The 104,886-nt window shown below is 42.6% G+C and overlaps 1 protein-coding gene and 2 non-coding genes across 5 annotated transcripts; 2 read left to right on the top strand and 1 right to left on the bottom strand.

The window, feature by feature from the left end:
* Positions 1 to 32,661: 32,661 nt before the first annotated feature.
* SNX10 (sorting nexin 10) lies at positions 32,662 to 88,611 on the bottom strand. Of its 3 annotated transcripts, none has more exons than XM_090287797.1 (7): positions 88,351 to 88,611; positions 58,620 to 58,666; positions 44,828 to 44,914; positions 41,065 to 41,165; positions 40,579 to 40,677; positions 33,333 to 33,545; positions 32,662 to 32,877 (listed from the first exon to the last, which is right to left on the bottom strand). In XM_090287797.1, the coding sequence occupies exons 2-7, from the start codon at positions 58,641 to 58,643 to the stop codon at positions 32,796 to 32,798; spliced, it is 606 nt and encodes a 201-aa protein (XP_090143923.1). In that variant the 5' UTR covers positions 58,644 to 58,666; positions 88,351 to 88,611; the 3' UTR covers positions 32,662 to 32,795. The 3 variants fall into 3 exon arrangements, with proteins under 3 accessions (XP_090143923.1, XP_090143924.1, XP_090143925.1); XM_090287798.1 differs by lacking the exon at positions 88,351 to 88,611 and adding an exon at positions 73,422 to 73,520; XM_090287799.1 differs by lacking the exons at positions 41,065 to 41,165; positions 58,620 to 58,666; positions 88,351 to 88,611 and having other exon boundaries at positions 44,828 to 44,908.
* LOC150001305 (U6 spliceosomal RNA) lies at positions 61,345 to 61,451 on the top strand. Its single transcript, XR_016513251.1, has one exon. It is a non-coding gene; the product is annotated as a U6 spliceosomal RNA (small nuclear RNA).
* A 5,966-nt stretch (positions 88,612 to 94,577) lies between the features above and the next one.
* Positions 94,578 to 94,741, top strand: LOC150001306 (U1 spliceosomal RNA). The gene has a single exon (XR_016513198.1). It is a non-coding gene; the product is annotated as a U1 spliceosomal RNA (small nuclear RNA).
* The last annotated feature ends 10,145 nt before the right edge of the window (positions 94,742 to 104,886 follow it).

A 104,886-nucleotide genomic window follows, 5' to 3' on the forward strand; every position in this document is an offset into this window, starting at 1 on the left:
ATTTGCCTCCCTCCACCCAGCAGCCCCCACTCCCTCGGGCAATTCCTGCACCACTGTTCCTGTCCATGGGTCAGGAGTATAAGTTCTTGGCTACTCCATTTCCCATACTGTGCTTTACATCCCCATGGCTATTCTGCAGCTACCTATTTGTACTTCTTAACACCCTCACCTCTTTAATCATTCCTCCATACCCTCCCCCCTATGGCAACCATCAAAACACTCTCCATATCCATGATTCTGCGTCTGTTCTTGTTTGCTTAGTTTCTTTTTTAGATTCCATTGTTAACAGATATGTATTTTTTTGTTCATAGTTTTATTGCTCATAGTTTTGATCTTCTTCTTTTTCTTAACTAAGCCCCTTTAATGTTTCATATAATAATGGTTTGGTGATGGACTTCCAGCAAAGGTAGTTGTAGGCAGACACACTGCGTCTCCCTCCACAACTAAGAAGAAATACAACTACCTCAAAACTAGAGACAACCAGAAGTTCCAGAAAATCAAGCTGTATGGAAGTCCAACAAACAAAGATATAAAGAAGAAATACTCATCCAGACAGGTAGGAGGGGCGGAGCCGGAGCGGAGAGGACATGGTGTGGTGGTGGCGGCAGCAGTGGCGGTGGCAGGCTGGCAAAAAGCACAGTTACACGTTTTAAAAAGTCAGGAGGGACGCCTGGGGAGCGTTCCCAGCTCCTCACCAGACCGAGCAGCTCACGGTCCCAGCACCGGGGAAAATCAAGCCTCATTGCTTCTGACTGTGCAGACCAGTGGGGGTTGGGGCGGAGGCAGAAACTGCGGGTCTCTCAGTAGAGTTCACTTCTTTAAAGGGCCCCCACCATCCTAGGACATCCACAGATCCACCCACTCTGGGAACGAGGGCCAGGGCAACAGCTAGATAGGTGCCAGTCCCACATGGAAGTGGGAGAAGTGCCTGGAAAAGGTGCAAGTGCTGGGCAAGCGGCACTGTTCCCTCTCGGACCCCTCCCCGACATACAGCGCCACAACGTGGTGAAACAGGTCACCCTGTACTGATGGATCCCTAAGGCTCCGCCCCTTACAACGTAACAGGAGCGACAGCTCTACCTAAGACACAGAAGCAAACAAACACAGGAGCCTGTCAAGATGAGAAGACAGAGAAGTATGGCCCAAAAGAGGGAACGAATCAAGGTTCCAGTGGGAGAACTAAACGGTGAGGAGATAGCCAACCTAACAGACACAGAATTCAAAACACTGTGATAAAGATGCTCACAGGCTTGACAAATGGCAAATGCATAAGAGAAAAGGTGAAGGCTATGCTAAGTGAAATGAAGGAAAATCCACACAAAACCAATGGTGAAGGGAAGAAAACCAGGGTTCAAATCAATTATTTGGAACATAAGGAAGAAAAAAAATCAGTCAACCAGTACAGAATGAGGAAACAAGAATTGAAAAAAATGAGGAGAAGCTTGGGAACCTCTGGGACAACTTTAAATGTGCCAACATACAAATCATTGGAGTGCCAGAAGTAGAAGAGGAAGAGCAAGGAATTGAAAACTTATGTGAAAAAATAATGGAGGAAAACTTCCCAAACTTTGCAAAGGAAATAGACATACAAGTCCAGGAAGCATGGAGAGTCCCAGGTGAGCTGGACCCAGAGGGGACCACACCAAGACACATCATGATTAAAATGCCAAAGGTGAAAGATAAAGAGAGAATCCTAAAAGCAGCAAGAGAGAAACGAAGAGTTGCCTACAAAGGAGTACCTATAAGACTATCAGCTGATTTCTCAAAAGACATTTTACAGGCAAGAAGGAGCTGGCAAGAAGTATTCAAGGTGATGAAAACCAAGGACTTACAACCACAATTATGCTATCCAGCAAAGCTATCATTTAGAATGGAAGGGCAGATGAAGTGCTTCCCAGACAAGGTAAAGCTAAAGCTAAATTTCCTCCACCAAATTAAGGAAGTTTTCTTATATTGTTTTTTCAAATAGATTTCTAATTTCTTGCTCTTTCTCTTTTCCTTCTGGAATGCCTATGATGTGACTATTGGACTCTTGAAGTTTTCCCAGAGACTGCTTATGCTATCCTCTTTTTTTACATTTTTTTTTCTCTTTGTTGTTCTGATTGGTTGTTTTTTGCTTCCTTAAGTTCCATATCATTGATTTGATTCTTGGCTATATCCATTCTACTGTTGTTTCTTTGTAAATTGTTCTTTATTTTAATTAGTGTATCCTTCATTTCTGATTGGGTCTTTTTTATGTTGTTGAGGTCCTCATCCTGGTAACCAGTGTTTTGAACTCTGCATCTGTTAGATTGCTTATCTCCATTTCATATAGCTCTTTTTCTGGAGTTTTGATGTCTTCTTTCATTTGGGCCATGTTTCTTTGTTTCCTTGTTTTGGCAGCCTCCCTGTATTTGTTTCTATGTATTAGGTAGAGCTGCTTTGACTCTGTGTCTTGGTAGCATGGCTTAATGTAGTAGGTGTTTTGTCGAGGCCAGTGGCACAGCCTCCCCTATCACCCTAGCTGGGTATTCAAGGTGCATCCTTCTTGTGGGATGAGTACATTCTCCTCTTGTAGTTGAGCCTTGGCTGCTATTGGCAGATCAATGGGAGGGATTTACCCAGGCCAGTCAGCTGCAAGGATTGGCTGTGACCACTTACCATTAACCTCCATCCTCCGTGGCAGATCAGGTATACAGGGGCAGAGTGGTGGTGCTCTGACATGGTCTGTAGCTGTCCACTGGGTGCACTGGCCTTGGGGTTTCCCAGGTGGTGCAGGCCAAGGTCAGTCCCCACCTGTGTTTTACCCAGCCACCCTGCCTGAGCTATAAAGCAATCTGAGATGGCTGCTACTTGTGCTAAGCTTGGAGATTCCCAGGTGAAGCCTAGCTGTGAATCTAGGCTGGCTGCTTCTAGTGCCAGGCCTGGGGTCCACTGAGGCCAGCTGTTGCTTGTCTGATAGGATTTAGGAAGATGTGAAGCATGATCCAAGACCAGCCACTGATATGGAAAAGCAGCTTGGGTGGGTCCATAAGTTGGGTGAGGCTGAGTCTCTGGGGACCTCCAAGGCAGGCCAAACAGAGTTAACCAGGTTGATGCAGTCTCAGATATGGCACCAGCTTGCTGGCTCTATTGGAGGGATAATGGACTCTGCTCGCCTTGATGCCAGAAACTTCAGTTTCTCCCAGTATACCACGGGTGCCTTTCAAGCTGCTACTCCAGTGCTAGAGCTCGAAGGGAGTGAGTCTGAGTAGGTGAGTCCATGTGTGGGTTCTTTAAGATGAATTGCTTGGCATTTTAGCAGTTTCTTCCACCGATTCAATCCTCTCTGGTTTTTGCAGCCAGAAGTTGTGGGGACTTATCTTCCTGACACTGGAACCCTGGGCTGGGGGACTATTGTGGGGCTGGGACTCCTCGGTCCCAAGATATCCCTCCCAAATTTTTATCCACCATTATGTGGGCAAGGGACCACAGTCCATTCCACGTCTGCACCCTTCCTACCAGTCTAGATGGATGTGGTCTCTTTAATTCCATAGTGGTCAGACTTTCATTCAACTCAATTTCTGATGGTTCTGGGTAATGGTTGTTTTATATTTTAGATATAATTTTGATGTGGTTGTGCAAAGAGGTAAGCCATGTCTGCCTACACTGCCATCTTCTTATGTGCATTTTCAAACTGATTTATAGCTCTCTGTCGCTCCCACCGGGAGCTGCTAGGAACAAGGATTAAATGTCAGCCATCTTGAATCTCCAGCTTCAAGAACAGCCAGGTATATGGTGGATAATAAATGGACAAATTTTAAAAAGGAAAGAAAGCATTAAGCCAGGCTCTGTTCCATAATTATGGGGAACTCACAATGAGGAAAAGAGAAAGCTTTTGCTCTCAAGGAGCTTATAATCCAGTGAAGTCCCTTCTAATTTCCCAACAAATATTTGTTGCATGATGAGTTAACGTGGTCTAATCCCAGTTCTCCCATATTGATAGGCTATTACCAAAATGTAAATGGTCTCTGTGTGTCCTGTGGAGCAATCATTTCTTACTGTGACTAACAAAACTTCCTACTTTGTAGTCTGACTTCCGCACTTCACTGCATTTATCACAGTCCCCCAGTGCTTTCACCATAAAGCTGAGCAGAGAACCTGGAGGGGAAATTCACTCACCTACATTGCAAGTGTTCTCCATGCTAGCATGCTGTGCTGGCCTGGAGTGGGAAAGTAATGTACTATTAGTCGTAGTGTAAGTAGCACAATCATTCTAGTTATCAGTTTGGCAATATGTATCACCTCTTTAAATGTGCAACCCTTTGTCCCAGCATTTCCACTGCTAAAAATGTATCCTGTAAACATATGGGCGCAAATCTGCAAATTTACATGGATATTCATTGCAGTGATAGTTGAAATGGCATAAATTTCAAAATTATGACATCTATAACTTGGAATTCCATGCAATCATTAGAAAAGATTCAATAAATCTAAATGTTCTGAAAAGGAAAGATGTTGATGTATTATTAACTCAAAATCCAAAGCTTGAAGATTATGATTGGTATTAACCCATTTATGTGAACAGAAAAGAGATATATATATTAGTATACATATAAAAGACCCTGGCTGGTTTGGCTCAGTGGATTGAGCGTCGGCCTGCGAGCTAAGTGTCGCTGGTTCGATCTTCCAGTCAGGGCACATCAGAGAAGGAAAACTCTGACTCCAAAAAACCTCCGCTGCCTTGCGGCATACCTCTTCAGGGGAAAGGCTAAGGGAGTAAACCCCGACAGAAAATCCGGAGCCGGAGTCCCTAAGGCGGTTTGACGTTGTAGTCAACACCGGCAACTCCTGCGGCGCACCTGAAGCCAAGCTGTATTGACTCCATCTTTCCCTTGGATCCTTCAGCTGCGAAGAGAGGGGGCGTCTGCTGCATGGGCAACAGCAGACCCTCCATATCACCCTGCCCAGGCTCTGTAGCTTCAGCTTCACTGGAGAGGACACTCCAGCGTCATCGCAAGATGTCGATTCAACACGGGAGGAGACAGATACCGTGTCACTCCTGAGTCGGACTGCACAACCATTCTCGGCGGTGCAGATATACTCTTAAGAAGCTACACCATCGTCTCTCGAGACGGACGGCTGCCGACGACAACATATAAAAATTACTGGAAGAATATATTTTAAAATATTAACAGAGATTATAACAGTGGATGGCACAGCATGGTACTGGCATAAAAACAGACATATACAGTAGATCAATGGAACAAAAGAGGGAGCTCAGAAATAAACCCACACCTTTAGAGTCATTTAATATTTGACAGAGGAAGCACATACAATGGGTTAAAGATAGTTTATTCAATAAATGGCATTGGGAAAATTGGACAGATATGTGCAGGAAAATAAAACTAGGCCACCTTCTTAAACCACATGCAAGAATAAATTCAAAATGGATCAAAGACTTAAATATTAGACCTGAAACCATAACAATCCAAAAGAAAACATAGGCAGCAAAATCTCAGACATTGCTCATACCAATATTTTATCAGATATATCTCCCCAGGCAAGGGAAACAAAAGAAAAAATAAATAAATGGGGCTATATCTAACTAAAAAGTTTTTGCACAGCAAAGGAAATCATCAACAAAATAAAAAGACAACCCACAGAATGGGAGAACACATTCACCAATACATCTGATAAGGAGTTAATATCCAAAATTTATAAAGAACTTACAAAAATCAACATCAAAAAAACCATACAACCCAATCAAGAAATGGGCAAAAGACCTGAAAAGACACTTCAAACAGGACATACAGATGACCAATAGACATGAAAACATGCTCAAAGTCACTAATCATCAGGGAAATGCAAATTAAAACCACAATGAGACACCACCTCACACCAGTCAGAATGGCCATCATCAATAAATCAACAAACAACAAGTGCTGGCAAGGATGTGGAGAAAAGGGAACCCTTTTGCACTGTTGGTGGGGATGCAGACTGGGGCAGCCACTGTGGAAAACAGTATGGAGAGACCTCAAAAAATTAAAAATGAATCTGCCTTTTGACTCAACAATCCCACTTCTGGGAATATATCCAAAAAAACACAAAACACTAATTCAAAAGAACATAAGCACCCCTTTGTTCATTGCAGCCCAAGATATGGAAGCAGCCCAAGTATCCATCAGTAGGTGAGTGGGTAAAACAACTATGGGACATTTACACAATGGAGTACTACTCAGCCATAAAAAAGAAGACCATTTTACTCTTTGCAACAGTATGAATGGACCTGGAGAACATTACACTAAGTGAAATAAGCCAGTCGGGGAAAGACATACCATAGGATTTCACTCAAATGTGGAATCTAATGAACAAACTGAACTAACAAGGACAATGGGGACAGACTCGCAGATGGAGAGCAGGATGACAGCTAGTGGGGTGGGAGGAGATTAGGGGATGGAAGGATTGAGCAAAAAGGAAAAAGGACTCATGGACGTGGGCAACAGTGTGGTGACTGCTAGGGGGAGGGGGATTAAGGGGTCTAAATGGTAATGGAAAATATACAATAAAGGTTAAATTTTAAAAAGCGGTGGTTGGCACAGAAGAAAAGAAGGGATGGGAAATTTTTATTTTTGATTTCATACACTTCTGCAGTGTTTGAATTATTTTACCATTCAACATAATACTTTTATGATTTCTAACCATGTCTCCCATCTTACCACCTTCTCATTGTTTCTACTTTAGTTTAGTCAACTAGATTTTCTCAGGATTGAGATTATTTATTCCATATTAACTCTCTCTCAAACTTATTCTGTCCAACCCAACTTTTTACTTTAAATATAACCTTCCCAAGGTCTTTAACTTATTATTTACCCATGAAACTATCAGTACCTGGACACCTCCCCCCCAATCCAGGTATTGAATTTCAAAAAGCACATTTGAAAAAAAAAATTTTTTAAGCTAACTCCATTGCATCAGTTAAAACATCAACAAACATTAGCAATACCACATTGTCATGATGCAGGAGGTCAAAGACCCATGCACTCTGCACCAGGAGTCACAATGGGACTTAACTGGGGCAGTTCTGGTTCAGCCATTAAGATCATGAGCACTCCAATCTCAATGAAAGTGCGTAAGACACCGCCATTATCCCCGGATCATTGCTACGATAGACCCAAACAGCTCCAGTCTATCGTGTCAATGTGTATTTAGGGAGTCCTTAATGCACGGATCATTGGCGAGCTTCCCCATAAAAGCCCTGCAGGAGCGGTGGCCGTGCGTGGAGTCAATGCACACCCGGGGACTCCCCCGTGCCTGGGTCATTTGCAGCGCATCCTGCCGATGCACACTCCGGGAGCCCTTACTCCGCAGCCTGCGTGTGCTAAGGAACAATGTACACCCAAAATACTTATGAGGAAGTTGTTACAGTGCATACACAGTAGTCACTCTTCTAAATGGCGTGTCAGCAAGTGTAGTGTGCGACAAATAACTCCTGAAAGGCACAAAGCGCCCCTAAAGGCCCAACTTCATGCATGGACGGTTGGTCCCTGGAATTGTGGCGCTACTGTGGTGGGAATGTGGGCCCTTCGTCGCAGTGAACAAAAAGAAAGGAATAGCCAGTTTGTGCAATCTACACCGCTTCTGCTCAGTGTTGTCAAGGTTTTCAATATAATCCCAATTACTGCCTAATTATTTTCTGGGGCATTTGATGCTTAATATCCAAGAACCTTCCCTCTCTCCCTACTCTGTTCCAAAGCACCTGCAGAGGAAGGCAAGAGGGTTAGACCAACACAGTCCAATAGAAATAGAAGGTGAGTCACATATGTCATTTAGAATCTCTTTGTAGCCACATTTTTTAAATGTAAAAAGAATCATCCCTGGCTGGTGTGGCTCAGATGGTTGAGCAACCACCTGCAAACCTAAAGGTCACCAGTTTGATTCCCAATCAGAGCGCATGACTGGGTTGTGGGCCACGTCCCCAGCTGGGGGCATGTGAGAGAGGCAGCCCAGATTGATGTGTCTCACATGTTGATGTTTCTCTCCCTCTCTTTCTCCCTCCCTTTTCCTCTCTCTAGACACGAATAAATAAAATCTTTTTTTAAAAAAAGGTAAAAAGAATCAGATTTAATAGATTTTAATAGTATACTTTATTTCCCCAATACATCCAAAATAGCATCACTTCAAAAGCCAATGAGGACCCCTGGCTGCTGTGGCTCAGCGGATTGAGCGTCGGGCTGCGAGCCAAGTGTCGCTGGTTCGATTCCCAGTTAGGGCCCATGACTAGGTTGCACGTCAAGTCGCCAGTGGGGGGCGCGAGTGAGAGGCAACGACACAGTGATGTTCCTCTCCCTCTCTTTCTCCTTTCTCCTCTCTCTAAATATAAACAAATAAATATTTTTTTAAAAGGCCAATCAGTACTTTAAAATAACTAATGAGCTTACGCCCCCTCTTTCATAGAGTCTTCACAATCCAGTCTGTACTTCACACTTTCAGTATATCTCAGTAAGGATTTTAGCCATATTTCAGGTGCTCAGGAGCCACGTGGCCAGCGGCTGCCCCAGTGACCGGCAAAGCCACGGCGTCCTGGGAAAATGAGTCCCAGTAGCTGCAAGACTGGCTGTCTTCCGTCACCTACCCATCTCAAAGCAGGCGTGTCTCTGGCTTTCCACCTCATTTCCTTACCAGTGCTGAACCTTCCCAGTGGCATTTTCTTAGCCCCTGTGCTGGCAGCTGTGTTTTGGGTTTTGTTATCGTAAAAATGACTACAAATAGGCATTCAGAAAGGGGAGAGAACCACTTAAGGCCAAAGTGGTAACTCAGCCTTCGGTCCTATCTCTTGGAGATGGACGTGAAGAAGAGAGCCAAGGGCTGCCGGGGGAAGTGAAGAAAGCTGAATGGGAAGTGCAAAGGTGGTGGCCTCGCTGCCACTAACTCTCTTCCCCAAATGTGCTGCCAGCAGGACAGCGGGCTGGCGTCTGGGGTGTGTGGGATCGCGGGTAATCAGTCCCGGTAGGGTCGCTGGTGTCTGGGGCTGGGTCTGTCCCAGCGACAAAGCGTGAGTGCCAGGAGAGGGAAATGGACAAAGACGCGGGGGAAGAAAGGGAAGAGAGCAACCGCGAGGAGCCGAGAGCGCAGCAGAATGCGGGGTGCGGGGCGGGGCATCCAGGCAGTCAACGCGCCTTTGGCCGCCAAGAGGAAAGCGGGCGCCGGGAGCTTTTCCGGGGACTCGTGGACACGCGGGGGGGGGGGGGGGGGGAGCAGGGCGGACCCGGCAGCTCTATTGGAATAGCAGGCTCTGCCACACTCGGGGCGCCGCTGACAACTTCATTACCTCCGCTTATAAAAATGACTGCCCGCGAATGCAAATGGCTTGCCGGTCTCAGCCGCCTGCCTCCGCTCTGCTGCCGGCTGCGGGCGGAGGCCCCGGGAGCCGCCGCTGCCGACACAATGAACGGCCCCGCGGGCGGCGGCTTCCCCTCCGCACCCCTGCGCCACCAGGACGCGGCCTGACCCGCGCTGGCTCTGAGGGCCCGAGTGGACCCCGGATTGGAAAAAGAAATGCGGGTGCGGTGGCTGAGAACTGCGGGTCCGCTAAGATTTGCTTATGAATATTAAGTAAATGCCTGGCCTCTTAATCCATCTAATTAATTTGTGGAAATGCCAGGAAAATAAACTACACCGTGGATAGAGCCCTGATGGGAGATGTTGGACCCCAGGGTTCCCCGAACACCCGTCCATGATGGTGCATTTGGGTGAGAGCAGCCCCGGCGCCCCGTTTGCGCTTATTGAGCAGGAGTAAGAGGGTGCGCTGCTCCCTGCTACCCAAGCCTTTGGGTCAGCTGCCGCCATAAGGATGCTGCTGCAGAACCGCCTTCCCAAAACCCCGCCCTAGCTGAGCGATCCATGTGGGAACAGAGGCTAGCCGTGTGCAAAAGGAAACGCAGCCCCTGCAGAGACTCTGCTTCCTTTGGCATGAAGCCGGGGAAGACGCGCTCCCTGGCAAGAAGTCACCTCCCGCCTTGTGACAGCTCCGGTTATTACATGTGGACTCCTTGTGAGCTCCTCGAGGACAGGAGCTAGGTTACTTTTATTAATAACAACAGTAGCAGCAACAACGAGAACATTAAACATCTACTGGGGGCCTATTATGCACAAAGCATTATGCTAACTGCTTTACCTGGAGTGTTTTTCCCACAGCAACCCTGCTGCGCTCCTGGAAACCAAGGCGGAGGGAAGCCAGCTAGCAAGGGTTGGAGCTCGGCTGAGAAAGCAGGCCTGCCTCCCTCCAGAGCCTCAGCTCTCAACCACTCTGCAATATTTCTTTTCTGGGCCTTTCTTGCAGCTAACACTGCTGCCCCACACCCCCTTCCTTCACCCTCCCACCCCACCTCCCAGCCATTCCTTCCTCTCCCCTGTGGCCCACGGGTAAATCCTAAATGGCCTAAATCTGTTGGATCAACCCCTTCTTTTGTCCAGGGCTTGCTTCAGTAAGAGCATGTGACCAACACTAGGCAAGGGGACATCTGCTGGGGGGTTCTGGGAAGTGCTTCCTTGCTCTAAAGCAGACACGAAATAATGCCCATTTCTTCAGCTGGATAATATCTTGGCGCTGTGTGTGATTTGACTGTGATCGCTGCCCGGTCACCTTGGAGGAGTCAGCCAGCAGAGAGCTACTCTTTAAGTAGCTAGATCTGCAGGATTTAGTACTCTTAATGAGAGGGCAAGTCTCCTTCCAGCCCATCTCTACCATCAGGGAAGTTGTGATGCCTCGTGTTTATTCGGGGTTATATTTAAGGTAAATTCCTGTCGGATACAAGAGAACACATAAAGTGGTAAGCAATTGAAAAACTCTGGAAATTTGGTCACGTCTCTTCCCTGCTGTTTCCCTTTCTTCGTCAGGAAGACCATTGAAGAGGGTCGCCTCCCAGGCCTTTAACACAGAACCTCACACTTCCAGCTTCTCCTTCTGGACACTCATCTCCAACCTCATTCCATCTCAAGGCTCTAAGCAGCTTTTCCCCAACCCCCATTCCCATCGAGGCATCTCTTTGTGGACCCAGGCAAGGCACCTCTTCCCTCACCGAGTATCAGACCCTCCACCTAACTGCGGTGTCCGCCACCCCCCCAGGTTGTTTTCTGGCCTCCAAGTAGTCTCTCTAGAGAACCTGCATCTGCATTTTGAACGTTTTGGAAAACAATGGTCACTTAACCAGTCACTTAAAACATAGAATCCAAATTAGAATGGAAAATTGATTTTTTATTGTCTTTAAAATCATGTACATTTTTTCATTAAACTATGCAAAGATATAGATAAAATGCATACTAAGCGCTTTCACGAGACATCCAGAAATAACAAGCGGTGACCTGCTGAAACCTCTCTAATGTTTCTCACCGCTGAGGAAAGGGAGCCCAAACTTCTCAGCAGGACATTCAGGGCACCCCACAATCTGCACCTAACCAGCTCCAGCCTTCTCTGTCTACCATTTTATACCCCCAAACACACTATTGCTCTTCACACTCGCTAGAATGCCCCATCTCAAATATCACCGATCCTTCCAGGTTGAGAGTAAATACCATTTCTTCCGAGAAGCCATTTAGTGACACAAAATGTTGAGTTACCTAGTCTTTGTTCTCAGTAATATTACACTCAGTATTCTTAAAACAATACACATGTCCAAATAGCAAAGGACTTAAATACTGTTGTGCAAATAAGGAAAATGAGTGATAAATGTTATCAGCAGAATATATACACCTCACTCCCAATTTAAGATGAGCTATTCTCTTACATGTGATAAAAATAAACTTCTTACACCTCATGTTTTTATTAAGGTAACTTTTATGTAAATAATAGAAAACTCATCTCTACTTACTTATACAACAAGGAAAATGTAGTATTTTATGACAAAGTCTCAAGGTAGCAGGTGCTGAGATTGATTAATTCAATGGCTCAGTAACGTTTAATGTTATCAAGGACCCAGTTCTTCTCATCTTTCTACTCTGCTATCCTCTGCTTGCTGACCTTGTCCTTAGTTCATTCTCCTCAAGGTCTTAAAATGGCTGTCATTGTTCCTGGCATTACTTAAAGACATGGAAAGTCAAGCCAAAAAAGTAGAACTGTTCTTATCTTCAATTCCTTCCTAAGAGTAGGGAAATTATACCAGGAGACCCCACCAAAGATCTTCTCTCATTGCATTGGCCAGAACTTGGTCACATGCCTATCTCTGAATTTTCGCTGGCAAGGGAGATGAGCTGATGACATCATCAAGTCAGGACACTTACCCTTGAGTTATATAAGAGGGTGGGAGGGGAGGCAGGGGGTAGCACAGGAAATATCAAAACAAAATCTGAATGTTAACCAGTCTCCCAGTCATCTGTTTCTGCATACAAATCATCCCTATACTAAAAGGCTTAAAAAATAATTAATTTTTCTCAAGAATATGGACTTAAAGAGAAAGGGAGTGATTCCCAGGAAAGAAGGGAACTAAAAGCATCTCTGCAAACTATGGTGGCTTATCGTTTGGAAGTCAAAAATAGTCACATTTAGATTATTCTTGTATTGATTCTTTCCACAAAATAATGTTCAAAAAATGGTATATATTTTAGTCAATAGCAAACTGATTGGCTGACTTCAACTGGTAATTTCTTACTGGTGGTAAAATCATGTTTGCTTTTTTTTCCTGAATAACTAGCCATGGTGTGGATTCCACCTAGTGGTTTCTTTAACAGTATTAATGTTTGGCTGAATTAAGCTATTTTTGTCCTAAATTATGTAGGTCGGGAGGATAGCAAGTAATTCCTTTGATTTAGCAAATAATATGATGACTGAATTATTCACCACCACACTAACCCTTTTGAAAACCTGTAAATCACAGAAGCTTTTGAAAGTAAAATTATTAAATAACCATTCCCCGCTTTTAATCAAGGCAGGTAGGAAAATTACAACGTGCACTCTATGTTTTGTAATGTCACTTCCTTATCCTAAATAAGACTTCTGGTTCTCTTTTAACTTTTATATATGTGCGGCAGAAAGTTCTTAAGTGGTGCCTATAGTTAGATTCATGTCATTTACTAACATAATACAGGGACTTCCTTTTGTGATTATACCTCCTGTCTTCTAATAAATGTGTAACTGCCCCTATAACACCACCAGTCAGATGATTAATGTTCATATAAAAATACTACCTCTCTCCTCCCTTTTTTTCAAGAAGTTCATGGGATTGCTTGCACAATACCATCTCTGTGAATCATAGACCATTAAAGCCAGAATTACAGCCCTCTACTTTGATAAGTGAAGAAAGTGAGGCCTTAGAATTTAGAGAACTCTCTGGAACTTTCCAGGCTAGTTAGGGGTAGTGTGGAATCTCATTATCTTATTTTCTGGTTGATTGGCCTTTATGCCCAACATGCTATTAATGATTAACATTAAGGATAGATTTAAATCTAACCAGGTTACCAAATTCCTTAATATGGAGCTGGTGACACCCTCTCGGTCATGTCCCTGCAGGGCCAGGTTTCAAACTATACACCCTCAGGGGCAGAGAGCATGTCCTCTAACCTCCCGTCCATCATATCCAGAGATCCCACCCAATACCACGTAGCATCAAGCTCCACTCACAGGTGTGTTCTCCTCAAATCCAGTTCATTACATTTCCCAGTAACCCAGGCAAAGCCAAGGTACAAGGAATATGCTTGACAAGTAGCTTCTCTCCTCCCTTCCCATTCAGCTCATGAAGAAAGGGAAACACAGGAAGAGTTCAGTGGATAATGTATTACTTGCCATCTTTTCACCATTGGTCAATTTCAAGCCAAATTTTAAGATTAGAAGCACACAGCTCAATCATAAAAGTAGGTTTTTCCTTCCCAAACATTAGTTGAATTTTCCCCAGTAATTGTTTAGGTGTAGAAATACTGAGACCTGTATTTTTTTCAATCTGGAATTATTCCATTAGCAGCATTCACTCCAACCCACAGCTCATTGTTCAAATCATACCTTTCTAAACAAGAGAAAGGAAAATGCGCCCCCATTCACTAATATTTTTAAACAATTAAAGCACAACTAAGAAAATGAAACCTGATGTCACCTCTTCATCCCCCTTCTTCCTCCTCCTCTTCGTCTCCTCTGACCAACAATTGCTACAATCCACGCTAATGAGGTGGACTGTGTTAAGAATTTTTTTCACTTACCATTTCTCATTATTAATAAATTTTACACTGACAACTATAAAGTGAACATTTTGGATTTATGCACCTAACCTAATTACATATGCTGCATGTACGCATTTCATTATTTACTTGACAGATTCATTCCTTGATATCATAAATAATTAAACAAGAATCAAATATTAACAATCAGATACATGTTAATTCTCCTCAAATCTGTAGAAACAAACTATATTTTTATCTTCAGTTCAACAAGCACTGATGAAAATGTCTTCATTAGGCAAATTTCTTAAGCAAAGTTCTTGATCTACTTTTCCTACTTTCACTGAAAATTAAAACCTGGAACAAATTATTCCAGGATTACTTCATGGGAAAAAAAATGAACATAACAGTATTTCTAACAAGCCATTGGCTTCATAATCTTTCTCAAGCACTGCTGTATCTCTTAAATGAAGCATTAATCTGTGTGTTTGTTAGGAATTTTTTAATATGTTTTTTAGAATAAGCTAAGGCCCAGCACCATATTGGTGGCCAGTAGTATATAACCAGAGCTTCTTCTTTAATGGGTTGATGGTTTCAACCAATCATTTTATAACTCACTTAAAGAATAATTTCCAGGCATCATGGATCATGCTAGAATTAAATTTACTGGGGCTGAAAATGTATCCTGAGGTCAAAGTACAGCTGTTCTTTTTTCTGCTTTAATGAGCGAGGTTTAAATTTTTTTATTCATGTATATCAACATCTTCATTGATCAAACTATTCTCACATTTTATCAAATTTGCTTTGGTAGAGCATACCATAAAATTTCACCATTTAAAAAAATATTAAAGATTCATAGATAGCCACATTATTCATAATACAAGATTAATGCCAGACTGACAGGTTTTGTAAAGATCTGGCTCTTTTTTTCCTAAGTGCATATACCATATCTATGTGAAATGTACCTCTGATGTTGCATATTGATTACTCCCTTCTCTTCTTTGCTAATGCTAAAGAGAGAATATTATGGAATGATTGTCAGGGTTAGTGTGTCTCTGACCTACACATGTACTATTAATAATTTATGAGCTGACTTGAAATACAGCACCAAGAAGCCAACTGAGGACCGCTGCCTGGAATGACATGTATGCAGGGTTGACAGCATGTGCACCCAGATTTCGAGGTTCTTTTGTTAAAATACGTAAAGAGACATACACGGTCTAAGTGCCAGAGCTACCTGAATGGAAGGAAGCCAGGCTTCTTTGTTAGCAATTTCAAGGAGCTACATTTACCTCTCTTTATCTTCACCTTCCCATGACAGGAGATTTTCTTTTTAAATCATTTAATCATATTGTCAGGGGAACTCATATTGTCTATAAACATCAGCGAATCTAAATTCAAATGGCATGGAGGAATATGAAGCAAATGATCAGGTCTTCCTTATTTCCCCCATTCCTTCGCACCCAGAGTTTGTCTGGTGTGTATCCTTCCAGACTGTTCTATGCTTATACAAAGATAGAGGAAGTGGGGAGAGTTCCCCCTAACCTCAAAAACGATATTGCACTCTATACACTGTGCTGTCATTTGCTGTCTTCACTGAACAATATATCAAAGACATGCCCCATATCAGCACATACATTTTTTTTTTGTAGCTCATTTTTAAAACAACAATATAGTCTTCCATTTTATAGAGAGGTGGCATGGCTCACTTACCCATTTTTTTTATTAATAGATTGTTAAACTGTCCCAGATTTTTCCAATTAAAAAACAATGCCACACACACCAAATGTATATGCTGTGCACCTGCTCAACTATTTCACTAAGATAGATTTCACTAAGATGGCTCTAGGGGTAGGAATGCTAAGTCAGTAAATGATTTTTGAAAACTTCTTAATCTATTAATTAGGTAAGAATCAATAAATATCCTATTAAGGATTTAAGCAGTATACTAGTTCATTAATAGATTTGCTTATAACATTTAAGTGTATTTTTAAAGTATATTTTTAAAGTGTTAATACTAAGCAGTAATCTAGGAAAAGACTAAGTTTTAGTTACCTTAATTTCATGTGTGGGTAGCTTAATGCAAAAGTCAAGTCAAGTCTAAGTTGCTTCTAATGGTTTAGCAATACATCATCAAGCCACACATCTGAACATATTATTTTTAGCATCAATGTCCAAAGCAGCCAGTCTTCGTTCTAGCAACACTACAAATAACTACCCTTTAGAGACATGATTATAGAGACTGATAACTGTGAAGCCACTGAATGCTTTTTCAAAACATATTCCAAAAATTTCATGTTTGAAAACATTTCATCCAGGCAATCTAATTAAAAGGAGTGTATGTTTATCTGTAACCATTGCATATAAGTAAATTTTTGAAATGCTCTGCTTTTTGCCCAAATTATTTGAAGCTTTGATGCCTAATGGTTACCCACCCAGTGTGTCTGTCACACTCTATTATATGAATTGGAATATGCTTTCAGAAAAGATGTCTTGCATCCAATGACAGGCACTTCCTAGCTGCTAGAATTCATAAAAATAGGAAGATTGATCATTTCATGTAGAGATTTTCTTCAGCAAGAAGATAAAGGGAAACCTTGTTATGCCAAATGACTTACTAGTCAAAAGTAGCCCGGACATTGAAAAACTGGAAACTAGTTAATGGTTTGTAACAAGTCAGAAATAAAGACATTCGACCAAGAAAATGACATTAAGCAGCAGTGGCTACAAGAGGAAAGAGCAGCCTGTCAGAATCAGGCGAGGGCTGCAGTGACAGGTAGACAATAAAATGAGATGACACCGGTTCCCCTCACTGGGGTGCTTTCAACAGCTTTCTCTTGGGAGTTGCCATGCGCTTCCTTTCTAGGAAACCTTCCCTCTAAAGATGGCAGCAGGCCCTTTGGAGGTCTTATTAAAATTCTCCTTCTGTGTCCTAAAATGTATTATAGAAGGCAGACGATAGAACCAGGACAGTGAATTCTTTGTTGTATAAAGGAAAGGGGGCAACAGCCAGGCCAGTAAGGGAATATTGTGCAGGAGGCATCATGAACTGGAAGGAAGTCGGGGTGGTGGGGTGGATCAGTGCGTAGTCCCACCTCGAATAGCTGACAGCGTGAGTCCAAACAGAAGCACCGTGGCACATAATGAATATTTCATATTCAGATTGGTACCCACTCTATCTGCAAATGAATTTCACACATGAGCTTAAACATCCACAGTATACAGTCCAACCACACCATTAGGATGATGCTGTTTTCATTTTTAAGAGAAATGTTCTTTCACTCACTCTCCGCCACAGAACTGCAACAATAAGTGTACCTCTACCTCCGTCATCATGGGCCCCAAAGGCTATGCCATGAAAGGACTGGAAAAAAGCAAAGAACCCAGCTATTGCCCAATGAGTTCTTTAATACCACTAGTTTCAAAAAATGAATCTACTTTATCCAAAATAATGCTATCACTGTTTTTTACTTGACACTGTTCTAATGTAAAGTTATATCATTTCATATATGTTTATTCACAGTGTTAGAATACCACTAAACTAATTTCCATTAGAGTAATAGCTGTTAGGACAGTCTTCTAAACTATTTCTCTCTTTTTTATTCTATTCCCCATGTATTTTAGGCCATATGACAAAATAAACATTTCATAACCTTTTTCAGCTAATTTTTTTCTACTAATGCCATTGAAACCAGTGGGAGGTCTCTATTTTCCACACTGCAGTTCCACATCTCAAATTATTTCTGATATAGATAAGCTGTCCCTTAGTGAGCTATGAAAGACAAAATCTTAACCTCTTTAAGTCCATTTCATTTGACAGCATGCACATATTTACATGAAATAAAAAGCAAATATTTGTTCTTTTCATACAAGCTGTCAACACGAACTTGGGCTGTTTAGAAACCTGTTCAGACAAACAGAATTGGCATTGGCTTCGTGACATGAGACAAAAGATCAACGACAGGTGAAAATCAGGGATTATTTAAGAGGAAATACAGAGTAGACATGCATTTTTGGAACCCACGGTGTCATGTGATTCCATAACTTACATAGTACATTCACAATTAAAACTTTATTGTTTATTCATTGATTATTTCTTTAAGAAACCATGGGCTTCATCTTAGTTCCTTGCTTACCGGAGTACTGACTTTCAGTCCATGGCAAGGATAGGTATAAAAAATGTTTGTTACCAGTTAAAGTTGATTTTCACCTCTTTTCCCCAGGGAACTTTCTAATAGCTGATAAGGACATATTTTGGAATCAGGCAAACTGAGCAAACTGATGTCACCATCACCTGATCAGCGCCACTGTGCCTCCACCTCCAGTTGCCCAACAAACTCACGCTTCCGCTTTAAGAAGCTGGTGGTTCCCGGGAGCGCAGAAGCAGTGATGTCTGCAGGGTCAAACTTACTTTCCTCCTGCCTCTAGGACTGGCACTGTCACGGCTCCCCTGGGGAACACCTCACTCCTGGGGGCAAATTTCACAGGCCGGGACCCACTGTGTTCTGAAGCACAAGGACTTAACTTGTTCGGCCTCCTGTGGACAGCGCCCCATCTGCTGAACACACATTTTAATAAGTAAACTCAATTTCCAGGCAAATACCTATTGGCATTAACGAGAAAATAGCATCTCTACAAGATTCTCTGAAAAGAAATCCTGTCGGTGCCACTCATTCCACCTTCAAAGACAAGTCCCTGTAATTACTTTCTCCTCTTCATTTCCTTGTCTGGATGAAGCAACGAGATCAAGAGAACCTATCCATTTTCCCCAGATACCTTCCAAAATGTGCGCCGGCTTTTCGGGCTGGGATCAGAAATTTCATTATCTGTATTTGTATTAGTAATTCACTGCACAAAGAGGACAGGGAGCAGAGGAGGAGAGCAAGCTTGGAAGCAAACATCAGACAGACAATTGTATATATGCAAATGCTTGCAAATTTCTGCCAGCATCTCGCTATCTATAACCGAGCAACACGGAAGCCTATTCATCCCTTGGCTTCTTTGCTGCCAAAGATGGTTGTGGTTTTGAAGGAAAATATTCAGAAAGTGTTGAACTTTCAGCTACCGAGACTAAATCGAATTCAAAGCCTACTACATAAAAGACGATGCATAAATATAATCAGTGACTTTTCTAGAATGACATGAGATATGCAACCTCCTGGCTGCAGAAGGTGAAGAAGATGCCTTGGGAGGGGGCAGGGAAAGAGATGGGTACAAGCAGCTCTCCACCCCAGTTGTCAGAGGATTGAAATGAGGCCTCTTGGCTTTGGGGCATTCGTTCTGTGTGGAGGGGGTTGGGGGGATGGGGGGGGAGTATCTACATAAATAACTGGGCAGGAAGGGGCATGGAAACCGGAAACAGACATGAGAAAGAAAATACCCCAAATTCAAATTCACAAATACAAAGTGCTCGCTTTCAAGTGCATATACATAGAGTTTGAAAATAGCAAGCAGCAAGAATCATTGTGTATTTTGTTTTGTCTTGAAATCAATATTTCCCAAGTAATAATGCTTAGGGAAATTTTCATGACACTCTTTATTTGTGTATATTTACTCTCTATAGCTATTCTACTCCCTGAAAATCAGTACTTACGGTAATAATTCACCCATATATACACCTTCTCATGCAGTAATTCAGTTTCTCCTAAAAAATATGCTTTGATGTAGAGTCAGTATTATATCCATTTTACAGGTAAAGAAACCAAGGCTCAGATGTTCAGAGTTACCCATATTTACATCATAATAACTAGTGGGACTGAAATTTCAACTCTCGTAATCGACTGATTCCCAGGCGCTGCTACATCATGCTGCTGAACGACAGTACCAAAGAGAACTCACTCCACGGGCAACGGTCTTGACCATTTTTGACCTCCCATCAGCATTTGACGTGGCTCACTGCTGCCTTCTTGAAGCCCTCGGCTTTTTTTATCCTTGGAGATTGCTCTTCATTGATTTGCCTTCTGCTTCTTAAACATCCTCAGTTTCCTTCAGGACCTCCTCTTCTCTGGTCTTCTGTCCAGCCCACTCTGTCATTTATCATTGCCATCAGTGAGCCACCTCAGCCACTTCTAGTCCTTCATTTATTCATTCAACAAATATCGCTTGAGCACCTTCTATGTACCAGCCAGTGCCCAGGTACACTGTATCCCACATGAAGAATAACGATCATGGGGGTGCAAAAAGACAGGTGAAAACATATAGGTAAATAAAATAAAACAAATATAGATGGTGCCCTAGCTGGTGTGGCTCAGTGGATTGAGCCCCAACATGTGAAACAAAAGTTTGCTGGTTCAATTCCCAGTCAGGGCACATGCCTGGGTTGCGGGCGAGGTCCCCAATTAGGGGTGAGAGGCAAGCGATCAGTGTATATCTCGCACGTTGCTGTTTCTCTCTTTCTCTTTCTCTCTCTTGAAAAGTAAATAGAAAAAAATTTTTTTTAACTTTGAAAAAATATATAGATGGTAAGTGCTATAGAGACTATAAGGCAGGGGTAGGGAGGGAGGGGGTAAGGGAGTTGAGAAGATACTACAATTTTGAATCCAGAAAAGCCTCACTGATATGACATTTGTGCAAAGATGTCTGTTGTCAATTTACCTCTCAGAGGATTTCCAAGTTTGTATCTTTGGCTTTTCTCCAGGTTCCAACTCCCCACATTGACAGCTCTAAGCATGTCACTTCTTCCTGCATCCACACCACAAAGTTGTCATTGCCACATGAACTCATGTCCCCCTCCACTTCCTCCTGCGCCTCCCCATGGGCTCTCTGCTCCGGTTAATGCATTGCCTCCCTTTCCGTCACAAATGTGCACACTGTCAGTGAACATATAAGGAGCACCTTCTAACCAAATGCGCTGTTCTAGGAGTTAAGAAAATACAGTAGTCTTAAGAGCCATTTTCTCCTCCAAAGCTGTGTCTAGGGAAATTATTAAGGATTTAGAAACAGACCTGTGTTCCATTCGAACTCTTCCACTAACTAGCAATGGGCTCATCTTTACAACGGGGGATAATGTTACCTGTCTCATATTAATGTTATAGGGATTAGCCCTGGCTGGTGTGGCTCAGTGAATTGAGTGCCGGCCTGCAACCAAAAGGTTGCTGGTTCAATTCGCATCAGGGCACATGCCCCGGTTGCAGGCCAGGTCCCCCATTGGGGGCAACTGAGAGGCAACCAATGTATCTCTTACACATTGATGTTTCTCGCCCTTTCTCCCACTCTCCCCTTCTCTCTAAAAATAAATATACAAAATCTTTTAAATTTTTTAATTAAAAAAAATTTTTAATGCTGTAAGGATTAAATACAACTGCCAGTAAAGTGAGCCAGTGAGTGAATAAATTGATAAATAAGTAAATGATGTGTTTCCTGCAATGCTTGGCATGGGACATTCTAGCAGATTAAAGGATGTCAGAGAGGCCCACTCTCCTATCTCTCATTCTCAGGCAGGTACTCTCCTGCCTTGATTTCTAACCCAGTCACCCCAGCGATAAAAAGTTTCCTTTCTCAACAGCTGCACAGAAGTCATTGGTTCGGATAAAGTCATGCACCCACTCCTGAACCAATCACGTGGGCCAGGAAAATACCATTGGTCTCATGGGCTAGGTTTGGGTTCTAGCCCCCTCTGGGCATGAAGATTGAATCGGCTCCACTGAGGACTGAGAGTGAAGAGGGCTGGCGCCTGAGGAAGATCAAGAGATTTGCAAGAAGAGAATGGACAGCGGGCAGGAAAAGCCATGAATGTCTCCTGCCGTCAACTAGGGCACCTAATTCATTCTGTCTTGTATTCTGGTTAGCTGTTTTCATGTGTTTCCGCCCTTGGTGTGAGAACCCCAGAGGAAAAGGACTGTATATTTGTTATCACTGTATCCCCTAGAGAATCCAGGACAACCCTCTGAAGACAGTGCACACTCAATAAATGTTTCTGGACAAAAATTAATTCTTCAATGAACTAGTTTAAACTAGTACTTCTTCCACCCATTTTAACTTCTGTGGTGTCTTGTTCTCTTTTTGTTACATGAAAATACGCAAACTCTCAAACACACACCTTTTAACACCTTATAAGACAGGATTCCAAAACAAAAGCAGATCAACTATCTTCGTAATTTACACATATATTAACTCTCCTCTAAAACCATTCTCTCAGCTAATTTTACACAATTCAGTGTTGGCCTTCTGAGCACTTCATTCCGCTGTTTTGTTTCTGTTCAGCAAACGTTGCATTTGCTGAAAATGCAAGTGCACAGGGCTCACCGTCGCCTGTCACAAGGCATCTCTACGCAGCTGTTGTCACTGGATTTTACCGCAGCATAGAAACATCTCCAGTCTTCCCCTGAGTGATTTAAGTTCTATCTCTATGGCCTTTCTCAAGGACGACCCCCAAATTCTATCATCTCAAATGCGGACTCTCTCCTCCCTTCTGAACACACAGCCGTTCAGCTGGAGATGTTGCTCGGCCTTGCTTGTAGCTAGATGGCCATGGGACTTAAGTTCCTACCAAGTGATGTGGCCATGTGTACAACTTCCAGATCATGTTCCTAAAGAGGTCTGAAATTGGGCTTAAAATAAGGAGGGCCTTAATAGGGGATCTAAATGATACATTTTTGACCAGATGAAGATAACTTTAAGCTGAGTGACGGGCACGAGGGTATGTATTATAATAGTACATTATCTCTACATTTGCGTGTGTGAGAGATTTTCTGTTGAAAAATAAATTAAATGGCGCTCACTCAAGGTGGGTTCCCGCCTTTCTTCTTCCTGGCTGGAAATACAAATGCCTGGAGCAATCTGAGGAGCACATGTTGAGGACGGCAGAGACACTCCACCAGCCTGGGTCCCTGAGTGACATCCTGGAGCAGGGCTTGTCCACCTGCCTTTGAGAGGTCCCATTGCATTTTGGGGTCTCTTTGGCATAGTTAGTGTTCTTCATGTAACCCCAGCTTATTTACTTACGAACTGTCTCCTTTGCTCTAATAGACAGTATCATCTCATTTGCCTCCATCAGTCCTTTATTTTTTTCTGTGCTGGTGTTAAAACTCAATAAACGTTTATTATGGTTACATTTTGTGTTCCTATAGAGGTCAAGCTGAACCACAGGCTACACAAATACCTATACTGCACTAAGACAACCTTAAATTAAATTGCTCAAATCACAGCTCACTGTCAAAATCCTTACAAAAACGTAACTTTTGAGTTTGGAGGATTACTATTTAATACAGTGATGGACAAACTTGATGCAGAAAAAAACCATAAGAATGTTTGAGGGGGTTAAAATTAGACTCTTCTAGTGTTTTTTAGGAGATTTTAGTAAAGCTTTAAATTACTCTTTAAATAGTTTCTTAAAGTCAGACTGGGCTTCACCTTGACCATAGTAGCATACATTTGAAGAGATCACTAATCTGTCTGCATAATCAAATACTTCAACTTAATCGTCCTCTGCTATGTTACACACTGTACTAGGCACAGTGTCTTATCAGAAACAATTTGACCAAAAGAAGTATTGCATCAAAATATTTCATGGGCCCTGGCTGGTGTGGCTCAGTGGATTGAGTGCCAGCCTGTGAACCAAAGGGTCACCGGTTCAATTCCCAGTCAGGGCACATGCCTGGGTTGCAGGCCAGGTCCCCAGTTGGGGGTGCGCGAGAGGTAACCACACATTTATGTTTCTCTCCCTCTCTTTCTCCCTCCTTTCCCCTCTCTCTAAATAAATAAATTAATTAATTAATTAAAAAAATTCATTGGATGGCCTCTTCAATCAATGAAAAGCATACTCTCCAGCCAAGATTTCTGACTGCTGTGCAGACCTCATGAATGGACCATTACATTACCATTTCAAGGTCTACTGCCAAAAGACATGGGAGATGAGGCACTGAAACAGAGCACTCTTGTTCACCCTCAGGACAACAGAAGTTTCCAAGTTCAAGGAGACATACATCCCTGAACTACCTACAACCATTCTCTAAGCTCTTCTGCTACTTGTGCCAGCTGCACCACAAGGTAGGAACTTCGAGAAGAGTCTGCAGGCCTTTGGTCTCCCTTATGATGGTAATTCATCATGGACTCTAGAATGTGCTCTGCACGCAACTGTGGGCTGGAGCGGGGAGGTGGGGGTCAGAGATGAAACGCAGTCCTCACCCTCCAGGGGCTACTGCCTGAAGAGAGGGACCGACGGGTGACCCATCATGCAGGGGAATGAGTGCTGCCAGAAGGCATGTGGGGACACAGGTGGGTCCTGCTACAGAAACATTGAAAGGGCACCTGACTTGTGGTGGGTGTGGTCAGTGGCATCAGCTCAGAGGAGACCCTTCATCATCCTGAATAGCTAATTGGAATCAGTCAAACAAGAAGGCATTGCAATGGGAAAGGAAAAGCCGCATCCATGCAGAGGGAGCATGCAGTGATTTCCTTATCACCTCACACCTGCCCTCAAGGGGTCAGTGAAGAAACAAACTCCAAAAGCCAGAGTGGCACAGTCCAGGCCACGCACCTTGTAAGCAATGAAACAGGGTTAAACTTGGGGCCTTACTTCCCGCCTCTTTACAGAACCTGGTCCCTGGAGGAAAATCCTTCTCTCTTAGTGAGATCCACACTTTGCTTGAACCCTGGCCTCGAGAATACCTAAGGTGAATGAATGCAAATGTCCCTTAATCATTCTGGGGAGGAACACAAAGTGTTATAGATTCAAAAGATCATAGTATTTTAGATTCTCTTCTTCGAATCAGTTTAAGAAAACTGCATACACTACCACCACCACCCCCCCACACACACACTTAAGGACTCAGTCTATATTAACATATAAAAGGCACTGAGAAGTCCTGCAGAAAATTGATGTTAAACTTCATTTAACCCAACGTATCTGAAATGTTATTGACCATGGTAGCCTCTGATCTCCACCCCCCTTTTTTTTAGAAACACTTATTAACACCTCCAAAAACATTCTATATTCAAGCTTCTTACTATATTGATGAGGAAACTGTAGTCCAGAGAGGGTGGGCGCCACCTTTGGGTTTGTATTAGCCACAGAGCCAGAACCAATGCACTAGACTTCCTTCCAGTCAACACTGTCTCCAGGAAATACCACTTCAATATGTCCATTCTATAACTCTGATATGTAAACAGAACACACAGCACATGACTTAATAACCTTGTAATTGACAACTTAGAAATTACCCTTTTAAAAAATACAAAGGAATCCCTAGGTGAGAGTTGAGATCGTGTATACGAATTTGAAGTGTGTTTATATACACTATTAATCACCCATGTCGTGGTTTATACTAGTTATCCAAGTCTTGCTAATATCAATTGTTTATCTTCACAGCCTTCCCACTAAAATAATAATACCAATAACAACTACTGGCCCTCTTTTTACTCTTGATGTGAAGGATAACATTAATATAGCGATGCAATTTCTAGTGTTTATCTTCATGCATTTATTTAAATGGAACCAAAGCTGAAGAAATCACTTGTTAACCAGATAATCACAAAACAAATCTCTATACCAATGCCTTCATTGCTAGATCAAATCCCATTATTGCTAAAAAATAAAAATAAAACTTCTTTGGTTCGAATCAAGACAACACAAAAAGAGGGATGGGTGGAAATTTCCAATCCTTTCCCATCCTGGAGAATTGGAAATCTTTTTTGTTCTTGCTAAGATTTCTATTGTAACAATATTTGTTATGTTAAAATGTAACTCATGCTTGATTAAAAATGTTTTAAGGTGATGTACAAAGTAAAAAAACATATTTCAAAAGTGGTCCGTCCCCAACTTTGAAGAGTACTTATGAGAAACAACATATTAGGAAAGGTCAGTTGGGCTTTCTGTCTGAAAAGTTAAATGTTCAGTGCCTGTATTCTGCATTTGTTACCAAAGCCTTCTTTATCAGCAGGAGAAGGCAAATGATACCCTTCGAGTGTTTTAAACATGCAACTTCGCTTATCTGCCTGTGTTAATGATCCTTATGGCAGTTGTTATATTAACTTTATCACATGGCTCAGTAATAGGAAGAACCTATTGCGAAAGGAAGAAAAAAAGCATTTAGTTTCATCTTGGGACCTTTTTTCAACATAGCAATTTTCTGATTGTTAAGTGGCGGTCAGGATGGGGGTAAATAAAAGTTAGATTTTGACTAGGTTTTCTTAAAATCTCAAGGATGAAACTAGACATTTCCCAGTGGATGATTCATTAAACATCAGATACTGCAAAGAGGATACAGATTAGATTATTGATGAAATGCTCATTATGTGAGTTCTAGAATTCGTGGGGTCCACAGAGGAGCTGTGATCAGGAGACAGTAAGTGGCTCCTGAGAAAGCCAGTCCACCTTCAAGACCCTGAATTGCTCATTTGTGGCTCTGACATACAAGAAATGGCATTTGCCCCTCATAAGAGTTCTATTTCCTTCTTCATACAGTCTCTGTGTTCACACAGAGGAAATTCAAAGGCTCTGTCTTTTAATCCCTTTTAACTTTGACAACAATACCAAACCTGACTCTGAGACCCTTACCTTCTCATTCTCTCAAAGTGTTTGAGAAACCACCTAACTTTATGACTGAAATTAATACTTTCATGCAACTGCAAACGCTTGAGCTCGATACACATACTAGCAGAGTGAGCACAAGCCCCTTCTGCTCCTTCGGCCAGGTAAGATGCTTTTTCCTTTTTTTTTTTTTTTTTTCTTTTTCTTTTCTTTTTTTCATGATGCCTTTAATGCAGAGCAGGGCTACTGATTACAAAGAGGCAGTTTGACTCCAGCAATAGGTCTTCTTCACTAATCCTCACTGTCATGGAAATTCCAGCCGCTACAAGAATAAGAGGCTCAATCCATATTTGCCAGCTCTAATATGAAATCTGTCAGAGCCCAAATTAATGAGTTCCAAATTCCTTACATCACGATAACAGGTTAAGACTGGTCAATTAATTACATAAATCCTTCCCGATTCATTGTGCGTTTGCAGCCCAGATTGTGTCTTACATTACTCCGTGACACAAGGCCTTTTGGCTCCTGTTGTTCCGCCGAAAGGCCCCATTTAAGTGGAGGCTGCCTGCCACGGCAAAATGTTAAATGTCACACGTTAAATTTGCACTTTTCCGTAATTGCTTTTGTTAAAAAAAAAAAAATTAAATTAAAGCACAGGGCTCCCAGTACACCACTATGCAAAGGGCTGAAATTGTACTGAATGGATCCCGGCGCAGGCAAGGCCCTGCCTTTTACCTCTAAGAGTTCACACAGACCCCTCTGTACCTGGTGCCCAGGAAGCAGCAGAACCCAGAACGTGTGTGCTTGTGAAAATAAACCGAGTTTCCCTTTAGCAGCAAAAATATTCAGAAGATTCTTTTCTTTACAAAAGGATTAAAGTGGGATCTATTTTACATCGCCTGCTTCCCTTTTGTTTACCAGTATAAGTATTAGATATTTAAGACATTGTTGCTCTAATCACATTTTCAGGAATATACATTGTTCAAATGTATGTGTGTTATACCTGCACAGGCCTTCCAAAAGGATGCTGCTAACGGTTTTGCTATTTGAATGTATTAAGTGGTACATACCTACCCAGGAAGACTTGAGGATTAAGAGCTCAAAGGACTTCAATAATCACCCAGGACAAACCTTTTCCTTTCTGAAACATCACAATGCGCCTGGAATCACAGCTAGTGAGAATTACTGTGACCTAGAACTACAGACTCCCCATTCCTAGAGCAATCTCTCCTCACCCCAGTACATCTCCTGTAGAGTGGCCTTTTTATGTGCTTGGGTGCTCTGTATGGAATGGAACCAGTTCCGCTGTGTTTCCTTCGTCATCTCATCGCAGGCTGGGGCTTCTGCGAATACACGAGCCAGCAGATGATGCTCCAAAGCACAGACTGAAATCTCTGTATGGCGTAGGTCCTTCGCTCTTGGGAGCCTACCCCACCACACCACGCAGACGCTAGCCAGACCCCAGGCGGCCCGTTCTCTGCAGAGCTAGCCAGGCAGCGCCCTCCTCTGTCCTCCGGCAGCCTTGCACCCTCTGTCTCCGACCGCGCGCTCGCGATCACGCACGCGCGCTCCTGCTATCCAGGGCACAGAAAGCTCGTCTCCGGGCCCCCAGCCTAATGGGGTGGAGGACTTGTCTCTCCCTGCACGCCCCCACCACACGCACGCCCACGCACACGCACACACATTAAACCCTGACCCAGGGCTGTTTCTAGACCGGGAGGCACGAAGTTCTTCCTAGCGAGGCAGCCCTGCCACCAGACGCGACAACGCCCGCCCTTTCCAGACGGGAGGGAGCAGGTTAAAGCGATGGCAGGTCCGCCCTGCAGGTTTTAGGGTCCTGGGGAGACTATAGAGGACAGAGGTTAACTAATGTGTGCACTGCGTGCGCTTATCAAACATTTGGGATGCGTGGGATTCGCCCAGCCCCGCCGCCACTCCAGGGCACTCGCGAGGACCCTCCAGGCCTGTTACACCCAGGCCCAGGCAGCGGGCCGGTTGAAGCGCTGTGCAGGCCTCTGCAGAACAAAGACTCGTGCCCGGCCCTGTGTTGGGAAAAGCCGCCGCCACCTCCCTGCGGCTCCCGCTCGGCAGACCCTGACCACGCTGTCCTGGAAACCCACCAGGGCGGCGGGGTCCGCCTCCAGGAGCGCTCACAAACCCAGCCAGGGCCCTGGAAACGATGAGCCGGCAGCCCGGAGGGTCATCGGTATTCCACGCTCCCTCCCACACCAAACCCACCAGCCCCTGGTCCCTCTATATTATTTTTTATGATTTTCAAGCAGCCAGAGTTGTCATCTTAATGCTGGAAAGGGGATCTCGCGGGCCCACGTTTGAAGCAGGTGGGGCCGGGGAGAGGGCGCTGCAGGCTGTGCAGTAAATCGCTGCCTTTTTGCGGTTGTTGTTCCCACTCACCACCCGCGGCCCCCCTCCACCCGGGTTTTTTCCTTTCTTTCTTTCTTGCTGCAGCGCAGTTGCTATGGGTTACCAGGGCGGTTGCCATGGGTTACCGGACCGAGGCCGACTGGCTTGCTACCTGCCACCCAGTCGCCGCGGCGCTGCGGTCTGCAGAGCGGCCAGGGCGGGAGGAGGCAGGAGCGCGCGTGTGCGGAACGAGGCGCGGGGAGTGTGCGCGAGCGGCGGAGGCGCCGCAGCCAACAGGCGGCCGAGCGGGCAGCCGCAGGAGTTGCCACCGCCAGTGGGGTGGGGGGCAAAGCTATAAGAAGGCCTAGAGGTAAGAAACTAGCAAAAACACAACCTCAAGTTATGCCCGTGCTGTGCCTCTAGCAGCAAAGACAAGCGGTGTGGGGTTTTGGATGAATCTACACTTCTCGTCGGGGGAGAAAGGGTATTTTCCTCTTTAGCATAAGTGATTTGCATAGTGTCTTTAGACCAGAGTTTAAATTCAGCAGAAAATTGTAGCTTTTTTTCCCCTCTTTTCCTCTCTATATTTTGAAAAGAAGTCTTCGGGATTTTAGAGAAAAAGAGAAGAGTCATTACCAGAGTTTTTACAGCTAAAATAAATTAGTGTCCAATGCACTGTTCATAACAATGATCTAGAAAAGTTTCCAGCAAGAGTGAAGAGCAATTGTGTCTGACTTAAACAGACAATGGTGTCTCGTTTGGGAGATGCATAAGGCAAAGAATAGAGCCAAAATCCTTTGTAAATATTTCCATTTTTAAAGAATTGTTGATTATTTACATCCTTCTAAAATTTTTGGACTCCACTCTATTAAAATGCGTTAATTTATTATGACCTTTATTAGCAAAGAAAATTGGGTCTATGCTTTGAATGTCAAATTGCAATAACTACTTTCAGACAGCATTTTGTCTCTGAAAATGTGTTTATATATAATAAAGTAACAAAAGGTCTGTATCCCAAACAAAAGCAGAAAACTGTATTGAAATTGTTTCTTCCATTGAAAAGATTCTGCATTGTATTCATAGGATACCACCTTAGTGATTTAAATGTTGAGAGGAAAATGATTTAGAAACAGAATTAGCTTTTGTTTTGTTATTTTTGTCTTAGAATATTAGAGGCCTTTTGTGAAAGGGGATGCTCCTTTACAGCTGAAATACAGAAAACCTTATTTGTACCACAGTAGCTCAATAATGATGAATCTTTAAGGCAATGAAATACATATATATATATATTGAGTTCATAACAACATTCCATTTAGTGTTGGATATAATGGTAATTGTGGCTTGGCTAAATGAATTTGTTTAAATCCATAATGGCCATAAAAGAGGTTTTAAGGTTTTTGCATATTATTTGTTTGTATTTAATTATTCAAGAAAACATGAACTGGGTTTGAAAAGCTCCTGCATGATATTTAATATCTTTAGGGTCATAACTGCTTAAAGGTAAACATTTCTGTTTTTCCTTAGTAATTTTTAAAACTTGAAATTTCAACTAAAATTTAAATCACTTTCTTCCAAGTGAGACTTTAAAAAGAAGCCCTACGTAACAGGTTGTTGACTTTCATTGTTGACACCTTTGGGTTATATATAAAACCATTTCTCAAACAAAACACATAAACCTGCTTTATAGGTGAATAGTTTACACCTTCAGAATTTTTAGCCAGGGAAATACAGCTTTGATACACATAAATCATAAAACACCCAGGATTAGACTTCTTTAAATTTAAGTTACGTTAAAAATAGTTTTAAATAAATATCTATTCTATTTAGTTTAGTTACTTAAGTAATTATTTTCTCTTCCTAAAGAAAGCTTTATAAAAATACACCAAAGAAAAATAAGAGACCTGGACAAAGCCAGAAAGCCATTGGGGGCTGAAGTTGATCTAAATATCTCAGCTGCTGGATATCAATTTTAATAGTGCTTAGATATCAAAACAACCAAACCAAGGCTCGAAGCCTCAAATGTGTACAACCAGAGTTAACGTTATCCAGCTTCTTCATTAAAAATTACCGATCATTCAAAAACCCGCCAAATTTAGGTCTAAGTCAGGAGAAATACAGTATTATAGAAAATAAGTTATCCAACAAACTAAAGTTGATTTTTTTTTCATGTTTAATGTGAAAATGGTGAACTCATGAGGTTTATATACCACAGTATTAGGCATTACTTAATTTCCATTTTGATGGCTGTTACATCATCTAAAAATAATATGACAATTGATGGCATATATTACATGCTTCTCAAAACTTGCTGACAAACAAATAACATGAATTCAAATACATATCGCTGAAGAGCTGGGAATCACTCATAAATGACGGGATAGTAAACTTTACATGTTGACAAGATAAAAAGAAATTGCTAAACCTCTTTTTTTCTAAATTAAAATGAGTCTTAGATGATAAAGTAACAAGATCTAATACATTAAATCATAATATTTACAAAACTTCAGTAATGTTTTAGACCAGACAAAAAAACAAAAAGGAGAAATTATGGAAATCATTCTTATTCTAATTTAATTTTTTTTCTATTTCTTCTTAGTTACAAGAATTTCAAAGACCTTTTAATGATACAATAACTTTTAAACTAGTTTAAAGTGAGGTAAGGTAACATTTAATTATAGCAACAAGTTATCCCAGTTATGTAAAAATATCTTCCTGTTAGTTTCAGAGATATTTTGCATGGTTCATCAGGGAAGAAGCTTGGATAATTATGTCAAGAAAATGCCGCCTCATCTGAAATTTGAAGTTCAGTGTAGTTTAAGTCATTTTCTCTTTGGGCCACAAAAATAAATTTTTTTAATTAAATTATACTGATCTCTGGCAGATACCTATAAAGAAAGGGCTTTTAAAAAATGAATAATTAACTTTGAAATTAAGAAGTTGATCTCCTTTTCTAAATTATAGTAATACTTATTGGTAAAATTAAATTTATTAATTTGTATAAGATCCTACTTCTAACTTAATGATAAGTAACCACCTCTGACAAAGTTATCTAGTGATAAGAAAGTGCACATTTAGTCAGAAAATAAATCATTAACCTGTAATTCTAATTACACAGTGATAATGAAAACAAATTATTTGTTTCCAGAAACCATGTGTTAAAGCTGATTTTGTACAATGAAACTGTATTTCTGAATCTGTACACTGAAAATATAAGCAAAATTACTAGCACTATTTCTGTTTTGTCTAAGATGTAAACATTATTTTAACATGTTTTTATTCATAAGATACCGTTCCCATCTAAGTGTGAAATAGAATACTGGAAAGGTTAAATGCTCTTAAAATACTTCAGTCAAACTCCCAAAAGCGAAGTGTTTTCCCAGTGCAGCGAGGTACCCACAAAAGATCGGCCACATGTCTGACGGAGGCAGCTGACCCAGGCTGTGAGTCTTCCTGGTGTGTGTCCAGTAACACTGCCCCATGGATACAAGAAGGAATCCTCTACCTGGATTGTAAATGTTAGCTATTCCCCTATCTTTTCAAATTCAACAAAACCAACGAGGTTTTTGTTTGTTTGTTTGTTTGTTTGTTTGAACACATAAATCCTTTCATTTGAGGGCAGGACCTTGTTTTACCAATAATGGTTGCCTACAAAAGAGTGTTGCAATCACAGGCTTTTAGCTTTTTCCAGAAGCTTAGCCAAAATAAGACAACATAAAAACAGCACTAATAACCCAACGTCTTGAGGAATTTAAATACCTTATATCATGACAGTGAGCTTTAGGTAAGAATATATCATCAGCAAGCTTTCTTCTCTATGACTGGACATAATTTGCTGTTCCTAAGGTGGGCACATTAGAATTCTTTCTCAGGATTCCTGCGGAGCTGTGCTCATTTTACACCCACGTGAACCGCTGTCATCGCTACTGTGCCCAAACCCGGAGGACGAACTGGAAAAGAAGAGAGGGGGAAAATAATAAAAAGAGGAAATTGGTTTTCACAACACACTCAAAGCCTGAGTAACAGAGGAGAACTTTAATTATCTCCAGTCACAAAGAGAGACAGGAAATTTGGACTTTTAATTAGCCATTTGGAGTGCAGTTGGATATTTTTTTAGCTAGATAATTTAAACGCGAATAATTCAAGTCTGACTAAATGAAAGTCACATAATCAGAATGCAGATAATTGAATTTCTACTGCATTCATTAATTCAGTGTGGAGGTGTGTGTGAAGACTACTATGATGAGCTGTCACAACTCAATAAAATCTCAGTCAATTAATTTTTTCATTATCTTAGTATAACATCAACAAAAAAGTGAAGTGTGTGTAGCTATCCGTACACAGGCACATGTGTACTATGTGTCATACAAATACATATACATTACATCCAAATGCCAGGAAATACCTTTCTGAATCATAATCTACATCGTTTTCTTTTTTCCCTTCTTCATTTTCTTCAGGGAAGCGTCTGTACATCAAGGCAAACTTGTGAATTGCTTCCTCTACAGAGTATTTAGTCTGCCCAGAAACGCACGCCTCGATGTCTTCTGAATTCAGATGGCTTTGCAAAAAGAGGTGAAGGCTGCTGTCTGAAAGCAGAAGCGCGTTGTGTAGGACCCTATATAAGGGGGGAAAGGAGAAATAATCAGTGAACAGGGATGGACAACGATAGGGCAGGAGAGCGAGAGACATTAGAAATGTGCCAGTGAAGTCATTTCTCAGCTCCGGCAAACTGCTTCCATTATGGACGCTGCCTATTAGAGGGATGAAAGCATATGTTAACTTTTATTCAATTATTTGGAGATTTAGGTGAGTAAAAACATGAAGCTAATAGTTAAGAACATCTGTTAAAAAGAATAACTTCAAGGACATTGCTTCAATTTAACCATCTGTTATGGCCATGTGGATTAATTATGGAAATATTTTGCTTATGTAGTCATAGAAATTTATTCTACTTAAGAAAAAATTTACTGCCAGCCAGCATGTCAATTCTGTAATCTTTATGGGCTAAGCTGTCAGGAAACATCAAAACTTTTAACTACTAAAAAAAGTTCTATTAGAAAGTCATCTTTTTATTGGGGCAAAAAAGGACTTTACAGCTACGCTTGTACAAGTTTCCAAGGGCTAGGTTGAGAGATGGGGTTTTTTTTCTTTTTTCTTTTGAATATATAAGATTGACTAGAAAGTTCTCCAAAATCTTTGGTGGTACAAAGAGTGTACAGATTTCAACTAGTGCCTCAGAACTACAGAGAGGAGTAAAATCTACCCTGTAGCAAAATCTATACATGCTCAAATTCGTATTATCGGTGAATATGTTTTTTCTGACAAAATAGACCCTTATATTTAAACAAAAAATGTTTTTATCATTTAAGTATGATTATAATTTTGTCTCTATTAATAATGATATAGTGACAAGATACTAAAACCAGTTGTAGGATCCAAAACTAAAATACTAAAACCCAAGTATAATTTTGCCCAACATGGGATTTATCATATAGAGAGCTATGAAAAACAGGTTATGTCTTTAAGACTAAATGGGCCTTACTTTAAACTCCACATTTTTAAGCAAGTAACCAGGAAAGTACATCTCTTTTGGTCATTCATATTTAATTAACTTAAAATCCAAGGTCATTAGAATATTTCCCTTCCTTCAAAATGAAACAGTTTTATTTCTGCAAGAAGGCAAACATCTAAAAAAAGCACAGTATCCACACCAAAATCTAGCCATCCCCTTGGCTGCAATAGGCTTACAACTGTAGTTTAAGAAAATATTCTTTACCGCCTACAAAAAGAAAAAGTAAAACCTTGGGTTCTCCCAGAAGATGACCTTATATAATCACATGATAAAGAGTAATTTCCCAAATACAAGTAGTAAAGTAACAAATACCTCTTTCTCCTCTTCGAGATTTATTTTCTACATTTACAAATGTTTACCACTCTTGTTTTAAATACTTCACATCAAGAGGAGATTTATATGGCAATGACTCATTAATATTAACTTGCATTCACTGTGAAGTTTGAACAGTGTTTCCTGCCAGCAATGGTACAAGTAACTGTTCATAGGATCATACTTACTGCTTTGTTTCTGGTGGAATTGTGTTTTATTTTCTTTATAAAATAATGAATAATCTTTAAAATTGATTTTAGACGGTTCAAGGCATTACACCACAAAAGTAATGAGCACTAATGCCAATGATATTGGACACAAATTCATTTTAGCTTTATTTCATGTCTAAAGCAATTCTACTGAGCCTTTAACTGCTCACGCGCTGTTATTAACTTGCTAGTAACCTAACACATGGGTACAGCAAACAAAAGTGATCAGAGCCTAGGTTGATTGGGACCTCAAGGCTACTGTCTTTTTTCTGGAGCTATAATTCAATTTCCAATTTTACTGTACATTAGACTCATTTCCCAGAGTTTTCTTTTCTGCTTAATACTGCCATCTGGAGGACACACAGGTGAAAAGCAAGAGGGAGCACACGCAGCTCTCAGTTCGGAAGTGAGAGAACGCTGTGCCAGGGGACGGGCCCTCTGTCCACCCACACAGGTCACAAGTTCAAAAACAGGACATCTGCTACGCACACTTCTGGGTTTTTCAAATCTTTCAGTCTGGAGGGCTAAATTTATGCCACCGCGCTCCACAGGTATGAGTTTTAAATAAGCAAAAATAATTTTTAATGTATTTACGATTTTTATTTTTACTCAGATATTTTATTCTGAAATTAAGAACACAAGATGCTGAGAGTATTTTCCCACCTGCTTCGGTGAGCATAACCAGTTCATTTAAAGTCACGTCTGGTTTAATATATATCAGACAGCGTTGTGACTGCCATCACCATAATATTAAAGCTTATTTTTACCTTAGTCATATTTGCACCACATTTTCCGCAAACAAATCTAATAGCAGTAAATCAACTTCAAACTTAATATAAAGAGTACTTTGTAAAACAGTCAATAAAATGTCATCATTATAAACCTCCGTAAAAATAAATGTATACAATTTTCAAGCCTTTATAAAAAGGACAAAAAAGCCTCTAGAATTTTAAAGGAATTTGTGAAAAGCTATTTAAAACATGAGTCACAAGTTATTCTTTTTCCCATAACAGCTTTAAACTAAACAAAGCAAAACCTGTTTTCCCTTGAATTGGATAGAGTCGACAATCTGGTTTTCCTCCACATGATTTTATTAGGTGTATTATATGTTGGTTCAGTTGAGAACAATATATAGCTATGCAAAAACATTTTATCCTAACTAAGGATGCCCTGGGTCTGCTAGACCCAATATAATGACATACATACACATTTGTATCGCATGTGGAAGGCTAGCAGCCTGATGTAGGGAAAACAGTGAAATCAGCCTGTTTACCTCTTACCATGAGAAAAAATACAACCTGCAAATCTTCACTGAAGACGTTCATGAACTGTGCTGTGGTGCCCTCTACTGAGCACAAAGACATAAAAACTGGGGGGGCGGGGGGGACCTGCAGTGTTTCTATGGCATCCCTTTACAAAAACCTGTAATATTCCTTCAGTTTTGAAGAAATCCAAAAGCCTACATTGTAAGGTACATGTAGTTATATTAATGGGATGAATTCAGTAAAGGAGAGTTGGCTCCCATTCGTGATTATCAATCAAATATAAAAAATTAGTAGGCATGCCATTTCCACAGTTTAGACTCTATCAACAGAGTTTATAATTTTGGTCTATAACTTTCTTTTTCCAAGGCTACAAGAAGTAAGTTGCAATTTGTGATTAGACAGGGGAGAAAACCCAAAAGGGAGATTATAGCCAAGATTGAGGAAAAATTAATGTATTTGAAAATTTTCACAATCATACTGACCAAATTTCACTTGCATCTAAGAGTTCCACTAACTGTAAACTTGCTATTTCCTGGGATTAACATAATGCCTCCACCTTTCCTATAATTTCCTTGACTATAAAATTGAGATCATACCTAACTCCTAATATTATTGTAGGTACTGAGACAAAATGGTAAAAATCTATACTCATAGCAAGTGTTCAATAAATGGTATAATTTTTTTTTTTTTTTTTTGTCACCTAGCGAAAGAGACGACTTTCTAATTCCTCTATGAAGATTGGCCTGGATATGGACTTTGCAATTAAATATATATTATTTCACAAATGACCTTAAAATAGAAAAAAAATAAACTGTTATATACACAAAATCAGCAGCACTTTGGTTCCAAAGGGTTTGAACATATTAAGTGCCCTTGGTTCATAACTTCAAAACTTAAATAAAAAAACAGGTATTTTAAACACATGCTAAAAATCTATCACACAAGCATATTCCACGTTTAATGCTATGGTGTCTTCCCTTTCAAGTTCCTAAAGTCGTCTACAAACAAACAAGGTACAGGCTACTGATGGCAGCCTTACTTAAAAGGTAACCAATGGGACCTCAGAGGATGTCAAGCTGGGGACAGGACGCAGTGCCAAGATGGCCAAGTTATATGCTGTATCCAGTTTCCCAAAGTGGGCTTGGGCTGGGGAACACCTGGGGCACCAAAGACATGGAAGGTTGTCACTTCTACACACACCGGCCAAACAACAGCAGAGCTGTGCCTCAGAATCTGAGGACCACAGGAGGGTGGGGCAGGTCCAGAGGGGTCCCAGTATTGCGATCACTTAGGCCAGGCCTGAATCCAACTGTGCGGTGTTAGACTCCTTGCTTCCTTCAGGTTCAAACCACATAGGAGCAGCACCAGCGCGGAGACTATTATAGCTCACACCGCACAGCTGAACAGACACCTCACAAGAGAACTTGGTGTCTGTTCTATGATTTGACTTCTGGTTGCTAATCCAGATCCAATTTTAATGAATCTAGCCATCCCCTGATACACATTGAGTGCTTCCCCACTAGACTGGAAGCTACAAAAGAACAAGGATTTGTGTCTATTTTGTGCAGTCCGGCATCCCCAGTACCCAGCCTGGCCCCGAGTAGTCACCTAATAAACAGTTCTTTCTCCGATGCATCATCTGAATGACACGACCACCCAGGGAGGCCGGCAATGCATGGGTAACACTACCGCACTCCTTATAGCCAACCACGGCTCAAAGGAATTAAGCGACTTTCCCACGGTCATATAGCCAGAAGACAATCAAGAGCCAAGATTCATGAGAGACCTGGAGCCCAGCTCCTCTAGCTGCTGGCCCAAGCCACTTTTCACTGACGTCTGCGTCAAATTCAGTCAGCAAACAGCCAAACGACACATTATGCAGAAATGACTGAGTGCAAGCATAATCCACTGCCGTGGAAGGACACTCACTCAAGTCATTAATTTGGCAGGATCAGCTGTGACAAGAAAGGTCCTGTTCAAAACAATAAAGTGATTCCTGGTAAAAAAAAAAAAAAAAAAAAAAAAAAAAAAAAAAAAACCAACCACATGCCCTGCAATTAACTAGCAACATAAATATAGAGACACATGCTGTCCTTTGACCTCATTCAAGGAGGCCTCTCTACAGAAGACAAGGAGCTCCCTGGTGGGATTTGGCCGTCCCTGCCCAGGCCTCACGGGCAAGGGCCAGTCTGCAGCTTCCCCGAGCAGCATCTGGTGTGACAGGCCACTCTGCAAACTTGGACTGCAGGGACCACATCTTAAGGGAGAGGCCATCAGCCACCTGGGTCTCCAACAGACCACAATTAAAATCAGAGCTGTCCCCAAAGAGAAAGAAAAGAAATAACTTGACCAGATCTTTGTTCTGTCAAGCATGTGATACTCAAAAGAATCCCAATGTAATGTTCTCCCAGGACTTGGCTCAGTTACTCAGTCTTCTAGTCACATGTCATTTTTATTTCCCTGGCTTCTTATTCTTTTCTAGGCCTTCCTCAATTTATAATCGTGGGTGTTTCTGTATGTCTCCATGACCCCTTCAAAGGAAAGGCAGTCTATCAATCTAATAGAAATAAATACTAAAATACATGTGCATACTTAATAACCAAATCCTTTATGAATGAGCCACATGGAGAGAAGGCAGTATACAAGGGGGGACCCCCCAAATAACAGGAGTTATCTTCTGGAGAGCAGGCCCCTTATAGTACAGGCTTCCCCCACTGGATGAGTGTTCTAGGAACCCATGTGTATCAGTGTACCACTGGGTGTTGTTGTGAGAGGCTGCGTTTGGCTTCAGTGCATTTTTTTTTTTAAGATTCTTTCAATGCCTTTGCCCATTTCATGATGGCTGATTTACGAGTGCACCTGCCCACGTCCCAGTGAGTGTTCAGCAGTTTTTGACCAAAAATAATATAGCTTCCATGCCCCACCCTCTGTATTCACCCAATATTGCCCTGAGAGACTTTTTTTTGTTTACCTGGATATAAAAAGTCCTCAAAGGGAAACAGTTTGATGATGTGGAAGAGATGAAACAAAAAACAGCAGAAACACTAAAAGGTATTAAAATCCACAAGTTCAAAAACCATTCTGAGCAGTGGAAAAAACATCTTGATAGGTGTAGTGCATCAAATGGAGAATAGTTTGAAGGTGACTGAAGTTTAAACATGTAAGAATAAATACACTTCTTTTTATACATAACTTCTGGGGTTTTTTGGGGTCCCCCCCCCTCATTATTATATAAGGCTAGCTCTAAGGGACCATGTAGTGAACTTAAAAGGAGATTACTTTAAACTCTGAAGCTAGTAGAAAAAGAGAGTCCAGAGACTGGGCACTGACACTTAACCAGTAGTCATATGACTCAGCCTAATTTCTTACCTATAAAACAGGAAGTTAGAAAAATTAGCTCAATGCTATTTCATTTCTAAGTGCATCAAACAAATAATGGCCAATACTTAAGTACCACATACTATATGCCAGACTGCTATGAGTGCTTTACATTCATTAATTCATTTAATTCTCTCAACAATCTTATACAGTAAGTACTATTATTAACTCCATTTTACAGATGGAAAAACACAGGCAAAGAAGAGGTAAAGACTTGTCCAAGCTCCCAGCTTAAAAGTGGCAGAGCCAGGATTTGAACCCAGGCAGTCTGTACTCAGAGTCTGTGTGCAAACCAACGTGCTGTCCAGAGTGGGGGAAAGAGAAATTATAGTAGTGTAAATTTAAGGCACCTTAACTATAGTACCTCCCATCACCAAGTAATCCAGGGTTAATAACCCACTGAGACCATCAAACCCCAATAAATACTCCCTTATAAAGATTCCCTCCGAAGAGTAGAGTTAAACTATTCAGTTAGAGGAGCCCAGAGGGTATTAGCAGCCCACTGCAGAGCTGATTTTCATCTGTCAATCTTAACTGTTGTAAATAACAACAGTTTTTAAGAAGTGCCTTTTTAATAAGGTGCTTCCATCTCCTGGAGATTTTTAGTTTTGTCAGCTAAACTTCCAAGTAATTTGGCTCAGCTTTACAGCTTAAGGGACCACGTGTATTTATTATCTGACCCAATTAGCTCATTGTTCTCTTTCTGGAAGATTTGTTCCCGAATATGCACCATCAGATGTGAGCCACAAGATGGAGCTCTAATACAGGAAATGAATGGCTGAGCTTGGCCCTGGAGCAGATCATTAGCTCGGAAAGGGTACTGTTCTCCCCGCCTGATCACTGCACACTCGACTCTTGCAAAGCACTTTCCTCGCATTTCCCGTGTGTCCACACGAGTTTCTGCACACTTACTTTCTGAGGAAATCTTCCAAACCCTGACGTCGTTGGTCCACATGCTGGCGATTGTTCATGTTGAAAAATAGGTTTTTAGATGGAAGTTCTGGCAGTTGCCTTATGAGAAAGGAAAAATATAATCATCAAATAAGGCGGTTTAGTTACAGAAATCTCTCAAAGTGAAAGCAAAGTATGCATGATAATTATTGCCCAGTGATTATATATATTACATATATAGTTATATAGTAAGGATGAGAGTATTAACTTAAAGAAAACCACTTTTTTTAAGGACTTTCATGGTCAATACCCATAAAAGTTGGTGAGAGTCAAGTGATAAATCTTGAATTCAGATCCTGTAGCCACAAATCTAACTAAAGGTATAATTACAATCCAGAATGCCTACAAAATCCTTCATAATTTATTGCCTATCAGTCATGCATGTCAAATTTCTAAATATTGAATATAATAATAAAGTCTCCTCGATGTACTGTTTAAGTCACTTACACCAGCAAAGCATTACTTTGAAGTCTCTGCCTCAGCCACACAAATTCTCTGTATCTTCTTCGTACACAAGATGTTTTCATTGTAAAACACATGCTATTGGTCTGTTCAGAAAAAAAGAAAAATATAAGCCTCACTTGAGGAAAATATCCTTTTTTCTACTTCTATATCTCACTATATGCCCCCCAAAATTTGTTTAAACTGGATTTTTGAAATCGAAAATACATTCGCATTTAAACCATAAATGAGCAGCATTGACCCCAGGCAAGCCATACATTCCCTGAGGCCCGAAGTAGCCTCCTGATCATCTGCCAGCACTGCTTTCAGAGACCAATCATAAAAATTAAATCCTGAAGCATAAATGGCCCATAAAAACTCAGGGTCATCCGCTGCATTTTAACTCCCTCCATTGGTCCGTGTCACTGGAGAAGCCTTGGGGACTAGAGATGCTTTCTCCCGGCCCCTGACATGGCAGCACAGAAGCCGTCATGTCCCTGATACGGCCACCACTACAGATCACACAAATCACCAGGAGTCCTGACATCACTTTTAAACAAGAGAACGGCATTCCCCTTCACAACTACACGTGCGAGGGAACGTGACCTGAGTTAGAAAGGGGTGTGACACACAGGGACAAACATCCGCACAAGTGACCCAAACTCCAGTCCTGGCTCTGCTGTGGGCAAATCCCTTAAATGCCACTTTCCTGAGTGATAAAACCTATTTCACAAGGTGGCTGTGAGGACGGATAGCAAGCAGTTGGCAAATGTTATTGAACGTATTATTAGTTATTAGATGTTGGCTTCCTCCCAGCTACCCTAAGGCAGACATGAAAAAGCCACCTCAGCAGAATGACAATGCTTCTCCTTTGGGTAAACACGAGCCTGGCAAATGTGTGTTTCTGCTTTGGGTAACATAGGAGATGAACAAATATTTGTCTATTGATTTTGTAAGAAGCTCTCTATGCTCTATATGTCCTTTAAATTTCTATTTCATAACCTTTAATTACCAAACGAGAAATTTTTGCCATATTCTACCATTTAATAAGCACCCAGCAGTTGTTTTCCTTGGGAAATGCGATTAGTTCTTAAACTGTCCCCAGGAAATATATGACAGAGTCCCTGGTATTTCTCAGAAAGCCTTGGATGCAGAGAGGTTAAATTAAGAGACCAGCCCCCAAAGTAGCGATTGGTCTAAATTCCATCCGATGCGCTGGATGGAGTTGGTGGCACAATAACATTCTGCCTCTGGATTGCAAAGCACACCAGGGCCTCCCTTTAATGCGATCCTTGGGGCTAGGAGAGCAGGCCGTTTATTCCAGAATGAGCCCTAATGAGGCCCTGGAAAGCAGGTGTCCTTTCTGAGCTCCTTCCCCGGCGGGTATGCAGCCACGGGGGACTTCGTAGCCTCAGGTACACACTGGGTGAATTTCAACGCCTTTTCTTTCCCTCCATTTCTCTGTTCAGGATCATTGTGGATGCCGATAACTGGGGATCCCGCTGGCACTACACCAGACAAAGGTCCTTCTACCTGTAAGTCCTTCATCTGCAAAACAAGTTCAGGAGCGTATATATGATAGGACTACCCACCTCTACAGTCCACTAGTTTAAAATTCCAAATAAACGATAGGATTTCAGAGTCACCTGATATTTCCCTGGAGATTAATTTAAAAGGGTTAAACACCGGCTTCTCTACCTGCAAAGCATTATGGGTACAGCATCTAAGGGGGCTCACTGTGACTCTCCAGTCCCCCCACCGATTCTTTTTTTTTTTTTTTAACATTTTATTTATTTCTAGAGAGAGGGGAAGGGAGGAGAAAGAGAGGGAGTGAAACATCAATGTGTGGTTGCCTCTCACATGGCCCCAACCCCGGACCCGGCCTGCAACCTAGGCATGTGCTCTGACTGGGAATCGAACCGGTGATGCTTTGGTTCACAGGCTGGCGCTCAATCCACTGAGCCACACCAGCCAGGGCCCACACTGATTCTTAATTGTACAACAGATAGAAACTGCTTCAGCATCAGACTGCAGTGAAATCACTAATTTTTTAAGTTCCCCTAAATCTATTTGCTTGTTTCTGCTATCTATCAAGCCAAGGTTCATTCACTGTCAATTTATTAGCATGTCAGAGAAACGTTAGAACACCACCAAATAATATTTGTGGAACCCATTATTTCTGGTTTGAGGTGGACATTTCTGAAATCATATCATGCTACTTATGTAGCAGAAAAAAATCTATATTTCATTAACTCCCAGAGGATAATCAGATTTCATGCCTACCATAAAGTATGTGACAAGGACCCACACATTTTTTTAGAGGAAGTTAAAAGGCAACTCAAGAATTTCATTTCATTTTCAAAGGCATAATCTTATATATTTGTGCTATAATTTTCCACACAGAATTTATATCTGGTGTGATTTTATGAGTAAAACCAAAACAAAATAAAAATACAAAGTATATCTTAGCAATGGCCTTCAACACAATCATCAAAAAAGCAGTTCTGAGTTTATACTTTGTTTATTTTCTAAGTAGGAGAAGCTTGGGTGGGGGGGGAAGAAAGGAGAAAAAACAAAGTTTTATGGCTAGGGGTTGCATATCCAATTTACCGATTTAGCTAGTTATCATGGGAAGATTAAAGGTAGCTAACTTTTACCACACTTGTGCTTGTAGTCACAGAGAAAACCTGCGCCTGTTGCTATGCTCCCAAGAAAAGTCTAGACTAAATCAATGGCAAAAGTGACTATATTCATGATCAGGACGTAAAGCTCTAACATGTAGCCAAATCCAGCCTGCCACTTGGCTTCACGAATAAAGTTTTATTGGAACACAACTACACTCATTCGTTTATGTCTTGTTTATGGCTGCTTTCGCCCTACAAGAGCAGAATCAAGTAATGTGGAAAAAGACTGCATGGCCCACAGAGCTGAAGATATTTACTACCTGGCCCTTCAAAGATTTTATTTATTTATTTTAGAGAGAGGGGAAGGGAAGGAGAAAGAGAGGAGGAGAAACATTAATATGGGAGAGAAATATTGATCAGTTGCCTCTCCTACGCACCCCAACTGGGAACCGGGCCTACAACCCAGGCAAGTGCTCTGACCAGGATTCAAACCAGTAACCCTTCATTTTGCAGAACGACACTGGTCAGGGCTACTACCTGAGCCTTTAGAGAAAAAGTTTGTTGACCCTGTTCAAAGTTATCACTGAGGGCCACACACCACATGACATTTTTCAAGAGATTATGACAGAGCATAATTTCCAATTAAAGAACATCATTTCTATTTACATAATTACTCAGAATCTAGATGAAGGTAAAACAATTGCACATATTCAGTTCCTACTTTGTATTCTACATACAAAACACGACACATCTCTTCTCCAGAGAACTCTACATCCTCTCAAAACAAGACATCAATCAATGTATTTATTGCCCAGAAATATGCTATAACAGATCATAAATACCATTGATGAGGTATAAATATTCTTTAGCCATGAATTTTACATGTATTTGCATCTTTATGAAGGTAATAAACATTAAAATATTAATATTAACAAAGGTACAATAAGGAATTCAAATAAGAAATTTTCAGCTTTAGGGACCATCTTACTCCTTTGAGATACACGCATTAGTTGTAATCATTAAAATTCAGTTCTTTGAATTAGGATAACCTCACAAATTTCAATTGTTAAGGACATCATACCATCCCATCAAACATATGCTACTAAAAATTACTGATTTCTATGAACTACTGACTGCATACTTACGTGAATACAGATCTCATAGTCGATATAGGAGTGCCAGAAGTCCTCCTTCTGAATCCGAGGGTCTCGAACCCAGACACTTACAAATTCCTGTAAAGGCATCAGAAACAAAGAGCTGGGTTTCAAGACCACAAGTGGGGGGCAAGAGATGGCGGAAACGGCTGTCCAAGAGCAAAGCGGAAATGAGCTTTAACCTATGTGGTTATGATTCTTTAAATAAACAAGAAGTTAAAGAAGTTACTGAATTAGGCTCCATAGGAAGTCCTCCCCCTCCCTCCCAAAAAACAAGAACACATTTGACACAAAATGGAATTTTCAAAATAAGGCAAAACCAAGCTGATTTGTGTTTCTGGAGAGTTTTGGAAGCTAGTAAGAACGTATACTGAATCACGAGAAATAGGTTCATGTTTTTCTCAAACTTTAAAAGCAGTCATTTCTTACTTTCTTCATCTCTCTGGATTAAATCTACAGGCCCTGCCTGATACATCACTCCCTGGAACACAAATGAGTAAGAGTAGCAAAGGTCACGTGAAAAGCAAGCGATGAGAGCTGACAATGACTTTGTGTATGCCCCAGCTTCATGAGGACAACTTAGTTTAAAAATATAACATCGCATACAAAAATGTGTTATCTTTGGCATGATAAATTTTAAAGTATAATTTATTCATCTGATGATTATAAATTTGTTCATTGAATTTAATTTCCAATATTTTAACTTTGGGGTTTAAAAAGAAGGGCTTCCAGGCTGAAATTTCAGCCATTTCTCACTGCTTTGCTTTGGCATGTCTGAGAAGCAGGCTATAAACACCCTGGAGCAGAAGCAGAAGAAAGATGGTGAGGTTTTCTGGACAGAGCACCTCCATTCTGTTATGCAGATAATAAAATGAGAATTTTCAGTATTTTATCATTTTTTTAAGTTTAAATTTTTTATTGCTTTGAGAGAGAAACCTTGATTTATTGTTCTACTGATTTATGCATTTTTTGGTTGCCTCTTATATGTGCCCTGACCAGGGATCAAACCCACAACCTTGGCATATCAGGACAACGTTTCAAACTCACCAGGGGAGTACAGAGGATTGTTAAAGGAGAAAAATAGTCCACACTCCCTGAAAATAACCCTTGCCACCTATCAAATTTCACCTTCTAAGACAACATGTGCTTTGTTCTTGCCTTTGAGACCTCTGCCCACTGCATGCCCTCAGTAGATAAGAATTGTAAGTTAATGTTCCAGAAAGTCTTACTTTAAAATCCTCTCATCATGTAGTTTTTAAATCTTTTTATTGATTTTAAAAAGAGCGGAAAGGAGGGGGGGAGAGTGGGAAAGAGATTTGTTGTTCCATTTATTTATATGCACTCACTGGTTGATTCTTATATGTGCCCTGACCAGGTACTGAACCCACAACCTTGCATATCGGGATGATGCGCTAACCAACTGAGTTTTCCAGCCAGAGCTCATTATGTATCTTTAACGTCATTTAGAAGACAAAGAGGCAATAAAAATAAGGCAACAATATAGTGGTATTCAATATTGCAGCTATTATTTCTCAAAAACACATTCTAAGTTGCAAGAGGCGCTTTAAGAACAATTGTTACAACAGAGTATTTGTAATAGCCCCTCATTCCATATAGTGTGGTTGGGTCACAGAGAAAGCACATCCTGTGCAGGAGATGGAAACTGAAACGAAATCCAGGCAGCCTGCCCTTGCTCTGTCCACATTTCACATTGTCTCCTGTTGGTGTGGAGGTCTCGGTGTGTAACTCATTTCCCTGGAGTACTTTTCACACATCCACAGTTCTTAGAAAAAATGTATCAATTCTCAATGAACAGATGAATAGAAGGCGAAATGGTTTAAGAACAGGAGAGAAGACCAGAGTCCAGAAAAGACCACATTTATCCCTCCACACCCCCACACACTCAGGGCTGCATGCGGACTTGCACAGGCCCTGGATACTTTTGCGTTCCTGGCCCTGCTCCAAAACACAATATTCAAAATCCTACTTTATGACTTCACTGGCACAACGATGAACATATTACTATTATATACCAAAACCTTTTCTTTGACCTAAAAGTTCATTTTACTTTTCTGATTAAAAAAAATTAAAACATTTTCATGGGTTCCTAAAAGCATTGTGGGCCCTGGGCCAAGCCTATGCTCTGGGCAAGGCAGAAAGCTGCCAACAGCTGACAAGGTTACCTGGCCCTGCTTTGAGCCAGGAGGCTCCTAGTCATCAAGTCACATGAAAGCCACACTCCCTCACAGGGCACTGGCAGCTCTGTTTTTCCAGTGGAGAGACAGAAGTCCTTAAATATACCAAAAGGGAAATTAAATATTTCCAACAGCTCAATGTTCCCTATTAACAGAAGACATGAACCTGTTACTGATTAAACAAAAACAAAAGATAGAAGAACACATTTGCCAATTTGCTACAAAGCCGTAATATATTTTTTTTAATGTTTCTGAACTTAAGCAACAAAATCCACAGCGTCACATGCCCCCGACCACTCAACATATTATTAATCGATGTTGAACAATGAACAAATCATTCCGAAAAAGAAATCAGGGCTTTCTTTTCCCTGTTTGCTATTGTCCAATGTTAACATACAAGCTTTGAGTAACATGTCTCTTTTCATGGAAAGAGCACTGAAATTGTGGTCACAAGACTAGGAGAAAATTCTGTTACCCACTTCCTAAATTAGGAACTTATTCACTGAGCTCCTGTTTCCCCACCTGGAAAATGGGAATAATGCCTGTCCAACCTATCTCAGCTGTTTTTTAGGAGAGTCAAATTACAAAATACTGGTGAAAACACTGGGAAATTTTTCTTTAGGTGATACATGAATATAAAGTATTATTATACTCTTATGTAAAGTATTATTACAAAGGAAAACGCTTATAAACCCAAAGCACCAAGGTCTTCATACAAACATTGGCAATCAGCAATTAGGATTAACCAACTGTATGTGTTTTTTTTTTAAGATTTCATTTATTTTATTTATTTATTTACAGAGCAGGGAAGGGAGGAAGAGAAACATCTATGTGAGAGAGAAACGTCGATCGGTTGCCTCTCATACATGCCCCAACCAGGGCATGTGCCCTGACCGGGAATCGAACCAGCAACCTTTCACTTTGCAGGACAACACCCAACCAATTGAGCCACACCAGTCAGGGTTATATGCTTTTCTTTAAGTAAAAATTATTAAGGTTCCAGTAGCAAACACTCTAAGACTGATTTTTTTTCAGCGAAAGGCGGAGTGACCTAAAGATTTCACAGTCCTTACTCAGAGCAAGCCCGTCAGAATACTTGTTGAAGGAATGGACAGCAGAGTGACAAACTGGTAAAGAATCTCTTTTCTTTGTCTCAATGGGTTGGAATTCTCAGACTCTACCATCACTACTACTTATTAAGTGTAAACTTTCATCTTTTTGGAGAAAAGTATGTTGAATACATAGCCTAAAACCATGCTGGGAAAAGATAATGACTTCTAAGGACACAGCGATGCATTTCAAATGCATCCAAATATTTTGCCTATCCTGCAAATCTTTAACTTGGTTAGAGAGCTGAATATCACTCTTCTTTTGTGGATGGTGAACTTTCTGCCTCCTCCTTCTCTTAAATGTTGCTGTGGTCCTGAGAGCCACCCCAGGCTGCTATTCTTCACACCCTGTTGCTAATTCCAGGGTGATCTTACCCAAGCATAGTATCAAGCACCCAGCCCAGTCCCAGTCACTCTCCACATATACCGCCTCTTGCCTAGATGGCCCGAATTGGAATGTCCCACCCTGCCCACATCACCCTGTTCCCCTTCTGATCCCCAGCAACCGCAACTAGAAATTCAGTTACCCCAGACTTCTCTCTTTAAATCACCTCCCCAAGTCCCCCAGATCCACCCTCCTTTGAACCACACCATATTCCCTCAACGACTGCTTTGGTTCAAGGACCACTTGCCCAATGTTACTGCAGGAGCTGCTGAATGATCTCTGGGCCTGTCTCCAACTAATCCCCTACACCAAGTAAGATAAGAATGGCTCCAAAGCACACATGTGATGATGTCATTTACCTGCTAATAGTCCTTCAATACCTGACCCATAACCTTCAAGATCAAGTTCAAACTCCTTAGCTAGCACAATAGATCCTTTCATGGTTCTCACTCTGCTTATCTCCAAAGGCTAAGCTAGGTTCTCATACCCACATGCCATTTCACACCTGCATGCCTTTGAACAAGCTGTTCTCTCTGCCCAGACAGCTGTCCCCACCCCACTTTCTGCTTTTTTCTTCTTTGTGGTCTTCTTTTACTTTTTGCAAACTCTAATTCATTTTTCAAAATGCAACTCAGTCTGGAAATCCTCAGATACATCCAGTCTATCGACAGATGTGGCCCTCCTCTGAGCCCCTAATGCCTCTGGGCAGACTTCAGGCACCCACCCTACTCACCACACCTTACTGTACAGTAGGTCTCCTCTACCAGATGCTAGGCTCCTGTAGTGGTAGCTTAGGCCGTCTTGTATGACCTGAATGGCTGGCATGTATTCTATTAACATCACTCAATGAATAAATAAATGCCTGCAGGAATGAATAAATGAATTGCCTGCAGGGAATAACAAAAAGATCAAACTTTAGTTGAAATAAAAACCTCATCCACTTGGGTTCCTGGACTCAATGAATTAGTGATAGCTGGTCTAAAGTTCTACAAGAATTAGCAGCTGGTCGAAACTTTATCTTAATTTAACAAGCCCCTTCCTCTAAGGGTGTGCCAATGAACAGCATGTGGCTACAGGAGCGATGTTTAAGATCTATGAGAGGAAAATGTTTTCAAGCACCCTGAAGAACTCCAGAAGCACTTATTTACATAGAAATAATTGAAAATCATTCTGAAAGCTTCAATAACTTGGGTCCCCAAAGACCTGTACCAGACAACAATTTGTTTGCCTCTTCGGAGTTAAAATATGTACTTGAAAGTAATAAAAGTACACTTCTTTTAAAATATTCAATAATTCAGCTGGGCCTCCCCTCCTCCACCCTGCAATTAGTAGAAATTAGTGAAGTTCCACCATGCTTCCAGCTATGAACAGTTCGCCCAGGAAGCCAAGGTTCACCTATAATCTCTTAATTAGACACATCCCTCACGATGCTGCCCCCATCCTTCAAAGGCATGCTGACAGCTTGTCAGCCACAGAGGACAGCTCTGAGCTCCATACCTTGAATCACATGGATTTCCTATGAAAATTGCTTCAGCAGCAGCAGTTACTCAATTTAATAACCTTATTAAACACTTCAATGACTTCTTGGGCCTAATGACGATATCTAGCATGAAGAAAGAAGCCAAGCAGAGTAAAATTAAAAATTTAAACTAACTGATCCCTACTGTTCTCCACGTGAAAATGGGCTCCTGAAGAGAGACCACTAGACTCTTGGAAAATCTAACCCCTGTGTTCTCTTTAATAATCACTCTTTGATTTTAATATACTACCTCTCCCCACCTCCACCCCAAGTTCAACCTTTACCCACTTATCCACCTACCTTGTCTTTTTTTTTTTCCTTAGCCCTGATAGGAGATGAAATTAAGAATAAAAGTAACTAGTGTACAGGGCACCAACACATGCCAGGCATTGTGATAAGTGTTTTACACATGGTTTTCTTTCTTCTTTCCAACAATCCTTAGAGGTCAGTTATAATATTGTCCCTTTTTACAGATAAGAAAAATAAGGCATCTAGCCCTGGCCTGTGTGGCTGAGCGCCGGCCTATGAACCGAAGGGCTGCCAGTTTGATTCCCCGTCAGGGCACGTGCCTGGGTTGCGGGCTGGGTCCCCAGTTGGGGGCTTGCAAGAGGTAACCGACTGATGTTTCCCTTGCACATTGATGTTTCTCTCCCTCTCTTTCCCTCTCCCTTCCCCTCTCTCTGAAAAACAAATAATTAAAATATATTTTTTAATGTTTTAATAAAAGAAAAATAAGGCTCTAAAGCTTAAGCAACTGGCCCAAAGTCAAACGGCCAATAGGCTGAGCCCGGTTCCAACCACCAGTTCTCCTTGCTCCAAAGCCTGAGCTCTCAAACATGTTCTATCTAGTGGCTCTTTTAGCAATAATAAATCTCAGTCATTTCACTGTAATTGCATTATTTTGGAGAGGAAAACATTATCTTGTTTGCTATTAGCTAAAATATCAGTTGAAACAACATGCTCTTCTGAAACTCTGTACTGCAAGGCTTTGAATTTTGTTTTTCTATTTCTAGCACCAAACACGATATTAGCACAAGGTTGATGCTCATGAAACATTTGAGAATTAATCTGATTACAAAGAATGTACAGGTTCTGCAGGCTGCAAGTTATAAGATGCTGCTGAAAGACATCAAAGAAACATATACTTCCTTGTATACATCTATATAAGTATCATACCTATACTGTGTCAACAGCCCTGACTGGTGTGGTTCAGTGAAGCGGGCATCGTCCCACAAACCAAAAGGTCACCAGTTTGATTCCCAGTCAGGGTGTGCAAGAGGTGACCAATCAATATTTCTGACATCAATGTTCCCCTCCCTCTCTTCCTCCCTCCCTTCCCCTCACTCTAAAAATCATTAAATAAAATACTCTTTTTAAAAAAGATTCAACATAAGAGATAAATCCTCCCCCAACTGATCTAAAGGTTTAATGCAAGTTCTGTAAAAATCTCAGTAAGATTTTTTTGAAGACATAGATAAGTATATTTAAAATTCACATGGGAAAGGAAAGACCCTAGAATAGCCAGAACAATTTTGAAAAAGAATAAAGTGGGAAGAATCCCTGTTGCTGAGACCTATACAAATATGCCCAACTGATTTTTGACAAAAGTGTGAAAATAATTCAATGGAGGAGGAACAGCCTTTTTAACAAGCAGTTGGAGAGCTGGACATCCGCAGGCCAAAAGAGGAACCTCGACCTACACCGTGCACCTTACCCAAAAATTAATACAAAATGGATCATAGATTTAAATTTAAACATGAAGTCATAAAACTTTTAGAAAAAAATAGGAGGGAACCTTTTGAGACCCAAGACTAGACAAAGAGGTCTTAGACTTGATACCACAAGGACAATCAATATAAGAAAAAACTGATAAATTGGGCCTCCCCAAAATGAAAAATCTTTGCTCTGCAAAAGACCCCCGTGAAGAAATTGAAAAGACAAATTACAGACTGGAGGGAAATATTTGCAAATCACAGATCTCTCAAAGGACTTGTATCTACAATATATTTTAAAAATGCACAAAACTTAACATTTGGAAAAGCAAAGAATTCAATCAGAAAATAGGCTAAACACATGACAAGACATTTCATCAAGGAGGACAGACAGATGGCAAACAAGCAAATGAAAAGATGTTCAACATCACTAGCCACTAGGGAAATGCAAATTATCACCACAGCGGTCGATCACTACACAGCTACCACGGTTTCTTGTCATATCACCACTACTTTTTATTTTAGCCATTTTGATGGTTATGTCATTTAAATTTAAAATTTCCACTGTAGTCTAGCTTCAATCTTGTAGTGCAAGCAAACATAACTGTGCTCATTATAAAAATGCTTACTCGGACTATAAAAAAAGAGTAGAGACAAAAGCTAATAAGGCAGAATTTCTAGGTGTTAGTGAGGATTAATTTTTCATGGCCTTGATGAGAATTTTCTATCACAAAAATGAAAACGTTTTCATTCTGTGCTCACTTTCTCGGAACATTTTTTTCCCCTATTCCAAAGTAGTGTTTTGTATGTTTATATATGTACTGGAGATTCAGGCACTCATTCATTCATTCATTCATACAATTAACATGTATGGAATACCAACTCTGTGCTAAACAGCTAATGCTTACAGAATTTAATCAATGTCTTATTCACAGACTTCTATTCAAAACTTCCACACAACAATCTCAGAACTAAAATTTAGCCATTTTACACACTACATTCTTTACAAATAGTAAGCTTGGAAGGCAGAAGGACTGTATCGAGTAATCTTCTTTTATTTCCCACTAATGCCTATGACAGCCTACAAGGCATACCAAGGGGATGTTACCTCCACGTTATAGCTTAGAGTGTGTGTTTAATGCTGTGCCCTTGCAGGTCTGAATGATGACTTTAAGAAAGCTTTGATTACTTCCGGTTAAACAACTGTGGACGAGGTTCAGTTGGACCTGACTTTTACTGGGCTTATAACAGTTCATGATGTTGCAAGTTTCTTTACACAAGTCATGTCCAAAATCAAGGAGTTATCTTTTTATATCACATAACACATTAGGAAAAGTGCCATGGAAAAATTGATCTTTTGCAAGAAATAACTGCCAACCTGTGTTAAACTGCACCACAAGGACCCAATCAGTAAAATCCTGAATGGAAAAGCCTTACAGGAGAAAAGATGTGGTTTATTTAACACATAAATCGCAAAAGGGAAAAAAGCCAGAATAAGTGACTCTAAGCAGTATATTAACCAGATGCAACATGGTCCTTATTTGGATCATGATTAGAACAAGCAAATACCAGATACTTTTTCTTTAACATAATCAGGGAAACTTAAACACTGACTGAATATTTGATGGCATTAATTATTTAAGGTATGATAATGTGGTTTGTTTCTAAGAAGGGTCCATTGTTAGACATGCATATTGAAAGACTTACAGATGAAGTTCCAGAACATGTAGAATTTGTTTCAAAATAATTCACTGTGTGGTGGCAGGAGGAAATGGGAGAGGCTGGGGAGATAGCTTGGTCCTGAATTAATAATGTGTTAAGCATTGTAACTTTAGGTACATAAAGGTTCATTATATTAGTGTCTCTACTCTTGTATGCTTAAATTTTCATAATGAAAAGTTAAAACCAGAAAAAAGAAAAGAAGAGAGGAAGAGAAGAAGGGAGGGAGGGGATCCCCAGCAGACTGCATTAGAAAAAGGAACAAAAGTGGCATTTGAAAGTGAAAATAAGTCAGAAATATGGCTCTGAAAATGTTAACCATTTGTTTAACACGTACTGACACCATTCACATGATATTCTAATACTTGCCTACCTTTTAAAATAAGATTTTTTCATTGTTATAAAACTAAAACATGTATGTGGTTAAAGATATATTTATATATAAAATTTTACCTATCAGAACTTTTATATATATTTTACAATTTATGTATATATAATTGGCATTATATATCATTTTTAACACAAATAGGAGTATGCTATAAATACTGTTTTGTACCTTCCTTTATTCACTGCACAATCTTTTAGAAATCTTTATATTTATATATAATTCAATGTTTTTTATTTAAAACAATGTTTAATTCAGAAGTGCTTTAGATACGCAGAAAAATTGTGAGGATAGTAGAGAATTCCCATATATCTCATACCCAGTTTCCTTGTTATTATGTCACACCTGATTAGGCAGGGAGGGAAGGAAGAAGGAAGAACAACAAATTTAGTTTCAGGGAGTGGGAGAGTGTTTTGTCTTGTCTTGTCACTTCCCTTCAAAGTCCCCAGCATCCCAGGACACAGGTAGAAGCCCTGCTTATGGGATATTCTTTAATGATATTCACTAGTTCCAGGTGAGTCAGTAACCAGTCAGTTTCTCAAAATCAAATACATGCTTTCCCAGAGCAAGCCTCCACTGTTAGCATCAGTCAGCATACCATACCTTAAAGATGGATATGTTAAGCTTAGATCTAACACACCTACAACACAAGCACCTCCCTCCCATCTGCTCCAGCAAGGCCCTGTCTCCTCCCTGGTGGCAGGGTCCTCCTGGTGCCTGGAACTCTCCCGGGCCACTCATGATATCTCCTATCACAGAGCTGATGAATTTGTTGTCACTAAGTTATTAATAACTGGTAGTTGCGATTGCATTCAGTGTGAGGTATGTGCATTTTGAAAGAGAGAAAAAAAACCCTTATCCTAAAGGTATAAATCTCTAAAGGGAGATTTCAGCTACTATGATCCAGGAGAGCAGAGGAGATACACACACACACACGAGATACACACACCCTTCCAGTCCCATCACATAAGTAGAAGCGCCCCATTTACACCAAGTGAGCCCTGGGCAGTGGAGCGAACCCATGCCTTGCAGGGGCTCCGACTCCAGGAAACACTGTCCAGCAGGAGGAAACTGCTTACTCACACATCACAGGGGATGAGCTTGACATGGCTGGACACAAGGTTCTTTGGTAACGCAGAACAATCAAACCGCTCATTCTGGACACCAGAACGTACAAAGAACAAAAATGCCTGACTCCGCAAAAGACGCTGTCTGAGACATGTCTCCTGTCACAGCCACCTGCCTTTTCATTAGGATTCTGGGTTCTGTCTCATTAAACAGAAGAGTTGATTCAGTTGGGTCCATCTAATTATTCTTATTAAAATATGTAACCATAATATTTTAATTGTAAATTAAAGTTGCATGCATGAATGAATCTGAATTCATTTTAATTTTACAATGGCCCAATGCCAAGGCCATTTTTATGGAGAAGATCCATCAGCTTGGATACCTCTCTCCTGGGAATTCAAACCCATGTGCAAATGGAACATGTTTAACTAACAAGAGAGACTCCCACTCCCTGTTTCTCTCTAGATTTATTATAGTAATAAAGCTATTTTAACAAGAGAGACTGCATTTGGTTCCACATCCCCCAACCCACCCTACCTCAAATCTTTAAAAAAAAATTTACCAAACGTCTAGGCTGGCACTACCAGTTAGGTAGAACAGAGATGTCACTCCTGGGCTATTCGAATCTTGAACCAGGATGGTAAATAGCTCTCAATTCATGTGCCAACCCCATGATTAATTAGTACTGTCTGCTGTGGGCGCGCGAGCTTACACACACACCGCCCCCTTGGTCTAGATTCTAGAACAATCAGTGCTACTGCATTCAGCCCTTCCATTTGCAGATACGTGGGACCTGAATTATTTTCCATGAAACAATATGTAAAGCCTCAGCCACAACCTCCTCCCTTCTAACTGGCAATGAGAACAGGGAGCTGCTGGGGTAGGCAGGGAGATAAAAATGCCTTTCACAATGGAAGCTTTAAAAAAGCCTCTTCTGGACTTCCACGCTGAGGCTCGAGGGTGAAAGGGAGTTCGTGAGGCTGGCGGAAGAAAGATTATTCCAGGCAGCAGGGAAAAACCTTCGTGAAAGCCCAGGGGCCCAGAGTGTGGAGCAGTCAAGACTCAGAAATAAGTTCCGAAATGAAGAGTGGGAAGTGCGCTGGGGTGGGCGAGGGGCAGAAGGTGAGCCTGGGAAGGGAAGCAGGGCCGGAGCATAAAGGGCCTCAGAACCTCATAGAGGAGCTTTGACCTTGTTCTAACAGCAGCGCATTAGAAGCCAGGTCACTGTGGCCACGTGCAGTAAATGGACTGTTACATGGTAAACAGCATATCGCAGTACATCCAGAATCTAGCCTCGCGGGGTCGTTTCTTGCTGAGAGGCTAAAGTAAATTTCTGAATATTATACCTCTTTCTGCCTACAGTATCTTTTTCCTTTTCAGCTGAAGGACTCTCCAGTTTAAATTTTATTATGTAGTTACTTATAATAAAGGACTTCTGCAAGGTCAATAAAATGCTTTCTTTATGTAATTGGTTAAAATGTGTCTCGTTTTTATTCATTGAAATGAGTTCATAATAAAAATCAAGTGATTAAACCAGTCCAGAAAAAAAAAAAAAACTTCTAATTGGAAGAAAGTCTTTGTGGCTTGCATTGGTAGCTTTCGCTCAAGAGAATGGCTGTTAAAATGTGCCTTTGGAGCAGTGCTGGAGCTCGGCAGGAGGCCGCTCCCGTGGCCCTGCCCCGTGTCGGGCCTTGCAGGTGTGCAGTGAAGAATTCCCCTCACCAATGGGAGGGCCGGCCTCTGCCCCGGCTCCTGGGACGTGCCATGTAGGCCCGGGCAAGGTCCTGCCTGAAAGGAGCATCTTTGTTTGCCTGGGCTTTGGCCCCCAGACAGTCTAACAATGTGAATATGACGGGAGCTCAGAGCCATACTGTGTCAGCTGTGTCCTCGAAAGGGGCTGGAAACCGAAGGTGTTGACTTGACCCCAGGAGGAGTGGAGACTAAAGGTCAGCCTCGTTCTACACACTGAGCCCCAAGAAAAACTCTGGGCACCAGGACTTGGTGAGCTCCCTTGTGCCCATTGTCACACACAGGTACTGGGAAGGTGACTCCGTAAGGAGAGGACAACCAGAAGCTCTGCATCTGGACCCCTCCCCACCTCTGCCCTAGGTGTCTCTTCTTTCGACTGGTTCTAACTGGTATCCTTTCCCTGTAAAAAAAAATGTCACTGTGACTATAATAGCTCTCAGTGAGTTCCATGAGTCTTTCTCATGAACTATCAACCTGAGGGTGTTTGGGGAACCCTGGAACTTATAATGGTATCAGAAGTGAGTGCAGTCAAGTGGGGATTTTCACATTTGCACACTTCACAGAGAAGGTACTTCCTGAAGCCAGCAGCTGGGTCCCAGCCTTGCTTAACAGGGGACAGGGAAAAAGTACTGGGTCTTGGTATTGTGTGGGGTTACCTCTAGAGGGAGGGCAGGGAATAGGGGGACTGACAGGAACGGGAACAAGGAACCTTCTGGGGTGCTAAAATATACCTTGATCCAAGTGGCGGTTACACAGGTATAAACATATGAAAAATCCACTGAGCTATACACATAAAATCAGGGCATTTTATGCATTTTACTGTACAAATGTTATATCCAAGTTTTAAAAGTTAAAAAAATAAGCAACAAAAATGCTGCCTTTGGAAATGGGGGAGGCCATCCTGAAATTACAGGACTACCGAGGAGAACCTGAACCCAGAGGCAGGGCTCACGTGCAATGTAGCAAAGGGGTTTGCGGAAGGATTCTCTGAAATGGATTGGTTTTTTGTTGCTGTTTTACTGATTTAAGAGAGTGAGAGAGAGAGAAACATCAATTCGTTGTTCCACTTACTGATGCATTCATTGGTTGCTTCTTGTATGTGCTCCAACCAGGGATTGAACCTGCAGCCTTGGCATATTGGGACAACACTCTAACCAACTGAGCTAATGGCCAAGGCTGAAATGGATTGTTTAGTGCTTTAAATTTGGACAAGGTGAACTAAAGACCATGTGGTTGTGTGACTGTTGTATGTACATGTGTGTGTCCGTGTCTGTGTGCACACACATGCTCCCTAAAAGGGCCCATCCCGTGTATGACTGTTCAGTTTCATTGGGCTCACCTAGTGATGACATGTGTGGTACAGCAGGAAGCAGGGCAGGACAAACGGGTACTTGTGAGGGACGGCCACTCAGAAAGGGTTGGTGTGATGGTGGTCCTACCCTCCTCCCAGTCAGACGGAAGCTCAGGAAGCTGGGATTGGAGGCCTGAGAGGTCGGGCTGGGTTTGGAAAGGGAGCTCCCCTGCTTATGTGACACCAAGGTAAGAGATCCAGAAGGTGACAAGCGGGGCAGACGGTCGCCCTGGGTAGTTACCAGCAGTACGGGAAGTCCAGGATGAGGCAAATGAGTAGAAAACCAAGAAAGCAGGCTAGAAGGAAACTGTTGCAAGCAAAGGATGGGGGCAGAGTCTGGGAGAATTCTGAGTCATGGAAAAGATACTTGTATGAGCGGTGTGGGGGAGTGAGCTCAGAAACAGCTCAGTCATTGGAACCAAACATGAGGGCCAAGGACGTGGCAGAGCTGTGAGTGGGGCAGTGGGTGTTGTGTTCACTCTCAGCCTTCCTCTCGGGAGCCCTAAGAATCCTGACCTCCACCACAGGCTTACCTAACCTGCAGTGAGGCAAAATGCAGGGTTATTTACGTTTGGATTTGGGATGACATACCTCTTTCTGTTGTTCTGGAAGCATCTTCCACACAGGACAAGATCAATCTGAAAAATAAGACACCAGCCCTCGGTGACATGAAACCTGAAGCAGATAAACCTCTCGTGACTTCCCACCCAAATCCCCCAAGAGAGCCTGGCCACCCACAGTCTCTGGCAAGTGGATTGAGCACCGGCCTGTGAACCAAAGTGTCACCAGTTCAATTCCTAGTCAGGGCACATGCCTGGGTTGCCGGCTGGATCCCCCATTCAGGGCATGCAAGAAGCAACCACAAATTGATGCTTCTCTCCCTCTCTGTCTCCCTCCCTTCCTCTCTAAAATAAATAAACAAAATCTTTAAAAAAATAAAATAATAAACTACTCTGGTGTTCAGATAACAGATGGTGTGGCCCCAAGGGGGACAAAAGTTCTTAGAAATCCACACCAAAGAATATTCCTATAGAAAAGTGAGCAAAAGTTATCAATAAGCAAAGGTCACCAAACTCATCAAACAAAAATAGTAAAGGTCAAACTCAACAACCAAAAAAAGAAACAACCTGATGTTTAAATGGGCAAAGGACTTGAACAAACATTTCTCCAAAGATAATATATGTGGCCAAAAATTATATGAATAGATACTCAATATCACTAATCATTAGAGGAACACAAATCAAATCCACAAGGAGTTGTCACCTCGCACTCGTTAGGATAGCTTCTATTAAAACAAAAACAAAAACAGAGAATATGGAGAAATTGGACTGGTGGGAATGTAAAATGGTGCAGCTACTGTGGAAAAGTATGGAGGTTCCCCCAAAAATTAAAAATAGAATTACCATATGACCCACTAATCCCACTTCTGGGTAGATATCCAAAAGAATTAGAATTAGGATCTCAAAGAGACATTAAGCACACCCCTGTTCACAGCAGTGTTATTCATAACAGCCAAGAGGTGGAAGCAACCCAAGTGTCCACAGACAAATGAAGGACTAAGCAAAATGTGGTACATATATATGCCTGGCTGCCGTGGCTCAGTGGATTGAGCGTTGGCCTGCGAGCGAAGTGTCGCTCATTCGATTCCCAGTCAGGGCACATGACTAGGTTGCACGTCGGGTCCCCAGTTGGGGCCACGAGTGAGAGGTAACCGCACAGTGATGTTTCTCTCCCTCTCTTTCTCCTTTCCCCTCTCTCTACAAATAAGTGAATAAATAAGCAAACAAACAAATAATTTTTTTAATGTGGTACATATATATAATGGAATATTATTTAGCCTTTAAGAGGAAGGAAATGCGGATATATTCTACAACATGGATGAACCATGAGGATATTACGCTAAGTGAAATAAGCCAGACGAAATAGACCAATACTTTGTGATTCTGCTTATATGAGGTTTCTAAAGTAATTAAATCATAGAAACAAAAAGTAGAATGGTGGCTGCCAGGGGCTAATGGGGAGGGGGAAGAGGAGAATTCCTACTTAATGGTACAGAGTTTCAGTTTGACAAATAAAAAAGATCTGCAAATTTGTAATACTTAAATCTTATGAAACTGTACACTTAAAATAGGAAAGATGATAAATTTTATTTCTTACCACAATTAAAAATAAAGTTTTTGAAAAAAGGTCAGTAATCTATTTTAGATATTTAACCTTCTTATAGACAGAAGTGCAAATCAAACAAGATACTGTGCAAGGATCACATGAAATGGGACTAAGTGCTGGTGGTAGGAATGTGAGCTCTTTCAGTATTTTTCAAAGACAATTTGGCCATATGTTTTAAAAAAAAGCATTTTTTAAAATTTTTGACTGACTCAATTACTCCACACTGGGAACTCAACCTAAAAAATCAGTCAGGCATATGCAAAAGTTATTTATTTATTTTTATGTTGTTGTTCAATTACATCGTCCCCAAAATTTTTTAATCAAATAAAATGGAAACCCAAATGTCCATAAGTAGTAAATTAGAAAAAAATGGATTATAGTAGAGCTGCATAATAGAACACCTTGTAGCAAACTATTACAGAAGAATATTAAATGATAGGAACCGTTCAAAAAGTGGTTTTTTAAGTATGTTTTTATCTCTTACTTATTTAAGAACTGGAGCCTACATAGAACAAGTTAATAGTAGTCATTTCTGAGTGGTGGGATTCTGATTGGTGTTTACGTCCTCCTTTTCTAATTGTTCCAAAAGTTTACAATACATTTGTTATTTTTAAAGTCAGGAAGCCATATACTCTTTATATGAAAATAAAACTTGAAATACTCAAGTACTTTTATTATTCTTTCTTCCAAACAAGCACACAGCTAAGTTAATTTCACTTTTTGTGTTTGTTTCATTTCCTCTTACAATATTGAACAATTTTCCTATTTAATATTTAAAAAAAGGAAATCACTGACTTCTTACCTTCATCGCATAAGGAAATACCATCAGCAGTTATTTTTAAATTCAAAATTGAATTTCGTGCCCATTTTTCCTGGACCAGCTCTCAGTACTACCTGGGTCCTCGGCACCACATTGGCTGGGTCTCCGGTGGGCCTGAGCAGAGGGGGCCTGGCCCTCCCAAATATCTAAGGGGAAGGCTCTTGGCCAGGGTCCTGCAGAAAAGGCAGCTCTACAGTTAGCCCGGCTTTGTATCACCGTCCCCAGACACAGATAACAGCATCGGTGATGGGCACTGAACTGCAGGCAAGCCAGTCCACCGGTCAGTCAGGTGCCTAAGGCGTGCCCCGCACAGAAAGAAGGAAGGGGGAAGTGCTCGCCTCGGCAGCACGTACACTAAAATTGAAACGATACCGAGAAGATTAGCATGGCCCCTGCACAAGGATGACACGCAAATTCGTGAAGCGTTCCATGTTTTTAGCAGCGCTGTTTACAGTAGCCAAGTGCTGGAAACAGCCTAAGTGCCCATCTGTAGGTGAGTGGATCAAAAAACTGTGGTACATTTACACAATGGAATACTATGTAGCAGAAAGAAAGAAGGAACTCCTGCCATTTGCGACAACATGGTTGGAACTAGAGAGAATTATTCTTAGTGAAATAAGCCAGGCAAAGAAAGACAAATGCCATACGATATCACGTGATACAGGAGACTAAGGAACAACATAAACAAATGAACAAACTTGAACAAGGAACAGAATAACAGTTATCAGGGGGGAGGGGAGAAGGAGAAAAGGGGGATAAGTAAGGGAAGGGTTTAGTCAAAGAACATGTATAAATGACTCATGGACATGGACAACGGGGTGGGGATTGACTGTGGGAGAAAGAAGGAAGGGGGGGAGGGCGCACCTGCTGCCTCCTGGGGTTTGGACAAGGAAACACCGTGAGACTTGGCAGTCCCTGGAACCTGAGCCTAGGAAATGATGTAAGAGAAACCGGACTGATGATGATGTCACTACTGGCATTCTGAAGGAATCTGAGCTTTTACTTAAACAGAAGCCATGATGTAGGTAAAAGATCTCGTGAGATGTTAAAGAAACTGACCCCCAGAAAAGCTGAATTGGGAGCCGGCTTCACCTGCCATCTGCAGGGTTGCCTGAGCCGCTGCCACTGCCCAGAGTTCTCAGTTTTCCAGTGGCTTAAGGGTCTGATAGCTCCTGGGTTCCCCTGCACAGTGTCCTTACGATAAGCACCCCTTTACTTGAGGACACTTGAGGGAGATCCCAATGTATGCAATCAAAAGAACTCAACCAAAAAGAAAAAAGAGAAAGAAGAAAACTACACCAAAACATAGAACCTGGTCTGAGGCGGGCAGCCATGTATCTCAGGGGCCAGCGGAATGTGCAGAACAATCTGCCATCCAGGCCCAGGTGGTTCTTCCTCAGTCTGGGCTCAGAACTTTCAAAACGCAGACCAAAATGGGAAAACAAACAGAGAGCTGAAATTCAGTTAAATTTGGAAAGACAATAAAATTACCATTTCTGTTTTCCCAGCATTTATCACACATACAAAAAAATACTGAAGAGGTTTAGGATTCTAAGAAAATACTGGTTCATAGCACATAAAACAATGAAACTTGCTAATCTCTACAACATAATCTCTACAATGAGTTCCAGTTATGGCCATGAATATGACTGTTAGGCCAAATTTAAGGTTTAAAATCCAGGAACAGGAAAAATATATACTATAGTATTCCAACCTCACGACTTTTTTGGTGGCATTTAGAAAAAGTGCTACCTTAGACTTATAGATGTTCTGGACACATAGGCTGAACTTGACCTCCACCTCCCTTCAGACACACACTAAGGAGAGCCATGAGCAGGGGACAAAACATGGCAGAATAAACAGAATGAGGAAATAAGCCATAAAAAGCAGATGTGGGTGAAAGGAGTAACCACTAGACCAGCCAGCAGGTAATACTGAACTTCCTCACTTGAGACATCCTCTCTCCTCAGCAAAACCCTAACCTCCCAAATCAAAATCTAAAAATAGTTTCCCAAATGGTCTCCTACCTTTTTTATGCTACTAAAGTTCTCCAGAAGAGTGGCTCATCTGGGCTACTCATTTTCCTCTTTTAGAAAAGCACGTAACTCTCAGAAGTTAGGGGAGGGGTATTACTAATTTAAATATTAATGTGAATTAATCAAAATGCATTCCTATTAATCTAGAGCTATCTGCCTTCAACTGCTCACTCCCCTCCCCCAAGCCCACCACCATGTGGAGTTTTGATTAGAATGGGAGAAAGGGAAAACCACTGATACTTGGATGTATGGAGTTCTCGGCAGGCTGATGTATCCCTCAGTGCCCTGTCACAGGGTCATGGAAGACCTGGGAACACAGCTGCTGGAGTGGAGAACAGCAGAAAATGCCCTGCTCTTCTTTCCTGCCAATAATTGTAGATGGTTTTTCAGCTCTGTTCACTCTACCTGTTCACCTGATAAGAAGACTTCGCAGAATTACTACCATGACTTCCCATCAAAATACTACCTGAAGGACGGCATGAAAAGAATATCTAGAATTAAATTTAACAAAAGAAGGGCAAAACATATACTCTGGTAACTATAAAACATTATGGAAAGAAATCAAAGCTCTAAATAAATGGAAAAATATCCCATGTTCATGGATCAGAAGACTTAACTCTGGTGTGACGGCAACTCTCCCCAAAATGATCTACAGACTCAGTGCAATCTCCATCAGAATTGCAGCTAGCTTCTTTTTACAAACTGACAAGCCGATTCTAAAATTTGTATCTTTCTGCAAGCAACCCAAAATAGCCAAAACAATCCTGAAAAAGGAGAACAAAGTAGGATTCCCACTTCTTGATTTCAAAACTTACTACAAAGCAACAGACTCAAGACAGTGTACAACTGCCACAGGAAACACACAGACCAATAGAACAGAACTGAGAGCCCAGAAATAAGCTCATACCTCTATGGCTAACCGATTTTCAACAAGGATGCTAAACCACTCAATGGGAAAAGATCAGTCATTTCAATAAATGGTGCAGGGACAAGTAGATAGCCACATGCAAAAGAATGAAGTTGGAACCCTACCTTATACCATATACGAAAATTAACTCAAAATGGATCAAACACCTAAACGTAAGAACAAAAACTGTGAAACCTTTAGAAGAAAACAGAAGTAAATCTTCATGACCTTGTATTCAGCAAACTATTCTTAGACATAATACCAAAAGCATAGGCAACTAATGAAAAATAGATAAATTAGACTTCATGAAAATTAAAAGTTTTCGTGTTTCAAAGAACACCATCAAGAATGTGAAAAGGGCCCTGGCTGGTGTGGCTCAGTGGATTGAGTGCTGACCTGAGAACCAAAGGGTCATTGGTTTAGTTCTCGGTCTGGGCACAAGCTTGGATTGTGGGCCTGGTCCCCAGCTGGGGGCGTGTGAGAGGCAACCATACATTGATGTTTCTCTCCACCTTTTTCTCTCCCTTCCCCTCTCTCTGAGAATAAATGAATAAAATCTTTTTTAAAAAGAATGTGAAAAGGTAATGCACAGAAGGGAGAAGATAACTGCAAATCATATATCTGATAAGAAACTTGTATCTAGAATATATAAAAAACTCTTACAACTCAATAATAAAAAAACATAAGGACCTAATGTATAACATGGTAACTATAGTTAATAATACTATATTATAAAATTGAAATTTTCTAAGCAAGTAGAACTTAAATGTTCTCACCAAAAACAAACGAAAGGCAAAAAGTGAGGTAATGGGTGTGTTAATTTCACAATGTATACATATATCAAATCATCACACAGTACAGTTTGTCAATTATACCTCAATCAAGCTATAGAGATAGTAATAATAATAATTCAAAAATGGGTAGAGGACCCTGAATAAACATTTCTCCAAGAAAGAGTTACAAATGGCACATGAAAAGATGTTCAACATCATTAGTCATCAGAGGAAAGCAAATCAAAACCATAGTGAGATGCCATTTCACACTCACTAGGCAGGCTAGAACCAAAAGGTCAGATAACAGTAAGTGTTAGCAAGAATGTAGAGAAACTGGGACCTGCCTACACTGCAGGTGGAAATATAAAATGGTGCAGCCACTTAAAAAAAACAGTCTGGCAGCTTCTCAAACAATTAAACAGACTTATCATTTGACCCTGCAGTTCCACTCCTAGGTATACACCCAAGAGAAATAAAAACATGTGTCCACACAGAAACTAGTATATAAATATCAGTATTATTCATAATAGCCAAAAGGTGGAAATAACCTAAATGTCCATCAGTGAATGAATGGATAAACAAAATGTGAGAGATTCATACAGTGGAATATTATTTGACAATAAAAAGAAATGAAGTACTGATACATGATACAACTTAGTCCATATATTATAGAAACTCCATTCACATGACAGTCCAGAACAGGAAACTCTATATAAAGACCAAATAGATTGCTTAGGGCTTGGGTGGGGTAGGGAGAGAGGTAAAAGTTAAGGGTCTAGCAGAATGGTAGCCAAAGGGCCATGAAATGAGGTAATGAAAATATCCTAAAATCGACTGTGGTGGTGGTCGCACATATCTGTGAATATACTAAACACTTTAATTGGGTAAATTGTACAGTATGTGGATCTCTCAATAACAGTGTTTTGTTTTTTTTTTTAAAGTACTACCTGATACCCTGAACCTGACCTGGTTCATTCGTGGCCCTAGTGTCTCTCATCCTGCGAACCACAATGTCCACCAAGCCACGCTGAAGGCCCTCCGGCACCATCTGTCCCGTCCCCTGGGGCTCTCCCATCCCCGGCGCTCTCGGACCCAGCCTTCCTCTGGCATCTCCTTTTCCAACCCTTCCATCCACCACGCCTTGGGAACGCTCAGCCTAGAGCCAGCGAAGGCCCCACATCCGAACCCACCTCCGCAGCACCATCTAACTGGGCCCTGGCTTCTCCCCCCGCCCTCCCCTGTCACCCTCCCAGGTCGAAGCTGCTCATTTCATCAGCAGTCTCATTTCTCGGGACTGGGAGAAAACCAATTTTCCTTGTCGCGATTATGTCCGGACAACAACCTACCAAGAAGTACCTAGAACCTAGGAATGTGACCAGCTCCCTCCTCCTCACTTTCTGGCCTGACCTCCTTCTCTCCAGGTTCCTGTTCCTCATTCCTGCATTTTTAGGGACTTCACAGAGAGACAGAGTTAGAGATAGAGAGAGGGGGCAGGGGGTTTCTTCCCCACATTTCCCTGATTCCTCCATTCCCTGGTCTTGCCTTATAGCCTTTCCCCTTCATTCCGGTGACCTAACCCCTTTATTGATCAGCAGTGTGTTTACCACAATCCCAACCAAGAATTGTCTTTTGAAATATAAGCTCCAAGTCTCCTGTAAAAACCCACCCTTCCTTATTTCACTTCCTCATTCTCGGCCAATTTCTTCCTCCACTTGAATGAAAAGCCACCAGAACTTTGATCCTACCCTCTCTGTTCTCCCTCTGGACTTCACTTTCTCGTGCCATTCAAATACTTCCCCTGCAAGGACAGTACTCGCCCTCCAGCACCCTGATTTTCTGCTTCCACTGAGACGCCAGCGGCTTCTCTCTGTGGATGCCCACGCAGAGCCCCGCACAACCTCTGTGTCTCCCATCTTCTCTCGTGCCCTGCCCACGGCCGAAGAAAACTCGGTCATTTCTTTGACAGGCTCCCTCACCAGGTTACGGTGAGTTCCAGCCCCAGTGAGCCCCTCCAGGGTTCAGGAGGCCCTCCGCCCACCCAGGCAGCTTCAGAGCTTGAGCTGCAGCCTCCCGCCTCCTCCCCGATCTGCTCCCCTTCTGCCATCTGTGAACTGTATCTCCTACTTCATCGAGACAGTAAGAGCGGGTGTACACTCTTCATCTTGGTTCTCTGCCCTCCTGAAACCTACGCATAGATTCACCCGCTTCCCTCAGTCGCAAAGGAGAGCATCAAACTCCCCCGTCTTCATGGTCTCCCCCACCTGCTCCACTTTTCCCACCTCATTAATAACTCCAACGTCTTCCTTTTCACTAGGCCACTCCTCCTTCCTCAACAAGCAAGTTCTCATCCCATTGTATATCAGCAACCCTGGCTAATTCATTCAACCTGTAAAGACCAGGCACTGCTGCAGGTGCCAGGGATCGGGCGGGAAATGAGCAAGACAACCAGGACCCTGATCTCACATCACAGCGAGGGGGAGAGTGAAAGTAAACATGTAAGTTAATAAACGGACAAGATAATGAACAAGCTTAATGAAGAAAATAAGACAGAATGATGTAATCAAGAGTGACTACGGGGACTTTGTGGGGACTACTTCACATTCAGGTCGTTTAGGGAAGGATTCTCTGAGGAGGTGACATTGGAGCAGAAACCTGAAAGGCAAGAGGGAGAGACAACACTGTCTTGGGAAAGGGCACTCCGATGGCAAAGCCCCACGGTGACGGCACACTTGGAATATCCGGGAAGCAAGAGGAGTCCCTGGGGCTGGAGTGTGGGGCACGGGGGAGACAGGCTTGGAGAAGGAGGCAGGGAGAATATGGAAGCCACCGGAGCATTTTCGGCAGGTGAGTGACATAGCCTGACATGTTTTATCAGGCTCCCTCTGACATCCAGGTGGGGAGGAGTTCCCAAGTGAAGGCTGGGAGACCTGATGGGAAGCTGCTGACATTGTACAGGCCGGAGGTGAGCGAGGCTCAGACACAGCTGTAGCCACAGAGACGTGTGTTAGGGGAAGTGCTATGTCATTGGTGCTTATCCAACTGAAAGGAGAAAGTGGTGTCACACCGTTGTAGGAGAGAGGGGCCATCACATCCATTCAAGAAGGATTCTGGATTCTGTGAAACACGTAGTCCGGGAAGGAGCTCAGGGCCTGCAGGTGACATGCTGAGGCCCACAATGGGGAAGAGGCCGTTCTTCCCCCGACTTCTGCGCTGACCCCCAAGGGCTGGCCTTGAATTGCACAGACAGTGAGTGGCATGTTCTTGGTGGAGCACATGGGCGGTTTCAGTGGTTCCTCAGCAGAAGTCACAGACTCACTGTCACCTTCCGCTTTAAAAGGTCAGGTCCCCAGTGCGCCATTGGCAGCCCTCTTCTCTTCAGCTGTATACTCATTCTCTGAATGGGCCGTCATCCCCAAATCACATGCAAAGAGGTCCAGTGTCAGGACTGTCTCTGAGTCCAGCCTGGCCACCTCTTTGTGAACCTCCGCATCCAGACCTCCTACAGGTACTTCGAACTGTGCCCAATCCAGGCTGGCCCTCACTTCTTTTCCACAGCCTGTCCAATTCTACCACCTCCTGTGTTATCCGTTTTAATTCATGCTGTCAACATCCACACGGTGACTCCAGTGGGAATCCCAGAAACTGCCTCTGATTCCTTCCAATCCTTTAGTCTCCAAGTCCAGTGGGTCAGCAAGCCCTGCCAATCCTCTCTCTAAATGTCTCCTAAGTCCGTTCCCTTCTCCCAGCCTCCAATGTCAATGGACTAGTTCAGGCCCTTGCCATTTCTCTCAGGGACCCTAACTGGAATAATAGTAGATTCCCAGCACCCAACACTCTTAGCAGGTGCTCAGCAAATGGTTTTTGAATGAATAAGAGAGAAAAAGTGCATGCATGAACAAAATAATTGTGTGAACAAATGAGTGAGGAAATCAATGAATAAATAAACAAATAACTGCTCGCTGTGTAGAAACAAAGAAAACTAAGGAATATACAGTGTAGTGGAGGGAATGCAACCAAGCAGGTACAAGGCATCAGGTGAGAAAGAGATGCCATGTGGGGGAGGGGCATGGAAACTAGCACCTGTTGCATGACCTCCGCTTGTCAAGTATTAAACCAGGCACTTCACACATAGTTCACACATGACCCACCCAGCAACCACGTGATATGCTGCACTCCAGGTGAGGAAGTTGACATGCAAAGGGGTTAAATAAGCATCCAAGTTCCCCCAGCTCCTAAGTAGCAGGGCTCATATTCAAACCCAGGTCTGCAGGCCCCAAATCCCATGTTGGTTAATGGACACAGGCTTACAGGACAGGCCAGACTTTAAAAGATAATAATAATAACCAACACAGAGAGCGTGTCTGACAAACTGTCACTCGTCTAAGAACCCTGCATATATCCTCACAGAAACCCTATGTGATCGGTATGAATGTCATCCCCATTTTACAGTTAAGGAGACAGAGGCACCAAGAAGTTAAGCAATGTGTCAAAGGTCAGACAGCTACTGCGAGACAGAATTGGGATTTGAACCCGGGCAGTCTTGCTCCAGTGTCCATGCCGGCCGTCCCTTTAACCTCACGCTGTACTGCCTTAACAATGGAGGTCAGATGGCAGAAGTGGGCGACAGGTGGAGGGAACAGTACGATTACAGGCAGGGAGGCAAGAAGGTGCAAGTCATGTCTGGGAGCAAAAGGGCTCATTGTAGCTGCAATTGAGGGACTTAATGAAAAGTGAGATTCCAGAGAGAAGATGGGACCAGACACGTGGCTTTCTGTTACCGGGTCCAGGGCCAGAGACCTGTCTTGTGTGATAATTAAAGTGCCTCCATCTCTCACCAGGTAGGGAACGGTGGGGGAGCAAGTCTGTTTTCTTAACCAAGGTATGTAGTTCTCTTACATTTGAAGGTGGAAAAGCTAAAAATCAAAGGGACAACTGATTTCTTCAAGGTCTTTCTGTTAACTAAATGGTACAACCTCTTCCACAGTTCATGGAAATAAATATAAGTACCCTAACTTCTTGGCATTGACTTTTCATATGGTTTTATTTTGAAAAGATTACAAGTAACTTGTTTTTAATCTCTAATTTTGTTTCATAGCACTTCAAGTGTGAGCCAATAAATTATCATCTTTACAGCTCAGTACTGGGAGGATATATACAAGTCAAACATAAATTTGTAGTATTAGGAAAACTTTAGCAGAAAAAAAATTAAAAGACAGGTCCCAAAAACTAACCTTTAACTCCAATACTGCTTTGGGAAATGAAAAGAAGCGGCTGTCAAGCAATCGCGGCAAGCCCTTGGGTCATTTTAAACCTTCAAGGACCCTAATCTCTTCAGTCACAGGAAAGGCCACCTTGGGATCTGTACATGCTATTCTAGTTCCTGCCTTCCTGAGGATCTAGGGGGTACAAAAAAGTGACCAGAGCTTCCAGGCCTCTGGCTTGAAGACCAATATGGTCATTCCCACAGTCAGGGGAGAGACGTAAGCAGGACAGACCTAAGGACTACAAGAAAGGACCCAAAGAAATGTTCTCTGACCCCAGAAAGTAAATATTTTAATGTAAAACAATTCTTTTTACATAATATTTATTTAAATTAAATGTAAATTAGTATACTTCAGGAAGTTTGAAAAACAGGAGAGCTAAAAACATCACCCATACAACCAAGGTGACCATATAGCCTATTCCCTTCTAGACCAACTAACGCCTCCTCTTTCCCTTCAACAGATATGTACTTAGCACCCACTCTCTTCAGGGGCCATGGTAGGAGCTGTACAGAGATATAACCTGTGGGCACCACTTCCAAGTGTACCCTTCTGCCCATGCCCACCTGTGCTAGCAAACCCTACTTCTGGTCACCATCATCTCAGCTAGACTGCTGACATAGCCTCCCAAATGACTTTTCTGTGCTTGCCCCATACCATCCATCTTCCACACACTCAGAGTGATCTTAATCCAGCATTCAGATCAAGCTCCTCTGTGGCAGCAAACCCTCCCACGGCTTCCCACTGCAATAAGAATATCCAGAAACCCCTCACTGAGATGTGGTCTGATCACAGCCTACCTTCCTGCTTCTCCTCTGTCCATTCTCTTTCTCGTACTCCACCTCCCGGCCTTCTCTCCATCTCTCGTATATACAAACTCCATTCCACCCCAGGGCCTTTGCACGTACTAGTCCCTCCCCCTTTTTTCCTAGGTCTTTTCTGTGTCTTCAGCTCAAATGTCACCAGGCATCTTAGCTATAACAATAACTAAAGTTTCTTCCCCTAAGTTATTCTCTTCCCAAGTACACCATTTTATTTTCTCAATGGCACTTAACACAATCTGAATCGATATTATTTATTTGTTTACATGCATTTCTCCCTATAATGTGAGCTATGAGGGGGCAGAGACTGACCAGTTCACTGCTGCACCCCAGGCCCAGTGCATTATAGCAGATGCGCAACAAATAACTGGAATGGAGGAATGAACAGGGCACAGGAGAGGCACTATGAGAACAGATCCTATTTAATCCTCAAAGTATTACACAACTGTTTTTCGTTATTCTGCAAAATGATCAACTAGTACTACAACGTGGAAATAATAAAATAAAATGTTCATCCAAGTTCACATCAACACCAATAAGCAATATCACCTGGATTAAAGGAATTAAAATTTTGCTTTGTAGGACCCCCACCAAAATATAACAAAAAAAAACCCTGAAATTTGTAACAGGGTCCCTAAATGGCACTTAGGTCCATGACCAAGCTTGTAATGATCCACAACAGAAAGGGAAAAAGAAAATAATGCATTGAACTTTATTTTTGCATTTTTAAGTATATTTTATTGATTATGTTGTTACAGTAGTCCCAATTTTTTCCCCTTTGCTCCCCTCTGCCCAGTACCCCACTTCCTTACAGCAACCCCACCCCCCTTAGTTCATGTCCATGGGTCGTGCATATAAGTTCTTTGGCTTCACCCTTTCCTATATTATTCTTAACTTCCCCCTGTCTATTTTGTACCAACCGATTATGCCTCTTAGTCCCTGCATCATTTCCCCATTTCTCCCCCTCCCCCCTCCCAGCTGATAACCCTCCAAATGATCCCCATACCTATGATTCTGTTCCTATCCTGGTTTGCTTACTTGGATTTTATTTTTACTTTTTAGATTCAGTTGTTGCTAGTTGTGAGTTTGTTGTCATTTGAACTTTTTATAAATCTAAAAACTTCCCATCTGAAGGACTCTCCTTTGGTCTTAGATTATGCCTTTGCTACTTTTGAGGTATCAAAATAGTCTCTCTTTTATAAAAGGACAGGGATCGTATCTAATAGGTTTGGGGAAGGTTTTTATGTGTTTTATGCAAAAAGCAGAAAGTTAGGAATCCTGTTCAAAACCGCAACCTTCTTTCATAATTTTAGTAATCCAAGAATTTCACAAATCTGGGTTTTCCAATGATCTGGTGGCCCTTGGAGGTTTTACTAGCCCCACAGCTGTACCAGCTCTAATCCAGGAAACCTGCTGCCTGGAGTGCTTAAGAAAGATCTCCAGGGCTCGTCTGGTCTCTTGGGAAAGGGCACAACCAATGACACGCTCCACAGTGGGGAGGAGGGTGGAGGGCGTACGGCGGGGACGCCACAGCTCCTCGCCCCTCTTGTTTCTTTAGGATCTCTGGCCTCTCTCACAGCACCAGCGCACCGTGGGTTCTCCGCACACGTCTACACTGATTGGACAAATAAACGTGGGGAAACAGGCCTCAGAAATCACCCAGTAGCTTGGGCGCTGCACTAGCGAAGCACAGGCAGCCGATGTCCACCCCCACGGGGGCACCACAATGCCAGCTGCCCAGTCGGAGGGGCAAGAAAACGCTGAGGCAAAGGTCTTCATCAGACCTGGGAGGGGATCTCAGGTACACAGCCTCACGGTGGGGAGACACGGCAGCATCTTCCCATTTGAAGGAGTGAAGTAGGGTCCGGACACTTCATCGACCCAATTAATACATTGTTAATAATAAACCCCTTTCCTGTTCATTATGGTTGACTCTCTCCACTACATATGGCTTATTTCTTTTTTGATTGTTTTTCCTGCTATTTTAATCTGTTTTCTAGTCCCTTCCTCAGATACCTTTGTTTTCTTTTTTAAAGCTATGGAGTTTTCTAAAAGACTTTCTTTCTTTCTTTTTAGAGAGAGAGGAAGGGAGGAAGAAAGAGAGAGACAGAAACATCAATGTGTGGTTGCCTCGCGTGCCCCCAACTGGGGACCTGGCCCACAACCGAGAGGCATGTGCCCTGACTGGGATTCGGACCAGCAACCCTTTGGTTCACAGGCCAGTGCTCAATCCACTGAGCCACACCAGCCAGAGCTATCTTTTTTCTTAAAATACTTTAAGCAGAATCACATGCCATTCACAGACTGTTTTCTTAACACTCAACTATCAAACTAAAAGCAACTGGAAATAAAGAGAACTATATGCACAACAAAAAAACAATTATTAAATCTCAGACAAGTCACTGTCACAAGGAAAAGCCCAAGAGTTTGAGAGAAATATATGTTAAGCAAGCCATATAGCACTCATTCCACATTACACACATTCATAATATCAAAATGTAATTCTGGTGTAAGCATTAAATCCTTCACCAGAGTGGACTACACTTTGTGGACGCATCCACAGAAAGCTATTCTAGTCTAAGAAGACAAACAAGGAATATGTTTGGTACCTGTCAAAAATTCAGCTTCCCGAGGGCTCAGGAGTTGATTTTCAGTCCGATGACAGGTTCGATTGCACGGTACTTTTTATTTTTGTACCACAAGTGAACGGTGAGTTTTAAGAGAAGGAGAAAAGCAGGAGGAGGGGTTTTGTTACATGAATATTCAGGAGAAAAACAAACTTAGGCACATGGGATTGGCTGAGCCCCAAATTATGTAAGGCCAAAACTATTCAACACTTTTCAACATGCAGTCTTCACAGGTATATAATTCCTTTGACTAGTCTCTTCAGAGGATGAATACAGCAGGTCCTCCCAGGCTGGCAAACCAGGCACGAAAAGCACAGTGAAGCCACCTGTTAACCACGAGACGGGCGTTGGGTGAGCGAAACAACCACCTTGGGGAGGCGAGAATCCAGTTTACAGGTTCTACCCAGATCACGTATCCGCCTGATGAATAAATTCTAGAGATCTGCAACACTGGACCTGCAGTTAACAGCTCTGTATGGTGCACTTAAAAAGTTAAGAAGATAGATCTCATGTTAAGTGTTCTTACTACAATAAAAAAATTTTTTAGTGGTCAGGAATCTGTTAAGCAGTTTTTCAAGTGAACTCTACGGAAAGAACTGAGAGAGAAGCTCTAGAATCCCTAAAATGCTGCAAACATAGAAGCCACTGCATGGCTCTTCCACACACACACGCACGCACATGCACACGCACACGCACACCCAGCCCCTTCCTCTTTTTGCCACTTAGCTTCTACATTCTAGTTCCTTTGTGTGCTTCCTGTATTTTTTTGCTTGAGTTTATTGGGATGACATTGGCTAATAAGATTATAGAAGTGTTGAGCATACAGTTCCATAACACATCATCTGTATATTGCGCTGTGTCCTCATTACCCAAAGTCTAGTCTCCTTCCATCTCCATGTACTTGACGCCCTTTATCCTCTTCATCCTCCCTCCCCCAGCATGCATCTTTTTAATGTAAATACGTGGTCCTTTCCTGAGAGATGAAGCCTGGTATACAAAAGAAAATAAAGCCCTGTTCCCAGCTCCCCTACCACCTGAGGGGAGAGCTTCACCAAGTATCTGTTTCCCCAGCTATAAAATGGTGAAGGGAGAGGAAGGGGCACTAAGCTGCCATCATGACCTCAAGGCCCCTGCACGAGTCTAATGTGAAGATTTTAAGACTTATGTGTGGCCAACACTTTGAATGAAGTAAATCCACAGCCAGATCCATGCGGGACTGCGGGCATTCTTGAGTTTCCTCAGATGTCATATTAAGCAACTCAAACTGCTTCATCACAGTGGCCCTGCGTCTCTTATTTCTCCTCCTGGCAATGACAGCAAAGTCAGCAGAGACCAACACTCTGCCATGTGCTGCAGAAGCCAAGTTCCTCTCCTTATTCCTGTGCACAGGCCTGGGAAGCAGCCCCACATGCAGGGAGCACACCTGAGCACCGCCACGCTCACCTGTCCAGAGGGTGACTCCTCCCAGACTCATTCCATGAAGGCACTGACGGGAAAGACCAGGCACTTGGGCGAGTGCCACCCAGATGCCAGCTGTGAGCCCTGGGAGAGGAAAGAGAACCTCCCCGTGAGAGGAAGGGAAAGAAGAAAAACAAAGCGATCTCAGATGTTCCCCAACCCACCACCCAGAACCAAGGGGCCTGAGAGCCCAGGCCACTGGTCACGGGGTGGCCTCTGTCCAGGTAAACCAAAGACCACCACTTAAAATCAAATGTGGCCCTATGACAAACGTAATCACATAGGCTTTCGTTTCTTGTTTATCTGTCTCCACAGAGCAAGGCAGGCATGGTGTCTGTTTCATCGTTAATTTTGCCTGATTGCTTGACACAGTATTTGCCACTATATAGGTGCTCAATGAAATATAATGAACAGATGGATCGATGGATGGATGAGTGAATGATATCCTATCCACCACACTCTCTGAGGTGAGGAAAGGATTATGGTCTCTGTTTCTCAGATAAGAGAGAGTGGATGCCATGACTTTGCTCAAGCACGAAAAGCCCAGGGCACTTCCTCACAGGACTATAATAAACCAGCTTGTTATCACCTATCTGTCCCTTTGCACAATTTGACTTATTATGTAATGTGGCATTAAAGAGGCCCCAAAAGACTGACGCCCTATCATCTAGGTCTGGGGGGGTAAAGCAGCAGTGAGAAGAGGGGCAGAAGGATGTAAAGAGCCAGGAGCATAAAGCTCTTAAAGGGGGAAGAAGTCCTGGTGGAGGGGCCCCAATCTCAGTGAGGGATCCCTGAGAGGTCCTGGGTATCCCAGAGTCAGCAAGAGGAACCTGAGTGGCTATGAGCAAAGAGGGATTGCCGAAAGGCAGAGGAAAACACACAGGGAAGAGGCCCTTGGTTGGAAAATCCAGATTCCCGTTTCTGCTTAGTGTCCTTATCTCAGGATCATTCTCTCTGAGAACCCTGAGGATCCTGGCGGCTCCTTGACCACAGGCTAAGAGGCTACAAATCACCAATGGCCGGGGACAGGAGGAAGCAGCTTCCAAAAGACAACAGGGATAAGTGCAGGCCCAGCCCTGGGCCTGGCCATCGGCCTGTGGGGACCCGCCAGACCACAGAATGGAGGTTTCTGCTCCTCGTTCTCCAGGGACACAGAAGAGGCAGAATACAGGCTTTGAGGAAGCAGGTAACAATGAGCGCCCCACACCAGAGCCTGCTGTAGATACCACAGTTCTCTCTCTAGGGACACCAGGCCCTGCTGACCTAGTACTGATAAGGTTCTAGAAGGTGGCCCCTAAATCCACCTGCAGGGTGGTGCGGGGAACGCGGGGTGGGGGTAGTGATCCCCTTGGTTAGAGGTGAGCCGTTCAGGGTGAGGAGATACAGAAGACAAGGCGAGTGGGAAGAACATTCTGGAGGCAGGCTCAGAAACTAAAGAAACTTAAAGAAACCTGATCAGTGCCCTTACCATCCTCCCTTCATCCCCTCTGCTGAGTCCACTAGGGCACTAAGGGGACACACTTCGGTCCAGCTTCCAAGGCTACCTCATCTGCCTCCAAGCTACTAAACAGCGTTACTTTCCGTTCCAGTGTTCCCTCACCTCAAGTGACAGCCCTCCTCTTCCTGTCGCTGGCAGTGGCCCTGCTGTCCCCAGACACTCCACCTTTCTCTGCCTACCTCTGCCTTGCCCATCCGTTAGGGCAAAATACCAACAGCAAACACTTCCACAGCCCTTGGCAGGGCCACAAACTCCTCGCAGTTCCTGACACACACAGTAGCCCCTTTACTCTGCACAGGAGCCCGCCGAGGAGGCGTTGTTGGTATCCTCACATTACAGATCAGAGAACAGAGGCACACAGAGAGATGAAGTCACTTTCTCAAGGCCCCATAGGTAGTAAAAGGCAGAGCCAAGATTCAAGGCCACAGTCAGCGCCAGAGTCCTTCTCACAGCACAACCCAGAATGCCAGCTCCTCCCCGAGCCTCCCCTGACCCCATCGCGGACAGCTCCTTGCAATTCTCTGTGCCACTTCCCACATTTGCATGGTGTGAGGACGGGCCACGTTCTCGTCATCTCTCCCCTCCTAGATTAGAAAGCCCCTGAGAACAAGACTTTGACATTATTTCTATATCATCTTTGTATTCGTTTCCTGTGGCTGCTGTAACAAATTGCCATCAACTTAATGGCTCGAAACAACACAGATCTATTATCTTACAATTCTGTAGGTCAGAAATCCAACACAGATCTCTCCAGGCTACAAGCAAGGCATCCGCGGAGCTGGGTTCCTTCTGCAGGCTCCAGGTAAGAAATGCTTCCTTGCCTTTTCCAGCTCCCAGAGGCTTCCTGCATCCCTTGGCTCATGGGATGCGCCAATCTCTTTCTCCGTCTTCAAAGCCAGCAACGTATCATATCTCTGGCCCTTCTTCTGTGGTCACATCTTCCTCTGACCACAGCCAGGAAAGGTTCTCCACTTTTAATGACCCATGTGATTAGATTAGGCCCATTTTGGTAATCCAGGATAATCTCTCCATCTCAAGGCCCTTAACTTAACCACTTCTGCAAAGTCCCTTTTGCCACGTAAGAAAACAAATCTGCAGGTTCAGAGATTAGGACGTGGACACCCTTGGGGGCACTATCCTCCCTACCACAATCTTTGTACATCAACCTTGAACATAGCAGTCCCCTGACAAGTATGGAACTGAATCACAGTTCAGCTGCACCAGCCCCTGAATACTTGATTATATTGTCTCTCCACTGAACTCTGATCAACATGTACATTAGTCTTGTGTCCCCAAACTGACCAAGAGCTCTTTGAAGGAGACTGTCTCCCCTTTTAATAGTCCCAAATTGTGACAGTGTTAGTACATGGTGGACACATAAAGATCTCTCGCCCTGAGTTGTGGGGCTCAGTGGGTTGAGCGCCGGCCCACTTTCCCCTACCTCCTAGTCATTTTTTATCCTTCCAGAGATATTCTATGCATATGCAAGTATAAGACAGGAGCATCACATACAGTCCTTTCTATTAACAACAGAGATTGCTCCCCAGTTCTCCTTCTGTTTTTGTGGGTATATACCATTCCACTGTGCAGACAGCATGATTCATCCCACCAGCCCCCGCTGACAGACACTATTTGGCTATTATAAACAGTGTTCAGTGGGTACCTGTGAATTTATCTGAAGGATAAACTGCTGTAAGTGGTATTTCTGAGTCAAGCAAGACCATGTGAATTATTAACTCTGACAGATTCTGGCAAGGTGCCCTTGGCAGGAAACTAACGCACATTCACCAAGCATGTGTGTGTGAGTTCTGTTTGCCTACAGTTTTCCTAATATGGATGGTTTTCACAATTTTTTATCTTTGCCAATCCCACATAGGCAAAATGTGGCATAGTTCGGTGTATTTTAATTGATATTTTAAGGATGGGTCAAACATTTTTCATGTGTTTCATGAATTTATTTTACACTGGTTGTTTGTTCATATCCTTTGACCATTTTCCTGTAGAGTCATATTCTTTTCCTTATTGATTTGTAGTTCATTATGTATTAGGGAAATTGATCCTTAATAGACAACATGAAGTGCAGAGGTATTTTTCCAGTTTGTAATCTGCCTTTCGTTTTGCTTTCGGGGCTTTTGCTATGATGACTGTTTTTAGGTAATAAATTTTATCAATCTTTTCCTTATGGCTTCTAGGTTTTGCACCATACTTAGAGCACCCCTTCCTACTGCAAAGTTATAAAAATATTCTCCTTTGGATTATTCTAGAGGCCTGTCATCTACAAGCAGTGAAAAGTTCTCTTCCACAGTCATGAATTACATCCTGGCCATAATATGCATACTGGCCATAATGTACACAAACAAAATTTAATTCTTTAAGTAACTTTTATCTTCTGATACTTGGGAGTTTATAAAGCACTGTCTCATGACAGCCTGCAAGGCAGGCAGTGCAGGACTTATTAGCCTTATTTTACAGAACAGGACACCAATGTTCAGAGAGGTTAAATGACCACTGAAAGCTACACAGTGTGGTCCAGACTCCAACTGAGGAGTCCCAAATGCCGGAAGTTGTTCTCCTCTCTCCACACACTGTCTCTCTTTAACAAAAGGATGACATCCACGTGCATTAAAATGTTAAAGGACGTCACCAAATTCATTTCTAAATAACTTCAAAAGAATGTGAATAATAACTTTTCTGTTCAAGAGAAACAGTATTTACTTAAGTGGGTCACACAGTGGTCCAATTAAGCAATGACTCATCCTCAACACCAGGCCAGTGTTCTCACCACTTGACAGAAGTCCATGTCCCTATGGTGTGCCTATATCACCCAGCAAAATGTAATCAAAAAGAGACGTATAAAGTACAGCACAGGGAATAAAGTCATTAATATTGTAATATAATAATCACATATGGTGCCAGGTGGGTACTTGAAATACTGGGGGGGGCGGGGTCACTTTGTAAAGTGGATGATTGTCTAACCACTATGCTGTGCACCTGCAACTAATACAAGAGAATATTGAGTGTCAACTGTAACTGAAAAATAAAGTAAGAGATGTAATGTTCCGAGGTCTCAAGGCTTCTGAGCAGATGGACCCTGACGAGCAGTGCTTACCAATGTGGGCCGGGGGAGAAGGTGAGGTATGACCAGCTCAGGAGGACTCTTCTCAAACATCACATGGAGCCCTGCCTTCGCCATCACCGGCCCCCCAACAGGCTCCCATTCCAGGAGCACATCGCATGCTCCCCCGAGTGTGCTGATGATGGGACATTTTTTGAAAACCATTGTTCCAGGGTCTGCGTTTGCACAATCCCTATAAACCCCGTTCCTCTGTTCTCCCACCAACCCTTTGTCCCAACGCTGGTGCACACTCACAGGGTCCAGCTGCCCTCACCAGGTTAGTGCTGAAACTCCCACCGCCGGCCTTTTGTGCCTCTTGCTCCCTCTGACCTTCTTCCCACCTTCCCAACCCAACCCCCCAGGGTGGCACCTTCCCATCCTGCAGGTGTTGGCTTATACTTTTTGGTTTTTTTTAATCCTCAACCCAGGATATGTTTATTGATTTGACAGAGAGAGAGAGAGAGAGAGAGAGAAACATTGATCAGTTGCTTTCAGTACACACCCAACCAGGGATCAAACCAGCAACCCACGTACGTGCCCTGATCAGGAATCAAACACATGACCTTTTGGTGTACAGGACCATGCTCCAAACAACTGAGCCACCTGGCCAGGTCAACGTCTTGGTTTACATGCCACCTCCTTAGAGGGGTCTTTCCTGACCACCCACAAAAATAAACTCCCCAAATAAGGCTCTATCTACCCTCTTATTTTCCCCCTAGAATTGATCACAGTTTGTATTATTTTATTTGTTCATCTATTTCTTGTTTATTTTCTGTCCTCTCAAGAGTGCCATGAGGGGCAGGGACCTTGTCCAAATCATTCATACTTTATAACCCTAGCACTTAGTAGAGTGCCTGGCATATAGTAGGTGCTCAATAAATACTGGGTCAATTAAATTTGATTGAATTGGTCCCAGCTAATTTTCTCCATTTCTGCATCACTGTCAAGTTTCTAAGCAGCCCAACCACGTGGACTGGGAGACAGGCACAAGACCGATGCCTGTCTCCCCTGCCAGCCCACCTCCTCCCACTCATGGTTATCCCTTACTTGCCTGTAAAAAAAAGAAAGCTTGTAGCCAGTAAGAACACAGAATGGAATGTCTTACAGCCTATATGTCTTTCTCTATTGCTTCCTATCTTTCCTCCTGACCTAACTCCACTGCATTGTGGAGGATGAGATTGGGCAATAGTATTAAAATTATATCATTAATAATTGAAAACAGCGATCAAACTAAAAATAACTGATAGTTAACTACATGTCAGACACTGGGAGAAGCCTGAATATAAATTATCTCATCTAATCCTCAAGAGAACCCCACAAGCCAAGTCTTATTACCCCAATTTGACAAATTCGGAAACAGTGCCCAGGGTCCTGCAGCTGGGTTGTGAACCGTCATCTGAACCCGGAGAGCTGAACTCAGGAAAGCCCTCACTCCTAACAACCACACGTCTAACACGGCAGCCAAGCTACCTCCTTAGAAATATATGCTTAAAAGATAGCAACTAGTGAAGAATACCAACCAAGAAATTGAGTTATTAATGTCTTGAATGCCATAGGGGCATAAGGTAGGGGCAGAGTTCTGCCTATACATGAAGTTGGGACTCAGGAGTCAAAGATCTGGAAATGAGTTTCTCACCCTCAGCAAGGAGGTAACGCTGGGAGAAGTGTTGTGCATTCACTCACGGGACAGACCTCTTCATGGTCTTCAGCTCTAAAGCGTAACTAATGAACAACCAGACAACAATGACAAGTCAATTCAGTAAGTAATCACTGAGAGCCTGCTGTCTGATCGATCATTCAAGGTTTGGGGAGGGATTTTGTTTTTTTAATGTAACACTCACTGAGTTCTGAAACCTAAAGATGTCCAGATGAAGACAGGAAATGTTCACTTATAATACAAAGTTCACTGTATGTGTCACAGGAGCCACAGCAATGACAGGGCTACAGGAAGGAGAGAGGCAGGGGAGGGTGTGATGAGGCCTCGGTGCCTGCGTTAGGACAAGCAGAGAGAACAGGACCAGCCTGGAGTGATGAAGAAGCAATACCACTTTTAGGAGACGGACGGGCCCACGCCTGCAGGAGTGGAGGGCCTGTGCTGGCAGACTACTGCAAGGAGGCAAGTCTGGAAGGACTCTGATGGGCACTGTAAGATGGGGAAGTCCCTCAACAGTGAGAGGATGAATAGCAGGAACTTCCATCCTGTTGGAAGGCAGGACTACACAAAGAGGAAGCCTGAATGGATGGCAATGACTCCTCTGGGGATAGGGAGGAGGATGAGTTGACAGAAGTCACAGGCCATAGGCTCCACCAACGGCTGCTGGAACGCACCAGCCAGCAGGAGACATCGTGGACTCAAGGAGGGCAGGACAGATGGAAAAGCGCACTTGAAAATAACAATAAACAGAGCACAGAGGATCTGGGGGACTGAGAAACTATCCTGTATGATATTATAACGATGGACACTTGTTATACATTTGTCAAGACATAGAGTGTACAATACAATGAGTGAACCATGGTGGTCAGTGTGGACTTTGGGTGATAATGATGTGTCAATGGAAGTTCACCGATTATAATAACATATGTACCACCCCGATGCTGAGGTTGATGATGGGAGAGGAGAGGCAGGCTGATCGTCCCTCTGGGCTGGGAGGGGTAGGAGAGGGCATAAGGGGGATAAATGGAGATGGAAGGAGACTTGACTTGGGGAGATGAGCACACAGTACAATATACCAGTGATGTATTATAGAGTTGTACACATGAAACCTGTATAGTTTTATTAAGCAATGTTACCCCAATAAATGTAATTTAAAAGTTTTTAAAATGTGTCCAGGAAGTTTTCTATATACAAAAACAGTTTTTTAAAAAAAAGATCTCCCCTCCTTGTACTTTCCGTCAATTTTGCTGTGACCCTAAAATTGCTCTAAAAAATCAAATATATAGAGAGAAAAACATGGACACAGAGCACAGGGGTGAAGAGAGAGTCAAGGATGACTCACCAACGGGCGACTGGCAGAGGCTGGCGTCCCTGCAAAAGGAGGAAGTTGGAAAGGGGCCTGTTTTTAGAGGAAAGAGGGAAAGAAGGTGAGTTCAGTTGGGAACAAACGGGAATGGTGTAGGACGTCCACACCACCCTCTTCAGGCATTTGGAGAACAGTTTGAGGCTGAGATAAGAAAAGGGTACAGGTATGCAAATTAGAGACCCAAGTCAGCATTAAGTGTTCCTCTTTCAAACTGAGTGACAAATACTCTTTCAAAAAGGAAGAGCATTGTGACACCCTGGAAATAACAACCTCCCACAAAGCTTGTGGCCTCTGTCGCACAAGAACTGCTGTTGCAGGGCTCATTTTAGTTACTTGTAAGAACAGCAACACCAAAAATTGTGACCCACCGGTCAAGTCAAATCTGCCCAAAGTGACATCAGTCCAGATATGGAGAACTGGCAAGTAATCTGAGGGGCAGGCAAGAAGAGAGGTTTCAGTTTCGAGTAAGAGTTTCCGTTTTTAGAACCAGCAGGAGGAACACGCAGTGAATGGGAAAGGCAGTATGGTTTTTCCATGCCAAGCAGCCTACATGTGAATTCTTATTCTGCCCTTCACCAAGGGAAATTATTTAACTGCTCCGTGCCTCAGTTCCCCCAGCGGTAAAAAAGGGATAACCGCCTACTCCACGGATCTGCTGCAAAGATAAAATGAGCAAATATGGAGGCGTGTGCCTGGAGCACACTGTCAGCTATTGTCACTGTCCATTATCCATTCTAGACTTTTCCAGGATCCCAGAGGGGAAAACTGCTGAGGTCTCTTCCTCAGGCTCACAGAGCACCTTAAAAAAAAAAAAAAATTTTTTTTTTTTCTTTTCAAATATCTGTTTTGTCAGCTAGGACTGTAATATTTGCAAGAGCAGACTATTTTAAATCCTGAAGCTCTGAAACTCAGCCCACACATGTGAGACCCGCACCTTGGCCTTTCCTTGCAGCAAATCATTTACCCAAGGATGTCCACTGCCTGGCCTTGGCCCAAGAAGGCTAAGGAAAGACATTAAGAAAGTCCTTTTAAGATTTGGTAAATGCTGAAGTTATTATTCCTTAAACTATTTGCCTGAAGTACTGACTGTAATCCAAGGGCATTTACAGACTCAGTTTGGTAAAGTTCTCAAAACAAAGGTCACAGTTTCTCAATGCTTCCCAACCATTAGGAAATGAACTGATAGAAAAAGCCAGCATCCCCTCTGCGCTTCCTTGTAAATCATTAATCTGATTTCCTGAATTGCCACGTGCATTTGAGCAGAAGGAGCCCAGATCTCAGGGCCTGAGCATCCATAGAGAGCAAACGAAAAAGCTCCAGTCTCCTGCTCTGAGACACCAGAAGCCCAAAGCTATGGTGACAGTGCCCCCCAACCTAGGCAGGGACCTGGGGTGTGGAAGGAACAGCCACTTCTCCAATCCCTTCCAAATGCCACTCTACATAAGAAGAGCTGCTATATCAGTGAGAAAGGGGAAGGTAATCATCATGTAATAACAAACTCCTTTGTGTGTGTTTGTATTTATAATGATTTCTAAGGAACATAAATTCCCTACATACAAAAAGCCCCTTGTTCTGCTTTGCACTTTGAACCATTTGTGTTTGCAAGTTTGAGAGAGGAACTGGGGGTACCCATAGCCCTGGAGGGAAAAAGACTCTGGAGCTCACCGGAAAGCAAGGAGGCAGGGCTGAGGGGCAGAGAGAGGGACCCAGAAGACCCCTGAGACAGTAGAAGGTGAAGAACCCCAAAGATGACATCTTCACTAACCTAGGAAAGTCTGCTGGACCAGCAAAGCATGGGGTGGGGGAGATTCCTCCATCAGTATGTCAGGGCTGATGGCAACATGAAACAGAAACAGCATGTGAGCGTGAAAAGATTGCTCCGGCTGCCTTCGGGGAAGTGGCCTGAAGGGGAGCGAGACAGCATGAGAGAGGCTGGATCACAAGCTGAGTGGAAATGCATGGCAGCAGTTTGAGCTGAGGGGGGAGGGGGTGGACAGACAGGATGGCTCAGATGCAGGATGAGGGTGAGAAGTAGCTCCTGTGTTCCTGGCCGGGACAAATGAGTGAATGGCAGTAAGAATTTATTCTGATGGGCAAGGTTGGAGGAGAGCGTGCTGGGAGTGGGGAGCAGAGGAGGAATCAACAAGAAGCTACAGAAGTTCAATGTTCTGAGCCCGCGTCTGCACAGACCACCTCAGCGGTCCTGTATCTCGTTTTAGATTCACAATGCTGTGTTTCTTTTTTTCCAAGGGGACTTCAAATTGTCTAAGTGGTACCCCACAAAACCAGATAGGAGGTGATCAACAGTGTTGGGCTTGTAAATGTTAAGGTGTCTGTGACCCATGCACAGAGCCATGGTCAAATCCAATGTTAAATGTATAAACCTAGGGCCAGTCGAAATCGGAAAGGGATTCCAGACTCCGCTTTTTTATCTCCCTAAAAGTATACAGGCTGTCCGTGGGGGCAGGGAGAGGAAATCAAGGGAATCTACTAATGTAGTTCATTATAGTTCTGCTATTAATGAGACATATTTCTTTTCTTTTTTCAAATTAGAAGAGGAAGTTTATTCAGAAAGTTACGGAGGCAGTAGAAGTGAGCCAGCTGAGCTGCACAGGCTCAGAAAACAGGTTACAGAAGCAGAAGAGGGGCCTTGGAGCTGAGGAGAGAGAGAGGCAGACGGACTGCCCTGGCGGAAGGAAGAGGGGAGAAGGAAATGTGTGCAGGCTCTCGAGAGCTGAAGCGTTGAGGGTAGTCATAAATATCATCATGCCTTCGTTCCCCCAGTTTGTTTATTTTTATTTTCATTCTTTTATATTTTATTTATTTATTTTTAGAGAGAGGGGAAGGGAGGGCAAAAGAAAGGGAGAGAAACATCAACGTGGGGTTGCTTCTCGCGCACCCCCAACTGGGGACCTGCCCCACAACCCAGGCACGTGCCCTAACTGAGAATAGAACCTGTGACCCTTTGGTTCACAGGCCAGCACTCAATCCACTGAGCCACACCAGCCAGGTGTCCAGTTAAAATAGAATCTGGTTCATAAGTTTGTTGTGAGGATCAATGAGACTGCCACATAAAAACTCTTCACAATGCCTAGCATATCACAAGTGTTCCATAAATTTCAGCTATTGTTATTAACAATTCTGGAGGACAAAGATTATCATTACCTGAATTTATTTCTGGATAAAGGATAAATCAAACTTAGGTTAATTGCCCGGCTAATAGCCTCTCAGCTAGCAAATGACTATGCCAATATTTCAACTCTAAGAAGTCTGAAACCAGAAGTTGTAACCACTACCAAATAAAACCTCCTATTTGAACAGGGCTTAGAGAACAAAAAAGGTGATTATTACCTACTGGATTACTAAGAGAAAGAAAGAGGTTAGCGATAACAGTCCAAACTTTGGGGTATTCTCCATCATGGAGGTCAACCATGACTTTGGCCCAAAGCCCTTCTTTGCCACTCTTAGAAATGAAAGAAGGCAAAGGCTGGACCTTGCCCTTCACAAGTGGTTGTTAAACCACAGCCCAAACAAAAAATAAAAAAAAAACAAGCCATTTCCCAAAATAGCTTACCTAAACAAGTGAATCCTTCAAAATTAAAGTAGAAATAAGTCTTATGGCTGAGGAAAGATATCAAGAGTGCTCCCAAGTCATATCCAACTGCTCCTATAGACCACAAACAGTAGTCTTTAATTCATACACTTTTGTTGGAGAAAGAAAAGTGTTTATTTTTAATTCTTTTTTTTTTTTTTAGATACCAAGCTCCAGGAGGCCTTCCTGTAAGTAAAACAGGAGGAAGTTCGCACCACCGCCCAGCATGGTGGGGAGAGAAGTGGGAAGTGCCAGTCAAGAGAGCCCTGGTTGTCACCCTAATAAATTCAATAGGAAAGGAAAACCAGAGAGGGCCCAGATGAGGAGCATTGTCACTTGAATGGGTCCCCACTCTTCCAACACCAATTTCCTCACCTTGGTGAAACAGCAACCTCAAAAATGACAATGAAATAGAAGGTCAAAAGAAACATCATGATCCTGTTGACTGCAAGTCAGTGCTAACCACGCTAGTTCCCATCATCATATATTTACCTCTAGATACATTTTGTTTTTGTATCTTTATTCAAAACAGGCCCAGGCCTTTTTTAAAAAAAAGCCTTAGGAATAGGCATCACTTGGAAGTAATGGCAGAAACAGCACCTCACCTCTATTCTCGGTCTGAGGAGCCCCAGCTAAGCTTGGTCAATGGATGGAGAAATCAGTTCTCACTAGTGGCATCCACATCACGCCCCCCCTTACTCCTGCTCCCAGCCCAGGGGAATAAAGGGAGCTGATACACCCCAAGCCTACACCCACTTCACACCCCTCAATGGTGGGGAGAACCCTGCAGCAAGGGTCAGCAGCCCACAGGAAGCTAGGCCTGTTTCTACTCCAATCTGGCTGAATGACTCCCCTCCCAGGGCCTTAATTTCCTCATCCCTAAAATGAAAGGTTTGCATGAGATCACATGAAAGCCTCCTGCCTGCTCTACACTTCTAATTCCATTATTCTTCCATGTAAACGTGACTTACCGAAATAAAAGCCCTTCATTTTGTTAAGACAACAGGCCCCAAATAGTCACTTATGCTAATTCCACCTCACTAAACTAAGACAATACCTAATTTACTTGTTTGTTTAATCCTCATCCAAGAATATGCTTTTATTGATGAGAGAGAGAGAGAGAGAGAAATATTGATGTAGGAAACATGGATCCATCGCCTCCTGTAGCACCCAGACCAGATATCAAGCCAGCAACCCAGGTGTGTGCCCTGACCAGGGACCAAGCCCAAGATCTTTTGGTGTACCGGTCCATGCTCCAACCAACTGAGCCACTGGCCAGGGTGACAATACCTAATTTAATTATAGTGTCAGCCTCTATCAGGAGTAGAATCTTAAATCAGTCCATCTGGAATTACCTGGTCAGTACTAGTGAGGTAATCTGCTTGAGAGACCCCTGCCATCCCCTACGGAAGGTGGCCTTCCCACAACCAATCCGATTTTTCCTAGTATAACTTCCAGGTCCGCTCCCTTCTGCCTGGAAAAGTCTTCCATTTTGTACAGCTCCTGGGAGCTCCTTTCTGTCTGCTACATGGGATGCTGCCTGATTCATGAATCATTGAATAAAGTCAGTAAGATCTTTAAAATGTACTCAGCTGAATGTGTTTTGACACTTTCAAGCAGGACATGTTGCTCTAAGTCCCGTGACCATGCCCCTCAATTACCCGTGTATAATCTTAACACAAGGATGATGCATCAGAACTGAAAAACAGGCTGTTGCTCCCTGGTGGCACCAAAGCTGGTACTCAGTCAACGTGGATTTTCTCTTAATCCCACGATTTCACGACAAAAAAACCCTGTTACCCTCCCAATTTCTAAATCCAAAGCTACCCTTTCATGAATTTGAAAGAAAAAGGAAAAGGAAAAGAAAGAGAGAAATCACCCAAACCCGGCCTGGTGTAAGGTGCCACAGCACTTTTTCTGGCATCCAGATTCCACCTCTGTGCCACCCTCTTTTTAGCCGCGAACCCCTGGATCAATGCGTTCCGTGCCCTCCCCTGGCAAACGATCCCGTCTTCCTCCTCCTGCACACCTCAGATGGAGAGGAGGCATTTCCCCGGCTCCTAACCCAGGACAGCCAAACCTCTTCCTAGACCGCGGCGAGCGGCACCTCGGCGCACCGGGAAGGGCCCCCGCCCCCGGAAAGGCAAGGACAGACGGCTCGCCCCCTGGCTGTGGTCCCCACCCGGCGGCGCCGCGGAGGCCTCGCCGGAGGGTCTCCTGTCACTTACGCGCGGCAGCTCCAGGCAGTCAGGCAGGGGAGGGCCCGCAAGCAGCGGAGTTTGCTGACTCAAAGGCGCAGCAGCGGCGGTGGCGAGCGCCCAGGAGCGCACACGAGCGCAGCCCCGCGCTCCCCGAGCTCTCCGCGCACGTAGCAGCTCCGCGCCCGCGCTCAGTGCTCTCCGTCTGGCCACTGGCTTCCGCTGTCCAGGCCGCGGCCACCGCACCGCCCAGCCCAGGTGCGGCTCCCTGTCACCGCCTGCGCCCCGCCCTCCTGTCTGTCCGCGGGAGATAAGGCGGACCCTCGGCCCGCTGGGCTGCGGCGAGCGGTGCAGCCGCCGGAGGGCGCCAGCGCTCCGGACCCCGGATTCCGCCTCCCGGGCGCCTGACATCAGACTAGGGAGAAAATACCCAAGTTTGCCCGGGATGCTGAGGTTAAGTTGTGTGCAAGTGGCATCCTTTGGAATCACCCCTGGAAAGCCGCCTTGAGCTTGCTAACCCCGCCCCCTTAATTATGGGGAGGATTGATGAACGAGGAAAGGGCTGTAGAAATTATGTGGTAAACAAGAACGATAGAATATTAACGGTGCAATCTAGGTGGAGGGCCTATGGGTGTGTACTATAATAGTCTTCCAACTTTTCTTTCTGTTTAAAATCTTTCATAATTAAACTTTTGGGGAAAATAAAAGAGATCTGTTAAGGAGCCTGAATTAGTAAAATCATTTCCCAAATGGCACCTTGGGCGGTGTCTGACGCATCTATTTGCATGGAAAAGAAATGACTATGTTATTGGTTTATGTATTTACTATATACACTGTTTATCATTATTTTAGAACGTACTCTTTCTACTTACAATAATAAAAACAATTTGCTTGAAAACAGTATGCTATGTTGCCTGTGGCAGCCTCATACATCTGATTTGCTCTTGAGCTTAATTTAATCTGGTGTTGTTTTGCAGTCACGTGTAATACAGGCTTTTAGTCTTGGAGCAATAGTATATACCATATAGCATAGGTGTGTAGCAGATTATACCATCTAGGTTTGTGTAAGTACACAATGGTATTTGCACAACTATGAAATCGCTTAATGACACGTATCAGAATGCATTCCCGTCATTTAGTGACTTATGACTATAACCACTGAAATGGCCAGTGGCAGAATAAACGTAGCCTAATATTTCACTTTTCAAGCACAAATTTTCTCCTTAAATACATCTGGCTGCCAATGATCATTAAGGGTTATTCCAGGCCCACCTGAATCTGTACACGTCTATCCTCCAAACCTAAATCGACTTTGCATAACAAAACTCCGAGATTTGCAATGTTAAGTCTTAAGTTCTTGGATGCTGAACTGGCATCGTTGAAACTTGAATCAGGTATTTCATTTCCTAAAATTGCACCCAAGTCATTACACAGAAGTGAATATAAACATGATCACTTTTAAAAAATCACATTCAAGTGTATTTTTTAAATTCTTGTTTCTGTGCTCCACAAAGAAAAGCATTCTGGCTGGAAAACAAAATGCAGATGTGTCTAAGATCCTAAGAGAGTTTGTAAAATTTAATTTTTTCTGAATTTATTATCGTTAAGAACACAACCTTACAACTGAGGACAGAGCAGCAAAAACCTTTCGCGAGTCTATCAGAGGTCACTTAAATATGTTAGAATTATGGCCCTATGAGAAAGGAAGAATATGAAAAGAATTCAGAATAGAATGAAGCAATAATGAATTATTTTAACTCATTCCATCAGTGTAGCAGCTGGGTGATGTTTCTGGCTGATGAGTGGACATGCACAGGCCTAATTTATTTTTTAAGTAGCCAGTCTGGGTATATGTATGTACAAGGTATCTCTGAAGGATACACTTCGGTGAGGGTATTCTATGTCTTCCTGAGCCTTTCAAATATTATAGAGCACATTTAAAAATATGTAAACAAAGTGAAAGACGAACACTAAAGATATGAACAGACAATTCACGAAAGAGGACCTATGAAGGGCTAATAATCCATAAAAGGAGAATCCATATTTCAATGTTTAGCTTAGTCAATAATTTTTAATTAACAGGATCTCATGCTGACAACAGGTATTTTCATGCTCTGTTCATGAGAGTATAAACTGAAAAAGCAGTTTTGGAGAGTGATGTGGTAGTGTCTTTTCAAAACTAAAATTGTGTGTACCCTGTAAGTCGGCAACACCACTTCTCAGTATGTCCCCTATAGAAACCTTTCCATATGTGACTGGGAGTATGTATGTACAAGGATGGGCATTGCAACATTGTCTGTAACAGCAAAAAACCAGAAGCAAGTTCAATGTCCCCCAATATGGGAATGTTTAAATAATCTATAGCACATCCATAACATGGAAGACTGTGCATCAGATCAAAAAATGAAAGAAGTCTATGTGTATAGACATCGATAGATCTTCAAGGCATATTCAATGAAAAATAAATTCAAAATAATATAGTGGGCCCTAGCCAGGTAGCTCAGTTTGTTATAGTGTCATCACAATATGCCAAAGTTTTAGGTTCCATCCCTGGTCCAGGGCACATGCAAGAAACAACCAATGAATGCATAAATAAGTGGAACAACAAATCAATGCCTCTCTCTCTCAAATGAATAAATATTTTAAAAATTTTTAAGAAAATAATATAGTGGGCTACTATTTCTATAAAATAAATTTTAAACTTACAAAATGTGTTCTATTTACCTATGTACATATATTTATGTATGTAAATAGATGGTCTGGAAGGACAGCCTCAAATTTTTAACATATTTCCTCTGGGAGAAGAATGACCCAACATTGCTGCTAGCCCATGTAACACCTTTGTGAGAGTTTTTTTAAGGCTCTTTCTTCTGGACAATTTACTGCCATCTGCTGGAAAACTAGCATTTAAAAAATGTACAGCCCTGGCTGATGTGGCTCAGTGGACTGAGTGCCGGCCTGCGAACCAAAAGATTACTGGTTCAATTCCCAGTCAGGGCACACGTCTGGGTTGCAGGCCGGGGCCCCATTTGGAGGGTGTGCAAGAGACAACCAATCAATGTTTCTCTTGCTCATGGATGTTTCTCTCTCTCCCTCCCTTCCCCTCTCTCTAAAAATAAATAAATAAAATCTAAAAAAGAAAAAGAAGAGAAAATGTCTTTCATCTTTAGAAAAATTAAGTTAAGAAAAGTAACTTTATGGAATAAATATTTAATAATTTATGAATTCTGAATGCATTTTATTTTTTCATTCATACAAATATCTCCAACCCATCAACAGAACACCCAGACATGCCCAATAATAATTAACTTTAGTCATCTTTGATATTTACCAAATGCCAATCACATAAAAACATGACTCTGAATATATTTTTCAATTTTGACATTATGAAGGTAAACCTGTCAAGGTAGAAGAATAGATTATATTTTATTTAACAGTTTGTCAGCTTGATTTATAACTTGTAAATATTTAGACATACGTATGCATGACTCCATTTTACTCTTGCCCTAGACCTATAAATGTTAGGGGCACATTTATGGATGTGCCCATAAATATATATATGGAAAATAAAATTAATATCACATCATACAGTGAAGTACAGCACAGACAATATAGTCAATAATATTGCAATAACTATGTATGGTGCCAGATAGGTACTAGACTTCTAATAGGGGGATCACTTCATAAATTATATAAATATCTAACCACTGTGCTGTACACCTGTAACTAGTACAATATCGAGTGTCAACTCTAATTGAAAAATTTTTAAATACAATTTAAAAAGTCACATCACAATACAAAGAAAAATTTATAAGAACAAAAATAAGAAACATCACATCATACAGAAATATAATTTCAAGGTGCATCAGAGAACTGAATGCAAAAGGTAAAGCTCTTTTTCTTTTCTTTTTTTGCTTAGTCCCTCGACCCACCCCCCACCCCCCACCCCCATAGCTGTCATCCTGCTCTCTGAGTCTGGTTCTATTTTGCTTGTTGTTCAGTTTATTCATTAGAGTCCACATATGAGTGCAATCATATGGTCCTTGTCTTTCTCTGACTGGATTATTTCACTTAGCATATTTCTCCAGGTCCATCCATCTTGTAGCAAAGGGTAAAAGTTTCTTATTTTTTAGGGCTGAGTAGTATTCCACTGTGTAAATGTATCATAATTGTTTTATCCACTCATCTACTGATGGATAATTTGATTCTTAAAGCGCCCCCTGCAGGTTGGAGAGACAGGTGTTATTGTCCTCATTTTGTAAATAGAAAATAAGACCCAAAGAAATTAACTGATTTTACTTACTTATGGTTGATTTTCAATCTATTTCCAAAACTATTAGAAGTGGTAGTTAATACTCCTAAAGTTAATTACCCCCATTTTATAGATGGGGAAACTATTACATAGAGCGGTAAATGTTAATTAACTTGCCAAAAATTATACAGTTGTTAAGTGCACAGCCAGGATTTTTAACTCCAAAATCTACGGATTATACTATCCTGTGAGCAAATATCTCCTACTCTATCTTCCATACCAAAAAATTCGCCTATAATTTCACCTCCTCACAGTGACAATCACAACTAAGATTTTATTCATGACTTTTTTCTCTTCTAATACATAATACTTAGTACTACATTACATATTTATCTACAAACAGTGCGATATTCTATAGGCTTAGTTCTATATTAGCAATGAATCCATACTACTTCCCAGTTTAAATGTTCTTCCTCAAAATTCTTTTCAAATGGCTTCATTGAAACCATAATATATCTGTGTCATAGTTTGCCATTCCTCTGATGTTTGACATTTTGCTGGGCACATGCCATTTGAATTCTATATTTGTTCAGCATTTAATGGTTGTATAGAGAACTAGGTGCTCAATAAAGAATTAAAGAACGCATCATCATCTCGTGGAAAGACAGAAGAGGAGAAGTGTGTGTTTTCACTCTCCTCTTTCTCAGCAGACATCCTCAACCAGCATTGTTTCATGGGTAAAATGAAAATCTTTTGAAAATGATATGGATGTTACTACTTCACTTGCTTGATTTTCTCTTCTGGGTTTTTTTTTTTTTTTTTTTTTTTTTCCATGCTGGTAGTCCATCAGATTAACAAAACTAGTTCATCCAGTTTTCTAAGTGTTCTCGGTGGAAGACAAGAAAGGCATCCGTATTCGTTATCTATTGCTGCATAAGAAATGAAAACTAGCAGCTTCAAACAAGAAGCATTGATTATCTGACAGTTTCTGAGAGTCAAGGATCCAGGGATGGCATACCAGCGGTTCTGAGGCCTTTGAGCACGTTGCAGTAAAGCTGTTGGCTGGAGCTGCAATCATCTGCAGGCTCCACTGTGGTCAGGACTCCACCTGCAAGCTCACTCAAGAGCCGGTCGGCAGCCCTCTGTTCCTCATTGGCTGTTGGCTGGAAAGCTCCCGTTCCTCACCAGGGAGGTAGGTCTGTCCTCCACCAGGCAGCTTGCTCACCCGTGTCAGCGGTCTGAGGTTGGAGAGCACCCAGACCGGCATCAGTCTTTTATAACCTGTCTTGGAGGTGACATACCATCGCTTCTGCTGCAAGCTTTTGGACACACAGACCAAGGCTGATACCATGTGGGAGAGAACTACTGGAAGGCACAAATGCCAGGAGGCAGTCCTTGGGGGCCCTCTTGCAAGTTGGCTACCACAGCATCTAACCAAGCAAGCTTCCTGTCTCTACAACCAGCTTGCCTCCTGGAAATCAGTAGAAATAGGGGAACACAGTTTCATTTTTAAACATGAGTGTCTACTCGCTTCTGGGAATTGTACACATGGTTTGCCAAGCCGTATGTGGTTTGTAGAGGCATACATGGCTAGGAGGGTAAACTTACTTGCTCTCTCGGTGGTGGTATTCTTTTTTTTTTTTAAGATTTTATGTATTTATTTTTAGAGAGAGAGAAAGGGAGGGAGAAAGAGAGGAGGAGAAACATCGGTTGCCTCTTGCATGCCCCCAATTGGAGACCTTGCCCGCAACGCAGGCATCTGCCCTAACTGGGAATCAAACCCGTGACCTTTAGGTTACCAGGCTAGCACTCAATCCAGAGAGCCACACCAGCCAGGGTGGTGGTATTTAATTTTGCCACATTTTCTTTGGTGCTTATCTGACATCTAGACACTGAATACAAGGCATTGTTGGTATTAATTACTTCATTATAGTTCTCTATTCCCTGTTGAAATAACTAACCTTATATAAAATTTCACTATTTCTTATAAGATTACTGGTGTGGGATACTTACCTGGCAGGGCAGATACCATGATCAAGAAGGTGGTTTTCCCAGGGCGAGGCTCACCCATTGCACTCTGGGTGTGCTGCCCACTGCGATTACCCCAAACGTGGCAAACTCGATTGCAAAATTTGTGGTACTGGGGAACTGTGTTTGCACTCGCCTCTGGGAAGAAAATTACTCGTGTGTGTGTGTGTTTTTTTTTACTTTAAATGCTTTTTTCCCCCTGAAGGTTTCCAACTTTATTTTAATAATTATGACTTTCTTTTTTGGGGTCTTTGTTTTACTGTGGGTACAAATTTATATACTCCAGTGGGTGCTAGAGAAGCAGCACAGGTACCATTGGGGGCATTTGCATGCATATAAGAATGTAGTTATAAAATTTACTCTTAAATTTGCCTATACCTAAATAAAAAGCTTCTATTAATTAACCTACAATTTTAAAATGTTGTAAATTCAAGCAATTTGTCCTTCCTCCAACTCTGTTTTTTTGCAGAATGGGTTTCTTTATCTTTTGGGGGCACCCCTCGCATGTTTATAGAAGATGAGTCTTCCTGAATAATGGAATGCTGCATGTAGGAACAAATGGGCTTTGAATTCTTGATATGGGGTCAATAAACAATCAGACTAGTCTTTCCTTTGTTGCTATGATATGTGATATAGATCGTCAGAGCAGCCTTGCTCTGAGAAATCACCCGGAGACCACCGTGGGAGCAGGCAACAGGTTTATTGAGGGCAAAAGGGGGGAGGGGGGAGGGGAGAGGCAACTCCTAGGCCGACTGGAGGGCCCGTAGGAGCAAGGGGAATGGGGAGCAAGGGAATGGGGACTCCCAGTCCTCCACGCAGGCCAGTAGTAGTCCCCGCCCACCCCCCCGCGCTTCTGCAGGTGCACTTTTTAAACTTACCAACCACACTTTCAGCGAGGGTGTTTGCTTATTACCATATTCATTAGACTATTTGCATCTCATTGCTTCTCCACCACCGGGTTGGTTAACACATCCTTGTGTCTGCCCAGATTTGCTTCCTGGCTACCTCTATATTCTGACATAAATGGACTATGATATTAGAAATATTTCTTGAAATAATATACGTACATATATAAACTGCATCTCTCTAGAGCTGGAAGTGTCGTCTGGTTTGTGAAGTGAGTTGAATTTTTGGCCAATGGCAGGTAAGGACTTTGCAAAGCATGAGCCTATAACCTTAGGTGGAAATTGTCTTTAGGCTCTGGGAGCACGTGGACATGTGTGGTGCTTGAACAGGCATCTGGTTAAGCTTTTCTTCACATCTTTGTGCACAGAGGCTCAAACAGTGACCAAGATACAGTTCTGTCCCTTGGGAGCGTGTCAGAAAAAATAGGCAAATGAAGTAGCAATTACAATACCTTGAGAAGTATGATGGGGTAGATACAGGAAACTCATGGCAGGAAGTCTAACTCATACATTTATTTTTAGGGGAAAATGTAAATTAGTAGGTAGAGAGGAATTGAAGGCAGAAAGAAGTAGGTAATGTGGACAAAAAAGGGTACCTATGGAAAGTAATCTCACAAGGTGATCTGATCATAAATTCCTAACCAGGCAGGTGATGCCCCAGGCATATAACCTTTTAATTGATCTTTGCCTGAAGCCCTATCCACTGCTTCTGTGCTTCTAGGTGAACATCGTCGGCAGCCGTCGGTCTCGAGAGAGGATGGTGTAGCTTCTTAAGAGTCTATCTGCACCGCCGAGAATGGCTGTGCAGTCCGACTCGGGAGTGACACGGTATCTGTCTCCTCCCGTGTTGAATCGACATCTTGCGATGACGCTGGAGTGTCCTCTCCAGTGAAGCTGAAGCTACAGAGCCTGGGCAGGGTGATATGGAGGGTCTGCTGTTGCCCATGCAGCAGACCCCCCCCTCTCTTCGCAGCTGAAGGGTCCAAGGGAAAGACAGAGTCAATACAGCTTGGCTTCAGGTGCGCCGCAGGAGTTGCCGGTGTTGACTACAACGTCAAACCGCCTTAGGGACTCCGGCTCCGGATTTTCTGTCGGGGTTTACTCCCTTAGCCTTTCCCCTGAAGAGGTATGCCACAAGGCAGCGGAGGTTTTTTGGAATCAGAGTTTTCCTTCTCTGATGTGCCCTGACTGGAAGATCGAACCAGCGACACTTAGCTCGCAGGCTGACGCTCAATCCACTGAGCCAAACCAGCCAGGGCTTTAGGTGAACATGCCTTTTAATTAAGCCACAACCACCCTCAAGTGAACACACAACCTTGTTAACTATCCTGTAATCCAATACCTGCTGTACTTTCTCCCACCTCTGTGTGACCGTCTTTACTTTTCCGCCTCAATTTCAGGTGCATAAAAGAAGCTACAAGACTGTTACTATTGGGAGCATCTGAGATCTTGCTTTCTGCCGTATGTCATCAGTTTGGCTCAAATGGACCCTTATAAAGTCTCTACAGGTCTGGATGTTTCTTGGGTTGACAGTAAGAAATGGAGCCAGTGAGTGAAAGCAGGGAGAGATCGATGGACGGCAGGGCACGTCTAAGCCTGTACAGTGAAACATTGTGATGGAGTATCTATTTTAGGACCCTGATAAAGTGCACATGTATTAAAAGGATGGGAAAGGAGGGCAAAAATTTCTCAGTTTATCTATTTTACGTTGGAAAAATAGTACTGGGGGGGCAGACTGAGGAATATATCTTTTTAAAAAATATTTTATTTATTTATATTTAGAGAGAGGGGAAGGAAGGGAGAAAGAGAGGGAGAGAAGCATCAATATGTGGTTGCCTCTCACACACTTCCAGCTGGGGACCTGGCCTGAAACCCATGGATGTGCTCTGACTGGGAATCAATCCAGCAACCCTTTGGTTCACAGGCCAGTGCTCAATCCACTGAGCCACCACCACCCAGGGCTGTAAGGGATAAAGAAGCCAGTGACTCTCAAACCAGTCGGAGATAATTAACAGATGAATCATGAAAAGGGGGCAAGGAAATGACATTCCGCAGCTCCTCATACAGATCTCTGGGATCAAAAAGAGGAAGACTGTCATTACCAAACACAGAGAAATGGGAAGATGTAGCTAGATAACTTTGAAAATAAATTGGAGATAGACCTATAACTAGATTACCCTTAGTTAATCACACCCTGAGTTAAGTAGTTAATTGCATTAGATTGTGAACCCAGATTAACTAGTAATGGAGAAATGGGGGAGGAGCGGGGACAGGGAGCTAATCGTGTTAGGGAGGAGGAGCTAATCCCGTTAGTATAAAACCAGTTTTCTTTGTCTACTTCCTGTGCACATGCTCCTGGCTGGTGGTGCACCTGACTCTGCAGACTCTGAGTAAACACCTCGCTTTGCTGCTGAAGTCCTGTGTCCCGGTGTTTTATTGTGAGCTATAACTTTATTTTTAACACAGTAAATATCAATGTCCAAACCTGTAAGACTTTTTATGAGTTTATTTGAGCCAAACTGGCGACGATTGCTAGGAAGCAAAACCTCAGTGGATTGAGAAAGTGCTCTGGAAAATGGGAATTTACACCTTACTTTATACATCAGAATCAAAAGAGGAGGTGTGAGTGAAACTGGAAAAGCCGGTGTCCATGCTGCCTGTCATCTACCAGACCCAATAAGCAGAGACAGGGACTGAATCTTTATGGGCGCTTTATTCAGATGGTCAGGGATCTGAGAAGATGGTGGGTTTGTACCCTAAAAGACCATCTTAAATTCCATTATAAATGGACCCTTTTTATGAGAATGGAAGTGTATGTTAAGGGTTTAGCATTCAGGGAAAAGGTTAATTGGATTAAAAGCTGCAGCATTCTTTCATCTGTGTCCTGGGCTGTGGTCTTTGTGTCCTGGACGATGGCCTTTGTGTCCTGGACAGTGGTCACCCTGGAGCCCAATGGCTCAGATACCATCTTGAATTGCCTGCAGTCGTCCTGAGGCACAAAGGTGGGACTGCTTATGGTCTCCTGGAGTCGGGGTGGGTCAGACCTCCAGTTCCTGAAACAACAGCTTTTACATACATTGATTACTAAGCTTATTAGCTGTTACCCGAAGCTAAAATTTTCCAATATTTGAGTCCCCCATCATAAGGGAGTTACATGAAATAAATTTGGGCGGTGGGAGAAAGCAAAGCAGGGAAACCTCTGGGGTTGGATAAAAAGTAAAATGATAGACACAGACTTCTTTTACATAGATGGGTAAAGGATAGTTAACAATTAAAATGACAATAAAAGTGAGGAGGCTTGTGGTCTCAGTTCTGGTCTGGTGGTTGTGCCCAAGGGGTTCAGAAAAAGGGAAGTTACCCTGACATTCCAAAGGTATGTTGTCATAGATGGAAAAAGACAAGAGACAGACTTAGTTAAGGTAAAGATTGACCTTTGTCAGGGAAGATTCTAGCCTAGGACAGGACTACCCACCACAAACTGCTTTTAGTTAAAAAGTTCTAACTTCAGACTATCCTATTGTTACAGAGTGGGGGTGTCCAAAAATCCCCAGAGCCTGCGGGTTGGGGTTTATGAATAGGCGGCAGACATTTTAGCTAGGATCTCCATGCAGTTTTGAGAAAAGGAGAGTAGATCCATGCAGTTTGCAGGAAGGAGATCTCCATGAGGTTTTGTGAAGAGGAGAGGAGATCCACGCGATTTGCAGGAAGGAGGAGAACACCATGTGGCTCTGAAAGGAAAGGGAGAACTCTATGCGGTTTACAAGGAGGCTGGGAACTCCACGTGGTTCTGCATTAAGAGCCGGAGAGCACCACAACACAGTAAAAACCTACCCAATCAAGATCAAATGATTGGGAGCTGCCAGTAAAACTGAACTCCATCTGGGAAGTAGGAAGACTGTACCTCTGACTTTTCTAAAACTAGCCTGGTTTGGTAGCGGGAGGCAGAACTATGTGTTTGTGGGTGTTTTTAAAGAAAATAAAACTGAACGGCAGAAATCTGCGAATAATCTAAATCTATATAACTATTAAATAAACAATTCTTTTTCTTTTCACCAAACTCTGGAACTGAGAGTTATGCTTCTGGCGGTGGGCAATCGGGCCCCTAATAACTGAACAGCCCGTGGGTTCTCTTTCAATCGGAGCAGCCCGTGGGTTCTGTTACACTATGTGGTTACTTTAGGTCTCTGAGTATGTAAGGCCGCCATGCAGGCCTGCCCTGAGCTTGTCAGGTTGACTGTGTGGCCTGTTTTAGTCCATAGGAACTAAACTACAACACAGAATAAGAACACGGAGTTCTGTCCTTTTCTTCCACTTAATAAATACAAATGACTAAAAATACTTTCTTTTGCAAAGAGTTTGCCTCTCTTCCTTCTACAATTGCACGGAGGCCCCCTGCGATCACTTGTGATGTAGCTACAAACGGATAGGACAGAGCCAGCGCTGCTTGCTCTCGTGGTGCCATTTGCCGAGCAGGCTGATGACTTCTTTAACGTGACTGCCATTTCACTCTAGTCCCCAGAACTGGAAACTACTGGAAAGCAAGAAAAGAACTAACTAACCGCTCCCTGCAGCCACAGGCAGAAAAGATAACATTGGGACAAACTGCAGCCTCGGGTTACAGCGCCCCCAACAGTCCAGGGGCTTCACAACAGTCACGCCTATCCTTTTATAATCCAATGATAATTCATGAAAGCTCAAAGCTCCCACCCCTCTGTGCAGGTGTCTCTCTCCACGCCACGCCGCTCTCCTTTCTTGAAGAGTGAATAAAAACTACACTTTTTTCCCTGTGAATTCTTTCACAGCCTGCGTCACCCACCACCCTAACAATACTTATTCTCCAGCCATTTCCGCATCCACCTACACAAAGCCCTTTTATCCCACTCAGTGGCGAGGGCTCCATCTCCTTTAATGTGTCCGCCAGTCCACCTGAGACGTGGCTCTGAAAGGCGGGAAACAGGTCGTGTGGGTTTGAAGAATACCACAGAAATCATTAAAACAGTAGTTTCAAACCAACCTTTGGTCATGGAATTAGGAGAACAGGTTGCTATTATGGACCACTTCCCCAGAATCCCACAAACACACACACACAGAGTTCTGCATTAAATTCATGGGGCCTCTGGCATCAGGTTAAGAACTCCTGGTTTAAAGCACAGGCATGGGTAGTCCCAAGTGTGGTGCTAAAACGGGGGTACAGGCCTTCCCCACAGTCTGTGTTTTGGGGGATGGAGATAGTACAGCTTTTAAGGTACTTTGCATATCTATGGCAGGCTGGAAGCTAGATAATAGCTGTGCTACTGCCCCAAGGCAAAAGGTGTACCTGACTTTCAGGATTTCAAAGGAAAAGGGGAGCAGCCTTGAGAGAAGGACCATGTGAGGGAAGTATGATGGAAGGGGGCCATGAGAGAGGAGTGTGTTGGGGAAGCATAGTGCAAGTGTGCCATGATGTAGGAGTGTCACAGAGCAAAAGGGGGTTCTTTCATGTGGTGCCTTGGTGTAAAACCCAACAACTAGTGTTGAAGAAAACAGGCCTTTGTTTACAGTGTTCCAACCTGGGGAGGGCAGTGAGCACTTCAGCTCAGGGCCCTGTTCTCCCACGGGACCCAGCACTTGCCTTGCTCCCCAAAAGTCTAGAAGCCAAAAACATGCCCAGAAATTCCCCATCCCTCCTCTGTCAGCTCTGTCTTTCAGGATCTGGGGTACGATGTCATCAGCCTCCGTATAACAGACCAGGAAAACATGTGCCATGTTGCACTGGATCATGCATGGTTCTCTCTTTGCCCTTTCAAAGCTGCATGGTCTCCTCCCTTTCAAAGCAGCATGGAGTTCTCACCAAAATGCCTGCTGTCTATTTTTAAATCCCTGACTGCGTCCTCTGATGCAGTGGGTGTGGTAACCAGTTCTGACCATTCACGGAACCATACGCTGGCTCTGTATGCTCTTTCCATACCATTCCCTGGTCAAAACCCCTCCCATCTCCTTGGGGCCTTGGAAGAACCAAAACTATTTGCATAACTAAGAAACTAGCTACTAGCCATAGTTATGGAAAGGCATCTTAAAAGCTGTTCCCTTCTTCCCATCCCCCAACCCTCAGGTTCTGGGGATTTTGGGGAACCTCCACTCTGTAACCGGAGCATGTTGTAGCAGCCATGTAAGAGGCGGCAAGCAGTTATGCAGTTTGCAGTTGGGATTTGGTCATATGGGCTAGGTTAATAAGAAAGGAGACCTGCTGCCGTTTTGATCATGCCAGTTCTAGCTAACTCTGAAGACACAAAGGACTCCGCCTTGCAGACCTGGACTCTATCTGGACCCTTGAAACTCAGGACATGTAGAAAGGACACTGTCTTAGGACTTGTGCCTTTACTGGACTTCACCACGATCCAGTGTAATATGGCACACACTTTCCTGGACTATTATATGAAGGCTGGAGACAACATACCCCAGATCCTGAAGGAAAGAGCTGACAGGTAAGGAATAGGGAACTATTAGCCTTGGTTTTGGCTTATAGCCTTTTGGGGAGCAAGGGAGGTGCTGGTGGAAGAACAGGCTCCGAGCTGAAGTGCTCCCAGCCACGCCCTCAAGGTTGGAATATTATAAATAAAGACCTGTTTCCCTGGACACTAATTGTTGGGGCCTACACCAAGGTGCCATGTGAACGGGCCCTGGTTTGCTCGGTAACAGTGCCACAGCAAAGGCGAAAGGAAAGCTCTCAAAGTGAGGAGGAGGTGCTCAAATAGGAATCTCCAGATTTTCCCAACACTGTGCCCGGAGGGCAATGGTGCGCCGCCATGCAAAGGCGCTCTGCCGTTGAGAGTGTGAGCTAAAGCCTCCTAACCGTTCTTTCAGAGAAAGTTAAGGCACACCACTCAGTCCCATAGACAAGAGATCAGCACACTACAGCTTTTCGGGCCAGATTTACCTGTTTTTCTGTGACCCAAAAGCAAAGAATCGTTTCTATATATTTTTTAAAACGCTTGAAGAATATCAACAAAAGACTATTTCATGACTTGTGAAAAGTATATGAGATGCGAAATTCAATGTCAATGGTTTTATGGGGATATAGCAATGGTCATTCATCTCTGGCTGTTTTCCTGCTACAGGGTCAGAGTTGCTAATTACAGCAGAAATCATATGGCCTACATAAGCCTGAAATATGTACTAGGTGGTCCTTTACAGGAAGTTTGCTGACCTCTGCTTTAAAATAAAGCTAGTGGGCATCAAAAGACCTAAGTGGTTAATGGAAGTTACCATATTTGGGGCCCATATCAATAAAATAATTATTTTCGTTATAACAGATCATCTAGCCCTGACTGGTGTGGCTCAGTGGATTGAGCACCAGCCTGCAAACCAAAAGGTTGTCAATTTGATTCCCAGTCAAGGCACGTGCCTGGATTGCGGGCCAGGTTCCCCAGATGGGGGCGTGTGAGAGGCAACCGATTAATGTATCTCTTGCACATTGTTGTCTTCTCCTTTTCTTCCTCCCTTCCCCTCTCTCTAAAAAAGTAAATAAAATCTTTTTAAAAAATCATCCAATTTGTTTATTCTTATTCTATTACTGTTGTCCCAATTTGTCCCCCTTTGCTCTCCTCCACCCAGTCCACTATTTCCACAGTCAATCCCCACACTGTTGTCCATGTTCATGGGTCATTCATACTTGTTCTTTGACCAGCACCTTTCTCTTCTTTACACCATTATCCCCTTCCCCTCTTCCCTCTGGCTGCTGTCAGCCTATTATTCTATGTTTCTGGTTCAATTTTGTTCATTAGTTTATTTTGTTCATTAGATTCCTCTTGTAAGTTAGATCATATTGTATTTGTCTTTCACTGCCTGGCTTATTTCACTTAGCATAATGTTCTCCAGTTCCATCCATGCCATCACAAAACGGAGTTCCTTCTTTCTTTCTGCTGTGTAGTATTCCATTGTGTAAATGTACCAGTATTTTGATCCATTCATCTACTCATGGGCTGTTTCCAGCACTTGGCTATTGTAACCAGCACTACTATGAACATACAGGTGCATAACTTCTTTTGAATTGGTGTTTTGGGATTCTTAGGGTTTACTCCCAGCAGTGGAATTGCTGGGTCAAAGGCAGTTCCATTTTTAATTTTTTGCAGAAATTCCATACTGTTTTCCACAGTGGCTGCACCAGTCTGCATTCCCACCAATAGTGTACTAAGGTTCCCTTTTCTCCCCATCCTTGCCAGCAGTTGTCTTATTGATTTATTGATGATGGCCATTCTGACAGGTATGAGGTGATATCTTCTTGTGGTTTTAATTTGCATCTCTCTGATGGCTAGTGATGTTGAGCATCCTTTCATATGCCTACAGGCTCTCTGTATGTCCTCCTTGGAGAAGTGTCTGTTCAGATCCTTTGCCCATTTTTTAATTGGATTGTTTGTCTTCCTGGTGTTGAGTCATAGATCTTCTAATTTTTATTTTTATTTTTATGGTTTTATTTATTTTTAGAGAAAAGGGAAGGGAAGGAGAAAGAGAGGAAGAGAAACATTGATGTGTGAAAGATATATCCATTAGTTGCCTCTCACACATCCCCAACCGGGGACCTGGCCCGCAACCCACGCATATGTCCTGATTGGGAATCGAACCAGCGACCCTTTGGTTCACAGGCCAGTGCTCAACCTACTGAGCCACACCAGCCAGGGCAGGGATTGAATCTTCATGGGCGCTTTATTCAGAGGTCCAGTGACCTGAGAAGACTGCAGGTTGTGCACCCCAAAAGACCATCTTATATTTCATTTCAAACTGATCCTTTTTATAAGAAGAAAAATGTGGGTTAAGAGATTTGGAATTCAGAAAAAAGTTAATCAGATAAAAAGCTATAATATTCTTTCATCTGTTGACCACTGATTCGTTATCTGTGTCCTAGGCTGTGGATATCTCTCCCCGGCACACAATGGCTCAGATACCATCTTGATTGCTTGCACTCCTCCTGGGGCACAAAGGTGATCTCCTGGAGTCAGGGTGGGACATACCTTCAGTTCCTGAAACAACTTTTTACACACATTAATTGCTAGGCTTATTAACTATTACCTAAAACTAAAATTTTCCAAATCTTGAGTTTCCCCATCATTGTGACTACTTTTCTTTATTCTAAGATTTAGTTGACCACTAGTACAGAAATCCTTCCAATAAGCATGAACTGTAAGGCCCCTTGGGAAAAGTCCCATCAAAGCCTAAGGACTCTTATTATAATCATCTATCTTTAAGATATTTGTTTCTTGTGTTTGAGAATTAAACCACTGGTTTGTTGCTGCATAGAAACAAGTTGGTAATAATAGTTAGCTTGACATTATTAGGAGAAATTATTCTAAAAATTCACGAACTTGTCTTAGTAATTTATTTTAGGGTTTTTCTTTGCACTTTGAT

Source organism: Furipterus horrens, unplaced genomic scaffold, assembly GCF_987537825.1.
Source record: "Furipterus horrens unplaced genomic scaffold, mFurHor1.1.pri manual_scaffold_9, whole genome shotgun sequence".
NCBI lineage: Eukaryota > Metazoa > Chordata > Mammalia > Chiroptera > Furipteridae > Furipterus > Furipterus horrens.

Bases quoted from the DNA above. Each gene is read 5' to 3' on its own strand.
- SNX10 (XM_090287797.1), bottom strand. From the start codon at position 58,643: ATGCTTCCAGAACAACAGAAAGAG. The intron at 40,678-41,064 runs GTAAGTGACTTA...CTTTCTCATAAG, and splicing joins CAAAGTAATGCTTTGCTGGT to GCAACTGCCAGAACTTCCAT. The intron at 33,546-40,578 runs GTAAGTGTGCAG...CCCCTTATATAG, and splicing joins TTGGAAGATTTCCTCAGAAA to GGTCCTACACAACGCGCTTC.